We start from the raw sequence: 144179 nt of genomic DNA on the forward strand, positions 1-144179 counted from the left end.
TGTTTGAGCCTTAACCCTGGTTTTGATAGGTTGTTATGTTAGAAAGACTTAGGTAGTGTGATGAGGCATTTTAATGGTTCTTATACCTAGATCCTTGATAAAGTTAGTATTCTTGATTGGTGGATTCTGTGTGTCATGTGTGAGTTGCATTTGTTACTAAGGTTATAGAACTTGGCTTTGTTGTTTATGTTTGGGATCTGAAAGGCTCGGGAAGTGTAGTCAGACGTGGCTTGGGATACTAGTGCTTAGTACTTGACTTAAAATGGATTAAATTAAATGGTGGATTTGAGGATGTAGGATTGACCAAGTAAGTTGAGTTTACGATTGGCTTTCGTAATCACTTTGGACATGAGAGTTTGATAACGTAGATGTTACCATATGAGAAATGCTAATTGTGGGATTATTATTTGGTCTAAGTGAATGATCTTGTTTACTACTTGAGCCATGATATGAGAGTGAGACTAAGCTACGTTGTTGGGAAGTCTTAGCGCTTATTTTAGTAGCTAGAAAGGATAATAGTATGGTTGACGCCAATTGTTAAGTTAAAGGACATATTTTCAATTTTTGGTATTAGAATGAGAAAATATGAGGTGGTAAGGCGTTGTTACAACTAAGATATTGTTTCTTGAGGACTTGTTGGTAAGTAAAGTTCTAGGATGTCAGATTTGAAAGGATACTCCTTGGGATGTTGATGACCATAATGGATTGGTGATGTGATTGATATTAGTTGACCCTTGAGAGTTCTTCAGTTAAGAGAGACTTAGTATTGAGAAGTATTTGTTAACCCTATAGTTTTATAAACTTTGTGGTGGTATTGAGTACTTGATATGATGGGATGATGTTGTAGTTTAGTGTAGTTCCGCTTTTGGGAATCCGTAATAAGTAAAGGGAGAGAAAGACTAGAGATCCTATTGATTTTTCAAACTTGGGTGATTATGCATTTTTCTCAAAGGAATGTGTAGTAGGATGAACTTTCATAGAAAGAATTTTAGGTTGAGTTGTTACTACCTTGCTTTGAAATGAGAACCTTGTGGGATATTTGAGGAACCTGGAATTTAGAACTTTAGGTTAGGATCCTTGATTGGGGATTTTACCATTTTGGGAAACTTATAGATGACACCAGTTAGATATGAGTATAGCTTTGTTGGAAACTTTGACTTTGATCTTATGGAAGTTATTTGTGGATGTTTGAGGATTTGGAGTGATGAGATTACACTCATAGTGGAGTGCCTTGTTTCATGGAATTGCTTAGGGTGAAGTAACACAAGTGATTTGAGGAAATCCTTGGGAGTGTTGTGGTTATGAGTTTTGTTGTTAGAAAGTTTTCGGGACCGTTTAGGATGATGTTGTTGTTTGAGGTTTGAGAACCTGGCGTTTCCTTATTGTCTAATTCCCCTTCTTCTTTGGCCATAAGCGTTATCGTTCATACCTCTCTTCCTCGCTTCATCTTGCTCCTCCTTTAAATTGGATGCTAGTGACCAATAAAAACTCTACCTTTGACATTCTTATTGATTTGACATCAATTCTTACCCTATGAAATTCATCATAACTCTCTTATTGGTTAAGTTTAAACTCTCTTAACGTACTTTGTTTTTATACTATCTAAGTTACCTTCCTTTTTGTAAAACTTCTAAATTTTCAAGCTACCAGTTTTGATTTGTTGTTAGAAGTTTATGTTACTTTTGCAAACCTTACCTATTCTAATTTTTTTTTTTTTAAAAAAAAAAAATTGATTCAATTCCCTATTTGTTCTTTGAGTATAGACTTCCTTATCGTGATTTCGAGTTATTAAGCCTGTGATTTCTTTAAATTTTAACCAATTTCTATTAACTTTGATCTATTTATGACCTTTTGTCAAAGTTTAATATTATTTTTTCAGAAATTTGACTCCCTTTTGAGTTTAAAAGTGAAACCTCTATCTCTATTTTGGCTTTTGCAAAAGAAATTTGAGTGAATTACCTTTTTCTTTTGATTTTGACGTTGATCGGATGTTAGAATTCGTTATTAGAGACGTTTAATAACTTTTTCTACGCTTGTCGGCAAATGATTTGTGTTTTAAATTTGTCTTTGACTTGGAAAGTTAGCGTTCTTGTGTGCACGACAAGAGCAATTCCGTTTCATGACTGAGACTTATACTTTTGAAAACCCTTCATTAATGTTTTTTGAAAGTACTTTGATTTTCGATTTATACAAATGATTTGCTTTTGACCATATCTTTGATTTGGAATGTGATGTTCTTGAATGCGCAATGAGAGCAGTTCCGTTCCTTTGATGAGAATCTAGTCCTGTCGAAAAATTTTATTTGAAACTTTTGAAGGGATTTTGATTCTTACGATAAGTAACCTTTAAATGTTTTGGTTACCGATTTCAAAATTCCGGTTTTATTTTTATATGACATTTCATTTCTATTTTCAAGTTTCGAGGACGAAACTTTTTAAAAGATGGGGTGATTAGAACACCCGCGAATTTTCCATTTTGACATTTATAATTTAATTAACCATCTACTATCTTATTTATATTTTAAATTATTTAATTTAAATTAATTTCATAATTAAACATGATTTTTATAAATATTATATTTTTAAAGCTTAAGTTATATAAAAATAAATATTTTGGTCGGATAATAATAATAATAATAATATTTTCCGTCTTGAGTTGTAGTGGGCTTGAGACGTAAATTCTTGTGTATATCGACTCAATCTTGCATTTTGGGCCTAGTATGACTAATGGGCTCACATACTACTCCTTCCTCCTCATAAAAATCATGAAGGAAACCCTAACCACTTCTTCCTCAAAATTTCAGCACACCTTCAACAACCATCACCATTTTTACACTTTTCTCTTACAAATCCTCAAAACACCATAACTTGCTCAATTCTTATCCGATTCAAGTGATTTTCGCGTCTATTTCTTCCTCGCATCAGCCTCCATCTTTCTAGGTAAGAAAGGAACCAACTTTCCTCCTTAAATAGGGCTGTCGAGCCATTTGTACATGGTACCCTTTTTCTAATTTCGATTCTTAGTCTTAATTTGTGTTTTCTTATGTTTAAGAGAAATATTAGTTAACCCGAAAGTGGATTCTTGAAAGGTAGATGAGTCTATTGTGGATTTAAGTGCAAAAAGGTAACGGTTATGAGTTACTCGACATTATGTCAATTTGGGTGTTTATATATGTTATAGCTTGTTCACATGTGTGTTTAAGTTAGATTCTTTACATGTTTTTACTTGTTTGTTGTTGAATGAGTTTTGTGTGGAATCTCTCTTGGTGGTTTGAAGAAGTTTCTAGTCTTTTGTATACATGGATGAATTAGTAAAGAAACCGTCTTATTCAAGCTTAATAATTGTGTTTAATTATGTAATGAAGTTGTTAGGTTGGAATTGTTAGAATTTGAATCGAACTTATGTTTTAATCCCTATTTTATGCTTTGATTTCACCCTTAATACTTGCATAAGGTTGCTTGGGTAATATATGGTGCAATTGGGATGGTAATGGCATGATAAAAAAATAATTTGGAGATGAAGATGAATTTGATGTGTCGTGCAAATCAGTGATTTGCGCAGGCTGCGCACCTCGGCGCAGGCTGCGCCACAGCCTGGACCAGTTTTCGTAAAATGGCAATAACTTCTTTGTTACTTGTTTGTTTGAGGCTTATGATCTACCGTTAGAACCGTAAGAGGATAAGCTATCACCTACAACTGGTTTCACCTCATTATCATGTATAGAACACAAGTTATGACCGTTTGAAGTTGACCCTTATTGTAGTTGAGTACTAAACTTGTTGTTATAGATTGGGTTTTGAGTTTCTTGTTGGGTATGCATCTTAACCTTGGTTCTAATACTTGTGTATGGTGTGCTAAGACTCTTTTATCATGGGAGCACTTGATATTTCTTATACTCTCGTACTTATGCATGCTTCACATGAATTGTTTACGTTATGTTTATATAATCATTTTTACTCGTATTTGTGACCCGAGTGTGACGGTTTACATTGTGTGATGACTTGACATTCCTTATTTTACTCTTGCGGATCTTGGGTCACGGCTAGGTGCCATTGTTTCCGAGTTGGGTTATCCTTCCGTCTCTTCGGACATTGGGGTACGGTTAGGTACCATGGTTCAGATTTGGGGTTACTCGACCTTGAGGCACGGTTAGGTGTCATGTCTTGGATGCAGATATGTCACCGCATGTCGAATCGGGTGTCGCCCATCCCGAGAGTCTGGCCAGATTTAGACTAGGACCGTATTATGATCGTCCTCCTACTAGGAGGTTGGAGTCTAGAGGTTTGTCTTATGAGTCCATACTACGTAAATGTCTTGCTTGATTATGGTCATTGACGTGTCCTTATATACGAGAGTTCATGTCTCCTATGATTGTTTGTGAGAGTCTTGGTCCTATCGGATACTAGAGGTGAGATGCAAGCCCCTAGTTGCGATATGATCGTCGGGATTGATGTTCCCATCCGTTCTTATGGTGAGATGCAAGCCATAAGTATGAATGCGAAATTGGTAGCCATGTCCCGTACAATGTATGTTAGGAGATTTTTAAAGTAATGGCTATGGTTCCATCCATGTATTTTCTATTTAATTGATCCGTTATTTACCTTCTTCATATGATTCGATAACTAATCTCATATCTATGTTATATTTCCTTGAAATGCGTGTTTTTGTCTAAACGACCGTATTCGTGTCTTCCATATTATTTTAATTATCTCACATGAATAGTTGAGTCGAGTTAATATGAAATTGGTTGACTTAGTTATTCTACTCCCTTGAATGCATATTTAATATAATGTACCATGTTTATCTCATTATGAATGCAATATGCCTATCTCCTTATGATTATCGTTTATATCCCCTTGTTCATTATTATTCAAGTATGATGTATATGATCAATATGTTTAATTAAGTTCTTGCTTACTTGTATTTTGACATATTATGGCTGGGAGAACCCTGAGTTACTCCCCACTGACTGTGGCGTTCATGTTTACATGAATGACAGGTTTGTGATGCAGATTATATGGAGGAGACGTGTGAGCTAGCGAGAACGTTGACCCTTGGATTTTAGTTATCGTTTTCTTAGACTCACCTATCTTTAGACTTGTGCTTATTCGTGGGATATCTTTTCCCAACGCACTTTGTTTTTAATTGTAAAACTTAATTATCTTACTTTTCATTTCCGTTTGATCACTTATGGTGGTTTTCGCACTTTAAACTTTTAAAGGTTTTAAAAATATCGTATTTTTTGCTTAAATTTAATAGTTCTTTTGATGCCTCGTCGATGGGTGTCACAGGAAATATTAAGAGCATTGGGTAAATTCACTACGGATGGTGGAGTACTTGTATTTGGAGTCATAATTAGAGTATTGTGAATTGAATTGTTATAGTTATTGACTTTTGAGCTAAGCCTTTATTATTCCAATTTCTATTTGGTTGGATTTGTATTTCATATAATTGTCGTTCCCTTTGACCTCGATTTCAATGTGAGTAGCTTGCGAACTAGTATTGAGTATGGATCACTATTCGACTTTTGATGCTATTGAAATTATTAATACTATTATTCGAGGTTGTGTGCATATGAGTTATTTATTAATTGTTTTATCTACTAAAGTGACTCCATGGTGGATTGCGACAATTTCTATCGTAGTACAAGTATTATATTTTCTGTTGTTTAATCAGTTACTGTTTGTGAGATGGTTTTTAGTTATTAAAGAGTTCAGATAGCTTTTGACAGAGAGTTTTGCTTATAATGATAGAACTATATTCATTATCGGATTGTCATTGAATATTACGAAGTTTAGCTTGTGATGATATAATTATATGTTATAAGTTTGTAAAGTTTGGAATGTTGATTACAAAGTATTCGCAGGATGGTTCTCATGTACGTATGATATGGGAATCACATAGAGAATCCTCTATTTCTTCTATAGTATCATCCAAGTAACTGAGTAAGTACCCGAGTTATATTATTTTAGAAGTGATTATACTAGCCTCGTTCTAATATGACGATGCGGCCTTGTTTCGGAAATTTTACAGTTTATTTATTTTATCCGCAAAAATTCAAAGGCATAAGATTAGAGGATTAATGTTGGCTCATAACCCGCAGTGGCGAGCCGGACATACAAAAATGCCGAGGATTATAGTTTGGCTCATAACCCGCAGTGGCGAGCCGGGCATACAAAAAATGCCGAGGATTATAGTTTGGCTCATAACCCGCAGTGGCGAGCCGGGCATACAAAAAAAATGCCTTTACTATGTTTATGAGGTAGTGTCGTGTTTGTCTCATTTTGGCTACCCGGTCCTGGTGACGGTTTATTTTCAGGTAGCGGAAAAGATTTTCAATCCGAGCTTTTGATTAAAGACTTTGTAAAAGTTTTATTTCATTTTGTATAAAAGCATTTTTGTAAGGAGACTTTGTATATTGATTATAATATCCCCCTATTTTGACGACATTTTAATATAAAAGTAATTTTTAATTTAGCTGGAAATCGGGGGTGTTACAATTGGTATCAGAGCGGGTTTCTTTCTTGCTTAGGTGTCAATATCGTCACATCTTGACGCCGCCTATTTCTATTTTAAAACTTGTAAATTGTCCAAAATTCAATTAAAAAAAGTATAAGGTGATTGTAGTGAAAAAGGAGACAATAGAGAGAATGGCTGAAAGCATTGACATCATTACTTTATCATCATATACTCCTCTTTTTGCTCCTAAAGATTAATACTGTGTTCATGAAATCATGCAGGAAGTGATACTAACCGTCTTTCATTCTTCTTTGAGCTAAGAGAATCGTCTCTTCCACGAAGCTCGCTCGAATATAGGCGAGCTATCTCAGGTGCATTTTTTTTAAATATATGTAAGTTATTTTTGTGCCTACTTTCGTACCTTAGTCTATTTCTCTTTGGTAATTCTGAGATGAGTTAGGCCGAGAAAGTCAGCAAAGATGCATTCTATTCCTATGGATGAAACCTTCAATCGGCCCTCTTACTCATATTCTTAGAGTATCTCTCAAGTCTTTCTCATATGATCTATCATCGGCAACAGATCGTTGGCCTTAGTCGATATGTTTGAAACCTTTCAATCTTTGTTTACGATTTCGAAATGCTTTTGCCTCAGCTCTAGTTAATGCTTGTCTTGCTACTAGTATATTCGTGGTTCCGTTCGTTAAAAGGCAGAACTATTGGTATGTTTTTTTTACTAGGCAGCCTCTTGGCTACTATTCTTCATGGGCTCTCTTCTCTCTAACTCACTATTTATTGGTGTGATTAGCAGTTGAGAAGGTTTATCTGGGTCGTAAGTTTACTTCATGTGCTCCCTTAGGGTCAAAAGGGGAGGATATTCTCATAGTTGATGATCGTGTTACGCTTTTATTTTTCCAGCTAATTGAAACTCCCTCAAGGCTATATTCCAATAATTTCTTTTTATCTGTTGTGAAGTATTTTTGTCAAAGATAAACAAATGAGTTGAGACGAACTTTATTTTTAAGGAGGATAGATTATAATATCCTAAAATTTTCAAAAGGGTTTCATTTTTTCTCAAAATCCGAACTTCGAGGACGAAGTTTCTTTTAAGGGAGGAAGATTGTAATACCTCGAATATTTGTGTTAAATGTATTATTATTTGTCATTATTAATTAAAAAAAAATCAATGTTATTTTATTTTTAGATTTGATTTTATGCCATAGTTGGTAAGTTACTAGAGACTAAAAATTCTAGACTCGTATGCGAAACTGATGTATCTTTTTTTTTTCTCTAATGTGTATTCTTAGCCATTAACTTCTTATGGTCCAATCGAATTACAGAGCCAACTCCCTTATAATCTACCCACAAAAATCCTTTTGGGGAATTATTTAGTCTCCCTCAATTTGTTCTAGCGGCAGACCGATTCATCCCACCTCCAATTAATGGATTTTATTTATGCTTATTACTCCCATCAATTTATTGAATCATGGATGATCACCATGATCTACACCCATGTTGCAGTGAGAGCTCATCGTTACCGTTCTCTGCCCTTATTGCCAAATGAAGTCCGCAAGATTGAGCTTGTGTAATCGTGTGTCTTGTCTACTAATCCGCTAGTAAGTCCTTTAGCATCTTGCCTTTGTGATGTCGAATTAGTTGCCTTGACCCATCATTATTATTTATTGGTTGATGGAGCACCTGTGAGTAAATAAAGGTAACATGATTCTACCGATCCTAACAATTATATTATTGTTCGGGGTTGTTTGAATTATTGCATATGTGTTAATCGTTCGAGTATATGTGCAAAAGCAATGATTTTGTTTTATATTATTAATAACATAGTTGGTAAGTTAGGAGAAGTGACTTGTTTTATGTTGGTTGCCAACGATTTGTGCGGTTGGTTTATAATTGGGGTCTTATATGGCTTAGAGAGTTTGATTTTATATTAAGTATAGCCTATGTCGATTATAGAGCGATGTTCGCCGAAATTTAGTGTGAATTTGTATATATAATCGTTATTCTGGTTGTCAAGGGGAATTATATGCAAGAGCAATTATTGGAAATATTAAAAGCATTGGGTAAATTCACTACGGATGGTGGAGTACTTGTATTTGGAGTCATAATTAGAGTATTGTGAATTGAATTGTTATAGTTATTGACTTTTGAGCTAAATCGAATTTACAATTATGACTATTTAAAGTTGCAATATATTAATTTTACAATATAAAAATCAATAATCATCCAAATCAAAGGAAAGTTGACATGCAACTTTAGATATGATGTTCATATCATATATACAACATTAGAAAAAAATTTCATGCCATAAAATTCATTTTAGCTATTTTTGCCAAAATAGTCACTATTTAAACGATTTTTACATCTAAAAATCATAAATCATGCAAAATAAAACCATTTAATCTCAAAATTTACATACAGTGTGTAAAGTTTCCATGTGACAACATACTAAAATTTCATGGGAAAAAACGAAGTCTAACTAATTTTAACCAAAATACCTCCATTTATCCATTTTTATCATGTAAAAATCATAAATCATGCAATATAAAACATTTTTATACGAAATTTTACATAAAATGTGTAAAATATGCATGTGAGGTTGTGTAAAAAATTCAAGGTCAGAATCATAGTCTAACTAATTTTAGTGTTTTAAGTGTAATTTTATTCAATAAAATGTAATAAAAATACAAAAAGTCATATTAAAGAGCAATAAAATACCATAAATAATCAAAATGACCTAAAATCAATTTAGGAACAGAATGTTATTCATGCAAAAATTTCGTGGCATTTATCCTCATAAATCACAAATTTCTAGTTTTCTATGTTAACATATTAACTTGGAAAAACAAAGACCGATTATGCATGCAACAACCGTTGCTCTGATACCAATTGTAATATTCATTAACCTCTTATTAGTCATTTCTATTTAACTATATAAGTTTTTTTTAATCATAAACTAATAAGATCGTATGCATGCATAACATTTTTAAAACAAATTAAGAAGAAATCAATCAATTTACAAGGAGGGCCGAAATGGGTATTCTAATTTGGACACCTTCCATATTAGTCTTCTTAAGAAAATCCAATTGCTCCAAGAAAACCGTAGATTCAATAATAGAATGTACTCCTCAAGGATTTGTACCAAGATAATCACCCTTAATACATATACTAATTTCAATACTAGAATTAGTATATGTGCCCTTCAAATAATAACTAATATTATTATATACTACTACTAGTAATGGTATAATAATATTGGAGATTTTGTGAGATTATTTTTCTAGTGTGTTCACCACTCAAAAACTGGAGAGAGGAATAAATTATCAATCTCATCATCCATATAGAATGAATTGTGTGAATTAGAAGAGAAAAACTCTCCCAATTCACAAGGGGTGGCCGGGTGGTCTAGGGTAGAATTCCCAATGCTTTTTCAAGTTTCTCTTCTCAAGAGTCTAGGCATGCAACCCTATGATTAGTAGGGTATGATTGTGTTCCGTTCAATCAATTGAACACAACACAACTAACTCCATATCCACCCCCATTTATACGGCACCCTTATGTTAATAAGGGTCCATTTTAAGTTTGTCAATTGTTCAATTTGTGTAGTGTGACATATTGGGCATGTTACTAGACATGTTTTTAAATAATGCATTTTTAACTTATTAAAAATCATTATATTAACAAAGTAAATCACATACAAAAATTAAGTAGTAATTCTTGATTACAAGTACTTAAAATCAGTCATAGAATTATAAATCACAACAACTTGTATTTATAATAAAACATTCATTCTTATTTTAATTGTTTCATAACCAATAATAAAACCTAAGCAATAAAACAATTTAGTTACTTAGTACGAATCTTTATTTAATCAAATTACAATAAGATACGTATTCACACTCACAAAATTATTTGTTCAATTTTAAGGAATTAATTAACTTGTATCAACATACAATTAATTAATTAGTCGATTAAGAGTGTTACCCTAGAGGTATGAGCTTAAGGGATCAACTAATCACCACAGTCATACGACAGTAATGTCAAACTCTAGCCAGCCAATCATTACTGATTAATGTGGATCAGTTGACAATAAAATATTACATTCCCTCAGCATTCTTAATATGAGATTTAAACATGTGATCGCATTATTGTCGACGACACATACTCCAACACTTTCATGCCTAAATCGCCCTTTAGCATTATCTTTTAAAATTGCTCGGTTTTACGGAATTTATCGATTTTTACCGTTAAAAATAAATAATCATCATTTAAATCTCATTTAAGCTCAAACTAATTGTCTAAAATGATTTAGAACCCAAAATTAGTCCACACTAATTTCTTAAAAAGAATTAGTTTGAATTGATGTTATCCATGTGCTATTTAAATCGGTTTTTATCACAACCTTGATAAACAATTCAAAAATAATTTTGACCATTACAAAATTTTGACACAAAAATTTTGTACATTCAGGAACTCTTACAGAGACCTAAAAAGGTTAAAAATTTAGTCCAAAAATTTTGAATTAATTTCACGAACAAAAACATCCATATTTATCGGTTTTTATCGAATAAAATCCAATAAACATCAAAAAATGTGAAAACTTTTTCTAAATTTCACTTTTATCATATAAAACATATTTTGGAATATACCAAAAAATTTCATACCCAGAAAACTCCGTTTATTACTTTTGAATAAAATAATCGTTTTTTATCGATTTTTAACCATTAAAAATCATTAAACATGCAAATCTTCATAACGTTTTACGGAATTTTACAGAACATTTATAAAACTTACATGTGATAACATATAAAAATTTCAAGGTCAGAATCCAAGTTTAACTATTTTAGTTAACCTCTTAACCAAAATACGATATTTTAGACTTGGTTTTCTATAAAAATGATTAAAAATAGCAAAATAATTCCATAACTCGCCAAATTTGACCACAAATCATTTGAGATCAGAAGGTATTCATGCAAAAATTTTGGTGCAAAAATCTTCATTATAGCACCAATTTTGATTTTAAAATTATCTCATAATTAGATTAAAATGCTTAAAATTAACATGCATAATACAAGCCATGGCTTTGATACCACTTGAAGGTCCATAACCCCAAATAAGACACTCTAATTAGGTTATCAAAAATTTTTATTTTATAAATTGATGAATCTATGCAATATGCATGTAATATTTAAGCTTTTAAATAAAAAGAAGAGGAAAAACATTTTTCCTTACATTGAGAAAAGTTAGTATTTGGGCACAACCAAGATCTCCATTTTGGTTGTTCTTGGGCTATTCATATTGGCAAGATCCTCCAAATCAAGCTCCCAAAGAGAAAGCCTCCTTACATGATGTGACTCATATTTGAGTGCATTTAGTCCCCGAATTAACCTCGTTCCCATGCTTTCTAGCATATATTAGGGTCATTTCTTATCTTTAGTTTCCCATTTTGCATATTCTTTGAGGTTTTGTGTCCTTGGTAGGAGAGGATTGCTAACCTTGCATTTATGGAGCGAAATGGAGCTAAATGGATTGCATCTAATGACCAAGCATTGAAGAGGAGACCGACACTAGAGGCCTAAGCAAATAAATAGAGTGAAATGGGCAATGATGAAAAGATCCTTGTATCCCCAACACAATCCCCAGGGATTGATAAGGAGCCAAACAAGAGAAGGACCTTTTCCAATGATTCGAGCGGCCCGAGCTCAAGAAGAGCGGATCCGAGCAACGATCCGAGCGTCCCTGATCATACAGCGTACCAAAGCACAATTCGGGCGTCCCGACTGCCAGCCCAAGTGGATCTTCTTACAGGACCACCCGTGCATCAGATGAGGACGAGCGAATCTTGGTGGGAGTTGCAAGCATGATCCGCGCATATCCTTCGGGAGTTGCAATTCCTCAAGCTTCTCTTAGGGTCTTAATAGTCATTTAAGCCCTTAGTAACCCTAATCCTTGTACTTAATTCTAGTATAAATACCCCATTGTACTACCTATATTATCATCAAGTTTTAATCAATCATTAATCAATTCTTAATCAAGCTTTAATAATCTCTTAATTTAGTTGTAATACATATTTCAATATTAATTACATCTTAATCTTTCCTTAATTCTCTCAATTGTTCTTAGTTTTATTTGGGTAGTTAGAAGATTATTTGGGTTTATTTGGAGGATTGACAACCTTCCATCAATCATCAAGTCCTTCTATTATTCTTTGCTTTATTATTTGGATCACTCCATAGGTATAATTCCTTTTTACCCTTGTTTAATTATTGTTAATCACATCATTTATTCATCATCTTTTGCTTTGTTAGTATGATTGACAACCTTATTAGCATGCTAAACATGATCATGAGTGAGTAGTTCTTTAGCTAGGGTTAATGGGGAATTAGAGGAAACAAACATGGGAATTAATCTATGCTTAATCTAATATGTTTTCATAATTAATTTGCTTGCTTGTTGTGATTTCAACCTATGCACATGTTATGTTTGATGAAATGCGAGCCTATGAATCCTTGCATTTTTTACCCTTCTCCTATCTTTTCAATGAGGCTTGTAAGACATAAAACAACTCGAGCCTCATTAGACCATTCATAAGAGTTGAATACGGGGAGACTAAGTCAACTTATAGGTGTTTTACAGTCTAGATGACTCGGCTCCGGGACCTAAATTCTCCTAGGGATTGTAAGATATACACTAACTCGATCCCATCATAACAATAAGTGCTTGCATCTATTTGAGAACATGTTTGTATGATCTATTTCCATGAATTCCCTATGAACCCATGACACACTAGTGCTTTTAATCAATTGTTTACAACCCCTTTATTTGCTTTACTTAAATTACATTCATCTTGTTGATTAGTTTAGACCACATCTCATCTCAACCCAATTTGTGACACCCTAAGACATAGCTTTGTGCAATTGAAAATCCTACATCAATACCCGTCCCTTGTGATCCGACCTTTACTTGCCTCTTTACTAAGAGTAGTTTGTGAAGTTATAAATATTGTTTTGGTTGGTAGCTTTTGACGACGAGTAATTAACCGAACCAAGAATTGCGTCGTTGCCGGGGACGGTGTTCAATTGATTTGATTTTCATTAATTGGTTTTAGTTGTGTCTTTGTTTACCTTGGGTAAGTCAATCTCCTCAAGGTTGTTATAATTGTTTTCTATTTGTTTGATATTTTGCATGACTAGGAGATCACAAGGTAATTTATTACCTATTGAATTCGAGATTGAAAGGACCTTAACCAACAATAGAAGAGTTGCTAGAGGTACTTCAAGAGTTGTAGGTATTGGTGAAATTGTGGACATTCAACGAAATAACATTGAGTTTGTCAACCCTTTTGCAAGAGAAGGAGAGGATAACCCAATTCAAAGCCCACCACAAAATCAACCTACAATGCCTAAATTTTCGTCACATTCCGTACCAACCGAGGAGAACCTACCAATTGGTATTCCTACACCACCACATTTAACCGGTAAATTCATTGCCAAATCCGCATTCATACAATTAGTTGAGAGAAGTCAATTTGGAGGGATGCCTAGAGAAGACCCTTTTTCACATATGGAGACTTTTTGTGACTATTGTGATGCAATTTCTCAAACCGGAGTTACTCAAGACCAAATCCGATGGTTATTATTTCCTTTTTCTTTAATCGGTACCGCAAAGCAATGGTTGAAGAGCCTAGACAAGGCTACCCTTGGTATTGATTCATGGAAGAAGTTAGCACTTGTCTTCCACAAGAAATTCTACCCTCCGGTGAAGACTAATATGTTGAGAGCCCAAATCACCGGGTTCAAGCAAAGGGATGAGGAATCATTATATGAAGCATAGGAGAGATTTAAGGACACTTGTCGTTCTTGTCCACACTATGGACTTAGTGAGTGGTTCCTTGTGCAACAATTTTGGAATGGCCTATATGAAGACTCCCGCAATGTTCTTAATATGGGATCCAATGGGATGTTTACCGAAGTTGATTGCAATCAAACATGGGCTAAAATCTAGGAGATGGCGGTTCATAATTCCCAATATAGTAGGCCTCGAAAGGCCACAAGAGGAGGAAAGCATGAGGTAGATTCCATCACTCAATTGGGTGCTCAACTAAGTGCTCATATTGACACCATCAATTTGAAGTTTGAGAAGGTCATGGCTAAGCTTAATGAAGATTCCAAATCACCCAAACAACATGTTAATGCTATGGCGGCATCATCCTTAATCCCAAGTGGAGTATGTGAAAGTTGTGGAACCTTGGGACATAATCGAAGCGAATGTAGGGGAACAAATGAACAAGTTAATGCTTTCCAAGCATACAAGAGTGGCACCCCTTATTCCAACTACTATAATGAGAATGCCAAATTCCATCCAAATCTTTCATACAACAGCCAAAATGTCTGAAACCCCGAACAAACATACACCCCACCTCCAATGAGAAACCAAGCTCAAAGACCCATTTTCTATCAAAGCCAAGGTTATCAAAATCAACCTTCTTACAACCAATCAAATGACCGAAGCTTTGATGTTCAAAAAGCGGTCCTTCAAATGAAAAAGAACCAACAAGAATTCTTTACCCAAATGCAAAAAGATAGCCAAGCTAAGGAAATCACCATCAACAATATTCTTGCCCACACCAAAATGTTAGAGACTCAAATGACTCAATTAGCATCTTCTAGCTCTCAAAGACAAAAGGGGCAATTACCACCTCAAGGTAATCCCCCAAGACATGAGACGGTTAGTGCCATCCATTTGAGAAATGGTACAAGATATGAGGGGCCAAAGAGGCCAATTGATGAAGATATTATGGATGTTAGTGACAAGCAAAGAATTGTGAACTCTAAGGAGGTAGATCCTACCACCAATGAAATTTCAAAGAAGAAGAATGAACAGAAGGCTAAGGAAAAAGAGCCTATTGTGATTAGACTTCCATTCCCAAGTCGCCTAGCTAAGCCTAAGCCTGATGACCAACTTGGAAAGTTCATGGAAATTGTGAAGAACTTAGAAGTCTTAATTCCATTCACAGAATTGATCAATCTGTTGGAATTATTTAATCTCATTAATATACATATTCATATATGTTCAAATTTATTTAGTCATAAAATAAATTCTAGATCTTATGCATGCAAACTAAAATAAAAGAGATGGAAAAATCTATTTCTCACCATCAAAAATTCGGCCAAATGGGCACAATTGAAGGTCTCCTACCTTCATTTGTTCTTGAGCTAGAAAATACATTAGGATGATCATCCAAGACTTCAAAATAGAAGCCCTCCAATAAGTAGCACCCAAGACTATCCCAAAATCCCACAAAATAATATGTACTAGATATTTGTAATGTGGTTTACCTTAAAATCGATTACTAATACTCATATACTACTACTAGTATTATTAGTGATTGATTTGTACAAATTAGATTCATAAAAAGGATTTTTATGAAGAACAAGAGAGAGAGAGAGTGTAGTGATTTTCATAAAAACATAAGAGAATGAATTATTGAGAAAAATCTCCCAATCTTGGCATCTAAAAACCGGTTGGCATATATGGTTTTGGACCATTTTCCTTTTTCCTTTTTGTCTTCACAAGAAAAATTAGTGTAAGGCTTTGTCATGGTCAAGTCACTATCAAGTGTCATAGACAAATGAATAAGACAAATGAATAAGACAAAACTTCTAAAATTGCCCATCAATTTTCGGTTTTGATGTGTAATATGGAGTCCATTTTATTTTTGTTAATTGTACAATTGTATGTCATGTGACATGTGACATGTCTTATGTCATGTTTTAATTTAAAATGCATATTTAACAAATTAAATCTCATTTACAAATTAACTAAATCACACTTATCAAATTGACTAGTAATTCAAAATTACTTTCTCATAAAATGGTCATTTAAATACTAGTTAGTATAATTCACAACATCTTGTAATTATAACTAACTTATCATTCTCATCTCGCGTGTTTCGCAAACACCGATTAATTTTCGTAATATAACTTCTTAAATTACTAAATAAAATCTTATTTAATCACATTATAATAAGATGTCATTTTCTCTCTTATGATAATAATTTGTTCAATTTTAAGGAATTAATTAATCTGTATCGACATACAATTAATTAACCTTTTTCAATTAAGGGAATCGTCCTTTAGGTGTGACCTCAAGGGATCAACTAATCACCACCGTCGCACGACAGTAATGTCAAACTCTAGCCAGCCAATCATTACCGATATGTGTGGACCAGTTGACTATATATGTAATGTATCATCCCTTCCGTATTCGTGTTATGAGATTTAAATGTTTGATCAATATGATCGACAATTGTGATCGCATTATTGTCGGAGGACACATATTCCAACAATCTCCCACTTGTCCTCGACAAGTGTGCGTCACCAATTCTCTTGTCCTATTACTATCTCCCACTTAATGCAAGGTGTCTTTCGGGTCGTACTTGCAAGTGATCATGTCGAGAGTGGTTTCCTCGATCTGGAGAATAACTGATTGACCGGAATTTTCTACCATAGAAACCTTCCGAGCGTGGCCACGCATTTCCAGTTCATTACTCCTCGAGTGGCCCTGAGATATTGTTTTAACCCTGACAAGGGGGTGGACAATTCATATCGCACTATTCCCTTCGAATAGCCACAGCCATCATAACCCAAAATATGCCCATTTGACCCCATTTACGAAGGTCGTAGTAACATAAATCAAAGCTAATCTGAAACTGTGCCATCTTAGGCGAACAGTCTTTAGTCAAAATAATCGACTCATTAGAATACTATAGTAGCTCTCGCCACGACCAGGCTATATAAATTTTCCAGAACTCTATAAGCGGTCACTGCCCGACAGAGTGTTCCCAACAGTCTGCCTATGTGATCGACTAGTCATCTCACATGACTCTATGGCACTTGAACTTGCCATCAATCGCATCACACTCTAGTCACTTCGAGACATCACCTCATTGATGTCCTACTTAAGACTCTCTCTTAAGTTTCACATTATCTTAGGATAGCAAGAATCTACAAAACCCAAGATATGTATTGAATACATTCCTTCTAATTGAAGAAGTGGGTTTTAGATTCACTCGCTATATGTATATCATCATAATGAAACACAATCCCTAAGAAGATCCAAATAGAGTTAAGCATTTCAACTAGTGCAAAACCCTTTGATACCAATCAAGCGTTGATATCTAACAATTCACTTGTAATTTATTTCGGATTTTCATGGCACTAAGCCTTGTATTGAGTTGTGACTTAAACACTCTCATGTAAGTCATATGTTCATTACTTTCCAGAAGTAATCAACTTGAATCAAACAATTTCTTTGTAAGTTGCAAGCTCTTTACTTTCTAAAAGTAACACTAATTCATCATCTTCAACAAGTGATGACTTTAACCTCCTAGGTTTTGAAGAAACAACGTCTTACACAAAACGTCTCATGTAGCCAAGAAAGACCAGTTTGTGTAGCCAAGAAAGACCAGTTTCTTGTGACATAACATTATTTGTGGCTCTTTGAATAATTTCTCCCACTCTGTCTTCTAGAAATAAACTTGTATTTTAGAAAGACAGCTTCACGAGCCACAAATCCGTTGTACTCGTGATTATAATAAGGTAAAATGAGCATTTGTTTCTTTTGAAAACTTACAACCATGGTACCCTACCATTTCATATCTCATATGATTCGTTTTATATTTAGTGGAAAAATAATTTAGACAAAATGATAAAATCCCCAAAAGGATCAAGTAACTCAAAGTAACTTGATCGAAGTCCAAACTATATCAAATAGCGTTTGGTTTCTTATCCAACCACACATTATCCCATAATGTGTGTTAAGTGAGATTAACTTGTGATACTATATCACATTTCATTTGGCTTATATCAAAGTCTTCAATTTGATAATCCAATCACGACTAAATCGTGATTCCTTAAACTCTTTGAACTTCTTCAAAGATTTCTCTATTTACCTTATTAAGTGAACACATTAGCGTCAACTTAAATCGTTGGTAAAAGAAAATGATCAACCTATTTTGGATCAATGATTTACAACCTTGATCTCCTTTTTAACCAAAAGGCATGAGACATCTTGCTTTGAATACAAGATACGCATATACCATAAGATCTAATGGTTTCAAGAGTACTTGATAACTCTTTGCGTTCATCATTCCAAAATCTATGGTTTAATCTTGTCATACCAATTTGAGTCTTGCATCATCTTCATGATGTATCATTCTAGTTTGTTTTAGAATATATATTCACCTTGATAATGGGCTAGCCATACATCAAATCATGGTGTATAGGGTCACAAAAGTGAGACCTGGCCTCTTTTGTATCTTAACAAGTTTATATTCTTATTTAGAGTTTATGCACTTAATAGTCACAATTAAGTACAACTTTAAATCCAAAAACTAGATTGAGTACACAATTACTCTATCTCTCAACATCATTGTTGCTAGACGTTATATTTTAATCATTCTATGTATCACATACAATGATGAAAACCACCATCGGTTTCTAATATTGACGAAGTAGTATTAACAAAATTTATGTCAATCAAATAAACATTTAAAGAAGAAGGTCTCATTAGATGTCCCACAACTAACTTGTTGATTCTTTAATAATTAGGGGTAGTTTCCTTTCTAGCGTCCAATAATTAAGACAATGGAAACTTTATCGGTCGGGATTGATAGGTTTAGTATTGCTATTCTCAATAACGTTACTTTTAATATTACCTTGTATCAATTCCATTCTAATTTTACTTCTTAGAACCTTATCCTTTTCTTAACGGTTTAAGAGAATGCTCCCACTCATTTCAATGAGTGTTTGCTTAGAGAGGCAAAATTTAATTTCATGAAGACTACTCTTCATTCGTTCGTTTAGTCTTAAAACTTTCATTGAAGTGGTTGTGGTATTTTGGTCAATTTTGATTTCCAACAAATCTAGTTACCAAAATGATTTAACGTTTCAAAGTAATTAACTTAATTAAGCATATGAGAAACAATTGTAAGTAGATATGTTAGTCAAGAATCAAAAACCCTTTTGATCACAAATAACTTCCATCTATACACTTCACAAGAGATCCTTACAATGGATAATTCGAGGTTTTAGAAGAAAATTCATATTTGTCTTTAGTTACGATGTTTTAATGGAGATTTGAATCAAAAATCGAAATGATATCGTATATGAATTGCGGCAAAGAAATAGAACAATATGATAACGGAATAGTGGAAAACTCAACATCTATCGTTTTATTAATACTTGTAAATAACAAGTAATGCATTTACATTGTGACCTCTACCCAACTATGATAAATGATTCCAAGATCCAAATTCATATTAACTTGGGCACGGTGTGGCCAATGAATCCCTTTTCAATATAACTCGGTGGATTAACTCTTTAATCGATTCTACTTTTAGAACTCTTGGTCGATAAAATTACATTAATATTTATCTTTAGCCCGGAACACATGCTACTACGGTCACGAATACTTCCGTTGAGCTCAATCCAAATTTCGAATAAATGTGTCCATGATCCAAACCCACATTAACTTGGGCACGGTGTGGCTGATAAATCCCTCATCAACATGAATTCGGTGGATAGACATTTATCACCCACTTCCCCTACGTAACAAGGTTTGTACCCCGGTGTGGCCGAGTGCACTCCCTCATGAAATAGGTTTTCATGGTTTCTACTTTTTGGTAAGGCTAAGTCTCAATTGTTTGTTTTAGCGAGAGGTCATGTCAATTTATTATCTATCACGTTTTAAGTGAACTAAAGCGGTGAACTACGATAATTGTAATTGACATGGTCGATAAACTAGATAAAATGATGATGCATGTTTTAGTTATGGCGATTTAGCGATGCATGCAACATATAAATAAATTCAAAGCATAAATTAAATCCTAATATGGCCCTCCTAGAATAGTAAATCTAATAAACTATTACAAATTCGGAAAGCAACTCCATTGGTCCCTTAAACTTCGGTCTTGCTACGCATTTTAAGGCAATAATTTCTTTAATGGATCGCCTTCTCGAGTGGCACCGTCTTCAAGGATCTCCGGAATAAATAAATTACATAACAAATTACATAATTTCCTATTATGCATTTGTAATTAAAATAAAAATAAATCTATTAAATTACAAAACGGTGATACGAGATCACAATAAATTACAACCGAATCGATATTCCCATACATTTCGGGTAATATCAATTAAAAACTAAGGCCATACTAAGTAAAATTGCATAATTCAAAAAATACATAAAATTAAAATATGACAATCATAAATAAAATGCAGCATTATAATATGTATGAACATGCCAAATTTTATGCTAAATCCCCTTTAAGGAGCCAATATCGTATATTAATCGGTTTTTACGGATTTGCGTGATTTAACCTTTTATAATCACAATAATTACACAAATTCATATTTATGTACAAGTTAATTACCCTAACCAACTTAGGACTCAAAATTAGTCTCCACTAACATATTGACAATAATTAATTTATATTTCTTAATATTGTTCATAAATGGACTCAAAAAAAATAAAATATTATGTCATAAACTTCAAATAAAATCATAGAAATTTCAAATAATTTCAAAATTTGAAATTTAAACTCATGAACATTCTGGAAAAATAACATGACACTCATAATATTCAAAAACATAGGTTAAAAATTTCGAAAATTATCGAGGAAAAACAATGTTGCGATTTATCGGATTTTAACAATTATCACCATGAAAATATGAGAAAAATTATTTTTATTAACTTTTCACTTTTAGATCTGAAATATATGATAAAATGCAACATGTGACATTTTTCCTTAGTCATGAAGTATGTTTTAGCATTTTTACTAATTAAAGTCACTATTTTTGTGATTTTTCATCAAAAATTCATAAATCATGCATACGGACTTCATTATAGCCATATATTTTACACACATCTTGTAAAATTTCATGTGACAACATACTAAATTTCTATGACCAGATTCGAAGTATAACTCATATTAACCTATTTACCCATTTAAATACGATTTTAACTTGAAAAATCCATATTTCGAGCATAACAACTCATTTTATTATGAAATATTACAGGCCATCAGTAGATAATATATGTGAAAATATATCCAAAAACCACTGTAAAAATCAAACTTTTGCTATTTTTAGTCCAAAAATGACATTTTTATCATAAAATCACATTTTAATGCCATTATTATATAAAATGAACAAAAAAAATCCATAAATAAACCAAAAAATCCTAAAAACATTTTAGGACCAGAAACTTTAACATGCATAATAAATTTCGTGATATATCATAATAAACACAAATTTATATGTTTTATTTGTTAATCGTATAACTCGGAAAAACAATAACCGATTTGCATGCAAACAACCTAAGGCTCTTAATACCACTTGTTGGAATTATTTAATCTAATTAATATACATATTCATATATGTTCAAATTTATTTAGTCATAAAATAAATTCTAGACTTATGCATGCAAACTAAAATATAAGAGATGGAAAAATCTATTTCTCACCATCAAAAATTCGGCCAAATGGGCACAAATGAAGGTCTCCTACCTTCATTTATTCTTGAGCTAGAAAATACATTAGGATGATCATCCAAGACTTCAAAATAGAAGCCCTCCAATAAGTAGCACCCAAGACTATTGACAGGCTAAAGTCGTATGCCTCAAATTAACAATTTATATCACTTAAATCCAAATACTAAACAGTAGTAAAGCAGAAATAAGAGTCGAACCCAAGGGAATCAGATTAACAATTTATGCAAATTAGAATGTAGGAAAAGTCAATCTTTAATGTAATTAAAGATCGTAGTAACAAAAAGGGGGAGGTTTGAGTTGATTTTCTAATAAACTAAGATTAATAGCTAATGCAAATTGAGTAATAAAACTAATAACTTTCGGTGTATCAAATGATTTAAAAGGGTCTTAGAGCCAAGCATATGTCCACACTCAATAACAATTGATCACTGTAAGACGGTTTCAATTACTAATCTTGATTACTCTATCGTGAATAACAAATTCCAATTCTCCTTAAGAATAGTTAATTAAAACGAATCCCGTTCTTAATCAACCCTAACTGTTAAACAACCTTAACAATCCAGTTCAAGATTTAATTCAACAGCAGCAATATAAAATAGAGAACTCGATAGAGAATAAATAATGCATACAATCCAGTTGCACTTTAGATATTTATGTGAATCGCTTCTAAGTACTAATATCAACGTATCCCGTTCAATATTAATTCCTAGCTGTTACTTGCGTAGAGTTAATCAATAAATCCTATTCAATTAACAATACTAACATTAGAATGAAGAAATCAATCACTAGTTGTACACCTAGCAATAATCAATCAACATTCATAAAATTAATAACTAAGCAATTCACAATAATCAAGACAAGAAATTAAAACATTCAAACTCACAATCGTATTAAGAGCGCTTCAATTGCTTGAATCCAAGAAGAAAGATTAGTTACACATTGTCTGCTAATAACAATAATAGGGTTTTTTGTCTTCTCAAAGTTGTGTCCCTTTTCTAAAACTAAAATAATAAGTTATATAGTAATTAGGTAAAATCATTAAAGTAGGAAATAAAGTACTAAAAATAATAATAATATGAAAATTCATCGGAACAAACCGAGTCAAATACGGAAACAAAACACGAGGATTTAATTGGAAACAAAGCTGGAAGCGTGACACAGCAGCACGCGCATAGGTCGCACATAGGTCGCGCCTCGGTCGCGCACAGCTCGAATGTAGGTTGAATGCAGGTCACGCATAGCTGCAGCCGCTGCCCTTTTCTTTTGATTTATGCGCGCTCAATTAGCGCACTTTAAGCGCACACGTCTCATGTATCTCCATAGGTATCCGGGCCTATCTCTCCTAGGACTTGGACTCCATTTAAAACTTGTAAAACCGGCCCAATAGCTAACCAAAGCTCACTAACAAATAACCTGCAATTAAACTCCATAACACTACTTCAAACCGTCAAAACCATACTAATTCGCTCCAAATAACTACGACTAAATGAGTCGTATCAAATTCCCCATGCATGAACTTTTACTCGTCCTTGATGTAAAACCAAAGGACACAATGAAAAAAAAACATACCAACACCAGCTCAAACCCAGCACATGGTAGAAAAATGACGGACAACAAGAATGCTCACTTCCCTCTCACGCCCTCCAAAGCACCCTTAAAAAGTGTAATCATTTCCACCGCCTAGCAAAGAGTAACACACCCACATCCTCAAAATACAAAAGAGCAAAGTAACAACAATTAGTGACCGTAGTCACCACAATAGAGCAATAGAAAACAATGCTACGCCCCTTATCGCTCCATCCTAACCAAAAATTCACATGGCTCACAACAAAAACCAATTAGCCATGTTTATAATCCTAGACACCTCTACTCCAGTCACTAGCACAAAACCAACAATCGCATAAAGAAAGTGCAAACAACAACAACAAAGCATAGCGATTCTTCTCACCTTAGCCACTAGTCCTACCCAACCGACCTTCTTTAGCACCCTTCTTATGACGCCACACCAAAAATAGGACACAAAAATTAGTGTGAAATGGATTTTTTTTTCCCTAAATCTCTCATTTTGCCTAGAGCGCCCGCCCTTGCGGGTTTTCACTCTAGCTATTTTCCTCACACTACTCTCGTGGCACGCATCTCAATTCTTCATTTTACCCGGAGCGCCCTTTCGGGTTTTCACTCCGTCCTCGGCCACTTTTCTCATTTTTGCCTAGGCGCCCTTTCGGGATTTCACCTAGCCGGGTACTTTTTTTTTCATTTTTTTCCAATTTTTTTCGTTTTTTTTTTTTTTTTTTTTTTTTTTTTTTTTTTAACAAATCAAGCAAAATAAATTACAAGTGACGGACTAAAATATGTACAATAGTGAATATACCCCTCCCCATGCTTGAACTCAACATTGTCCCCAATGTTGTACGGGAACACAAAAGAAAAGGGAAAGGGCATACCACTAGCTAGGAAGAAGGAGACCCGAAGCGACGGGTCTGTCGGGCTCTAGCACGAGCCTCTCTACCAAGACGTCTCTTAGCCAACTCCTCATACAAGGTAACCTCAGGGGGTGTGTAAGAACTCGGGTACATAGCTGTTAACATGTCACTCATGGCACGATGAAGTGCCAAATACTCCTTGGTCGCATCATGAACACTCTCAATCTCATCCCGCAATTCCTCTAACTCAAGCTCTACATGGTCCCTCCAAGCAACATCACCAAACGCCTCTGTACCACTACTACCTTCACCATCATGACCCTCCTATTCGTCATCATGCTCAGGTTCCTCCGAACCATCAGCTTCCGCCACCACTACATCTGTACTAGCAACTCCAGTACTACTCTTCTTCTTTGAGGTGACTAGAACAAGCAGCTCCGGAGGGTCCATGGGAATGAAAAGATCGTTGTGACGCGGTCCCACTGGAATCAGCATTCTCTCCGGGCGAGGTAGTCTCAACTAAGCTTCCTTCTTAACAGTTCCTAACAGCAAAGTATAGGCTAACTCCTTATAATCAATGCGACCCAACATCTGCATATGGCAGCACATGGACTCAATGGTCAAAGAAGAGATCTCGCGGGCGCGATCTCGCGGGTCCAACTCATACCCCAAATGCATAGCAAGCAAAGTCACCATGCCTCCCATAGGAATCTTACCAGTTTTGACACTCCGAATATCAACACACATTTGAACAAATTCACTCACCCAATCTGGCCGACCTACTCCTTCCGGTCCCATACCCCCACAACATGTTAATCTCACTCCGGTTGATATTAGTAGGTTCTCCTTGGCACAAGAATGTCATGACAAGGACACGATGAATAAAGCGGAATGCCGGGTGAGGTATCCTAGAACATTTATGAGTGTGACCATCATTACACTGATGAGTAAGTGCATACCAAAACTCATTCGTAGCTGCCCAAGAACACCCAGCCCAACTCTCCGTATCAGCTCTTGGGGCTACACCAAATATTTCCCTCAAAGTAGGATAGGATAAGACGGTTTCTTTGTTCATTAACTGAAATTTAATGCTAGGGGGGTCACTCTCAGGAACCTGCTCAACGGTGGATAAGAACTCCAGCGTTAATCTCTTATACGTGTCAGCCTTCTTATTCAAAAACTCACTCAACCCAGCCCGTTCTAACAATACCTCCACCGCCTCAAGGACTCCCAACTGTCTTAATGCCTCTCTGTCAAGAAATTTGGTTACGCGGATGGTTCTTTTGGGAATTATAAGGGCTCTCCAGTATTTTTGTTGAACCTCAGTCAGAGTACATCCCATATAATCGACAGCTAGATGATTGGCACTAGCACGTGAGGTACTAGTGCTGGCCTTTGGGGTAGTTTTTGTAGCTTTTCGAGGTGGTTTTTTTCGTTTTGTGGTCATTTTACGGCACTATCAGCAACCTGCAACAACAATACAGCAACAACCCACACCCAACTCCAATACAGCAGCTCCAATCACAACATCAACTGCAACAAGACACCAACAACAGCACGGCTACCCGTCGGCAACACTCACGACACCTCACAAAAGCAACTCCACAGAGCAACAACAAAAGACACTCAACAACTCCAATTCACGTAACAGCCTAGCAACAACAACAACACACACTCCGCAGTGCCTCACAAACCCAACACCCCCTCGTCGCTCAACGCAAACCCAATTGACAGCCCCCAAAACAGCAATGAAACACCAAAGACTACCGCAATTGAGTGTAAGAACTCACAAATATTTGATTTAAGCAATGAAAGTCCCGAGTTTATTTCAAAAAAACTCGAAAAGTGGAATACTAACAACCTGTTGAACGCAACTCTTGCACGAATTATGGAGGAAATGGCTCGGATTTGCGAAATCCCTGAAATTAGGGTTAATAAAACCCAAATTGTCGAACCAATTTTAGCAGTATTGGGACGAATTGCAGCAAGAAAGAGTCGAAAACATACATGAATTGGGAATTTTTGCACAAATTGCAGCAATAAGGGATGAAATCTTAACAATTAGGAGTGAACAATCACGTTGTCGGAGGAATCGCAGCAAGAATCTCCAATTGCTCCAGAAATTAGGGTTAAAAACCCAATTTTTCGGACCAAATTCAGCAACAATAGGACAAATATTTCCGAAATATCAGTGGATAATCACGATTTGGGACGAATTGCAGCAATAATTCCCAATTGTTAGAAATTAGGGTTACAAAATCCCAATGTTTCGCACCAAATTGCAGTAGTTTAGAGAGGAATTTGGAAGTTGAACAATGAATGAACACGAAACAATTGATATTAATTTCGTTGTGATTTATTGAGCAGCAATTTGTGGGAGGAATTTGGAAAAAAGATGGATTTATATGAGAGCTATGTGAGTTTTAGGAAACACGAATAAGAAAGGAAAGGGGATTTGTCGAAGGAAAGGGTTAATACCTGATGTGAATGTAAAGTGTGCATTGAGTGGGAGTCGAGCGCGCGTCAGATGCGCTTAAGGTGAACCTGGGTCGCGAAATAGGGACTGCTTGTTACTTATGCGCGCTCAAATAATGTGACTGAGGCACACTTTACATTCACGACTTGTATTTCTTTCTTTCTCCGTCTCAAAGCATTATTCATCATTCCTATTACATATAATAAACCGTCAAAATAAAATTAATTAAAACAAGTAATAAAAAGAACACAATAATATTTCTAATTACTAATTAAACCAAATAAGTTAACTAATTATAAAAACTAAAGAAATATTACAAAGAAAAAGGATACAAAACCCCGAGTTGCCTCCCGTTAGCGCTTTTGTTTATAGTCGTTTGCTCGACTTATTGGTGAAATTAATCTTCATAAATGGGGTCGTAGAGATCTAATGACCCTACCACCTCAATCTCGACACCATCATGATAGGGCTTCAGTCTTTGCCCATTTACTTTTAGCACTTTATCCGTCGTCGGATCTCGTACCTCAACTGTACCATGAGGATAAACATTAGTAATTATAAGTGGACCAATCCAACGAGATTTCAACTTACCTGGAAATAGACGAAAGCGGGATTGGAATAAAAGGACTTTTTGACCAACTTTAAAGTCCCGTCTCAATATCATCTGGTCATGCCAAGCTTTCGTTCTTTCTTTGTAAGTAGCTGCATTCTCATATGATTCAAGTCGAAGCTCTTCCAACTCTTGCAATTGCAACTTCCGATGCAACCCCGCGTCATCCAAGCTCATATTAAAGCTTTTTATTGCCCAATATGCTTTATGCTCCAATTCTACAGGTAAATGACACGCTTTCCCAAACACAAGTCGATAAGGTGACATACTAATTGGGGTTTTATAGGCCGTTCGATATGCCCATAATGCATCATCTAATCTCAAGCTCCAATCCTTCCGATTCGGATTTACCGTCTTCTCAAGGATAGATTTAACTTCTCTATTGGACACTTCAGCTTGTCCATTAGTCTGCGGATGATATGCCGTGGAAACTTTATGAGTGACACAATACTATTTGAGCAAATCACTAATTGTCTTGTTGACAAAATGAGTTCCACGGTGACTTATCAAGGCCTTTGGAATTCCAAATCGAGCAAATATGTTAGCCTTGATAAAATCCGCCACCACCTTGGAGTCATCGGTCTTAGTGGGAATAGCCTCCACCCACTTAGACACATAATCTACCGCCAATAATATGTAAAGATTTCCATATGAACTTGGAAAAGGACCCATGAAATCGATCCCCCAAACATGAAAAATCTCACAGTTAAGCATGTAACTTTGCGGCATCTCATTCTTTCGGGAAATATTGCCTACTCTTTGGCAATTGTCACAAGTTTGACAAAATCCATGAGCATCTCTAAACAAAGAAGGCCAATAAAACCCACAATCTAGCACTTTTCTCGCAGTTCTTCTTGCACCAAAGTGGCCACCACAAGCATGTGAGTGGCAAAATGTAAGGATTGAGGCCATCTCGTTCTCCGGTATACACCTCCTTATGATTTGGTCGGAACAATGCTTCCACAAATAAGGTTCATCCCACACATAATACTTCGCATCACTACGAAGCTTGTCTTTTTGAGATTTGGAAAAACCTTGTGGAAATTTAGAAGAGCAAAGAAAATTTACAAGATTGGCATACCATGGCTCTACGGATCGAATAGCGAACAAGCTCTCATCAGGAAATAATCCTTTCACCAAATTTTTCTCATGTGGATTTGCATCAACATCCACTAACCTGCTCAAATGGTCCGCTACAACATTTTCTGCTCCCTTCTTATCTTTCACCTCCAAATCAAATTCACTAAGCAATAGAATCCATCTTATCAATCTCGGCTTAGATTCTTTCTTCGCCATCAAGTGGCGCAGTGCTGCATGATCTGAAAACACCACCACTTTCGTACCAAGTAAATAGGACCGGAATTTTTCCAAAGCAAAAACAATTGCTAGAAGCTCCTTCTCAGTTGTGGTGTAATTTCGTTGTGCTTCATTTAGGGTCATGGATGCATAATGAATAACATGGGAAGCCCTCCCATTCTTCTGACCTAACACCGCCCCCGAAGCATAATCACTCGCGTCACACATGATCTCAAAGGGAAGAGGCCAATCCGGTGCTTGAATAATTGGAGAGGAAGTAAGCCTACCTTTCAACTCATCAAAAGCCTCCTTACAAGCCTTGTCAAAGATGAAATCTGTCTCCTTTTGCAACAGCTTGCATAAGGGTGAAGCGATCTTAGAGAAATCCTTGATAAACCTGTGGTAAAAACCTGCATGACCAAGAAAAGATCGAACTTCGCGAACATTAGTAGGGTAAGGTAGAGACGAAATAGTATCAATCTTAGCTTTATCTACCTCAATACCTCTCGAAGACACAACATGTCCAAGTACTATACCTTGTTCCACCATAAAGTGACACTTCTCAGAATTCAAAACAAGGTTAGTATCAATACAACGCTTAAGAACAAGAGATAAATGGTGTAAACAAGTATCAAAAGAATCACCATGCACCGTAAAATCATCCATAAATACCTCAATGAAGCGTTCAACATACTCAGAAAATATGCTAACCATACATCGCTAAAAGGTAGCAGGTGCATTACAAAGTCCAAAAGGCATAAGTCGATACGCAAAGGTACAAAAAGGACAAGTAAATGTGGTTTTCTCTTGATCCTCAAGAGCAATAGCTATTTGAAAATACCCCGAATACCCATCTAGAAAGCAATAATAAGCCTTACCCGCTAGTCTTTCAAGCATTTGGTCAATAAAGGGAAGAGGAAAGTGGTCTTTTCTAGTGTAGACACCTCATTTCTGCACCTCCCGCAAACCACCCAGTGATGATTGGGCCGCATGTTCGATTCGCGGAACGATTTGTGACAGTTCGTAAGATTATCGTCAAGTGATTGCTCAAATATTGATGTCGACCTCATAATTGTCATCTACGTCCTGATACGGTCGTTTTGGCAGTAATTAGAGTACATTCAGAGTCCGGGTCAAAAACCGTCTCCATTTTCTGATAACTGTTAAATCCCGAGTCAGAATGTTCTGGAATGTTCCGGATATTTATATTCCATATTTCATAAATTCATTGTTAATTCGTCACATTCATCATACTTAATCTAAATAATTTGTTTAGTTAGTTTGTTAATTCGTTTATCATTCATCCATGTAAATAATCCGTCTCATCCATGTTTTACTGTTCTCATGACCCCATTCATATGTTAAATAACCTATTAACCACTTTCATCCGAGTAAATAATTTTAATCCATCATTAAAATCACCAATCGACATTAATGATTTGCAGTTCCGGCTTCACAGCCAGAACTCACCCTTGGAACAGACGCAGCGTCTGCTGCGCCTCTTCCAGAGGGCGCAGTCCTGCTGCGCCTGTTCCAGGATGAGTTCTGTCCCTGAACTCCGTTTCTGCCTTGACGTAATTAATTAGGCTACGTATTAATTAACTATTATTCGTATTATCGCTAATTCCTGTTCGTTATTTCTTTTAATTTATTCTTTTATCTCTTTTTCTCAAATTATCCGTTTTAAAGGTATTTTCGACATAAATCGCCTATTCCATTGTAATACATAGTTGTTGTATTTCTTTTATCGCATTGTTTGTATGCTTTCACATGTAAACGAGCATTAAATCCTATTTCGACCAAATTGTATGCTAATTACGTGTCAACCGACCTAGTTAAATTCTCACATGCTAGGATTAATCTATTGGATGTTGCATTGCATGCATATAGCCGACGATATATCGAGTACAAATAACTCCCCTAATCATTAGTAGAGGCCGCTATCGAGGCGGGCGGGATTAGGTGTTCGATCAAAAGAGCTTCCTAATACGTACCCTCACCCCTTACTCCAGATCTCCGTGAGCACCCGTGTTCATTGGCATCCACGAGAGTCATTCTAGGCATAGAATGCTAAGGGTAACGATTACTTAGTGTTCATGTCACTACTTTGTGTCTTGACATGACACGAGGTACTCGAACGGTTCCAATTTCCCATAAAAATTGGTGGCGACTCCATACAAAATGCAAACGCTTGTTCCCCGTTTCTCACCAAGCGCCCCCGTGGGCGGCCCGCTGTCCACAGTTTGGCGACTCCGCTGGGGATAATACACTTACGTGTAGCAAGGGTGAAACTTGAACAAGGTTAGGGAATAAGTTTGTACAAGACAATTGTCGGTTCTCATAACTCGGTCTTCCTAGACCGTTTTATTCGGCCTTCCTAGGCCCAACCCAACCCATTCGACCAATCGTCCCGTCTAAACGGCCCTAATTCTTATTTGGGCCCAAAGATGGATAGCGATTGACATCATCCATACCATGATGCTTACTCTTGTTTGTATCAAGGGCCTTCACTACTTGAGGAAATGGACTAGGAATCGGCCTTACTCTTGTTTGGCACGAGCCTCTCCACAGACTTTGGGTTTGATGGTTCGGTATGGCAACCCACCCTTTAAACCAAAACCCTTCTAAATGCCCTCAGCATCCCGTTATAATGCTTGTATAAATGTGTAAACCTTACGTGATCACCACTTCTAAACAAAACCATGACGAATTTTCAAAAAAATCAAAATCCTCATTTTCAAACAAGAATTTCGAAAAAGTAGGCCTTTAATTAGCGCAAAATCCGGTCAAAACTCTGTCCGTTTGTCAAGTCAAAATTCGGGCCACAAGCCCATTTCAAAACCTCACTTCGAGTTCACTCCTACAACTACACTACAGTTGACTAGGACACACATTTCCAAAGACCTTGTCTTTCTTCAAAACTCACTCAACACAAGTGGCACACACCCACTTCACGAGTCAAAACTTTTCCTCTTTTAGTAAGTGTGATAGAATGGTCGATCGTGTTTTGATTCGTCGCCGATCTCTTATCCAGTTTCCAAGATGCCCGGATCAAGTGATGAAACAAACCTCCAGCAAATTCAAGAAAGTAATGATCGAATCCTAGCCGCGATAACCCAAATGCAAATCACTCAGGAACAAACCTATGACCGCCTTGAACTTATCGAAGGTCGTATCTTTGATGTAGAGGGAAGGTTGCCTCCCCTTAAAGGTGAAGTACTACAATTTTCCGATGACGAGTCTAAAGATGTGAATCCTGTCCTAGGGACAACCGCAGCTGAGAAGAGACTCCGATACCTAGAGGAGCAATTGATGTACCTTAAGGGGGATGACATTTATAGGGAAAACAATCGCAAGTATGAAGCCGTCAATTCCAAATTGCCCACTAACTTTAGCATGACGGATATCCCTAAGTTTAAAGGGCATGAGAACCCTTTGAACCACATCCGTGCCTTCAAGGACTACATGTCTATCAAAGGCATCAAACCCGAGATGTTCTTAAGGATCTTTCCTTCATCTCTTGACACCATTCCGAAGCAATGGTTCTACACTTTAGATCACAAAAAGGTCGCTACTTGGGAAGACGCCGCGATCGAGTTCTCGAAACAATACGCGGATAATGCCGAGATCCAAGTCAATATGCGTACTCTAGAGGTTCTTACCCAAAATGACAAAGAAGGATTCACCGACTTCCTAAGTAGGTGGAGGAAGACTAGTACTCAACTAGTTGAACGCCCGGATGAGGCTACTCTCGTGGAAAAGTTCGTGGATAATCTCAAACCCATATATGCCAGTCACTTGAGATATCAAAACATCAAGACTTTCAAGGACTTAACCGTACTAGGGACACGAATTGAAGATGACATCCGTAAAGGACTCTTGTCCAAAACGGTAGGTCAAGGATATCAAGGGTCCACAAGTCGTTCATACGGCTCCACTAGCAAGACCGACGAAGTTAACCTTCTCGAGCCATCCAAGAAAACTAGCCCGCCAAGGAAGTTCACAAACCTTGGGGATACGTACTCCAATGCTCTAAAAAGGCTAATGAAGCAAGGTAAACTCCAACCCATTGGACCTACTCCCGAACCCGAAAAGAAGTCCAAGTTCTGGGATGAAAACTCCTACTGTGAATACCATAGGGGCAAAGGGCACGACACAGAAAAATGCTACAAATTGAAACACGTGCTTCAAGATATGATTGAAGATGGTCGACTCCCAATTCCACCAGGAGGTAAGCCCAACAACACTCAGAATCCTCTTGGAGTTCTAGTGATTACAAGTGACGAATCTACCTTAGATTGCTCACACCTCATTTCTCCCACCGAAAATGAAATTCATGCAATTGAGAAAGAAAGGTTCTACTCCACTATCTCCCCTACCATTTCCGACTTCATCGCATGGGCAAGAAGTGTAGATAGACAAGTGTGGGAATTAGAAAACATGTTAACGGCCTTGAGCCATCCCAATGCAATGCCTAAGGAACATGTACCATTGATCTTCTCTCAAAATGCCACTATGCAAGAAGTAGTCGCCGTGGTTGATAAACTAGTCGATCAAATCATACAACTAGAAAGTGATATCATGAGAATGAAGGAACTAGTCGATCAATGGGGTTTGGGCCGATGACGATGAAGACGAATACCTCATTGAAAACTCCTTAGTCAAGGAAATAGTCCAAAATGGTGAAGACCAAGATGTGGATCACCTAACTCGTTCGGGTTGCCCATATCAAAGCACTACTCAAAACGGTTCAACCAACGTCATCACACCAAATGACAACGAAGACGACCCCACGGATCATTTGCTCAAGCAATTACAGAAAACCAAGGCTGATCTTTCAGTCTGGCAACTAGTGGCAAGCTCATTTCCACATCGCCAAGCTTTACTGCAAGCTTTGGCCAAATTGAATGTAGCACATAACTCCACTCCTGAAGATGTAGTCAACTTGGTCTTCCAAGAATCACCGAGGCTAAGTAATCCTATTACTTTCTCAGATGAAGACTTGCCACCTTTTGGCGCTAGTCACAACCTTGCTCTATACATCACTGTCATTTGCCTAAAGAAAAATGTGCCAATGACTTTGGTAGATGATGGCTCCGCAGTCAACGTCATACCCCTCAAAACGGCGTACAAGCTAGGCATGAAGGAGTCGGATTGGACTCCTACAAATCAAGGTGTACGTGCATATGACGGTACACGACGAAAAGTGGTTGGACTTGCTAGCCTAACCATAGCCACGGGACCAATCGAACGAAAAGTTAACTTCCAAATAGTGGACATCGAAGCTTCATTCAACATACTTCTGGGAAGGCCTTGGATTCACGCTTCCAAAGCGGTAACATCCACCCTTCATCAAAAGATCAAGATCCCACTAAATGGCAAAGTTGTGACGATCACTTCGTCACCCATCAAGGCAACAATCGAGAAGCAATCAAACAATCAAGTCCTTGCGGATCCCATATACGAACTTGGGGGCTTCCAAAGTGTGAATATCATAGAAAGTGAGTTGGAACCCTTATACTATAATCCCTACTCTAACTTGGTGGTCAACCACATACTCAAGTCTCAGGGATACTTCCCTGGAATGCCTTTAAACCCAATTCGGAAGAACACCTTCGCACCCTACAAGAAAGGCAACTCGATAAGGATACCACTTGGACTAGGATACAAACCCACAACTGAAGAAGTTCTCGAAATGCTCGCTCAAGTCCAAAATCGCAAGCACGTGGGAGTCCAAATGAGGCCATACCTCCCCACTCTAAATGGGTACTTCGTTCAAGAAGGAAGTTCAGAACTCTTCCATGGATTTCCCGAACCTTGGCATTATCTTGAGTGGAAGTTAGCCGGAATCGAGATATTTCATGATTGCTACTTCATTCCTCCCGAAACGGTTCCTACCGTCAAAACCCGTCAAGCACCTTGCTTCGACGAACAAGCTGTTAGCCTATTGTTTGGAGAAGACCGATTCATTAGGGCCGCGCAGGATGAGATCATTACTATGATACTTCAAGACGATCGCTTCAACCCCACCGCATTGATCACAGAAATCGACACAAAGCAGCAGAAAGGATGGAGAAAATCTATCAAATGGACCAACAACCAAGGAAGGCTCTTCAAGCTCACTACTGGAGAAGGAGAGATGTTCAAAGGAGAACCAGAAGACGACGAGTTCGAATCGGAGTCGGAGTCGGAGTCAGAATCAGAGTCTAGAGGAGTCGTTAGAGAGTCTACTTCTGTTGTCATCCCCACTCCCTTCGTTTCTCCTAGCTTAGCCTCTAGTAGTCACGGTAGTTCGGGGAATGCCCCAATTACTGTTCCTTTGCCGCCACTGACCATGGATCAGTTGGCTTCTTTGTTTCAACTTTACTCAAATCTTAATATGAATAAATCAGGTTCTGCTTACTCTCTGTGTTCTTTCGAGTGCAATTCTGTTTATGATGATACTGAGGATGACCAAGACCCAGACTTGACCGAAATACCTCCCTACGTAGCCAAAGAAATATTACAGGAAGGGGAAGGGGGACCAGTAATAGAAGATACCGAACCCATCAACGTAGGAACCGAATTAGAACCCAAAGAACTTAGGATAGGGACTACCTTGAGCTCTACCGAAAGGGCCGATTTCATAGACCTCCTAAATGAATTCAAAGACGTTTTCGCTTGGTCCTACAAAGACATGCCAGAATCGACAGGGGATATCGCCGAACATAGGATTCCGATTAAGCCGGGTTTCAAACCCGTGAAACAGAAGCTTCGACGAATGAGAACAGAATGGGCTCTAAAGATTAAGGAAGAAGTGGATAAACAATTCAAAGCCGGGTTCATCAAAGTTTCCGAGTACTGATCGGGTAGCTAACATAGTACCTGTGCCCAAAAAGGATGGGAGAATCCGTGTTTGTGTTGACTTCAGGGACTTGAACAAAGCGAGTCCGAAAGATGACTTCCCTTTACCTCACATTGACATATTGGTGGACAATCTGCAGACCACGCATTACTATCCTTCATGGATGGATATGCGGGTTATAACCAAATCAAGATGGCCATGGAAGATATGCACAAGACCGCATTCGTCACCCAATGGGGAACATATTGCTATACAGTAATGCCATTCGGATTGATCAACGCCGGAGCTACATACCAACGCACCGCAACTACACTCCTACATGACATGATGCACAAAGAAGTTGAGGTATATGTAGATGACATGATCGTCAAATCCAAGGAAAGAGAGGGACATATTGCAAACCTTCGCAAGTTCTTCGCAAGGCTACGAAAGTACAACATGAGACTCAATCCTCAGAAATGCACATTCGGGGTAACATCCGGAAAACTCCTGGGATATGTCGTTAGCCAACGCGGTATAGAAATAGATCCTTCCAAAATCAAAGCTCTGATCGAAATGCCATAACCTCAAACAGAAAAAGAAGTCAGAGGATTCCTGGGAAAAATACAATACATAAGTCGATTCATATCGAAACTTACCATGATTTGCGAGCCTATCTTCAAGAAACTCAAGAAAACAGACCACACCATGTGGGATGATGATTGTCAAAAGGCGTTTGACCGAATCAAGGAGATATTGGCTAAACCACCAGTGCTCCTGCCGCCACAACAAGATCAACCTCTTGGTTTATATCTCACAGTAACTGAAACTGCCATGGGTGCTATGCTGGCTCAAACCATAGGAAGTGAAGAAAGAGCTATTTACTATCTAAGTAAGAAGTTCTTGGAATATGAGTGCAAATACTCGCAACTCGAAAAGACATGCCTCGCTCTTGTGTGGGCAACGAAGAAGCTACGTCACTACATGCTTAGCTACTCCATCAAGATATACTCCAAAATGGATCCAGTCAAATACCTCTTCGAGAAACCCGTCCTCAACGGACGTCTTGCAAGGTGGACTCTGATGCTCTCAGAATTCGACCTCAAATATGTCCCACTGAAAGTCATAAAAGGTCGCGCCGTCGCCGAATTCTTCGCAGAAAATCCTATCAACGACGCACAAACCATAGACACTTGGTCATTTCCCGACGAGGATATACTTCAAACAGACGTAGACTCTTGGGATCTATACTTTGATGGAGCATCAAATTTAAGAGGATTCAGAATAAGAGTGTTGCTCATTTCTCCTAAAGGTGAGCATACACCAATTGCTGTCAAACTCGACTTCGAGGTGACAAACAACGCTGCAGAGTATGAAGCTTGTCTCATTGGGCTACAAGCGGCAGTAAGCTTAGGCATCAAAAACCTCCGAGTACATGGGGATTCATCACTGATCATCAATCAAATTACAGGATCCTAGAAAATCCGAAGCGAAAGCCTCGCACCCTAATCAGGCTAAGATAGACCAAGTGGCTCAATTCTTCGATCACGTAACCTACTTACACCTACCTCGAGAGGAAAATCAATTTGCAGACGCTCTTGCGAAACTCGCATCTTTGATAAATATGCCAGATCACATGGTGGAAATGCCTTTGTGTATCGAACGACGGTCAGAGCCGGCTTATGTCCACCAAATCACCGATGAAGAAGAAATCGCACAGGAACCCTGGTTCCAAGCGATCCTGAATTTCAAGCTTAATGGTACCTATACACCAGATATGGACAAGAGGGGACAACGTGCTATACGCCTATTAGCTTCCCAATACATTCTGATGCAAGGAGAATTATACAAAAGAACACCTCTTGGTGTAGTCCTACGTTGCCTTGATCATTCACAGGCACGAAAGGTGATGGAAGAAGTCCACGACGGAGAATGCGGTCCTCACATGAGTGGGCCTATGATGGCAAAGAAAATCACACGTTTAGGGTATTATTGGACCACAATGGAATCTGATTGCATCAAATACGTGAGACATTGCCACAATTGCCAAATCTTCGGGAATGTAAAACATGTCCCTCCTTCGTTGCTATACACGATGACATCTCCTTGGCCATTTTCCGCATGGGGAATTGACATAATCGGGAAAATAACCCCAGCCGGAACAGGAGGTCACTGTTTCATTCTAGTGGCAATTGACTATTTCACCAAGTGGGTAGAAGCGGCTTCCTACACTGCTCTTACGGCTAAAAATGTGGCAAAATTCATACAAAACAACATCATCTGTCGATATGGTTGCCCACATGAGATCATCAGCGATAATGGGTCACACTTCCAAGCTGAAACCGAGCAATTGCTGGCCAAATATAAGATTAAGCATCACCACTCTTCGCCCTATAGACCACAGACTAACGGCGCGGTAGAAGCGGCAAACAAGAACGTTGTCACAATTCTCAAGAAAATGACTGACAACTACAGAGATTGACCAAGCAAGATACCCTTTGCTTTATGGGGATATCGTACATCAGTTAGGACGCCCACTGGGGCTACTCCTTTCTATTTGACCTACGGCATGGAGGCCGTACAACCAGTCGAGCTAGAAATACCATCCTTGCGCACTCTACTCGAAAGTCAAATCCCTGAAGCCAATTGGAAGAGGGATAGTGTGGACAAGGCCCTCGGGAACTGCGTCCGCGGGATCCACACTAGGCATAATCGACTCGAGGTTCTTTCGAATCGAATTAAGACAAATTAGAGTCGCCACCAAGTTTTTTGGGAACTTGGAACCGTTCAAGTCAACTTTACACCTTTCATCGAAAAGCATAAAGCCCATCGACTACGAGTGATTAAAGATAAAGACTTGTACCCTATATCACTCGATTGAATGACTCTCGTAATCCAATGGTATTTAGACGGATCCACAAACCATAGATCTTGAGTAAGGGGTGAGGGTACGTGTTGGGAAGCCCATAAGGACACCCAACCCCGCCCGTCAATAACGGCCTCTACTAAGTCAAGTATGGTTTTCAAACAAGGTCATAGCTACTACGATATATGATATGCAAACATCGTTTTAAACCCTAACATGTGACAACAATTTCTATGTCGTTTTAGATGCAACTAAACTAACTTTGTCAAAGTTGTAATTTAGCATGTGGGTTGATTGATCTAACAACATACAAAACAAAGCAAACAAGGCTTAAGGGGGAATGGGGGAGCCGTTGGGATCTACCTATTACAAACCAGGCATTTCATGCTGACACAACAATAAATTAAAGATACAACTCGATCTAAATACAATTGCTACATACAACACTATACACGACAACACACACGGCCAATCGGCCTAGAAAAGCGTGCACAAGAGGGGTGGCCCACGGCTTACATGACTCACGGCCTTGGGTCACTCCTCGTGATGTGTGCTTTCGCTCAATCTCATCGAATTAGACATAGGGCCGCACACCAAAGCATGCATTAGCATAAATCGGGCCATGTTGCTTTAAACAACATGCGATTTACTACGCTCTTACAAGCATTGGGGCACAACCATCTAACCAAACAAGACTAAGGTTTTTTGAAGGAGGTTTTGACTCGATAAAAGAAAACTAACTTGAAAATTACAACCAAACTAACAAACACGACTCGATAAACAAAGTAATTACAAGATACGAAATAACGAGATAAAGACGAGAAAAAAACGAGAAAAGGGACTACAAGGACACGGCCAAACACGGCCCACACGATCTATCATACCCTAATTCTTAGGTTAGATTCATTAGGTTAGATCGATGATTGCGAAACGGGTTAGGAACGAATTAGAAAACAAGTTACAAACGACGTTGATCGATTGAAAAGAGGTCTTGCAATTGTGTATTCTACACGGCTCAAAAGGGGTCAAATTAGGTCAAGTTCGCTAATTAATTTAACTCATCGAGTGTTAATAAGAAGGTGCTAATCACGCACTCTTATACTAGCGAGAAATTAGGTGAAAGAGAGAGATGCGTTCATTAAGTTCTGAAATTGTTAGTTGATTTTTAAAGCTATGTCGATGTACCCTAAAGTGTCTAATTAGGTTATTAAATTGATCTAATGTCATCTAAATAAGTCATATGTTAACAATCAGAGGTCATACTAACATGCAACGGGTCCTAAGGTGGGTCGAATTGCACGAGAGAAGAGGAGATGTCAAAAGCGAAGAACGAAGTTAAAATCGTTTTATTAATGCCCTACCTTGAACACGAGGATATGTAAATGAGACGGGGGTGTACGACCGACTGAAGTAGCGGTTTCTTTTCCCATCTCAAGTCAACGCGGGTGTTCATGGTGGTACTTTAACTCATACTCGGACTATACTAGTTTCATAGTTAATTTAAACGATAAATAAAAACCGATAAACAAACAAAACAAACTATAAAAGAACAAACATAAAAAACGAAAAAAAAAAGGAGAAAGAGGAGGATTTGATGCACCCTCAACCTACATGTATCGTTGACACCGTCTTGGGTCGTAATCGATGGTAGATTTTATCTCGAGAGGCCGTCGTCGACGAAGAAACAAAGCAAACACGCGTTTTTGGCAAATCTGGACAGCAACTTTCAAACAATGATTTCTCCCTCGTTTCACGATGAAAATTCGATTTAAAAGATGTTTTGAAAACTAGAAAGAGAGAAGAACATAGATATTAAAGCAACCCCTGCTCGTTTTGAGTTATTGGGCACGAAAAACGAGCACAAACAGAACTGGACAGACAGGAACAAACCGCGAAAACAGAGTGTATAACACTCTATTTTTCGAGGGATTTCGTGTACTCTCAAGGGCAATTTGGCTCGTAAATCTTTGTCTAATGTGTAGATAGATGTTATGTGGTTAATTAGGAACAAGAAAATCGAGTTTTGATGGAGGTTTGAGGGAGGAACGAATTGTTTTTCGAGGAGGACACACAAACAGTTTCAGTTTGTATGTCGATTTTGTGGAGGGTTTTTGAGAGGCAATTAGGGTTTGTTTCTGAGGTTTAAAGCTTGTGAGTGAAGGTAGGATGTATGGAGAACTTAGAGGAATGAATGTATGGTGAAGGGGTGGTATTTATAAGGAGTTAAAGTAGGTTAAAAGAGAGGGAGAGGCAATCGGGCTTCATCCCGTATGGCTGCTGTCCAGCAGCTTTTGTGAGGGTTTGAGGGGGGTTTTCTTGGTGATTAAGCTAGGATAATATGGGTAGGATACTAGGGTATGGGTTAGGGTTAATGGGTACGGGTCTTGGTGGTGTTTGGAGCGGGTTTTGGGCTCGGGAATGAGCTGCCAAAACAGGGGGCTGCTCGGTTTAGTGCGGGCAGTTTGGGGCCTGTTTTGGACGAGAATTTGGGCCGTGGTTAGGGGGTTCGAACAAGGGTGGATGGGTAGAGGCTTGGGTTGGTTAGTGTACTAGAGATTCGTGCCAATTCGTAAAGGAAACGGGCTCAAAAACCGAGATAAAATCGAGCTCAAAAACAAGTGTTCAAAACGAGTTCTTTTCGATTTTCAAATCGATTTTTCAAATCAATTAACCCATTAAAATAAATGACTTTTCAAATCAAATATACTCATAAAATGATTTTTTCAAATCAATATTTATTTTATTTTCAATAAAATAAACTTGGGAAAATAAATTCAAAATAAAATAAAATAAATTGAATTCACCTAAAAAAGCCACAATTTAAATATCATTTAAATTAATAAAATGAACTCACTAAAAAAAACATTAATTTAAATATCATTTAAATTAATAAAATGAATTCACTTAAAAAAAACATTAATTTAAATATCATTTAAATTAATAAAATACTTCATCGACGACGCCCATTCTACCTCGTAAAACGAACTCCAAATAATGACGATGACAACTAAAGAATACATGTGTCCTATCATCATCGGGTGTTTGTCGGGTTCTCTATAAATTCCAATATCGACGGATACGGGTATCTCTGAGCCCCCACTTTGACGAGGCTTGGACGGGCGAAAGTCAAAGTATACCCCAGTCCCTCTCGACCGAGGATTACGGGGTCGTTTATAGTCCATTAGACTTGCGTATATAAGCTCGCTTGACCACAAGAAGAGATCATACCCGAAACTTCGCCGAGGATTGACTCTTGCTTCTGTTGTGTCAAATTATCGTTGTTGGTCGTCGACCCATAAAGTGCATATATGGTGGATTGAGCCTTATTCTTAGGCGCCTACGTATCCGTTTCTGACGGAATCAAACCCGCGTCGTAGTTCGGCAACTGCTGACACATGCCCAAAGTTAATCATCTGCTGGCGTATGTCCAAAATTCATCATCTGTTGACATTTGCCCAAAATTTATCATCTGCTGGCGCTTGTCCGAATGGGACGGGACTTTCCAAGGAGGTTGTCGCCGCTTTCATCATTTGCTTTCAGCCACGGAATTCTTCCATTTCATACTCTTGTATTGAATCTAATTCTGAGTGGATGTCATCCATTTCATCTTGATAATGGTCTCTGAAGCCAACGGCTTCAGAGCCCCCAGTTTGCAATGGCTCTAAAGTCGAAGACTTTAGAGCCCCCAGTTGAAGCATATCCTGCTATATTTGAAACACAAAAATGTACTAGCAATAATCATCACATAAGCACATTTGGATCATCGATCTTGAAATTGGATCATTTGAAATACTGGGTCATCGACCCGAAAATTGAATTTGAAAATTTTGAATGATTGGGTCATCGACCCGAAAATTGAATTTGAAAATTTTGAATGATTGGGTCATCGACCCGAAAATTGAATTTAAAAATGTTGAAAGATTGGGTCATCGACCCGAAAATTGAATTTGAAAATGTTTAAATGATTGGGTCATCGACTCGAGAATTGAATTTGAAAATGTTGAAAGGTTGGGTCATCGACCCGTCATTTGAATTTGAAACGTATCATTTGGGTGTTGGGTCGTCGACCCAAAATTTGATTTTGAACTCTGAGGTTTGAACCTTGACTTGGATCATCTATCCATAATGCGCAAAAAGTTTTTGAAATTTTGAAATTCTGAAATATTTGGCATTTTGAAATCGAACCGTGATGGGTGAGCATGAAATACGACTCAGACACTCTGTATGACTCGTAAACCACGTGGGCGTAGCCCGCTACCGTAAAACAAAAAAGGAAAATAAAACCGTAAGTGTGCACGGGTTTTAATTCGATTATTGACTTGTTGAGGGTAGAAATGTAAATTGGCCATTCTGGCGCCAAAAGATGGCAAATGCGAATCACAAGGCCATCGGACTTGAGACAGAGATATCGTATGGCATGGGCGTGCTCCCAAGGGCACATGGGAATCAAGATCACTTGGCATTGACAAGGTGGATTAAACTCACGGAGCAACAACGTTGGCTTCGCCCAAACACTAAGCACAGGTTGATTTTATGAGAACAGTTGGACATCACACATCACTCTTGTTGGGAACATTCTGCCACTCTTCTCCTCGCCTCCTTTCTTTTCAGCGGGTTTTCATCATTTCTTGCCACCGCCTTCTTTCTTTTCAGCGGGCTTTTACTATTTTTCTTCCACGCCTTCTTTCTTTTCAGCGGGTTTTTCATATTTTCTGTTCCCAACACAAACTCACATCTATATGACTCAGCATCTTTGCCTAAACCGTTAGATAAAGCTCATTCCGAGACTTGACACTACTCATCTGAACCCATATCCTTATCCTAGCCTACATCGAGTGCTAAGACCAACTCAAACAAAGGTGGCTTCATTTGGACTTGGTTAAAACCCGTAAGAAACCGACAAGATGACAACTTGGTTGATGAGTGGATTGAATCCCTTATTCTGAAGGACTGCCTACGTATTCGCGTGGAGCGAAATCAAATCCGACGTAGTTCGATCATGGTGCATAAACATGGCATTTTGATTGTGTGTACACACTCGAAGGTTTCACCTAAGGTATCATGTCATATCCCATTCTAGCCTGTAAAGTACCGTTAAATCCCGTGTTTGGGGTTGGTACAAAAGGTTTTGATTCTTTGGGATGTGGAGCTTGGTAAAAATAGGTTCGTAAGGTAAACCATCATTCTGAAGGTTCGTTTTGTGGTGCTAAGGCCAAGGGCTATGGCTTATAACGTGGTTGGAAAAGGTGTCTCGGGTTTGATGAAACCCGAGTGCAAATAGGTTGGAAAACAATGTGGGTTCAAATCTCCATATCTGGACCCTAAAGGCTGGGTGTAACAGCACAAGCGGAATGATTCTCAAAATTCCTAACTATCCCCTTGTAACCGTCTCAGGAAGGACTTAGAGGGTAACGAGGTCACTACTTACTCTTTTGGGCTTCGTCCATTGAACCTCAACTATGGGTACTTGACTTGAATTTTGGCTTCCGTAACTTCGACATTCAACCAAAAAGCATTCCGCAATAACTTCAACATCTTTTTTCTTTTTTCTTTTTCTTTCATCTTTTTCCTATTTTTCTTTTTTTCTTTTTTTTTCATTTTTCCAATTTTTTTTTTTCATCATTTTTTTTTCATTTTTCCAATTTTTCTCTTTTTCTCATTTTTCATTCTTTTTCATCTTTTTTCTCTCTTTGAAAATGATCTTCTATTCATTCTCTTAGTCATAAATGGATACCTCTTGAAAACTGGGCTTCGCCAACTAATTTGGGTAAGAACTAACAATTCCTTGTTAGAACGGGTTGATATCTTCTCTCTTCGAGATGGGATGATTTTGTTGGGGAAAAGGCTTGCCTTCCATCATTGATAGGGGAAACAAGGAGCTAGTCCGGGTTTGTCATAGAATCATCTAAAAGCTTGTCACAAACATTGGTTCAGATGGAGGTTTTCTACCACCAGACATGGAATAGGTAAAGGAATCAAACACGGGATCCTAGTGTACCTTAAATTTTGAAATGGGACATATTTCTACTCCAGGGATGCCTTTGAGTGTGTTGTGCATTTTATCGTGTTTCGGAATGATTGAGGATTGGAAACAAGACATATTTGGAAACGAAACTGCAACTTTTTATTGGAAAGGCAATTGCTTAACAGACTCAAAGGAACGATTCCTAGGACACACCCTAGGTCATCGCGGGACAAACGACTCAACTTCAAGAAAAGAAAGTCCTAGACTCGACTCAACTAAGATAAGAAAATAGATCTCGACTCATAATTTTCAAATCTGATCTTGAGCTTTCTCTTGTTCAGCTATCAGCTTAGATGCTCGGCTCTGGTCCTTGATCCCTTTGATGGTCTGCCTCCATCCTGAGGTAGTCCTTTGAGGATCTACGCCAGTGATGAAGGTTGGTGAACCGAATTGTCTTTTATTAACTTCGTTAACGAGAGAAGTACATTCTAGAGTAAGACTCCCGACTTGAATTTCATTCTTCGGGTTTGGCAAGAATTCAAAGCAATCCACAAATATCTTCCCGATGAACACCCCTTTCAAGTGACATGGGCGTATAAGATGGGAATAATCGACATTGTCTTCGACAGAAACAAAGTTGGAGTGATCGCCAAATGGGTTGGTGATGTTATTGGGTTTAACAGTTGGGATCGGGAGTGTTCCATTCTCAATCATGTCTTGGATTTCGTGCTTCAGTCGATAGCACCTTTCAGTATCATGGCCTTTCCCTTGATGAAAGGCACAGTAGGCATTTGCTTTATACCATTTACCTTGTTGATCAGCGGGAGGGTCCGGAGTCGGACCAATAGGCTTCAGCTTTCCTTGGGCTATGAGCCTTTGGAGAGCGTATGTATAAGTACATCCGATATCGGTGAATGCCCTAGGTGTTTGGCGCTGCGACTTCTTCGATTGCCCTTCTAAGAGATTGATGGCTTCATCCATATGGGTCGTTGCTGGGGCCTTGCCCTTAGACGATGAGGCCCCTTGGTACCCTTTCGGCTTTTCAGCCTCTGCCCTTATGACATCATCTTCTACCTTTATCCCGATTCTTATCAATTCTTTGAAAGAGCCAAAATTCTGGTATTTCAGAGCATTGCGGTAAATAGGTCGTAGATTCTTTACAAACTTATCTACCATTTCAACTTCGTCGGGCTTCTTGGCTAACTTCACGCTTTCAGTAATACCATCTTGCAAGGAATTCAGTAAAGCCTTCTTTTTCTTTCTGTGTCATCACCTCCAATGTTCTTATGTTGGTTTGAATCTCGACATTATCAGCATAGTGCTTGCAGAACTCCACCATAATATCTTCGAAAGTGGGGAAGTTCTTAAGGTCCAGATTATAGAACCACGCCTTCGGGTGTTCATCCAGAGATTGAGCGAAAATTTCGGAGAGCATGTCGGCGGTACTCCCTTCGATGCTAAGTACCCCTTATAGGCCTTAACATGGTGGACTGGATCTTCTGTGCCCTTAAACTTTGGGATGTCAGTGAGTACCATGTTCGTGGGCAACTTATCCTGCACCGGGGCATAGGTCCTAGCATTCTCATAGTGGATGTTCTTCCCCTGGGAGAGTTTAAAACGGTCTTCGATGAACTTGAACCGTTTCTCCGGATCGATCGAGTGGGGTAGATAGAGGGGAATATTCACCCAGCTTAGATTCGATTGCATCCATTCGGGTCATCATGAGGTTCACGGCCTCGGTGAGCTTGTTAACAGCATCTTCCATTGCTTGACGTCGGGTTTTTGGCGGCCTTTCTACAAGAAAACCCCGAACCGAGTCAATATTTAAAGTAAGAGGCCCTGCACACTTAAGGACACGACCCCAACTTGACTCAAACAAAGACTCTACTTGAGACTGACTAACCAAAGGTTCGACTCAAGGTTGGATCTAGACCTTGGTTCATTTTAGACTCGACAAAACGACATGACTCACACTGTCATAAATCGGTTATAAACCGGACTCGGTGTGGCCAAACCCGTGATTGGACTAACATAGCCCATAGGTTCGGGTGAAACGCCTTAAACGGCCTAGCTTGGGCGTTTTTGTGGACTATCCTAGACCAAAAGGTCGACCAACATGACTCAAGGCCCAAGAGGTGAGCTTGGGTGACCCAAGAAGGTCGTGTTCTAGACTCTTAGAACGAAACACACCCGGCCTAACACGGCCATGACCCGGATACGACTTGACGCATTTCATGCTTGGTTGAGGTTCGAGAGGCACTTTGGATCGATTTTGAAAAACGAAAGATTGATTCGAAAATGAGATTTGAAATGGGCAGCATGCCGGCTATAAAAGCTCATTTTGGGCCGAAAATTCTAGTCCTATTTGGGCAGCATTCCGTGTTTTTAAAACCATGCTATTTTGAAAGTAAGTTGTTCAAAAGTTCGGTTTTGAAAAGGACATGGGAAATTTCGAAAAGACTGGGGAAAACAATTTGCACATTGTCATTCTCATGTTACAAGGATGTATGCTCCTAGACATCTCTAAGTCTCGGCAAGTCTTCTACAAGAAGGTCTATGCCCTCCATCCTTTTGCGGTCTTATAGAGCAAGGTGTCTTAAGGTAGAGTACCTAGAAGATCGTCCCCACCATCAAGAACCACGCGAGGTGAAGTGGAAGCGAGCAATGTGCAGCTTCCTAGCATAGTGGGACGTCGCCCCCACGCATCACGAAAAACGCCGGGACGACCGGGCAAGTCCTTAAGGGTTTATGCATGAATCGTAGCACTATGAGTAATGTTTTACTTTCCAACACTTTCTTTTCAAGTTTCACCTCGGAGGAAAAGACCCTAGAAATAAAGTGTAACTAGTCCTCTTTTCCCAAAGTAGAGTCGCCAAAAGCGTGGACAAGGCCCTCGGGATCTGCGTCCGCGGGATCCACACTAGGCATAATCGACTCGAGGTTCTTTCGAATCGAATTAAGACAAATTAGAGTCGCCACCAAGTTTTTTGGGAACTTGGAACCGTTCAAGTCAACTTTACACCTTTCATCGAAAAGCATAAAGCCCATCGACTACGAGTGATTAAAGATAAAGACTTGTACCCTATATCACTCGATTGAATGACTCTCGTAATCCAATGGTATTTAGACGGATCCACAAACCATAGATCTTGAGTAAGGGGTGAGGGTACGTGTTGGGAAGCCCATAAGGACACCCAACCCCGCCCGTCAATAACGGCCTCTACTAAGTCAAGTATGGTTTTCAAACAAGGTCATAGCTACTACGATATATGATATGCAAACATCGTTTTAAACCCTAACATGTGACAACAATTTCTATGTCGTTTTAGATGCAACTAAACTAACTTTGTCAAAGTTGTAATTTAGCATGTGGGTTGATTGATCTAACAACATACAAAACAAAGCAAACAAGGCTTAAGGGGGAATGGGGGAGCCGTTGGGATCTACCTATTACAAACCAGGCATTTCATGCTGACACAACAATAAATTAAAGATACAACTCGATCTAAATACAATTGCTACATACAACACTATACACGACAACACACACGGCCAATCGGCCTAGAAAAGCGTGCACAAGAGGGGTGGCCCACGGCTTACATGACTCACGGCCTTGGGTCACTCCTCGTGATGTGTGCTTTCGCTCAATCTCATCGAATTAGACATAGGGCCGCACACCAAAGCATGCATTAGCATAAATCGGGCCATGTTGCTTTAAACAACATGCGATTTACTACGCTCTTACAAGCATTGGGGCACAACCATCTAACCAAACAAGACTAAGGTTTTTTGAAGGAGGTTTTGACTCGATAAAAGAAAACTAACTTGAAAATTACAACCAAACTAACAAACACGACTCGATAAACAAAGTAATTACAAGATACGAAATAACGAGATAAAGACGAAAAAAAAGAAAAGGGACTACAAGGACACGGCCAAACACGGCCCACACGATCTATCATACCCTAATTCTTAGGTTAGATTCATTAGGTTAGATCGATGATTGCGAAACGGGTTAGGAACGAATTAGAAAACAAGTTACAAACGACGTTGATCGATTGAAAAGAGGTCTTGCAATTGTGTATTCTACACGGCTCAAAAGGGGTCAAATTAGGTCAAGTTCGCTAATTAATTTAACTCATCGAGTGTTAATAAGAAGGTGCTAATCACGCACTCTTATACTAGCGAGAAATTAGGTGAAAGAGAGAGATGCGTTCATTAAGTTCTGAAATTGTTAGTTGATTTTTAAAGCTATGTCGATGTACCCTAAAGTGTCTAATTAGGTTATTAAATTGATCTAATGTCATCTAAATAAGTCATATGTTAACAATCAGAGGTCATACTAACATGCAACGGGTCCTAAGGTGGGTCGAATTGCACGAGAGAAGAGGAGATGTCAAAAGCGAAGAACGAAGTTAAAATCGTTTTATTAATGCCCTACCTTGAACACGAGGATATGTAAATGAGACGGGGGTGTACGACCGACTGAAGTAGCGGTTTCTTTTCCCATCTCAAGTCAACGCGGGTGTTCATGGTGGTACTTTAACTCATACTCGGACTATACTAGTTTCATAGTTAATTTAAACGATAAATAAAAACCGATAAACAAACAAAACAAACTATAAAAGAACAAACATAAAAACGAAATAAAAAAAGGAGAAAGAGGAGGATTTGATGCACCCTCAACCTACATGTATCGTTGACACCGTCTTGGGTCGTAATCGATGGTAGATTTTATCTCGAGAGGCCGTCGTCGACGAAGAAACAAAGCAAACACGCGTTTTTGGCAAATCTGGACAGCAACTTTCAAACAATGATTTCTCCCTCGTTTCACGATGAAAATTCGATTTAAAAGATGTTTTGAAAACTAGAAAGAGAGAAGAACATAGATATTAAAGCAACCCCTGCTCGTTTTGAGTTATTGGGCACGAAAAACGAGCACAAACAGAACTGACAGACAGAACAAACCGCGAAAAAACAGAGTGTATAACACTCTATTTTTCGAGGGATTTCGTGTACTCTCAAGGGCAATTTGGCTCGTAAATCTTTGTCTAATGTGTAGATAGATGTTATGTGGTTAATTAGGAACAAGAAAATCGAGTTTTGATGGAGGTTTGAGGGAGGAACGAATTGTTTTTCGAGGAGGACACACAAACAGTTTCAGTTTGTATGTCGGTTTTGTGGAGGGTTTTGAGAGGCAATTAGGGTTTGTTTCTGAGGTTTAAAGCTTGTGAGTGAAGGTAGGATGTATGGAGAACTTAGAGGAATGAATGTATGGTGAAGGGGTGGTATTTATAAGGAGTTAAAGTAGGTTAAAAGAGAGGGAGAGGCAATCGGGCTTCATCCCGTATGGCTGCTGTCCAGCAGCTTTTGTGAGGGTTTGAGGGGGGTTTTCTTGGTGATTAAGCTAGGATAATATGGGTAGGATACTAGGGTATGGGTTAGGGTTAATGGGTACGGGTCTTGGTGGTGTTTGGAGCGGGTTTTGGGCTCGGGAATGAGCTGCCAAAACAGGGGGCTGCTCGGTTTAGTGCGGGCAGTTTGGGGCCTGTTTTGGACGAGAATTTGGGCCGTGGTTAGGGGGTTCGAACAAGGGTGGATGGGTAGAGGCTTGGGTTGGTTAGTGTACTAGAGATTCGTGCCAATTCGTAAAGGAAACGGGCTCAAAAACCGAGATAAAATCGAGCTCAAAAACAAGTGTTCAAAACGAGTTCTTTTCGATTTTCAAATCGATTTTTCAAATCAATTAACCCATTAAAATAAATGACTTTTCAAATCAAATATACTCATAAAATGATTTTTTCAAATCAATATTTATTTTATTTTCAATAAAATAAACTTGGGAAAATAAATTCAAAATAAAATAAAATAAATTGAATTCACCTAAAAAAGCCACAATTTAAATATCATTTAAATTAATAAAATGAACTCACTAAAAAAAACATTAATTTAAATATCATTTAAATTAATAAAATGAATTCACTTAAAAAAAACATTAATTTAAATATCATTTAAATTAATAAAATACTTCATCGACGACGCCCATTCTACCTCGTAAAACGAACTCCAAATAATGACGATGACAACTAAAGAATACATGTGTCCTATCATCATCGGGTGTTTGTCGGGTTCTCTATAAATTCCAATATCGACGGATACGGGTATCTACAGAGCCCCCACTTTGACTGAGGCTTGGACAGGGCGAAAGTCAAAGTATACCCCAGGTCCCTCTCGACCTGAGGATTCTGCGGGTCGTTTATAGTCCATTAGACTTGCGTATATAAGCTCGCCAGCCACAAGAAGAGATCATACCTGAAACTTCGCTGAGGATTGACTCTTGCTTCTGTTGTGTCAAATTATCGTTGTTGGTCGTCGACCCATAAAGTGCATATATGGTGGATTGAGCCTTATTCTTAGGCGCCTACGTATCCGTTTCTGACGGAATCAAACCCGCGTCGTAGTTCGGCAACTGCTGACACATGCCCAAAGTTAATCATCTGCTGGCGTATGTCCAAAATTCATCATCTGTTGACATTTGCCCAAAATTTATCATCTGCTGGCGCTTGTCCGAATGGGACGGGACTTTCCAAGGAGGTTGTCGCCGCTTTCATCATTTGCTTTCAGCCACGGAATTCTTCCATTTCATACTCTTGTATTGAATCTAATTCTGAGTGGATGTCATCCATTTCATCTTGATAATGGTCTCGAAGCCAACGCTTCAGAGTCTCCCGATTCTGAATGGCTCTAAAGTCGAAGACTTTAGAGCCCCCAGTTGAAGCATATCCTGCTATATTTGAAACACAAAAATGTACTAGCAATAATCATCACATAAGCACATTTGGATCATCGATCTTGAAATTGGATCATTTGAAATACTGGGTCATCGACCCGAAAATTGAATTTGAAAATTTTGAATGATTGGGTCATCGACCCGAAAATTGAATTTGAAAATTTTGAATGATTGGGTCATCGACCCGAAAATTGAATTTAAAAATGTTGAAAGATTGGGTCATCGACCCGAAAATTGAATTTGAAAATGTTTAAATGATTGGGTCATCGACTCGAGAATTGAATTTGAAAATGTTGAAAGGTTGGGTCATCGACCCGTCATTTGAATTTGAAACGTATCATTTGGGTGTTGGGTCGTCGACCCAAAATTTGATTTTGAACTCTGAGGTTTGAACCTTGACTTTTCAAATCAAATATACTCATAAAATGATTTTTTCAAATCAATATTTATTTTATTTTCAATAAAATAAACTTGGGAAAATAAATTCAAAATAAAATAAAATAAATTGAATTCACCTAAAAAAGCCACAATTTAAATATCATTTAAATTAATAAAATGAACTCACTAAAAAAAACATTAATTTAAATATCATTTAAATTAATAAAATGAATTCACTTAAAAAAAACATTAATTTAAATATCATTTAAATTAATAAAATACTTCATCGACGACGCCCATTCTACCTCGTAAAACGAACTCCAAATAATGACGATGACAACTAAAGAATACATGTGTCCTATCATCATCGGGTGTTTGTCGGGTTCTCTATAAATTCCAATATCGACGGATACGGGTATCTACAGATAGATATGAAGAACTCATCCTCCTGGATGAACGTAGGCTACGCGCCTTACATAATGTCCAAACATATCAAGCACGTATCAAACGAGCTTTCAACAAAAGAGTTAGGCCAAGGAACATCAAAGAAGGAGACTTAGTACTCAAATCAATTAGAGCTCTTTTACCTGTCGACCCAAGGGGAAAATTCAAACCTAATTGGGCCGGACCATATCTAGTCAAATCCATACTTCCAGGGGGTGCGGTTAGAATCACAGACCTAGATGGGAATGAGTTTTCAAACCCCACAAACCTTGACCAACTGAAACGATACTATGCCTAGAATAGGACAAAAACGCGCCTCGCGTAAACCCATGTGTTGCTCCTGTGGCGCTAAGTAAACGGCCCCTGGCCAAGCTGAAATAAGCTAAGTGTCACTATGCTCTTGCATTTTGACAAGATTGTCATCCTCATATCATCAAATAAACTAAATTCGCACCTTGAGAACAAGCAAAAGCTCATGCTTATTTTCTATGTTCATTACAAGCTCTTGCTTCGAACAATTATTCTTTTACATTTACTCGAACTACGCGCAAGGGTTTGATTTCGCTTTTTAAGTGAATACGTAGGCAATCCTTCACGGGATTCAACCCAATATACCTAAAATGTAAATAGAAGGACATTTGCATTGCATTTGAAATTCGACAAGAATAATAAAAGAAAATCACAGCGGTTTCTTAACCATTCAACCTTTTTCCATTCGCTTTCTAATAATAATAATACGATACATAATAAAAATAGAATAGGCTAGGATTCTAAAAATCCCTCCTTTTTATTACAACAATAATAATAATAATAATAATCAAATAATAAATAAGGACTCGGGCTATTCCTCCATCTTCCCCTTGCCCTTGTCATTCCTGTCATATTTCTTGTCACGACCTCGAGCCGGACGCTCTTGCACCACTTCAGACCTAATCACCAACGGTCTTTCTCGAGGCCTGACTCTTCCATTATTGCCAACCACCATTTCCGCAACAGGAGTAGTCTTTGATTTCTTCGAAGGATGGATGACCTGAAATCCAGCTTCTTCTTCTCCTTCTGTCAGATGCTTCTCCTTCTCTTTCTCTCCCTCGCGCACCTTGTAGTCAACAGGCTCGCGTTTCCTCAGTCTTTCGCGTTCTTCCGAAGTCGCGGCCTTTCTCCACCTCAGATAGGAATCCGACACCCACAAAGCATTGGCGGAGAAGCTCAAGAACCACATGTTCCTTTGGGCCCATTTGATGGCCCACTCTCTTCGGCTCTCGATGGTAAGCGCTACAGCAGTCTGCGGAACGGTATCAAGCCTCGGGATAGTCTGCTTCAGCCCAACTTGCCTCATCAATCTTTCCGGAAAGATGCATACCATGAACTCCAACCCCGGAATGCGCACGGACCTAGTGGGATCCAAAGAAGACACTCCAGTGACAGACTTAAGGTGCCACCACGGTACGACCCACCTAACCAACGGGCCATCATCACTCTTCAGCTTATTCTTCTAATAATCGCAGACCCGGGTGAAGTCCACCATGTACAACCGCGTCCTCATCGCAATCATACGGGAATGATAGGAAAGTGCATGAGCTGGGGGCTCGAGCAGTCGGAGCCGTTCCATAAGCCAAACCTACCAAAAGAAGGTATTAGACACCGGGAAAAAAAAAAAAAAAAAAAAAAAAAACAAAAAAAAAAAAAAAAAAAAAAAAAAAAAAAAAAAAAAAGGTGTCTTTTACCTGTAGGATAACGGGACTCCCCAAAAATGGAAGATCGCGGTTGGATTTCCTATTATCCAAACCCAAGATAATCTCCCCTAAGCACAAGCAAGCTGGGCTCCTGCGCAGCTCCATTTGTTCGATAAGACCCAAAAGACGGGGATCACCTCGCAAATCTTCATCAACGTGTCCATGAAAGACATACACATGCAACAAACAAAAGCCAAATGCTCTCCTCCGAGCGACATAAGAGACAGTGGGGTCAGCCCTGTTGATGAATCGGTCTACAAAGTCCAGCATTCTCACGCCTTTCGGGGTAACCAAGCGATCCACCTCGAGTCTAGTCAATCCGAGCAAGTCTCTGAATTTGGTCTTATACCCTTGTGAAGTGGAAGGAATGGCAGGTAGATGCTCGGGGTCCCACCCACCAATAGCAGCAATTTCTTCCGGAAAAGGACAAATATCACCACCTGGGAACGCGAAAACATGACAATTTGGGTCCCAGTAGTCAAGGCAAGCATCCAAGAACGGTTTTACAACCTTAATGAGTTTCAAACTCAATAGAGACCCAAGGTTATGAGCACCCATGTCGTGCTTCTCAACATTCGAGAATTCATTAGTCCATTCTTTCAAGCGGATCTCCAAAGTATTCATGCTGACAATTTTCTCTTGAAAATTTATTTTGGGAGTTTTTATGAGGATTAACGGAGAAGAGACGAAAGAATTATATGATTTAAAGCTTCGTCGACGCTTCTATTTATACTAATTCTTTGTTTTCCAAAATCCGCCGAAGGGACGGGCTTGGGAACAGGCGCAGCCGCCTCTCGCGCCTATTCAAAGGGGACGCACGATCTTTGCGCCTCTTCCCAGACTCACTTTCTGCGATTTCCGCGTTTGGATCTTTCCTAATTCTATAACGAATAATTTCCTATTCCTACGGGATTTTATTTTGGTAAATACGAGCAGTTTACCATGTTTCAAATTTCCTAAATTCGCGGGCACGCATTTCGAGGCGACGTCGACACCTTCGCCATTTTCATCGCACTTAATTCTTCTTTATTTTAATTCATTTATTTATTCTTAGGAAATAAATTTCATTTCTTATTTTTAGGAAGTAAATTTCATTTTTAGGAAATAATTTTCTTTTGTTTTCATTTCAACATTTTCATTTCTACACTTGTAGATTTCTCTTTTTTCTTTTTTTTTTAGGGGGTAACCCTCCCTACCGTCCGGTCACTTCCGGCAAATTTTTTGCATTTTTTTGAGTCTCATTTTTGCGCTAATTAAGGCCATATGTGTATAAAATGTATGTTTTGGTGAGATTTCCATGTAAATTTCGGCAGCATGACGGCGTAAACCGTTGTTTACCAAACCTGTTCAAGAACTAACCTGCAGGTACAAGCAACACAACCCAAAGAAAAAGGCACTCGGGCCATCATGTATACAAATGTACAAGCAACCGGGGCTCGCGCCCGAATCAAGTCCAAAGTCCAGTAACCGGGGCTTGCGCCCAAACAAGTCCAAAAAAATGTTCAAAATCAGATGTACAAGCCTACAAAGCTACGCAGAACTACTGCTGGGCACCCTCCAACTCAGCAACCCTCGCCGTAAGAACAGCAATCTCGGCGTCCCGAAACTCGAGCTCCCTCGACAGACGAGCGGTCTCCTCCCGAGACTGGGCCAACTCTCGCTCCAGCTCACGACCAGCCTGCAGACAGAAATAAATTGGCTCATGTCAATCAACTCAAACAAAACTGAAAATCAAAAATCAAAAGAAATCAAATGAGGTTCATACCTGACGATCTCGACCACCGACGAGCGCCTCGATGGCAGTAGCTCGTAGCCGATTGGCCACCCTCCATAGTGCCACGAACCGAGATGGCGCGACCTGCATTTCAAAAGAAATTCTCAGTAAAGTAAACAAGTTCAGTCAAATGTGTTCTTACACGAAAGGTATATAAGCTGGAGGCTCACCCTCCGAATCGATCTTGCCCGCCATCGTCTAGGCCAGCATCCGTCACAGCTACGTCAAAGTCACGCAACTCGGAGATCGTCGTCCTCCCAGTCGCGTCAGTGTACTCAAGGGTCTCGGGGTACACTGGGGGCTCGATGCCCGCCGCCTCAACCTCCTGCAAAGACAAATAGCTCTCATTAATCGATGATCTTTCATCGTAATTCCCGAAATCAAATCAAGAAAATAAAAGATACTCACCACTACTGGCCAGTACGCCAACCTCCCGTAAAGGAACGCTGAGTAGTCCTCGTCGAGGAGCGAGAAGAAGGTCGTCGCCACGGCACTGCCAAGTCCGCCCCCCTCTCAGCCTCAGTAGGCTCCCTGAACATCGTCCTCGGAGGGTCAATGGGAACCGTCAACGCGCCCCGAGAGCACTGACGAGCCAAGCGCTCGCCCAGATACCACATAGGACCCATCGACGTCCACAACAGCAGTCGACTCGAGCTCCTAGGTCGAAGGACCTCAGCGACAAAAGGAGGCGCACCAGCGTACTCCGCCCAAGGTCTGGGCACCCACTGCGACAAGATAAGGCAAAGATCATTCCTACGATCAAGTGGAAGCAAAGGATAAGAAATATAAATGAATACGAGTGGGATACTCACGCTGTTCAGCTGAAGGGCGTTCACATCCCGCCGGTACACATTGTGAGAAGAGCGCTTGCTCTTCGTCCGGCACATCACCCAATCCCTCACCACGGGATAGGCCTTCTCCAGCGGCTCTGTCCTCTTGGGCGCGAGACTCGGGAAGTAAGAGTACACCCAGGCCTATAAAACAGAATAATCAATGACGATCTTTCGTAATTCGATAAAGAAAGGAATTTACTTTGGTCTAAAGGAAGGTTCATACCTCCAACAGTAGTCCAGGTCCGACAGCGCCGGGAGAAGTCCCCTTCTCCATCAACTCCGGACGAACCATGGCCCTCATGAAGCGGATGAGGACCGCAAAGCCAGCAGTGACCCAGTCCCAACGCCCTAGGGAACTCGGTCGAAAAGAAAGGGAAGAAGCTTCGTCGATAGCCTCTCACCCTTGTCTCCGAGGTAAATCGAAGACAGGAACCACCAAAGCCACAGACGAGCTCTCTGCTCACCATACGAGGAGGAGGAGCGATCTCCCTCCCATCGATCGTCACCCGCGCCGGGGTCTTCCCCGCAAAGTAGTCTCGGACGTAGGTGCGGGTACCAAACCCGGATCGCAACAGCCTTCGGCGACAAGTTCCAGCCGATCAACCTCCTCGCCTCGGCCGAATCCGCCCTCATAGCGCCTCTCGGCCACACCATCTCCTCGGTCTCACACGGCAGACCAGAAATCATGCCGTAATCCTCCAGAGTAACTCCCACCTCACCGAAAGGCAGGTGAAACGTGCAAGTCGTATCCCAGAATCGATCCAAGAAAGCGCGGACCAGGCTAAGGTTAGCCCGCAACTTCCTCTTCACGATATCCCTCCAGACCTGAACTAGAGGACCGAACGCTCCACGCTCGATCATGGCCCTCTCCTCCGCCGACAGCTGCTCGTAGTGCTCCATCGCTGTCGTGTAACCCGAGAACGACCTGATGTTCCCGGTCTCCTATTATAATTTGAAACAAAGCTATCTTTAGTTTTGAATGAAATTTGCAAGAAGTTTGGACAAAAAGAATGAAAGAGAATAGGTAATGAGTAGTGAATTCTTTTTTACCAAGCTCTTCACCGTCCTGTAGGACAGGTGACCCTCTGCAGCCCACACGAGGTGCCTACTCTCCCGTGTCTCGGCCACGCAGAGCTCCCCTCGGTGACGACCTCCTCGCCTCACGTTGGCCCGTCTCGGGGCCTCCTCCTCCTCCTCCTCGACGGCCTCCTCCTCGTGAGCCTCGCCTCCAGTAGCCATCGCCGCATCGGTGAAGGCCTGCTCCAAAGCCTCCTCAACCGTAACGACGTCTATCTCCATGGGAGTCCTCCCAGAAGTAGAAGCCTCATCACCTGCAACGTTAAAATAAATTCAGGCCGCGTCACATGACGACAAGCCTTTGTTAAGGAGTTTTCGAGCCTCCAGAGCCCTGAAAACTGCCCTCTTCTGGCCATTTTTGGCCATATTCCCACCAACCCGATCACTCAAGTGATAAATTGGGTCAAGTCAAGCCCAAGTCAAAGCCTAGTTCCGGGTTCAAGTCGAAAATTCGGCAGCATTTCGTTATAACGGCGATTATGCCCTAGAAAGGTGCCCTGAAAAAGTTGTCACAAATCAAAATTTTGAGATGGCAGGAAGTTTACCCATCATCCAAGGATCCCAAATATCAAATTTCATCGCCAATGGACAATCCTAAGGCTATTTTCGAAGCAATTTACGGTTCAGCTGTAAAACCGTCTCAAAATTCGCTCAAGGGGTCAAAACTCGATGAAAATTCAAAACAAATACATGGTTATGTTCCTAACATTGCCTACTATCCATTTCTAGCATCAATTTGGCCAAGCAAATTCATTTGGGGGAAAAGCCCCAAATTTTCGATCAAAAGGGTCGAAAACCCTAATTCTCGCGGCTCAAAATTCGACAAATGTAAATGATTAATGCAAGATTAAGACACATACCTCGATTAGTCATGTGTAATGCAAGCATTTGGATCAAACCTTGGCGGAAATGGTGAAGATTTGAGAGAGAAATTGAAGAAATTGAGTTTCGAAATAATGAAACATAATCCTTCTGATTTCGCGTTTTTACGCGGAAATAGCCAAATTGGGGAAAAGACGCAAGGGCGCTGCGCTCTTCTTCAAGAGACGCAGCTCTTGCTGCGCCTCTTCCTTGTGTTCCCTCCATACGAATTTTCAAAAATTCGTTATGAGTTCGTTATTTGTGGGCCCATCTTTGGTGCGCCTCTTCTTCAACGCTATTATATTCTTTTGGTCCGTTTCGATGGTTTTCTTTCGTTCCGGTCCGCGTTTTATCCAGCGCGACAGTATTTTGCGGTATTGTCCAAGATCATTTTATCCCGCGCAGCAGTATTTTGCAGTAGTGCTCAAGATCATTACGTCCCCGGCGCAGTAGTATTTTGCAGTACTGCTCACTCAAGATTTCTTTCACGACGATCAAGATGTTCCTAGTCGTCTGTCCCGCGCAGTAGTATTTTGCAGTACTGCTCACTCAATATTTCTTTCGCGACGATCAAGATGTTCCTAGTCGTCAAAATATTCCCCCAGCAAGAGTTTGTTTGAGACCGACGCAAGCAGATTCAACCTCAAGTTTCGCCAGAGTTCGCTTGAGACCGAAACAAGCGGATTCCCCAGCAGTTTCTACCGACGTCCTGCTGCTTTCAATATTTCTTGTTTCCCCGCGAAGTTCGATTAAGTCTCAGGTATGATCTCTCCTTATGGCTGGCGAGCTTCCTTACGTAGTCTAATGGACTTTAAACGACCCTCCCCGATAGTCGACAGACTCTAAAATGTTCCCGACGATAGGTCCTTGGCTCAGACCCCTCGAGCCGCCTCTCGTCGCCATAGTCGTCAGGTTGTAATCTTCGATTGACCTGATGGCTATACTTTGACTTTCGCCTTGTCCAAGCCTCAGTCAAAGTGGGGGCTCTGTAGACACCTCATTTCTACACCTCCCGCAAACCACCTAGTGATGATTGGGCCGCATGTTCGATTCGCGGAACGATTTGTGACAGTTCGTAAAATTATCATCAAGTGATTGCTCAAATATTGATGTCGACCTCATAATTGTCATCTACGTTCTGATACGGTCGTTTTGGCAGTAATTAGAGTACATTCGGAGTCCGGGTCAAAAACCGTCTCCATTTTCTGATAACTGTTAAATCCCGAGTCAGAATGTTCTGGAATGTTCCGGATATTTCTATTCCATATTTCATAAATTTTATCTTTTGGCAAATAATATCCCGTAATATTCACAAGATAATCGAATTATTTCCGTCCTACCATAACTCAAACGCGAAATCTTTCTTCAAAGAGAGGAAACCTCCAGGAATAGACGCAACGCAGTCTTTGCGCCTCTTCCAAGGGACGCATGATGGGCTGCTGCGCCTCTTCCCAAGCCCTTCTTTGCATGATTTACGTATCTTTTTTATATCTTTCCGAGATTCACTTCCAAAGAGTCTCCGAAACCCTATTCCTCCGCGTGATTAGTATAAATAGGAGCTTTCGTTCCTCATATTTCTCACGCGAGTGTCCGCCCTTCTCTTCTCCCTTTGCATTCTAGACTTCGTTCTTACTAATTGGTGCCTACGTGCTTGGACTTCCGACCACGTAAGCTCGGATCTTTCCGGGTACCAGCCTCTCCGTTGCATGACCGACCAATTTGACCAACTACACTCAATCAACTTTAATTAATCAATCGTTTTCCTCTTACGAGGGCACTCTCTTTGCATTCGCGTCGAGCATCACTAGTCGATATCTTAGTTCATCTCGTTTCGTCAACATGTAAGTCTGAGGGTGTATAATCCTCCTTTTATTTATTGTATTTTACTTATCGTATCATCGTTGTAAGATTTATGTCGAATACACCATTAAAACCGATTTCTAAAACCGTGCTTTGAAACTCTGTTTTTGCGGATTTCCAGTAGACAGACGTCGAGAAAAGACGCAGCAACTGCTGCGCCTCTTCGAAGGAGCGCAGTTCCTGCTGCGCCTCTTCGTGAGGCTGCCGCAGTTCCTGCTTCTTTTCTTCTTCCTCGTCCTCTGTAATTCGCTTTCTTTTTATCTGTTATTTGTTTGTCCGTTAATTCTTTGATATAATCGTCACTGATAATTCATATGTATATTGTATCACATAATTCATCATTCATTCACATGTTTCAATCGTCATAAGTCCGACTTAAATCCCTTATAATCCAATATTTGCGGGTTTTCGTCATTAAATTCAATCCAGGTTTTAGAGATTCAATTTCATCAATATTGAGTTTCTGGAATTCACCTTTGATATATTTGCATCCATATTCATTGTTAATTCGTCACATTCATCATACTTAATCTAAATAATTTGTTTAGTTAGTTTGTTAATTCGTTTATCATTCATCCATGTAAATAATCCGTCTCATCCATGTTTTACTGTTCTCATGACCCCATTCATATGTTAAATAACCTATTAACCACTTTCATCCGAGTAAATAATTTTAATCCATCATTAAAATCACCAATCGACATTAATGATTTGCAGTTCCAGCTTCACAGCCAGAACTCACCCTTGGAACAGACGCAGCGTCTGCTGCGCCTCTTCCAGAGGGCGCAGTCCTGCTGTGCCTGTTCCAGGATTAGTTCTGTCCCTGAACTCCGTTTCTGCCTTGACGTAATTAATTAGGCTACGTATTAATTAACTATTATTCGTATTATCGCTAATTCCTGTTCGTTATTTCTTTTAATTTATTCTTTTATCTCTTTTTCTCAAATTATCCGTTTTAAAGGTATTTTCGACATAAATCGCCTATTCCATTGTAATACATAGTTGTTGTATTTCTTTTATCACATTGTTTGTATGCTTTCACATGTAAACAAGCATTAAATCCTATTTCGACCAAATTGTATGCTAATTACGTGTCAACCGACCTAGTTAAATTCTCACATGCTAGGATTAATCTATTGGATGTTGCATTGCATGCATATAGCCGACGATATATCGAGTACAAATAACTCCCCTAATCATTAGTAGAGGCCGCTATCGAGGCGGGCGGGATTAGGTGTTCGATCAAAAGAGCTTCCTAATACGTACCCTCACCCCTTACTCCAGATCTCCGTGAGCACCCGTGTTCATTGGCATCCACGAGAGTCATTCTAGGCATAGAATGCTAAGGGTAACGATTACTTAGTGTTCATGTCACTACTTTGTGTCTTGACATGACACGAGGTACTCGAACGGTTCCAATTTCCCATAAAAATTGGTGGCGACTCCATACAAAATGCAAACGCTTGATCCCCGTTTCTCACCAAGCGCCCCCGTGGGCGGCCCGCTGTCCACATCTAGTAACCGCATTAAACCTACGATAATCTATACAAACTCTCCACCCGTTTTGGATCCTAGTGGGTACAAGCTCACCATCTTTGGTCTCAACTACGGTCACCCCAGACTTTTTAGGCACTACTTGGGTAGGACTCACCCATTTACTATCAGAAATAGGATAAATCATACCTACTTGAAGCAATTTGAGAACTTCTTTCTTCACTACCTCCATCATAGGATGATTCAATCGACGTTGTGGTTGCCTTACCGGTTTAGCATCATCCTCTAGCAAAATCCGGTGCATACAAGTACTTGGACTAATGCCCTTGATGTCGGCAATAGCCCAACCAATAGCTAATTTGTTCTCCACAAGTACATCTTTCAACCTTGCTTCTTGTTCCTCGGTGAGCTTACTAGAGATGATAACAGGAAGTGTTTCTCCCTCACCAAGGAAGATACACTTCAAATGCTCAGGTAGAGCCTTAAGTTCTACCACAGGTGCCTGCAAACCAGATGGCAACAATTTCTCCGAAGGAACAGTTAATGGCAATTTATTATTAAAATCCAAAGGAAGCTCCTCCAACTTATGTAAATCGGCCACAACCTCCTTCAAGTTAGCAGAAAAAACATATTCTACCTCTTAACCATCCACACTATTTTCCAAAGCCATCTGCGACTCATCATCACCATTAAAACCAAAGAAATCTTGGGCCAAAGGGTCAATAATATCAATAAAATTCAAAGAGTGGTAATCATCAGGATATTTCATAGCATCATAGATGTTAAACTGCACCACCTGACCACTAGACTCCATAGTCATAGACCCACTCGACACATCAATCTTAGTGCTAGCAGTTTTCAAGAATGGCCTACCTAACAGAATAGGAGCCGCATGTTTATCATGTTCCATGTCTAGCACATAAAAATCAGCTGGAAAGATAAGATTATCAACCAAAACAAGCACATCCTCAACAATCCCTTTCGGGTAGACATTCGATCTATCAGCTAACTGGATAACAACACTAGTAGCATGTAGAGGACCAAGTTTCATAGATTCATATAAGGACTAAGGCATCACATTAATAGAAGCTCCTAAATCTAGCATGGCCTTTTGAATCTTGGTGTTTCCAATGGTGCAAGGGATAGTGAACATGCCCGGATCACTACACAAAGCGGGTAATTTTCTTTGAAACATAGCAGACACATGTTCACTAACCTTCACTTTCTTCACCCCTTTCAGCTTGTTATTCCTTTTAATAGTACACAACTCCTTTAAGAATTTTGCGTATTTAGGAATACTTTTCAAAAGATTAAGAAAGGGAATATTTACCTCAAACTTCTGGAATACCTCATAAATGTCCTTGTCGTGCTCAAAGTGGTGAGTCCTCTTAAGTGCATCAGGAAAGGGTACCTCCGGTTCCACCACCGGTATAGAATAGGGAATATGCTCCTTCTCCTTAACAATTGAAGCTTCTTCACCTTCCTTGATCACTATCTCTTCCTCTATTTCATGAATCACCGGTTCCTTGGCTTTTCTTTTCACTTTCTCAGCCTCCACTAATTGTCTCCCATTTCTCAAAGAGACTGCACTCACATTCTTTGGATTCACCACCGTTTGAGATGGTAGTGAATTAAAATCTCTAGCTTCCAACCGATTAATTGCAGTAGCCAACTGACTAACCTGATTTTCAAGATTCTTAAAATTTTGCTTATTATCTGCTCTATCTTGAGTAACATTGAGAGTAAGAGCCTGAATCATATCCTCCGTGGACATTGATGAACTCGGTGGTGCTTGTTCAGCTGCTTGCTGAGGCACTTGTTGATTAAATTGTTGTCCTTGTGGTCTTTGAAGAAACTGACCTCTAGGAGGGCCAGACGATGAATAGGCTTGAGAATTTCCCCAACGAAAGTTAGGGTGAGCCTTCCATCCTTCATTATAGGTCTTGGAATATGGATCCCATTTCCTGTTATTTGTAGTACTCTCCCAAATACCATTCACTTCTTCTTAGCCATTTTCTCGTAAGTAAGGACACAAATCATTAGGGTGACCCTCAGTAGCGCATATGCCACAAAAGTAGCCATTTGTATCCCAGATAACATATCACGGAGAGTGGAAACAATATTATCAACCTTTTCCTCTAAACCAGGACTAACACCCATAGAATTCACTCCTCTTCGTGATGGTTTCCTCTCAAACTGTCTACAGGTCTCAGCTAGCTCTGAAATAACCTCCCAGGCCTCATCTGGATTTTTGTTAGCTATATTTCCTCCAGAAGCAGAGTGAATCGTGCGGCGGTCATCTTGGTTCAGTCCACCACAAAAATACATAATGAGATCCTGATCAGAGTAACCATGGTAAGGGCAACTAGCATAGAGTTTCTTAAATTTCTCAAGATACTCATACATAGTTTCCCCGTCTTACTGTTCAACATTACCGATGGCTCTTTTCAGCTGAGATGATCGGGAAGGAGGAAAATATTTCTCCAAGAACGCCTTCTTCATACCTACCCAAGTAGTGATACTTCCCGGTGGGAGGTAGTTTAACCAGTCTCTCGCATTGTCCTTCAAGGTGAAAGGAAATGCTCTCAATTTCAACTGCTCGTCAGTAATAGCAGGTGGCTTCATACCAGTTCACACAATATGAAAGTCTGAAAGATGCTTATTCGGATCCTCAATGCTCATACCACTGAAACTTGGTAATTGATGTATCAAACCAGATTTCAGTTCAAAAGTAACTTCATCATCCAATGCTGGAAAAGTGATGCACAATGGTTGAACGTTAAGATTTGGAGCTGTGAGCTCCCTTAGAGTGCGGGTTTCTCTAGCCATATTCAAAGGTTCGGGTTGTTCAGAAATTTCAAAATATTCAGAATCTGAATGTAGATCGTCGAACTCGCTGCCTTCAGGAACAGCCACTATTGCACCTCGTTTGTTCTTTCGTAACCTGAAAAGAGTGTGCTCAATCTCTGGATCGAAAGGCTCGAGGTACAGGTTAGAAATACGAGTATTATGCATAAACCTACACTACAACACAAAAATAATTAATGCCAATTCCCCGGCAACGGCGCCAAAATTTGACAGGCTAAAGTCGTATGCCTCAAATTAACAATTTATATCACTTAAATCCAAATACTAAACAGTAGTAAAGCAGAAATAAGAGTCGAACCCAAGGGAATCAGATTAACAATTTATGCAAATTAGAATGTAGGAAAAGTCAATCTTTAATGTAATTAAAGATCGTAGTAACAAAAAGGGGGAAGTTTGAGTTGATTTTCTAATAAACTAAGATTAATAGCTAATGCAAATTGAGTAATAAAACTAATAACTTTCGGTGTATCAAATGATTTAAAAGGGTCTTAGAGCCAAGCATATATCCACACTCAATAATAATTGATCACTGCAAGACGGTTTCAATTACTAATCTTGATTACTCTATCATGAATGACAAATTCCAATTCTCCTTAAGAATAGTTAATTAAAACGAATCCCGTTCTTAATCAACCCTAACTGTTAAACAACCTTAAAAATCCAGTTCAAGATTTAATTCAACAGCAGCAATATAAAATAGAGAACTCGATAGAGAATAAATAATGCATACAAACCAGTTGCACTTTAGATATTTATGTGAATCGCTTCTAAGCACTAATATCAACGTATCTCGTTCAATATTAATTCCTAGCTGTTACTAGCGTAGAGTTAATCAATAAATCCTATTCAATTAACAATACTAACATTAGAATGAAGAAATCAATAACTAGTTGTACACCTAGCAATAATCAATCAACATTCATAAAATTAATAACTAAGAAATTCACAATAATCAAGACAAGAAATTAAAACATTCAAACTCACAATCGTATTAAGAGCCCTTCAATTGCTTGAATCCAAGAAGAAAGATTAGTTACACATCGTCTGCTAATAACAATAATAGGGTTTTTTGTCTTCTCAAAGTTGTGTCCCTTTTCTAAAACTAAAATAATAAGTTATATAGTAATTAGGTAAAATCATTAAAGTAGGAAATAAAGTACTAAAAAATAATAATAATAATAAAATTCATCGGAACAAACCGACTCAAATAAGGAAACAAAACACGAGGATTTAATTGGAAACAAAGTTGGAAGCGTGACACAGCAGCACGCGCATAGGTCGCACATAGGTCGCGCCTCGGTCGCGCACAGCTCGAATGTAGGTTGAATGCAGGTCACGCATAGCAGCTGCCGCTGCCCTTTTCTTTTGATTTATGCGCGCTCAATTAGCGCACTTTAAGCGCACACGTCTCATGTATCTCCATAGGTATCCGGGCCTATCTATCCTCGGACTTGGACTCCGTTTAAAACTTGTAAAACCGGCCCAATAACTAACCAAAGCTCACTAACAAATAACCTGCAATTAAACTCCATAACACTACTTCAAACCGTCAAAACCATACTAATTCGCTCCAAATAACTACGACTAAATGAGTCATATCAACTATCCCAAAATCCCACAAATAATATATACTAGATATTTGTAATGTGGTTTACCTTAAAATCGATTAATAATACTCATATACTACTACTAGTATTATTAGTGATTGATTTGTACAAATTAGATTCATAAAAAGGATTTTTATGAAGAACAAGAGAGAGAGTGTAGTGATTTTCATAAAAACATAAGAGAATGAATTATTGAGAAAAATATCTCAATCTTGGCATCTAAAAACCGGTTGGCATATATGGTTTTGGACCATTTTCCTTTTTCCTTTTTGTCTTCACAAGAAAAATTAGTGTAAGGCTTTGTCATGGTCAAGTCACTATCAAGTGTCATAGACAAATGAATAAGACAAATCTTTTAAAATTGCCCATTAATTTTCGGTTTTGATGTGTAATATGGAGTCCATTTTATTTTTGTCAATTGTACAATTGTATGTCATGTGACATGTGACATGTCTTATGTCATGTTTTAATTTAAAATGCATATTTAACAAATTAAATATCATTTACAAATTAAATAAATCACATTTAACAAATTCACTAGTAATTCAAAATTACTTTCTCATAAAATGGTCATTTAAATACTAGTTAGTATAATTCACAACATCTTGTAATTATAACTAACTTATCATTCTCATCTCGCGTGTTTCGCAAACACCGATTAATTTTCGTAATATAACTTCTTAAATTACTAAATAAAATCTTATTTAATCATATTATAATAAGATGTCATTTTCTCTCTTATGATAATAATTTGTTTAATTTTAAGGAATTAATTAATCTGTATCGACATACAATTAATTAACCTTTTTCAATTAAGGGAATCGTCCTTTAGGTGTGACCTCAAGGGATCAACTGATCACCACCGTCGCACGACAGTAATGTCAACTTTAGCCAGCCAATCATTACCCGATATGTGTGGATCAGTTGACAATATATGTAATGTATCATCCCTTCTGTATTCTTGTTATGAGATTTAAATGTGTGATCAATATGATCGACAATTGTGATCGCATTATTGTCGAACGACACATATTCCAACACAATCATGTTCTGGCTTAGGCAAACTACATGAAAGATATTCTTACCAAAAAGAAATCCATCCGAAAGTTGGAGAGTATTGCCTTTACCAAAGTGAGTAGTGCTATTCTTCAAGGGAGTTCCCCTCCAAAGCTCAAAGATCCGGGAAGTTTTTCTATTCCATGTACCGTTGGCGACACTACAATCAATAAAGCATTATGTGACCTTGGAGCAAGTGTAAGTGTCATGCCATACTCGGTATGTAAGAGACTAGGAATGGGAGAGCTCAAATGCACCAACATCACTCTTGAAATAGCGGATCGATCAACAAAGGTACCTTTAGGGGTATGGGAGGATGTGCCCGTGAGAATTGGCAAATTCTTCATCCCGGTAGACTTTGTCATTGTAGACATGGAAGAGGATTCCAACATTCATATCATTTTAGCAAGACCTTTCTTGCACACCACCGGAGCGGTAATCGATGTGAAATATGGAGAGCTCACACTTGAAGCAGGGGATGACACAATCACTTTCAATCTTGACAAAACAATGAGAGCTCCCCGACTACATGAGCCATGTTTCATAGTCGATCACTATAGCCGAGAAAGTGATAGGAAGAAGTTGGAATCTCTATGCAAGGATCAAGCCATGGGTAAAGAAACACCACTCATATGGAAGAAGAAAGTGGATGACCTTCAAGTAGCTCTGTTCAGAGAGCAAGGAACTTTTAACAACAATGATAGCTTGAATAGCTCACCCATCATGACAAGCAATGAAGAAGGCCTCATTGGCCAAGACAGCAAGAAAGAGGAGTTGCCTTTGTCAACTCATAACATTATTGGGGAACAAGCTACTGAAGTTTGTGGTCTATAGTACGATGATTTTGAAGGATTAGTCAATCCTTATATGGGAAATGCTTCGAGCTTAGACCAAGGCTTTGTGAATCCTTGTCATCACTTTGATTTGGATTACAACAATGAAGAGAACAATGAGCAAAGGTCTACCCAAAACCTCTATCATGAAAATGAGCAAGCCTTCGACTACTTCTACAATGTGTTGAGAAACATCAACAACACCTTGGCTTTGCCCCTTGACAATTCATCCAAGAATGAGTGTGACACCCTCATTTTTAGCATTAAATAAACACGTAAATTCTACAGAAAAACTGACAGGATATGTTTGTAATTGGTTCAACTAGATAAAACCTGTAATTTTTAAAACTTTTCTAAACCATTCACAAACATTCCCAAATGAAGAGTGCCAAAACCTGCAAATACTAACAAACTAATTTACATAACAATACTAAGTCGTGAGAATAAAGTGATACAAACCAAAGTAAAAGAGGGAGACATATGTCCCTTCAAATATAAACACAACCAAATGTTTAAGGGTTTACTACAAAATATAACCAAACTAAGTCCAAGGTTCTTTTGCTCGCTAGCTCGTCCGTGTACCCTAATTAATCATCATCAACCTGTCAATCACATTTTATACAAACACGAAAGCCACAATTCAGTGGGGAGTAACTTCGAGTCCTCCCAGCAACGAAATGTCATATTTAATTTAACATGTAATGTAACATGTAAACAACATCAGAAATCAATTAACTATCGAGTATTCTAACATATGAACACTAAACTAACCAAATTAAACTATCATGTGAAGCATATAACAAGCAGTAATCCAAACTTTATCAATTGTAACCGGCTTCCATCTCACCTATTACAATTCATAAAATCACCATACAAGAAAGGGCAATATATCAAAGACAGGCATAAGTTCTTAGCACCGTCAATAGTCACTCTGTAACTCGAGTCTATACCACGAGGTAGGGAAGGTAATCGAACCGGTATCTTGGCTCAGAGGTTCTATCAAAACATGGCCAAGACACAACACAACCCTAGTCCTAAATCTGCGCACACCTAGACATGCGGATACACACCACCGCACCCAAGACCCACAATTTTTTAAAAACAAAGTGAGTACCCTAAGGAGTCCACCAAAGGGTTGGCTAGTACTTAAGCTGACCACTTACCCTCAAAATAAGTAACGAGGTCATGCCCCAACTTGGATATAAACCCACCAAGTCAGGAACACAAAGGCTATTAAGCAGTGAACATATACTCGTCAAAGACTATAAAGACCTATCTATGACAAACACAACAACCTGCAAGAAGTATTCAATACCAATTCCATTTCAAGCAATATTAACAATATTAAAGGTTTCAGGGAATCTAAGGCCGTTTCTACAATATAGGAAACCATTCAATTCAACCAACATCACATGTGAACTAAAAACATAATAAATGGCCTAAAACAAGAATAAGGCCAAATATCCATTTTTCACAATAATTTTCATCCAACCGAATTTTTACTCGCAACCCCAGTCCTGCGTCAGGTACGGGTTCAATCGCGGCTGACCAATCACACAATTGACTGACATCGATTCAGTCCAAGGGACTAAGGGCTCAGTTTTCGGCATAATCACCCAAACATTACAATTATCGCTATAAAATTCATTTTAAACCTATTCATTACAATTTCATGTCATAACCTATCCTAACATGTGCAACTACCAATATAAACATAATTTTACCATCAACATTATATTTACTACTAACATGGTTCATTTCAAAAGATTACCCATATGTTACTTATACTAAATTTAACATTAATAAACCCGAAACGACGAATAACGCATGGAAAATCGCGAAAACAAGCAACGGGTCGACCCGGGCCAACCCGGGCCTGCCGCGGGCCTGCACGGGCGTGCCGGGCCTGCTGGGCCGCCACCCCCACACCTCCGTTTCTCCGTTTTTGTTCATTTAAACATCGTTTTAAGCATCAATTAATCATCCCCATTTCATTTCCATACAAATATGTGAACTTAAACTAACAAAAGACATGATTTTAACCCATATATTCATGTGAAATAAACTACTCAAATAACATTCACCAAAATCATACAAAAAGCAAAGAATGTGACATTAATTCGTCGAGTAACTCGAAATATGGTACCTTTAGCAACAAAATGAGCAATTAGCACCTTGAACACCAAACCCTAATATGCAATCTAGCCACTATCTTCAACTACATACGAGTCTCCAAACTCGTCTTCTAAATCTTCACCTAAATAAACAATAAAAACACAATTATAAGCACTAACAATCAAAACCCTAAAAATGGTGGACAAAATAAATTTAGGGCAAATGAATTTAATACATACTAGGATGTTGGAAATGAAGAGAGGATTCCAAATATGTAATCCTTATGAAATTTGGAGTAGAAACGAGTAAATTACGATGAAAATTAGCTTAGAAAAGTATGAAAATAGTGGTTTATGTTTAGAATGCTTTAGAACATTCAAGGGAGATGAAGTTGGAAAAGAAAAATGTAAAGGAAAGGAGGAGGAAGGGGGGTGTCGTGGAAAGGGAAGGGGAGACGGGTTTTTTTGGCGGAATTTCATTAGTCGGTTTTGGCTCGTTTCGCCGATAATTAGAACCGTTTGTCAAATGCAAATTCCGACGATGCCAAAGTTCTTAAACACGAGATTACAAGAAGATTGAGTACTCATATGACCCATTTGCAAAATCGTTTGCCCAATTTTCAAAAGAATTGCCATTTTTCCCGATATGCCCTTATTTCGAAATAAAAGGTTTTTACATGGTTTAAACTATTTTTAAACATTTCGAAACTATCAAAATAAATACTTTACTTCAAAATATAATAGAATTATATTTCATTGAATTATTATTACTTCAAATACATTAATATTAAATTCAACTTGATTAATAAATTACTTTCGCAATATAATAACGGTCCGAAATTACGGGGTGTTACAATCACCCCTCCTTTTAAAAAGTTTCGTCCTCGAAACTTAGAAGATAAATTATAGTAAACAACATCTTAATAATATAATTATAAGAAAAATATAGGTATCTTTTCAATGAAACAGTGATACTCTTGTTGATCAGACAAGAACATCCACATTTCATATCAAGATATAAAAAATATTTCTACAACAATGAATGAGAAAACCCATTATTGGGACGTCACCAATAACAAGATTTAACACTCATTAATGTTAAAACCATTAAAAATCACAAAAGCATTTTCAAAATTTTAGTTTAAAATTCTATAATAAGAATAATATCTTTACTAATTATGACCAAATACGGCTTAGTAACGCGGAAAAAGAGTAAGAAAAAGGAATACCTTACGAGAATAATTCAGGATATTTAGCTAACATAGAAGCTTCAGTCTCCCAAGTCTCTTCTTCGACATTTCCACAACGCCAAAGAACACGGACTAGAGGTACAACTTTGCTCCTAAGTTGCTTGTTGGCTTTTTCAAGAATCCGAATTGGCCTTTCTTCAACCGCCAAGTTAGGCTCCAATTCAAGAATCTCTTCTTGGATGATATGGCTAGGGTCACTAATGTACTTCCTCAACTGGGAAACATGGAAGACATTGTGAACCTTGCTCAGATTTGGGGGCAGTTCTAAACGGTAAGCAGCAGGACCAATCTTTTCAATCACCCGGAAAGGTCCAATATATTTAGGGCTCAACTTCCCTTTTACGCCAAACCGTTTCACCCCTTTCATAGGTAACACTTTAAGGAACACTTGATCATCAACCTCAAAAGAAAGTGGTCGACGACGGACATCAGCATATGATTTTTGACGGTCCTGAGCGGCCTTCATCCGCTCCCGAATGATTTTAACTTGCTCCATGGACTCGGTCACCAAATCAGGTCCTAACATTGGAACATTTTGGGTTTGATCCCAACAGACTGGAGTACGGCATTTCCTACCGTACAGAGCTTCATATGGTGCCATTTTAATGGAGGCTTGATAGCTGTTGTTGTAAGAGAACTCAACCGAGGGTAAACATTTCTCCCAGGAAGTTTGGAAATCTAAGGCACTGGCACGAAGAAGATCCTCTAAAGTTTGAATTGTTCTCTCGGTTTGACCATCGGTGGCGGCGTGAAAGCAAAGCTCATTAATAGTTTACTACCCAAGGCCTCCTGTAATGCAGTCCAGAAACGAGAACAAAATCGAGGATCCCGATCTGAAACTATATCTTTAGGAACCCCATGATAGCGCACTACCTCATCCACATAGACACGAGCTAGAACTTCTAAACTCCAGGTCTCTTTGATGGGAATAAACCGAGCACACTTAGTCAATCGGTCCACAACCACCCAAACAAAGATTCTTCCCAAAGGAAGTTATGGGTAAAGCCATCACAAAATCCATGGAAATAGACTCCCATTTCCAAAGAGGAACATCCAAGGGTTGAAGCAAACCCCGGGCTTTTGATGCTCTATCTTTACTTTCTCGGCGGTGAGGCATTTATTGACATACTCCATAACTTCAATCTTCATCCTAGGCCACCAGAATTGTAATCTCAAGTCTTTGTACATTTTGGTACCTCCCGGATGAACGGAGTAAGGAGAGAGGTGTGCTTCATCAAGAATTCTTTTTCTCAAATCAGCTGCGCTTGGAACATAGATTCTACCATGATAACGAAGATACCCATCATCATCAATCTTACAATCCTTAGCTTGCCCAAGTTGAATTTTAGCTCGAATGGATTTGAAAGTAGGATCATCGGGAAGGCAAGCACGGATCTCACGGTAGAAGTCAGGTTCGGCTGACATGGCATTAAGATGATTAGAGCCCCTTTTTACAAGACTTATTCCCAATTTTTGAAGTTCTAAAGCAAGTTCAGGAGGTAATTCCCGAAAAGAATTCAAAGAATGACAGGATTTTTTGCTAAGAGCATCGGCCACCACATTAGCTTTTCCTTCGTGATAAATTAGATCGGCATCATAGTCATTCACCAATTCCAACCATCTTCTTTGCCTCATGTTCAGATCTTTTTGGGTAAAGAGGTATTTCAGGCTTTTGTGGTCGGTGTAGATGTTGCAATGGACTCCAATGAGGTAGTGTCTCCAAATCTTCAATGCATGCACCACCGCAGCTAATTCAAGATCATGAGTCGGGTAGTTAACTTCATGAACTCTAAGCTGTCGAGAGGCATACGCAATGACTTTCCCTTTTTGCATCAAGACACAACATATACCATGCTTAGAAGCATCACAGTAAACATCAAAGTCCACTCCTTCTTCATGTAAGGTCAACACCGGAGCAGTAGTCAACCTCTTTTTCAATTCCTGGAAGGCATTTTCACACTCCTCAGACCACACAAATTTAGACTCTTTCTTCAAAGAATCGAGTCATCGGCCTAGCAATCTTTGAAAAATCCTTCACAAACCGCCGATAATAACCCGCCAAGCCAAGGAAACTACGGATTTCAGAAACATTGGTCGGACTTTTCCAATTAACAACGGCTTCGATTTTGGCAGGATCTACCATAACGCCCTCTTTCGAAATGACGTGCCCAAGGAAGGTCACTTTAGGTAACCTGAAATTCACATTTAGAGAATTTAGCATACCATTTTTCACGGCGGAGAATCCCCAAAATAGCACGAAGGTGTTTGGCATGTTCTTCTTCAGATTTAGAATAGATCAGGATGTCATCAATGAACACCACAACGCATTTGTCTAGGTGTTCTCTGAAAGTACGGTTCATCTGATCCATGAACACTGCTGGAGCATTGGTCAATCCGAATGGCATCACTGTAAACTCGAAATGACCATATCTCGTACTAAAAGCGGTTTTAGGAATGTCGGCTTCTCGACCGGAATCGATGATAGCCCGAACGAAGGTCAATTTTAGAAAAAGTGGAAGCACCTCGGAGTTGGTCGAAAAGATCATCAATTCTAGGAAGAGGATATTTATTCTTGATAGTAACCCGGTTAAGTTCACGATAATCTATGCATAACTGCATAGATCCATCCTTCTTCCTTACAAAGAGAACAGGAGCACCCCAAGGTGAAGAGCTAGGTCGGATAAAACCTTTGGCAATCAAATCATCCAAATGAGTCTTGACTCTTTCATTTCAGACGGTGCCAGCCTATAAGGAGCTTTAGCAATAGGGCCGGTACCAGGAATAAGATCAATAGTAAATTCAACTTCTCTTCCAGGAGGAATTCCCGGTAGCTCATCAGGAAAAACATCAGGAAATTCACATACCACAGGAACATTCTCTTTAGGAGGCAGAGAGGAAGAATCTGAAGGAGTCACCATGCACAAGAAGGCTTGATGACCCTTTTTCATCGCATTGACAAACTTCATAGCAGAAATTAATTTAGCACCGGTTTGTCTTTTAACCACTTGATAAGACACACGGTGACCTGAAGGGCTTGTAAGAATTATTTTCTGGTCCCGACATTCAAATTGAGCATGATAAGTATGTAACTAATCCATGCCCAAAATGACATCAAATTCTTCAAGCGGAAATCGGAAAAGATTTGCTGGAAATATTGATCCCGCGATAGAAATAGGAACTCTCGGATAGATTTTAGAACAGGAAAAGACATCACCAGAGGGTAATGATATAGATGTGCTTTCTTCATGTGATGATTCAAGTGATAACTTATCGGAGAGTTTCATTGAAATAAAAGATAAAGAGGCACCCGTATCAAATAGTACCAAACAAGGAGCATCAAAAATAGAAAATGTACCAGTAATGATATCAGGGTGTGCCTCTGCTTCAGCGCGGCTCATGACAAAAATCCGGCCTCTCGGCCTCTCTGGGGCAGCAGGAGTAGTAGGAGCCGTCACCTTCTTCTCCGGGCAAACATTAGCCTTGTGGCCCGGTTTGTTGCAAGAAAAGCATATGATAGGATCAACGAAGCATTTACCAGAATGTGCTGGTTTCTTGCAGTTATAGCACACTCGGTCTTTAGCACCTTTATTGTTGTTAAAAGCCGAAGATTGACCACCCCGGTTACCTTGCACAGTAGGAACAAATCTCCTCTTGTTTGGGTAAGAGGGAGAAGAGGTGAACCCGGGTGAAGGAGTATAGGGCCTAGAAGATGGATATAAAGGCCTCTTGCCAAGACTGGAACTGGTTGCACGAGCTTCATTTTCAATGTCTTTCAGTGAATTCTCAGCCCATAAAGCATCATTGTAAATTGAAACAAAGCTGGTGGAGTCCCGACGGACCATGCTTTTGATTTTAGGAGAGAGCTTTTCAAGATAAAAGATAGCTTTTTCATTGTCATCTTTCACCAATCAAGTAGCATAATGAGCCAACTCGTTGTATTTTTCAGTGAAGGCCTGAACAGGAAGGCTTCCTTGCTTTAATTCCATGAATTCCTTCAACTTCTGCTGTTTAAGTTCTTGCGGATAGAATCGGGCCTCCACTAATTCCTTGAAACGTTCCCGGTCAAAACCCGGTTCAGATGAAACGGTAGGCCCAGTCATAGACCACCATCGATCTGCTTCTCGTACTAGGAAGTGAGATGCCAGCTTCACTTTATGTTCCTTCAGAACATCATACAACGAAAAGCTTTTCTCTAACTCTCGAAACCACCCCGCAAGAGCAACTGGATCAATTTCTCCACCATAAGTGGGAGTGTTGTTTCGGGTTAATTGATTAGCCACCCAAGTATAGGTGCCTGGAGTACCCTCAGAAGGCGGAGGAGGAGGAGGAGCTTGTTGATTCTGCTGATTTTGTTGGTTTTGGAGGATAAGAGTAAGAGCTTGCAAAATAGCATCATCAACTCTCCTTGGTGGAGCCATCTTGCAAAAGAGAAAATTTAATTAGTACCTAATAATTAGCAATCACAAACAGGCTACCACATAAAATCCTAAATCTACCCATCCTACCCATCTCTCAAGTTTATTATTTAAAGGACAAGTGATTTTAAGTGGGGTGCACAAACGTGCGTCGGGAGCAACAAGCTCTGATACCAACTGTGACACCCTCATTTTTAGCATTAAATAAACACGTAAATTCTACAGAAAAACTGACAGGATATGTTTGTAATTGGTTCAACTAGATAAAACCTGTAATTTTTAAAACTTTTCTAAACCATTCACAAACATTCCCAAATGAAGAGTACCAAAACCTGCAAATACTAACAAACTAATTTACATAACAATACTAAGTCGTGAGAATAAAGTGATACAAACCAAAGTAAAAGAGGGAGACATATGTCCCTTCAAATATAAACACAACCAAATGTTTAAGGGTTTACTACAAAATATAACCAAACTAAGTCCAAGGTTCTTTTGCTCGCTAGCTCGTCCGTGTACCCTAATTAATCATCATCAACCTGTCAATCGCATTTTATACAAACACGAAAGCCACAATTCAGTGGGGAGTAACTTCGAGTCCTCCCAGCCACGAAATGTCATATTTAATTTAACATGTAATGTAACATGTAAACAACATCAGAAATCAATTAACTATCGAGTATTCTAACATATGAACACTAAACTGACCAAATTAAACTATCATGTGAAGCATATAACAAGCAGTAATCCAAACTTTATCAATTGTAACCGGCTTGCATCTCACCTATTACAATTCATAAAATCACCATACAAGAAAGGGCAAGATATCAAAGACAGGCATAAGTTCTTAGCACCGTCAATAGTCACTCTGTAACTCGAGTCTATACCACGAGGTAGGGAAGGTAATCGAACCGGTATCTTGGCTCAGAGGTTCTATCAAAACATGGCCAAGACACAACACAACCCTAGTCCTAAATCTGCGCAGACCTAGACATGCGGATACACACCACCGCACCCAAGACCCACAATTTTTTAAAAACAAAGTGAGTACCCTAAGGAGTCCACCAAAGGGTTGGCTAGTACTTAAGCTGACCACTTACCCTCAAAATAAGTAACGAGGTCATGCCCCAACTTGGATATAAACCCACCAAGTCAGGAACACAAAGGCTATTAAGCAGTGAACATATACTCGTCAAAGACTATAAAGACCTATCTATGACAAACACAACAACCTGCAAGAAGTATTCAATACCAATTCCATTTCAAGCAATATTAACAATATTAAAGGTTTCAGGGAATCTAAGGCCGTTTCTACAATATAGGAAACCATTCAATTCAACCAACATCACATGTGAACTAAAAACATAATAAATGGCCTAAAACAAGAATAAGGCCAAATATCCATTTTTCACAATAATTTTCATCCAACCGAATTTTTACCCGCAACCCCAGTCCTGCGACAGGTACGGGTTCCATCGCGGCTGACCAATCACACAATTGACTAACATCGATTCAGTCAAAGGGACTAAGGGCTCAGTTTTCGGCATAATCACCCAAACATTACAATTATCGCTATAAAATTCATTTTAAGCCTATTCATTACAATTTCATGTCATAACCTATCCTAACATGTGCAACTACCAATATAAACATAATTTTACCATCAACATTATATTTACTACTAACATGGTTCATTTCAAAAGATTACCCATATGTTACTTATACTAAATTTAACATTAATAAACCCGAAACGACGAATAACGCATGGAAAATCGCGAAAACAAGCAACGGATCGACCCGGGCCAACCCGGGCCTGCCGCGGGCCTGCACGGGCCTGCCGGGCCGCCATCCCCACACCTCCGTTTCTCCGTTTTTGTTCATTTAAACATCGTTTTAAGCATCAGTTAATCATCCCCATTTCATTTCCATACAAATATGTGAACTTAAACTAACAAAAGACATGATTTTAACCCATATATTCATGTGAAATAAACTACTCAAATAACATTCACCAAAATCATACAAAAAGCAAAGAATGTGACATTAATTCGTCGAGTAACTCGAAATATGTTACCTTTAGCAACAAAATGAGCAATTAGCACCTTGAACACCAAACCCTAATATGCAATCTAGCCACTATCTTCAACTACATACGAGTCTCCAAACTCGTCTTCTAAATCTTCACCTAAATAAACAATAAAAACACAATTATAAGCACTAACAATCAAAACCCTAAAAATGGTGGACAAAATAAATTTAGGGCAAATGAATTTAATACATACTAGGATGTTGGAAATGAAGAGAGGATTCCAAATATGTAATCCTTATGAAATTTGGAGTAGAAACGAGTAAATTACGATGAAAATTAGCTTAGAAAAGTATGAAAATAGTGGTTTATGTTTAGAATGCTTTAGAACATTCAAGGGAGATGAAGTTGGAAAAGAAAAATGTAAAGGAAAGGAGGAGGAAGGGGGGTGCCGTGGAAAGGGAAGGGGAGACGGGTTTTTTTGGCGGAATTTCATTAGTCGGTTTTGGCTCGTTTCACCGATAATTAGAACCGTTTGTCAAATGCAAATTTCGACGATGCCAAAGTTCTTAAACACGAGATTACAAGAAGATTGAGTACTCATATGACCCATTTCCAAAATCGTTTGCCCAATTTTCAAAAGAATTGCCTTTTTTCCCGATATGCCCTTATTTCGAAATAAAAGGTTTTTACATGGTTTAAACTATTTTTAAACATTTCGAAACTATCAAAATAAATACTTTACTTCAAAATATAATAGAATTATATTTCATTGAATTATTATTACTTCAAATACATTAATATTAAATTCAACTTGATTAATAAATTACTTTCGCAATATAATAACGGTCCGAAATTACGGGGTGTTACAATGAGAGTTTGGTGGAGTCCTCCCTAAACCATCATTTGTAAATATTCTAACCCCTTAACTTGCATTTTATTTCCTTTATTGCATTTTTGTCATTTTTGGATTTACATTTTTGTGCTTTGATCAAGACTTTTGACATGAGAGCAAGTGAGGGAGGTATTTTAACGTGTTTTGATGTGTAGTGTGTGATCAAGTGTGGGGATGGCAAATGCCTAGGCTAACCAAGCCTTTTTAGTGCACCCACAACATTTAACAAAGGAGAAGGAGAAAGAACGACATGGGAAAAGGAATCCCCACGAGCGCACCTGAGCTCGTGGGAGATGGAGATGATCTGGGCATCCCTAGGAGAATCCGAGCGTCCCCAGCTTGCATCCGAGCATCCTCAACTTAGGACACGGGTCCTGGGAATGTTTGAAATGAAGAAAACGCCCTAAAAGAAAATCTAAGCAGATCATCCTCAGGAAGCTCGTTCCCATCTTTAGGACGCTCGTCTTGGCGTCAATCTGCGCGTCTTGGTATGCTTCCAGTCTGTGAATTTTACGCTGTAAGGGAATCTGCACGTCCCCAGGAGAATTCGAGCGTGCCCTCGGAAATCCGCTCGAGCTGAGCAGGATCCGTGCGTCCTGGCACTGGTTTCAAATTTCAGGATGTCCTGTAAGACGATCCGCGCGTCCCGTGAAGGATCCGAGCGTCCCTAGCTGCTACTTAAGCAAAACACGAGACTCCCTTCTGTTGGAGTTTTTGTCCTCCACAATAGTGCATGATAATATTATTAAATCTCATTAAGGAATATGCATGGGATATTCATTGACAATACTAGTCAGCTGATCAACGTATATCGGTAACGGTTGGCCAACAAGGGTTTGACGTTACTGTCGTGGGACGACGGTGTTCAGCTGATCCCTTTCGGTCACACCTAAAGGAAGGAGCCCCAACACGAAAGCTAATTAATTGTATGAGATACAATTTAAATTAGTCCCTTGATAAAATGACTAAAAGGTTAGTCGATTAGATTGATTTAGAGAGATATCGAGTTGTGAACTCGAGGTGAGGAAATTATTATTTAATTATGCGATAATTAAATAATAAATTATCTGAGACGGGAATTAATGATTAAGCAGTTAATTATTAAATTAGTACTAATTGACTAATGTGATTAGTATTGGTACGTAAATAATATGTGTAGCGGTACACGTATATTTACGGAGTGTTTTGGACGAAATTAATTGGAAGCATTTAAACATGAAACGATGTTTAAATAAAATTTACACGTATTTGTGCGACAAATATAAGAACCAAAATGGACCCGTAAATGGGACATTGGACCGTGTAAATGAAGTTAGTGAATGATCATAATCATTTCACTTTTACTTGTTTTTCTTCCATAAGTTGTCATAACATCTTTGTGCATGTGACAAAAGATTGGAAAATATTAAAAAAACAAGTTGACTCCTACACACTACCCTTCCACCCGCCACTTTCCCCAAATACTCTCCAAATTGTTGTTTATTTTTCCACTACTTCACTTGTACTTTTTTGCATGTGGACAACAATTTGTCTATCTCTCTAAAAATCATAAGCATCATTTTTACTAAGATTGTTAGTAAAACAAAATAAATACTAAGAGTGTTAGTATTATTTACATAATATTCAAGGGTTATATGGTTATTTCTAGTTAAAATTAATCATATAAGTTGGAGGTTTGTTCTTGGGTGCAACTTAAAGGAGCTCTTCTAATTTGAAGATTGGATGATCTTGCCATTCTTAATAGCTCAAGAACAACCAAGATGGGTGATCTTGGTTGTGCCCAAATACTACCATTTCTCAATGTAAGGAAAATTGTTTTCCTCCTCTTTCATTTTTATGCTTTTATATTGCACGCATGTTACATAGATCATCAAAACGATAAATTATGAGATAATTTAATTTTTATTAGAGAGTCTAATATGGATCTATGATCTTTCAAGTGGTATCAGAGCTTAGGCTTGTAATTGGCATGTTGATTTTAAGCATATTAATGAATTATGAGATAATTTATAAAAACTCAAAAATTGTGTTAGAAGAGGTTTTAGCACGAAATTTTTGGGACATGCATACCTACTGATCTCAAAATATTTGTGGTGAAGTTTGGTGATTTACGAAGTTATTTTGCTATTTTTAATGATTTTTGGTAGAAAACCGAGTCAAAATGCCGTATTTTAGTTAAAAATTGACTAAAAATAGTTTAAAGTTGATTCGGTCCATGGAATTTTTATGGTATTTCATGCATGTTTTCTACTGATTGTATGCAAAAGTTTGAAGGTTGGTTCGAATTTGTTGCATGTTTATTGATTTTATGAGATAAAAGTCGATAAAAGTGAAATAAATTAATCATAATTTCGAAACAATTGATTCTGCCCATGATAAATTTATGTACATTTAAAAGTATTATTTAAATGTTAAAAATAAATTTTAAAATGTGTTTTCACCATGTTTTGATGTTTATTGGTTTTAGTAGTTAAAAACCGATAAATATAGATCTTTTTCTTCATAAATTTTATCCGGATTTTTGGGGCAATTTTTCTGACATTTTGGTGTTCGTGGGAGTGTTCCAGAATACTCAAAACTTTTGTTTCAATTTTTTGGGTAATTTTCCAATTATTTTGGATTTTTACTTAAATATTATGATTTTACCGATTAAATTAGCAAAATATCACCAAATCAAATTAATTATTCATCATAAAATTAGCGAGGACTAATTTTGTGGTTCAAAACAGTTTGGACTTAAATGAGACTTAGGAGTTGATTATTGTTTTTTACATGTTAAAAAACGATTAAATCCACAAAAACCGAGATGGATACCAAAGATTGATAGATAGGGCGATTTTGGCATCAATTTACAGCATTTTAAGCATATTTATTTAAGTTGAATGAATGATTGTCATTTATTTGAAGTATTTATCTTGTTGTACCTAGTATGACCTAGTTAATTTTAATCGTTATTACCCGAAATGAAAGGGAATATCGATTTGTTTGTAATTAAATACGATCTCGTATCCTCGGTTTGTAATTATTTATAGTTTTATTTATTTTATTAATTAATGTATAATAGGAATAGCTATGTAATTTAAATTGTAATAGTTATTCTTACCGGCGTTTCCAAAAGACGGATTACATCGAGACAGAGTCTATTTTTGGAAGGAGTTCCAAATTCCACAAGAAGGAGCCAATTTTGGAATTAAGAGGCAAGGGACCAAGGAGTTGGTTTCCGAAATGTAATAGATTAGTTTTTATTAACTAGGTAGCCATACTAGGATTTATTCATATGCTTACTTATTTGCCTCTTTTTCATTTTCGCGCATGCCAAAATCGCCATTCACATGCATTTTATCTTCGCGATTGTCAATTCACGTCATTTACATTCACCGACTTAGTTCACTTATAGGGTATTTATGACTAAATTGACAAGATCTCTCACATAACTAAAATTGAGATTAACCTTACCAATTAGTAACACCTATGAATCTCTTGTTCATTAGAGCCACGCTCGCCCAAGCGGGGTGTTCTCTTTTTACCTTGGGTAAGTAGGGTGGTAAACGGTTATCACACGCTAAAATTGGTTGGACTCAACGGGATATAAGACGGTCTTGTGTTCTGGGGCTAGTAGATGGATTTAAGGAAATTCGTCGACCAAAAGTTCTAGAGGTTGAATTAGTCAACATGACTTACCGAATTTACACAATTATGGGATGTTTCGCCCAAGCGATGCTCATTTTTGTTTAAAATTTGGGTCTTGGAATCATTTATATAATTTAGTGGGAGATGATTATATAAATGCTAAAACTTGTTAAAGATGTTTCACAAGTAAAATTAAAACATTGAATGTTAATTTTTCCTATTTTTCGTTCATTCTCATAAATGTATGACATCGCGCATTTCATCCTCCTTTCTCTAGTTATTGTTATACTTGTTTCGTTCTTACATAGAAAGCGGTTTCTTTGAAGGAATTAATGATTGGTAACATGATTTACCAATTCACTTTACATAAGCTTACAACGATTTTTGCGGTTATTATACAACTTAATTAATGTCCATACATATTAAAAAGGGGTTTCATGTTGCAAACTCATATTACGAGTTTAAAAGGAAGTCACATTTTATCAAGAGAGTCTTGATTTCGAAAGTGACACCTCCGTCATGATGATGACATATTAGTTTTAATTACTCAAGTGTAATTCAAAAGTTTGCGAAAAGAGTTTTAAAAAACACTTATAATACTCCAATATGATACCGTCAAATGGCTCACTTCGAGAAAGGCCAAATCGATTGTTTATGCGCTAAAGCGTTTAGGCATATGATAACAATTGAACAGTTAGGTAGTCCAATTTTGCAAGAAGTTGAGATTTTGCCACATGTTACACTCACTTTATAGTAATTCACTCTTACTAAGTGTATAAAAGATCACGAATTACATGAAGAGAGGTCTTCATGAGATACATTTTTGCTTGATTGAAGCAAAGAGGAATGTGAAAGTGAGTGGGTTAAGAAGTATCAACCCTACATGTATGCGATAGAACAAAGTTGAAAGAGACATCTACTCAATGGATAGGCTAGTTACACTATCTTGATATGAGATACCAAGTATGGGTCATTTCTTTGTAAAGAAGTTTACATGAATTGACAAAACGTAAGACGTCTAGCATAGGACATTTTTGTATCGAAGTGGTGCTAGAGTAGCAGTGATTTTGATGGGGACAAATGTACCTAAATTTAGTTTTAAAAGAATGTAATTATCTATGTTTTTACATAGAAGACATCACTCAAGTGATTTAAAAACAAAATGTTGTACCTACTCCTATGATAACTTGGTGGTTGGTTTAGGCCACTTAAGTTAGAGGAATTTTACATTCTTCACGAAAACTAAATGTTATACTATCTTGTAAATTTTAAAGTCTCTAATCTGGTGAACCCAATTGATCAAACCTCAAGTAAATTCGTTTAAACGAATAAACGATAAGCACATCGAACAACCATTTGATTGAGAATCTTATGGTGTGTGTGCATAAATTATATTTTCTTTTGCAGAAAAGAAACACAATAGTGAGGTGATTGACCATATACATACAGATGTGTAAGGCCGATAGTTGGTTATAAATATACTTCGTTACTTTTAACGTAATGTTAAGTAGATATGAAAACCTCATATCTATTTAATAAGACATAAAAGTGATTTTTGAAACGTGGAATATTTTCAAAATGAAGTAGTAAACCAAAAGCACGACAAGATCATAATGTTGATCGGAAATTTCAAAGTGATGACTTTGAAGATCAAATGGGTAATATCAAGTAATGACCTTGATAATCACTAAGAAGATTGTTAACCAGTTCACATAATACCTTCTCCTTGGGACACCATAGAGTATGGTGTAGTCAAGAAGATAAACCAAACTTTATGAGATATAGTTTGAGGTTTTGCGTAATTTTTGTAAGCAATTTTCTCACTAAAATTTTAAAACCCGACTATAATAGCCTTAATGACTCCATATGAGATATGGGTAGGGAGGATCCCTAACTTGTCATTATTATACATTTGGGATCATAAATATTTATGTTCAGAACCAATTTGTGTATTTGTGAGGGTTATCCAAAATTGAACCACTTGGTTTTTACTCCTCCAAAATGAGAACAAAGAGTTTGTGGCTCATAATAATGTCTTTCCAGAAAGATTTTCATTTTCTGGAAGACAGAGTGGGAGAAATTTTGAACTTACGGAAGTTCAAGACCCACAAACTGAGTATAATGAAAGAAGACGTTCTTTATTGTGGCTCAAAGGTTATAAGGAGATAATTGTGCGATAATATTGCGTTACTTTTCAAAAGTGACGAATCTTAAACCCTCATCAAAGGCTTTTCTATAGTATGAACTCTATGTGATGGCGTGTCACCATGAAATTCGAATTGATCTCCTTGTACACGATGCGATAAGGAAGGAAACACAAGATGTTTTCGAGACTTGAATTAAGATGAATACTTTGGTTGGTTACCTTGATCTTGTCGTAAAGGTTACATTAGATGTTTAAAATTTGGGCTTGTTATAGAGAGTTTGTGACAACCCAAATACCTTTATCAATTCGTATGGTCTTAACAATATAGCCTCTCATGAGGATGAGTTTAGGCAAAAGGATAACGAAACTTTCTCCTTGAATGTATCTTATGAGGGGAGAAGTTTTGTTGATATTGTCAATGCTAAGAAGCCTAGCATGCTTGAAAAATCCCTTTTGTGATCTATATACGTCAAAGAGTTGGAACGTTGGGTTCAATCATGTAGTCTATCAAAATGGTATTACTCGAGTGTCGAGGTACCATGATGATACATGGAGTTTAGTGGGAGCTAAAGTGAGTTTCTTAGTCTAAAATATGTGCTTGACATATTAGTGACTAGAAATGTAGCTAAGGTGATATTTCTTAGTCTAAAATATGTGTTTGACATATTAGTGACTAGAAATATTCTCGGGTGAATACTTTAGAGTAGCATGACGCATATTAAATATCCGGATCTAATGAGATAGATCTCTATGGATATTAGCATTATAGTCAAGAGACTTATGTGATAAGATTCTTGACTCGTTTAAGTTGTTGAACAATTAATATGATCTCTTTTGCTTCCGCTGCAGGATCTATTAAATATGCTAAAAGCTTCTCTCGTCGGGACTTATCATGTTGAGAATATGAGAAGTCATTACCAATCATTTCCTAGTGAGTGTCACTAGATGATTATCAAGAGCATCCTTGAGTACTTGAGAAGCACTGAGGATTACTCTTGTAGTTTGGAGGAATTTATGAATTTTGTGTAAAAGGATTACACGGAAACATTCCTATGCTTATAAGATGTTATGGGCCTCGTTAAGGAATGGTTAGCATGTAAGAGTGCTATGTGCATAAAGAATAATATGTATAAGAAGTTATACATATTGTTGAAATATGTGTCCTCCGACAATAATGCGATCACAACTGTCGATCATGATGATCACATGTTTAAGTCTCATTTTAAGAATACAAATGGGAAGTAATATTTTACTGTCAACTGGTTCACACATATCGGTAATGATTGGCTGACTAGAGTTTGACATTACTGTCGTGCGACGGTGGTGATCAGTTGATCCCCTTAGGTCATACCTAAAGGGTAACACTCTTAATTGATTATTTAATTGATCGTATGACGATACGGGTTAATTAAATTACTTAAAATTGACGGATGATTTTGGAAGTAATACTTACGTATCTAATTATAATTTGATTAAATAAGATACGGTCTAAGTGATCGAATTATTTTATTACTTAGATGAAATTATTGTTTAAAGAAACAATTGCATTTGAATGAATAATTTATTATAAATACAAGATGTTGTGATTTATAATTGGTAAATTATTTTGGTACAAGTAATTATGAATTACTAAGTCGATTTTGTATATGACGTATTTTTATTAATGCGTTGATTTTTAATATGTTAAAAATGCATAACAAATTTACATGACTTGTGACATGTGACAAATTGACAAAATTGACAAAGATAAAATGGAATCCATTTTATCTTAAATGGACCAAAATATGGGGTGATTTAGGTTAAATATTGTGTTAATTAATTCTTAAGTGGAAAGCATAATCATTTGCCTAAAACTAGCCATGCATACCTAGTTGTTTTTGTGAAGAGCACTTTGATCATGCATTGGCCAACACCACCCCACCCTACCTAGTTTACCTTGTGAAAAAGGCCAAGGGTCTTTTGCTCATTTTACCTAATAATTCACTACATGCAAAACTTGTGAATTATTATTCATTCTACACATCTAAAATATAGATTTTTAGAGAGATAAAATTACTTCTTCTTCTCCCTTCTCTTAACCGAAATTAAGAGACCAAAATTAATATTTTGGGTCAATTTTATTCAAATTAATATTGTTCTAGTATCAATAATATTAATTTTATTAAGAGGTTATCTTGGGTATTATTCCTTGGGAGGGATTCTCTACTTGAATCCTTTGTTCATCCATTTTAGGAAGCTCAAGAACAAGTGAGTAGGAGAACTCATTTGTGCCCTTTGATCCGAAATCTCAATGTAAGGATGATGATTTCTTCTCTATATTTTATTCTTGTTTGCATGCATAAGATCAATATTTAATTTTATGACTAAATTAATTCATCACATATATGAATATGTAATGTAATGAGATATATATTTCTAACAAGCGGTATCATGAGCCTTAGGTTGTTTGCATGCAAATCGGTTATAGTTTTTCCGAGTTATACGATTAACATATAAAACTTATAAATTTGTGTTTATTATGATATATCACGAAATCAATTATGCATGTTGAAGTTTCTGATCCTAAAATTTATTTAGGATATTTTGGTTAATTTATGGATTTTTATTGTTCATTTTATATTATAATGGCATTAAAAATGTGATTTTATGATAAAAATGTCATTTTTGGACTAAAATTAGCTAAACTTCGTTTTTTCCAGTGGTTTTTGGATATGTTTTCACATATATTATATTTAGATGACCTATGAATGTTCATAATTTTATGAGTTTTATGCTCGAAATATGGATTTTTCATGATAAAATCGAATTTAAATGGAAAAATAGGTTAATATGATAAATATTTCGAATCTGGTCATAGAAATTTAGTATGTTGTCACATGCAATTTTACAAGATGTGTGTAAAATAATAGACTATAATGAAGTCTTTATGCATGATTTATGAATTTTTGATGAAAAATAGCATAAATAGTGACTTTAATTAGTGAATAATTGCTAAAACATACTTCATGACTAAGGAAACACGTCACATGTTGCATTTTATTACCTATTTCAGATCTAAAATTGAAAATTTGATAAATATAATTTTTCTCATGTTTTTATGATTATAATTGATAAATCCGATATACCGCAACATTGTTTTTCCCGATAATTTTCGCAATTTTTAACCTAAGGTTTTTAAACATTATGAGTGTCATAGTATTTTTCCATAATGTTCATGATTTTAAATTTCAAATTTCAAATTTATTTGAAATTTTTGTGATTTATTTGGAGTTTATGGCATTTTATGGTAATTTTTGAGTCCATTAATGAACAATTTTAAGAAATATAAGTTAATTATTGTCAATATGTTAGTGGAGACTAATTTTGAGTACTAAGTTGGTTAGGATAATTAACTTGTGCATAAATATGATTTTATGTAATTTATTGTGATTTAGCATAAAATTGAGCATGTTCATATATATTATAATGCTGCATTTTATTTATGATTGTCATAATTTTATTTTATGTAATTTTTACTTAGTATGGCCTTAGTTTTTAATTGGTATTACCCGAAATGTATGGGAATATCGATTCGGTTGTAATTTATTGTGATCTCGTATCAACGTTTTGTAATTTAATAGATTTATTTTTATTTTAATTACAAATGTATAATAGGAAATTATGTAATTTGTTATGTAATTTATTTATTCCGGAGATCCTTGAACACGGTGTCACTCGAGAAGGCGATCCTTTAAAGATGGTGTTACCTCGAGTTGCGTGCCAAAACTGAAGTTCAAGGGACCAATGGAGTTGATTTCCGAATTTGTAATAGTTTAGTAGATTTACTATTTTAGGAAGGCCATACTAGGATTTAATTTATGCTTTGCATTTTATTTATATGTCGCATGCATCGCTAAATCGTCATAACTAAAACATGCATCATCTTTTAATCGAGTTTATCGACTGTGTCAATTATAATTATCGTAGTTCACCGCTTTAGGTCACTTAAAACGTGATAGATAATAAATTGACATCACCTCTCGCTAAAATAAACAATTGAGACTTAGCCTTACCAAAGAGTAGAAACCATGAAAACCTATTTCGTGAGGGAGTGCACTCGGCCTTACCGGGGTACAAACCTTGTTACGTAGGGGAAGTAGGTGATAAATGTCTATCCACCGAATTCATGTTGATAAGGGATGAATCGGCCCTACCGTGCCCAAGTTGATATGGATTTGGATCATGGACACATATATTCGAAATTTGGATTGAGCTCAACGGAAGTATTCGTGACCGTAGTCGCATGTGTTCCGGGCTAAAGATAAATGTTAATGTAATTTTATCGACTAAGAGTTCTAAAAGTAGAATCGATTAAAGCGTTAATCCACCGACTTATATTGATAAGGGATGAATCGACCCTACCGTGCCCAAGTTAATATGAATTTGGGTCTTGGAATTATTTATCAAGTTGGGTAGAGGTCACTAGATAAATGCAATAAAACTTGTTTAAATTAATTTTTACGAGTATTATTATTTAGAAAACGACATATGTTTTATTCCTTCTATTTTTGTTTTGTAGACCACTTTTATTTCTCATAACAATGGCCGCTCCAAACACCAACGCCACACCTCTCACTAATACGTCATGGCTCCGATCCTTCATGGATTGTTGTAAACTTGAAAAGAATGGGTCAAATTTCTCCGATTGGGATGCCCAACTCAAATTAGGCGCCCAAGGTGACGACAAGCTTCGTTACCTCACCGAGGCCTCTCCACCCGAACCTAATGCTAGGTCGAGTACTGCTACTAGGGAAGCATATGAGGCTTACCACAAGGAGTCCGCCGCAATGAAAAATGTGTTGATCTTTGCGATGGAGGCGGATCTCCAAAGGAGAGCCTTTAAATGGGTACCGCTAATGAAATCTATTCCAAGCTTGTGACAATGTTTTCACAAACTCCGAGGATCGTCCAATATGAGGCGGCTGTGGCATTCTTTGATCTCGACTTTAAAGAGGGCCAAAAGGTTAGCCCTCACGTGCTCAAATTAATGGAGCTAGTCGAGACTTTGAAGATTCAAAAGGTTGAAATCCCCAAAGAACTCATTGTAGATAGGATTCTACACTCCTTATCCAAAGTCAAGGCATATGTTCAAATCCGGGTGAATTTTAACACGCAAGACAAGGACGTGTCTCTTGAAGAGTTGCACAAGCTACTTGTGCAAGCCGAAAGAGACATGGGGTTAAATGTTAACCCACCTAAGTATGTGCTTAACATTAGCACAAAGAGAAAGGGGAAGTTCAAAAAGAATGGAAAGAAGGGTAAGAAGCAAGCTCCCACTTTCACCAAGGCTAAGACTTTTGAAGCTAGCACTTCCAAGATCAAGAAGGGTCCTCTTGATAAATGCCATTATTTTAATGGTGTTGGACATTGGAAAAGAAATTGTTCCAAGTATCTTGGTGACATCAAAGCTGGAAAGATCACTCCAGTAGGTAAATGACTATCCTTTCTTTTATGTTTCTAATTCAACTATGGTATTGTGATACAAAGTTGTGATAATGTATCCCTTTTTTATTGTAAATAGGGCCTCCACCAAGCAAGGACAAGGGAAAGGAAAAGCAAGCTTGAGAAATCATCAAGAAGCTAGGAGTAGCTTCCATGAAGCTTGGCTTTTTATTGTCTTATTTTAATTTATGTTTCGGATTTTTAGAACCTTTTGATTTCCGTGTTCGACATGGAAATGTTTGATCCTTTCTAAACAATTGTTGTATTTTGGATTATGGTGACTTGGTTTGCAACCCAAGTACCCGTTTTATCATATTTTTCCTTGTTCTAAAAATTCGTCTATATATGCTTGCACATAGAAACATATGATCATCCACTTAAAGTGATCTAATAGACAACTATAATGATGGGATTCATTATATGTCCACAAGCTTAATGCTTGTGTATGATCAATTAAAAGTGATGATTGAGTTGATGAACTCTCTTAAAGAAATGTCAATCACCAAGTACACTTATCAAATCTAAAACTATTAGTCAACCTATGAGATAGCCCTCCTTATACTTCAAAAATCATTATTTGTGTCTCATAAGCTATCTTTGAATCTCTAGTGTATTTATTCTAAAGATAGAGTGGGAGAAAAATGAAGACACAAAACAAAGAACACAAAGCAAATTTGTGTACTTGCGTATATGAGATCTACCCAAGAAAGAATGATTTGTATACCTATATAGATAGTGTACAAGAATAGATGAGATCTATGGTCTCGAATAGATGAAATCTACATGACAAAAGAGACCAAGTGAAGTAATCAAAAGAATATGTTCTCAAGATTACTACACGAGGAGACCAAAAGAAAGTTTTGGAAGAAGAATGACTAATGTAATGTCTTAACAAGAGATTTGGCTAGTTTATGAGCGACTTTTGACCAATAGTTTCAATATTGATATTTACTTAAGAGGCTAAATGAAACAAAGTTGCATCCTCAAAAATAAATGTGATTTGTGACTAAAAGTTGCAAAGAATGATATGTCGATATCTACAAAAGCTAAATTAATTGTTAACCATGCTAGTGTCATTACTTAACCTCATTATGAAAATGAAATGGTTAAACCTCCTTCCAGAAAAGGGTATTTTGAGAAGGATGTATATTAAATGAAATTCACATTTAAATAATGACATTGCTACGCATAATTATAAAATGAATGAGTTAGAGATTAAAATCTCTTTCCATAAGTTTAAGATTGAAACCTTTTCAAAATAGGTATTTTGAATGGATATGCTGGGAAAATATATGGTTTTATCTTAATAACTTGGCAAAGCAAAATATATTTCAATTCTTGAAATATTTCGATTGAGTAGTCAATTGCGAAACATGTGGGATTAAGTGGGAGTTGGAAATTGTCATGTGAAGACATGGAATTTAGTGGGAGCAATCATCTTGTAAAAACTTATAACTCATTACTCATTGAGAATGACGAGCTAATACTATCTTTCACAAAGAATTATTTGAGTTTTCAATTCTGGATGAAAATGGACTATGATGAATCCAATCACATCATGAGATGTTGGATAGGTATTGAGATATACACATCGAATCAACGAGAAATGTAGGTTATTCATGTCAATGAAAATGAAATTACCATTAGCAGACATGGTCGTTCATTGAACCAAAGAATGGTTGATCACGTGATTATTAGTTACTAATGTTTCCACCATTAGAATAATCATTCACATGTCCAATAATGAATCATATGCATAAGAGCATAATGAATCATTGGCAAGCCATAGAACAATCGTCATGAATTCTCGAGGAGAACTAATGAGCGATTCCAGTGATGGACAGAACACTCAGTTATGTGCCAAGAGTTTGCACATATTGAAGTTCGATCTGACGAAAGGATTTATGAAAATCCTGAGCTATTCAAGCTAAAAGGAGAAATAAGAAGCTTTGAAAAATACTTAGTTGAAGTAAGAAGTTACTCAAAACTGATATTTTTAATATACTAGGACTTATGAAGAAGTGCTAGGCTAATCATCTTGACAAGTGTTGCAAGACTCTACAAAACGTATACCTGGTGCATTGTGAGTTGGTAGAACACTTGACTAGTGCAAGTTATATCATCCACCACAATTCGTTGGTTATGTGATAAACAACAAGAAAGTTCTTTTAAGATAAAAAACCCAAACCTAGGTTGGGAACCTATATGTGTACTTGGTAAGGTTCATGCTATAAAAGATAACGTGAATATAAAGGAAAATGCAATAAAAGAAGTTTGAACACATGGACACATGGTATGTTAAACTTCTATTGCAATCGACTAGTGTTTACACGCTTATGATATACATCACAAGGTTGTAATATGGTATTGACTACCCAGATGTGATGTCGACATTCGTCGTTTGAGTTTTTATTAACTCACCTTATACTTTGTTATATCCAAACGGGTTGTAGGGACAATTGAACCCCGTTAAAGTGAACGCGGATTAACATTGTATTCGCCCATAGTTACTTACATGAGGTGACGTCTCAAAGTGACTAGAGTGTGATGCGATTGATGGCAAGTTCAAGTGCCATGAAGTCATGTGAGATGACTAGTCGATCACATAGGCAGACTGTTAGGAACACCTTGTCGGGCCTTATGACCGCTTATAGAGTTCTGGCATATTTAAATAGCTTGGTCGTGGCGAGAGCTACTATAGTATTCTAATGAGTTGATTCTTTTGACTAAAGACTGTTCGCCTAAGATGGCACAGTTTCAGATTAACTTTGATTTGTGTTACTACGACCTTCGTAAATGGGGTCAAATGGGCATATTTTGGGTTATGATGGCTGTGGCTAGTCGAAGGGAATAAGTGCGATAGGAATTGTCCACCCCTTGTCAGGGTTATAACAATATCTCAGGGCCACTCGAGGAGTAATTAACTGGAAATGCGTGGCCACGCTCGGAAGATATCTATGGTAGATAAATCCGGTCAATCAGTTATTCTCCAGATCGAGGAAACCACTCTCGATATGATCACTTGCAAGTACGACCTGAAAGACACCTTGCATTGAGTGGGAGATAGTAATAGGACAAGAGAGTTGGTGACGCACACTTGTCGAGGACAAGTGGGAGATTGTTAGAATATGTGTCCTCCGACAATAATGCGATCACAACTGTCGATCATGATGATCACATGTTTAAGTCTCATTTTAAGAATACAATTGGGAAGTAATATTTTACTGTCAACTGGTCCATACATATCGGTAATGATTGGCTGACTAGAGTTTGACATTACTGTCGTGCGACGGTGGTGATCAGTTGATCCCCTTAGGTCATACCTAAAGGGTAACACTCTTAATTGATTATTTAATTGATCGTATGACGATACGGGTTAATTAAATTACTTAAAATTGACGGACGATTTTGGAAGTTATACTTACGTATCTCATTATAATTTGATTAAATAAGATACGGTCTAAGTGATCGAATTGTTTTATTACTTAAATGAAATTATTGTTTAAAGAAACAATTGCATTTGAATGAATAATTTATTATAAATACAAGATGTTGTGATTTATAATTGGTAAATTATTTTGGTACAAGTAATTATGAATTACTAAGTCGATTTTGTATATGACGTATTTTTATTAATGCGTTGATTTTTAATATGTTAAAAATGCATAACAATTTTACATGACTTGTGACATGTGACAAATTGACAAAATTGACAAAGATAAAATGGAATCCATTTTATCTTAAATGGACCGAAATATGGGGTGATTTAGGTTAAATATTGTGTTAATTAATTCGTAAGTGGAAAGCATAATCATTTGCCTAAAACTAGCCATGCATTCCTAGTTGTTTTTGTGAAGAGCACTTTGATCATGCATTGGCCAACACCACCCCACCCTACCCGGTTTTCATTGTGCAAAAGGCCAAGGGTCTTTTGCTCATTTTTCCTAATAATTCACTACATGCAAAACTTGTGAATTATTATTCATTCTACACATCTAAAATATAGATTTTTAGAGAGATAAAATTACTTCTTCTTCTCCCTTCTCTTAACCGAAATTAAGAGACCAAAATCAATATTTTTGGGTCAATTTTATTCAAATTAATATTGTTCTAGTATCAATAATATTAATTTTATTAAGAGGTTATCTTGGGTATTATTCCTTGGGAGGGATTCTCTACTTGAATCCTTTGTTCATCCATTTTAGGAAGCTCAAGAACAAGTGAGTAGGAGAACTCATTTGTGCCCTTTGATCCAAAATCTCAATGTAAGGATGGTGATTTCTTCTCTATATTTTATTCTTGCTTGCATGCATAAGATCAATATTTAATTTTATGACTAAATTAAGTCATAACATATATGAATATGTAATGTAATGAGATATAGATTTCTAACACATATGTGTATAATAAGTTATACATGTATAAAGCTAACATGTATGAGGAGTCATACATAAAAGATGTCATATGAAGGATGTGTATATATAAGTGTTATACGTAAAAATCATGAATGAAAGCTAAGTACATTACAACATCCAATGTTGTAAAAGAGATAGTTGATAACCGGAATTTAATGGGCCTAGAGTAGTTCTGTTAGCCGATATCGTATCTCAAGAGACTGTGAAAACAGTAGGAGTGTTTGACTGGCTTTAGAACCAGAGTCTAAAACTTGTTTAGACATGTACTTAGAAAGGCTCTATGTGATAAAAAGATTGCATAGAACAAAGGAAAATAGCAATGGAAATTAGAGTGATGCAACTGTTGCTAATGCTCTAACCAAAGCCGTTGGCATAAGGTAGACATGATGGTTATGTCATCTCAATGTGAATTGAGGAGTATACCTTAATTGCTAAAGATCGTTATGTAAATATTGGATAGAGTATTGATATTTACATAAGTGATGATCGCATTCATTGTTAGAGTTTCTTTAAGAACTCAATTATTCAGTTTGACTAAAAACATTGAATACCTTGCTTATCTGAATAAGTTGTGGAGACAATGTTGAACATTATTCAAGTGAACAAGATGAACATTGTATTTTGTCCCTAGTCACTTAATGAGGTGACGTCTCGGAGTGACTAGATTGTAAGTCGATTGATGGTTGTTCAACACCATAAGGTCATACGTGATAAGTAGTCGATTATATAGGCAGAGTGTCACACACTTTGCCGGACAGTGACCATTTAGAGAGTCCCTAAGTTCTATTATAGACGCCTGGTCGTGGCAGGGATCTCTAAGACGTTCCTATGAGTCGATTCTTTAAACTGGAGACTATTATCTGAGCCTATACAGTTTCCGAGTGACTTTGGTTTTTGTCCTAGGTCATGCCGTGAAAGGGGTCCAAAGGACATCTACTGGGTCATGGTGATCTGTATTGTGCAATAGGATAGATAGGGCAGACATGAATTGTCCACCCACGTTGGGTTTAAACATCTCAAGGCCACTCGAGGAGTTATGACTACAAATGTGTGGCCGTGCTCGGAAGTAATCTATGGGAGATTTTTCCGGCCTGGTAGTCACACTCCCAATCGAGAAAACCACTCACGATATGTTCATGTGCAAGTGCGACCTGAAAGACACCTTGCATTGAGTGGGAGATTGTTGTTAAAACGGACAAGAGAATTGGTAACACACCTTTGTAGAGTACAAGGAGGATATTGTTGTGATAAGGAGTTATCCACAATTGTGTGTTATAATCATCGCACAACTTGTCTCGGATAAATGGGAGATTGTTGGAGTTTTTGTCCTCCACAATAGTGCATGATAATATTATTAAATCTCATTAAGGAATATGCATGGGATATTCATTGACAATACTAGTCAGCTGATCAACGTATATCGGTAACGGTTGGCCAACTAGGGTTTGACGTTACTGTCGTGAGACGGCGGTGTTCACCTGATCCCTTTCGGTCACACCTAAAGGAACGAGCCCCAACACGAAAGCTAATTAATTGTATGAGATACAATTTAAATTAGTCCCTTGATAAAATGACTAAAAGGTTAGTCGATTAGATTGATTTAGAGAGATATCGAGTTGTGAACTCGAGGTGAGGAAATTATTATTTAATTATGCGATAATTAAATAATAAATTATCTGAGACGGGAATTAATGATTAAGCAGTTAATTATTAAATTAGTACTAATTGACTAATGTGATTAGTATTGGTACGTAAATAATATGTGTAGCGGTACACGTATATTTACGGAGTGTTTTGGACGAAATTAATTGGAAGCATTTAAACATGAAACGATGTTTAAATAAAATTTACACGTATTTGTGCGACAAATATAAGAACCAAAATGGACCCGTAAATAGGACATTGGACCGTGTAAATGAAGTTAGTGGATGATTATAATCATTTCACTTTTACTTGTTTTTCTTCCATAAGTTGTCATAACATCTTTATGCATGTGACAAAGGATTGGACAATATTAAAAAAACAAGTTGACTCCTACACACTACCCTTCCACCCGCCACTTTCCCCAAATACTCTCCAAATTGTTGTTTATTTTTCCACTACTTCACTTGTACATTTTTGCATGTGAACAACAATTTGTCTATCTCTCTAAAAATCATAAGCATCATTTTTACTAAGATTGTTAGTAAAACAAAATAAATACTAACAGTGTTAGTATTATTTACATAATATTCAAGGGTTATATGGTTAATTTCTAGTTAAAATTAATCATATAAGTTGGAGGTTTGTTCTTGGGTGCAACTTAAAGGAGCTCTTCTAATTTGAAGATTGGATGATCTTGCCATTCTTAATAGCTCAAGAACAACAAAGATGGGTGATCTTGGTTGTGCCCAAATACTACCATTTCTCAATGTAAGGAAAATTGTTTTCCTCTTTTTTCATTTTTATGCTTTTATATTGCATGCATGTTACATAGATCATCAAAATGATAAATTATGAGATAATATCATTTTTATTAGAGAGTCTAATATGGATCTATGATCTTTCACCTTCCTTATTCCCAATTCATTTCTATCTTCCACAAACACAAACACACACCTTTTCTCCCACTTAAACCCTCAATCCCCTTATTCAAAAACACCAATTTCTCAACAAAATTCACCACCATTCAAACAAAACTTGCTCAAAACAAGATTAAATCACTCCTTTATAAAAAAAAGACCATCTAAACATCAAATTCCTCACAAATTGAATCAATTTTCTAGGGTTTGGCCAAAAATTCGAAAATCCTAAATTGATTGAGGAATTGATTGAAGTTTGAGGAAGCAAGGAACATTCAAGCAAAATCTTGGTTTGTTGATACCAATTTGAGAAGGAGAACACAATGGCAAGGACCAAAGGCAGAACCAAGGCACCAAAGACTCCAAATTTATCAAAGAGACAACAAGCTCTTCTTGTATCTAAGGCTTTGGTAGTGACACGACCAAGGGTGGAAATCCAAGAAATCGCAACTCCTATTGAGGAAGCTACCACACCTACTCCGGTTATAGAACAATTGCCAAATTTTCCAGAGGTAACTTTCTTAACCGATGCTCATAAGAATGCATTTTTATCACTTACTAGAAAGACTATTGTGGCTACCAATTTTATTTGTCAAGACACTTTGGAAAAATTGGGTGTGCTTGAAAGAACTAGAGCATTTTTCGAGTCCATGAGGTTGTTAGCCCTCTTTGAAATGGAAGAATTAACCTACCCTTCATTGACCATGGAGTTCATAAGCTCCTTGAAGGTGTCTAAGATAGAGACTCGATATTATGTTGAATTTCGTCTTGAGAACAAAAGTAGAAGAATGACTTTGAGTGAGTTTGGTAATGTGTTTGGTCTTTTACAATATCATCATTATGAGAAGAAGCCTTTAAAATATGATGCCGCACCCCTTTGGAAAGCTCTTGCCGGTCGAAAATTTTACACTTTCCGGGAGTGTCATGCTTTATATGTTCATCATCCGGGCATAAGAGTATAGCACAAGTTTGTGGGCAATACCTTGATTGCTAAAAAAGGCACCAATCACTTCACCGAACTTGATTTTGTCTACCTTGAGTCCTACATGAATATCAATGGAAAGTTCACCAAAAATGACAACATTGTTCAACTATTGCTTGATCGGTGGCTTGAGATTGAAAATGGGAAAGACGGAGTGGCCTTCATTGTAAACAACGGCTTAGTAATGAGGCTAGCTAAGCACTTTAACCCAAATTTCAACAAATATAACACATACAAACCGGTTAAAGGGAGCAACCTCCTTGATAAGAGCACTATGATCAACAAATTCTATTGGGTCAAGAATGACAATCTTGACAACAAATATGAGTGGCTCATCAAAGAAGCTAAGTCCTTTCTCTTGCCTAGAAAGATTTGCCGTCTCTCCATCCGTAGACTAAACTACCTATTGCCCATCTCAGAGGAAGCCGAAGTGATAATTAAGCAACATAGGGAACCAATTGCAAAGCCCTCCTCCTCCACCATTCTGACTCCACCACACCCCTTTGCCTACCAAAAATTCAAACTGAGTGGCTCTAATGTCGTGGTAGACAACGACTATTTGACCCAATTATTGAAACAAATGCATAAAGAAGCTCATGATGATCGGGCGAATGCCTACCATGCCCAATATCCACCCCTTCTATATCTAGCTAGGCAAGGACTTCTTGATCCTTTATGTCCTTTGCCTAGTGTGGCGGATAGGGAGGTATTCTTCCCTAATGATTCTCAAGATGCCGAAATGGATAGTCGGGTGGCACATAGAAAGGAGGTTGTTGTTTATGAAGATGGGGAAGGTAGTGATTCATGCTAAGAATAAGAAAAGAAAGGTTCAAGTTCCAATGATGATGATGGAAATGGTGAGTCCTCCGGGTCAATGAAGGTGGATGATGAAGAAGATAATGTGGAAATTGATGATGCAAGTGATGATGATGATGGAGGCAATGATGCCGGTGATGAGGTTGTCACAATGAGCGATAATTGAGGGTTGACAAGGCTATTTGGAGGATACCACACATGCAGGGTTGATTACTTGACTTCAACCTATTCCATTGTAAGTTTCCTATACCTCCTTTAGCTTTGTCTCTTTATCATGTTTTTAATCTTTATCTTGAGTATTTATTTTGAGTTCTAACAACATTTAAAGGACTCCCACCTCGGTTCCATTGAGGTGTCTCATTTATTGTTCCCGCTTTGAAAATCCAAAATGACAATTAGGATTCATGCATTGCATCCTTTCCTTGTGCATGAAATCCCCCTATTTTTACACTAGAAATAGTGTCTTACTTGGTTTTGGGAAGTTCAAACACAAGGGATGCAAGTTAATTCAAATTAGCTCTCCGAACAATAGAAAGCATGCATCATATAGAATAGATTAGAATGCATCACTTATGTATATATGTCATATAGTTTGCATATTACTGTAGAAATCATGCATATTCATTTAGTTTGCATTGCATAATTTCCTATCGTATTGGCCATTGAGAACAATGCCCATACTAGTGTAGGGATGGGAAATTCTAACTTAACTCTTAAAATCAAAAATGATAAAAATTGAAATTTTTTTAAAAAGATCAAAAATATGTTCTTTTTTTTCATAAAACCAAAAACCATAAAAATTTGAAAAATTTTAAAATCCAAAAACATGTCCTTTCCTTTGTAGTATAGAATTGTATATTGTATATACTTGTGTTTTGGTTGTCCTCTTATCACATTGGATCGACTATGCCACATCCGAGGCATGAGGAATATGAAGACCGCATGGTATGATCTTTCCAATTTCCTTTTTCCTCTCTATGTTAATGACTATGTGGCTTTATTTTGATTGATGCGGTACAAACCAATGTGATCTTAGGAGTTACATGTAGTTTACATGGCATACTAGTTGATAGAAGCATATGCATTAGGTTGTATAAATGTTAGTTGCATCATATCATGTCATGTAGTTGCATTTTAGGAAAATTTTTGTGAAAACATCTATTTGGGAAACTTGACAAGTGTATATAAGGCCCTTGTAGATACTTTTTCTTCTTGAGACTTTGCTCATTAGAATACCTCTAAAACACCCTAGGATGTGTCATGCTAGTATCCTTTGACCCATGGACTAAGGCCTAGTCAAGAGTACCTTGTGATGTGATGACTCTTTGACTACCGTTTATTCCAAGGTGACCTTTGAAACCATGCAACCATCTTCCACTTTTATCATCATTTTTGTCCACAAAAATGGAAAGGGCACAAAAATTCTCAACTTGAGTTCAAGTACCAAAATGAAAATCAAGAAGTTTGCACAAATTTGCATCAAAGAAAAGAGGAGCACAAAAATAAGAACTCCTATGCTTCAAATTGAAGCACCCTCGTTACAAATTGGGGTGACTTTGAAAATGTTCAAAAAAATGCAAAAGTGGAAAATTGTCAAGCATCAAATTGCCAAACATCAAAGAAATGGCACACGAAAAACGATAAATAGTCTTAAAAAGCAGTAAAATGTTGTTCGAAAAAGCCTTAATCAACTAATAGTTGATCAAGAACGGCCACGGAATGGCCCACTTGCTCGGCTTCTAGCTACAAGAAGTAGCCTCTACAGTGCTAATCTTCTCAGCTGCACTCTTCTCAACTCCAACATCCGCAAAACTCAACGGATCAACAGCTTCAGCATCTCCCCAATCAATGACCTCGTCTAACTCGTCAGAATCCAAATCGGACTCCCTCACTTTGATTGGCTCCTCATCAGTGCCATAACTAAGACATCCTAGGCCGTCTCTTTGAACGATTGGCTCCTTCACAGCTGGAGCAACATACGGCTCTTCCTTCCCCAAACCAGCTCCTGCAACATCCAAAACAGAAGAATCTTCCTCCAATTTGCTCCCAATCTGGGGCGGAGGTGTTATAGCAGAAACAGGCATAAAGACAGGCATGTCAGATAGCATAAAATAGGATTTCTTTTCAGAAACCGTATTACAAGTGACTGGCCACATGGGGTCTTTCTTCTTAGCCGTCTGGGCAAATACAATGGAGTGTTTCCCTACTTTGAAGGTCAATGTCCCTGAGCCAACATCTATAACTGCACCAGCAGTGTGCAGAAATGGTCTACCCAATATGATAGGAATGTGGGCATCCTCGGGCATATCTAGTTCAACGAAGTCAACAGGGAAAAAGAACTTTCCTATTTGCACGGGAATGCCCTCTAAGACTCCTATAGGCTGGACCGTAGATCGATCACCCATCTGTACTGTCATGTTGGTGACTGCAAACCTAGTCAATTTCAACTTCCTAGCAAGACTCAAGGGCATTACACTAATACTAGCTCCTAGGTCACTTAAGGCCTTCTCAATAGAAAAGGTGCCAATACTACATGGGACTGAAAAGCTACCTGGGTCTTCTAGCTTATGAGGTGTAGTATGGTTCAAATAAGAGCATGACTCCTCAGTTAGTGCGACAGAATGCACAGTTTCAAGTGACTTCTTTTTAGACAACAGTTGCTTCATAAATTTCATGTAAGCAGGCACTTGATTAACTAATTCAAGAAAAGGAACTTGTACGTTTAAACTACGAATAACATTTTCAAATTTATTAAACGATACATGTTCCTTCGTCGGCACCAATCTCTCCGGATAAGGGGCTGAAAGAAGTAACTTAGCCCTCTCCTCTAGGTCTCTCATGCCGGCATCGGTGGACTTAGGCTGAAAATACACTATCTTCTCTTTGTTGAAGCTCGAACCCTCTTCAGACCGTCTCAAAAATGAACCATTAATTATCATCGGGTCATATTTCGGAACAGGAACTGACCCATCAGCATTTGGGTCTTGCCTCAATATTTTCGGAGTAGTCGTACCCCGAAACAAGTGGTCCCTCAAGTTATTTGGCATTAGAGGACGAAAAGACTCACCATCAGCAGCGTTGTCAGTCGATCGACCATGCATGCCAGTCGATCGACTGACTTCAACAGGAACCGAAGCTGTTTCACTTCGCGGACTGGTCGATCGACTGGGTATGTCAGTCGATCGACTGACATACCTGCTGATCGTCTTTTTCTTGCTATTATTCGTCACTACCTTCTTCTTACTTAGTTCCGCCTCATCTTTTTCAGTAGCTTCCTCGACCATAGCGGGCCCCTCAAGGGTGGACCCACTCCTCAAAGTAATAGCATTAAGGGTCTCCTTTTGATCCGTCTGCAACGGTAAATGCCCCGGAGCTCGAGTTGCACTCTTGCTAGCCAATTAAGCAATTTAGCTCTCTAACATCTTCATCCCGGCCTCTCTAGCTTGAGACTCTTTCAGCAACAAATTCTTCAACTTGGCAAATTCGGAACCTTGGGACTGCTGCTGCTGCTGTGGAACATACGGGGGCTTTTGATATGGCTGTTGCTGCTTATGAGGGGGCACATAATTCTGCTGCTGCTGCTGTGGAGGTGGAGTCGGATTTAAGACATTTTGGCTACTCCACCTCAAGTTCGGATGGACATTCGGCTCAAAGTAAGTATTTGTCTGCCTATAATGTTGAAAGGCAGCACAAGACTCATAGGGAATGCTGCAGTTGTCTGAAACATGTCCTTCTCCTCCACATCTCTTGCAGGCGAAAGGACCGTCTGAAACAGCATTCACATGATAGATCCCTCCTTTTAAAGCTTCTCCAAACTCGTACTTATCAAATCTCGCCGTGAGAGCCTCTAATGTAGCTACCGAAAGGGATTCAGCACTTCTCCTTTGATTTCCCCTGGAATTTCCATACTCAGCTTTATGGGTGGCCAGATCATCAATAATTTTCCACCCCTTAGTCTCTCCAACATTTTCCTGGAATCTGCCATTAGCTGCCGCATCCAGGATAGCCCCTGATCGTCATAAAGTCCATTATAAAATTGATTGCACAGGCTCCACTTCTCAAACCCCTTGTGCGGAATAGTTCGCACCAACTTCTTGAACCAGACCCATGCCTCATGAAAATTCTCATCAGGACCCTGTTTAAAGCTCGTGATCTGAGCTCTAATGGCATTGGTCTTCGAGGCAGAGAAATATTTCTTGTAAAATGCCAGGGCCAACGACTTCCAATCAGTGATCCCATTAGCAGTTCGATCCAGGTCTCGGTACCACTCCCTTGCAGCATCACGAAGAGAGAATATGAACATGGTCTCCTTCACCTGGTCCTGGGTCACACTAGTTGGTGGGGGTATGGAACAGCAATAATCAATGAATGTCTCCATATGTTTAGCTGAATCTTCATTAGCAGCTCCCCCGAATTGGTTTCTCTCAACCAAGTTGATATAGGACGGCTTCGGCTCGAATTTCCTATCCGTCCCTGGTAATGCGAATCCCTTATAGAGATTCTCATCTGTCGGTTCAGAGTGACTGGCTATACTCGCTTCTTCAGCCATGTCTAGAGATATGACGGTGTCAGCTGAAGAAGTAGAAATAGGTGACGAAGGTGGATCCTCCTCAAAAAGCTCGTTCTCGTAGTAACTAGACAGAGTACTCAGCTCTTCCTCTGTCGGCAATACTCTAGATGATCGTCTCAACTCACGCAAAGTCTTCTCAATCTCAGGATTGAACGGTAGTAATTCACCACCCTGTGACCTGTGCATAAGAAGAAACTACAAGTAGAATATGAGAATAGTTTACGGAACAGATGTCCCTTAAACTAGAAGAAAGACTAAAAATAGAAACAACTAAAAATTTTAAACAATTGCCTCCCCGGCAACGACGCAAAAATTTGATGCCCGTCGTTGTGTGCACCAAAAATAATATTTATAGTCTAAACTACTACTATAGCTAGTGGCAGTCAGGGTCGAACCACAGGGAGGCGATGCAATCAATAGTTGTCTGATTTTAGTCTTTAAAGTAACAAGTGTAGGGGTTTGATTTGATTTTGTTCTGTAGCTAAAGGCAGTAAAAGAAAAGTAAACTAAATAAACGGATGAAATAAAATATTAAAAGGGTGCTAAGATGGTCGGTTCACTATAGTTTCGGCGGCAGTATACTAGGTAGGTCTAAAACAAACACGTGAGACGGGAAAATAAGAAGTCCTCTCGGTCCATTCTTACAGGTAGCACCTTTCGATCTTGCTACAGGTCCCTAATATCACTAATACTAACTTTCGTCCTGAAAAGTGATTTAAAAGGCTAAATTAACTCATCTTTCAATCTCATTAATCTAGTCGTCTTAATTAGGTAGGCTATCTCCCTTACCTATCTTTCGATCTTTATTGGGTCGGTCAATTCCTAAACATCCAACTAGTCGCGTGCACTCGATTCGTCAAATATGGAAATTAAATTAATTAAAACGAAGCAAATCTCACGTGGCTAGTCGATCGACCAGGGAACCCAGTCGATCGACCAAGGCGCGATTCAGGTCTACTATTCTAATGCCGCCTACTTCTACAGATTCCCTACATCCTAGCACGACAAGTTTAGCTACTCATGATTATTATGAAAACAACAATGAAATTAACGAATAAAGATATTGAATGCATGATAAAACTAACGAAACAAGCAATTAACATGAGACGATAAATTGGCTTTTGGGAAACTACTCTAACAATTCTAAACTATGAACGAAATAAAGCAGTAAACTGAAATTGGAACAGAGAAATACCGAATAGAATTGTAGAGAAAGGAATAATCCGAAAAGCAAGAACAAAGGTAAATTGTATTCGAAAAATTATGCCCTAATGCTAAACTCAATTTAGAACTCTAATAAATTTGATGATTAAAGACTTCCTCCAAACTGAAAAGTGTCAGGTTACGTTATATAGGAATATAACGTAACACTTATTCCTAAACCTAATACACCATGGGCTTCTTAATTCTCGATCTTTTTATTCACGCCAGCATCACGGTTTGGTCGATCGACCACTGGGGCCGGTCGATCGACTGGTCTGCACTGAACAGTGGCCCCTGTATGTCGTGCTCTGGTCGATCGACCACTGGGACTGGTCGATCGACTGGAGTAGCTGGTAGTTGGCTTCTAATTCTTCATAAAATTATCTTTCAGGCCTCGAAATGCGCACCAAGTTCGTTCCTTGTGTAAATACTTCATGTCACATGCAATGCAGGGTACTCGGGGACGGATTTAGCTTTATTTCTGCTGGATTCTTCACATTTCTGCAATAATGTACAAAAACACGAAAGTAGACGGAAATGGGGAGAATAATAGCATAAACTACATAAATGAGCTCTAAAATGTGTGTAAAATAGGGTGTAAAACATCATATAAAAGACACGCATCCTCCTACATCAATCCCGTCCTGTGGGATCCGACCTTTACTTACCTCTTTACTAAGAGTAGTTTGTTAAGTTATAAATATTGTTTTGGTTGGTAGCTTTGACGACGAGTAATTAACCGAACCATTACATGATGCACCCAAGAACTTACCTAACAATCTTACAAATATTAACTAGATATTAAGTAAGATTACCCTAGAAAAATATACAAATCTATTACTAACCCTCTTAGTAATTTATTTTTCAATTATTAACACTTAATAATTTTCTTTTGATTTTTAGAGAGAAGAACAATATTTTTCCACATGCCAAACAAGTGAAGGAAAAATGAACAACACCAATGTTGTGTAGAGAGGCTTGGACGGTCTATGTAAGCTAGTGGGGAAGTATTTTCTTCTTATTTAATTACACCCAATCATCATGTGAATGGGTTAGAACAAAAGTAATTATAAGGAAGTAAAATGTGTAAGAGAAATGATGGTGTTTAAAGCAACACACACACACTACCACACGCATTTACACGGTCTAAAATGACCTTTTTACGGGTCCATTTTGGTTCTTATATTTGTCGCACAAATACGTGTAAATTTTATTTAAACATCGATTTATGTTTAAATGCTTCCCAATTAAATTCGTCTAAAACACTCCGTAAATATACGTGTACAACTACACATATATTTTACGTACCAATACTAATCACATTAGTAAATTAGTACTAATTTAAAAATTAACCGTTAATCATTAATTCCCGTCTCAAATAATTTATTATTCAATTATCACATAATTAAATAATAATTTCCACGCCTCGAGTTCACAACTCGATATCTCTCTAAATCAATTTAATCGACTAACCTTTTTTTAGTTAATTTATCAAGGGACTAATTAAACTGTATCTCATACAATTAATTAGCTTTCGTGTTGGGGCTTGTTCCTTTAGGTGTGACTGAAAGGGATCAGCTGAACACCGCCGTCTCACGACAGTAACGTCAAACCCTAGTCGGCCAACCGTTACCGATATACGTTGATCAGCTAACAAGTATTGCCAATGAATATCCCATGCATATTCCTTAATGAGATTTAATAATATTATCATGTACTATTGTGGAGGACAAATACTCCAACAGGTTTGTGGTGTCGGGTTTGGCGGGCTTTGTGAGGGGTGTTGGTCACGGTTTCTAAACCGTGTATTGGGTGTTGTTAGGTGTTTTTGGGACGGGTTTTAATTGGTTAAATTTTGGTGACTCGGGTTCGTTTTTTAGTCAGGTTTTTAATTATCTTAATCCTTTAATAATAATAATAAGTAATTAATTGGAATAATGAATAAAACTTATAAATTAGTAAATAATAATGGAAAGTAATAATTAATAATTGATGGAAAAATTATAATATTTAAGTTAGGTGGAGATTTGTGAAGAAATTATAGTCGGGTTCGGATTGCTTTAATTAATTGGATCACTTGAGCTGCTTAATTGGAATTGCTTGCCGGGTAGGGATAAATCCTACTCAGCTCTTATTTATTAATGTTCGGTATGGTGGATGATTTATAATGACGTGAAATTGTTCATATGTTGATAAGTGGAATTGATCATATGTTGATAAGTGAATGATTCATATGTTGATATTATCGTATTGTTGGACGGGAGAATTATATTGCATTGTGTTGGTTGATATTAATAATTGTGATAAGGTGATTTAAATTGTTATCATTTATTGTGATGTGGAAATTGTGAAAAGCTGTGTGACAGTCAGATGTACGTTGTTGAGGGAGTTTGTACTCTGGGGTGATGGTAATATGTACGTTGTGAGGAAGGGGTACTATTACATGATGGCGGTACGTTGTTAAGGGAGGGGTAAAAAAAGTAATGTGAGCACGTTGTTAAGGGAGGTGTGCTAAGGCATGGAAAGGAACATGTTGTGAGGGAGTAGTGCTATGTGAACGAAAATTGGATTGCCTATCGTATGTTCTTGATGTTAGTGTTTATTCCTACTCAACCTCGCAGTTGACTGTGTATTAGTGAACACCTATGATGAATCATATTGGGGAGCAGATTTGACAGGTACTAGAGATTAGCTGACTTGGGAGCTATGGGATGCGTGAGGACTTGGCCAGTCTACCTAGAAGTCTAGACCACATAGACTATTTAATCACTTTATTTATTTTCGCTGCGAGTTGTAATTATTTTATATTAAGTTTTAGTTGGTTAAGTTGTAATAAACATGTAATCACTAAGTTTTAATTTAAAGTACTTTGGTGAGTTGGCCTTTGTTATTCACTACCTCGGGAAACCGAGATGGTAACACTCTTATTTACTTGGGATGTCTAGCTAAAGACTCCTGAATAAATGGAGGTGTTACATAAAGCATGGCTCAAACAAGTTGGGAGCTCTCATAGTCTTATCAAGATTAAAGGTGATTGTTTCTTCACCAACTTCAAGTGTGAGCATCTTGTGCTTTACATCAATCACCGCTCCGACGGTGTTTAGAAACGGTCTTCCTAGAATGATGGGAATGTTGGAATCTTCCTCCATATCAACAATAACAAAGTCCACCGATATGAAGAACTTTCCAATTCTCACGGGTACATCTTCCCATACCCCAAGTGGTTTCTTGGTTGTTTAGTCCGCTATTTGTAGAGTCATGTTAGTGCACTTGAGTTCTCCCTCTCCTAGTCGTTCATATACTGAATATGGAATGACACTCACACTTGCACCTAGATCACATAGTGCCTTGTTAATTGTGGTATCACCAATGGTACATGGAATAGAGAAACTTCCCGGATCCTAGAGCTTAGGTGGGGAATTCCCTTGAAGTATTGCACTACTTATCTTTGTGAAAGCGATGGTCTCCAACTTCCTTATCGACTTCTTCTTGGCAAGGATGTCTTTCATGTATTTTGCATGGGCTGGAACATGGTTGATCAACTCCGTGAATGGAATAGAAACCTCTTGGTTCTTCACAATCATCATGAACTTTCCAAGTTGCTCATCAAGCTTGGACTTGGCTTGGCGACTTGGAAACGGAAGTCTAATCATAATAGGTTCTTTTTCAATCTCTTTGACCTTCTCTTCATTTCTCTTCTTCAATGAGTCATTGGTAGTTGGTTCCACTACCCTAAGATTTCTTCTCAATGGTTCCATCACATCTGTTTGCTTGACACTTTCCTCAGTAACATCCTCTTCAATTGGCACCTTAGGTCCCTCATATCTTATACCATACTCAAGTGAATGTCATTGATGGTTTCATGTCTTGTAGGAGGATTACCTTGAGGAGGTAATTGTCCTTTTTGTCTTTGGGAACTTGAAGAGACCAATTGGGACAATTGTGTTTCCAACATCTTGGTATGAGCAAGGATATTATTGATGGTAGTGTCTTTGGCTTGGCTATCTCTTTGCGTTTGAGCAAAGAAATCTTGTGGGCTCTTTTGCATTTGTAGGACCGCTTTTTGAACATCAAAGGCTTGGTCATTGGATTGAGTGTAAGAGGGTTGGTTTTGGTTGAAGTAGGGTCTTTGAGTAGGATTTCTCATTGGAGGTAGGGTGTATGTTGGTTAAGGATTTTGAACATTTTGGCTTTTGTATGAGAAGTTTGGGTGAAATTTGGTATTTTCATTGTAATAATTGGAGTAAGGGGTGCCATTCTTGTATGCTTGGAAAGCATTCACTTGCTCACTTGTGCCCCTACACTCTTCTTGATCATGTCCCAAAGTTTCACAATTCTCACACACTCCATTCGGAATAGAAGATGTTGCCACCATAGGATTGACATGTTGATGTTGATTGGATGATTGAGAGGCTTCATTCATCTTGGCTATGGCTTTCTCAAATTTCAAGTTCATTGCATCAGTATGGGAGCTTAGTTGGGCACCCAAATCGGCACTCAATTGTGTAACGGTGTCAACTTCATGTCTCCCTCCCCTAGTAGCTTTTCTTGGCCTACCATATTCAGAGTTGTGAACCGCCATCTCCTCTATCTTTGCCCAAGTTTGGTTGTCATCTACCTCGATGAATCTTCCATTAGAACACATGTTGAGCACATTCTTTGCATCTTCATACAACCCATTCCAAAATTGTTGGATAAGAAACCATTCGCTTAGCCCATGATAAGGATAAGAGCGACATGTATCTTTGAATCTTTCCCAAGCCTCATATAGAGACTCTTCATCTCGTTGCTTGAACCCAGTGATTTGGGCTCTTAACATGTTGGTCTTCTCCGGAGGGTAGAACTTCTTGTAAAAGACAAGTACTAACTTCTTCCATGAATCAATTCTAAGAGTGGCCTTGTCTAGCCTCTTTAACCATTGCTTTGCGGCTCCGATCAAGGACAAAGAAAACAATGCCCATCAAATTTGGTCTTGAGTAACCTCCGTTTGGAAAATTGCATCACAATAGTCACAAAAAGTCTCCATGTGTAGATGAGGATCCTCACTAGGCATCCCTCCAAATTGACTTCTCTCAAATAATTGTATGAATGTGGATTTGGCAATGAAATCACCGGTCAAGTGGGGTTGTGTTGGAGTACCATTTGGTAGGTTCTCCTCGGTTGGTACGGAATGAGATGAAAATTTAGGCATTGTAGGTTGATTTTGTGGTTGGTTTTGAGTTGGGTTCTCCTCTCCTTGTCTTGCAAAAGGGTTGGTAAACTTAACATTATCCAATTGGATGATACCAATGTCCACAAGTTCTCCAATACCCACAATTGTTGAAGTTCCTCTAACGGTTCTTCTATAATTTGTCAAAGTTCTTTCGATTTCGGGATAAATAGGCAAAAGACCGCCTTGTGATCTCCTAGACATGCAAAAATCAAACATCTAGAAAACAATTAAAACTACCTTGAAGAGTTTAACTTCTCCAAGGTTAATAAAGACACAACTAAAAACAACAAATGATAACAATTCAATTGAACATCGTGCCCAGTAACGGCGCCATTTTTTATTCGGTTCAAACTTTGTCGTCTAATCTTACCAATCAAAACATTATTTATAATCTCAACAAACTACTCTTAGTAGAGTGGTAAGTAAAGGTCAGATTGCAAGGGACGGTTATTGTATTGATTTATCAGTTGTAGAAAGCTATGTCTTAGGGTGTCACAATTTGGGTTGAGTTTGAGGTTTGCAATCTAAACTACTTAACAAAGGAAATGTAAACAAATGAAAGTAAAGCAAAGAAAGAAATGGGGTTTGTAAACAATTTATTAAGTCACTAGGGTGTCATGGGTTCATATGGGAATCATGGTGAGATCACGTAAACAAGTTTCATTGGTGCAAGTAAATTATTGTTGTAGTGGAATCGAGTTAGTTTATATCTTACAATTCCTAGGAAGTTTTGGGTATCGGAGCCGAGTCGGTCAAGACTTGACAAGTCCTACAAGTTGACTTAATTCTCCCTATTCAACTATATGCATGGTCAAACAAGCCTTGAGTTAGTTTATGTCTTACAAGTCTTGTTGAATGGATAAGAGATTCATCCTAGCTTGCCAATCAAGCATTTCATCAAGCATAACATGTGCATAAGTTGAAACTACAACATGCAAGCAATCATATAAACTTATTAAGTAAAGATCTACCCCATGATTAACTCCCCTAATCTCCCATTAACCCTAACTAGAATACTATGCAATCATGATCATGGATAACATGCTAACAAGGGTGTCAATCACATTAACAAGTCTAAACATGATGGATGAGTAAAGCAATAAACAATAATTAAGCAAATGATAAAAGGAATTGTACCACTTTGGATGATCGAAATATTAAGTACAGAATAATAGAAGAAAACTTCATGAATGATGAAGAGTTGTCAAGTCTCCAATAAACCCAAATAGTCTTCAAATTACCCAACTAAATCTAAGAACCCTTGAATAATTAAGGAAAGAATAAGATGTGATTAAGATTGAATTATGTAATAAAACTTGATTAACACTAATAAAATTTGATTAAAGCTTGGTTAAGACTTGGTAATAACTTGATGATTAATCTCCTAATAAAATAGCGTATTTATACCAAGTACAAGTATTAGGGTAACTAAGGGCTTATGACGATTAAGACTCTAAGATGAAGATTAAGACCTTGCAAGTCCTCCGAGGAGACGCTCGACTTGCCCCTGTTGGATGGCCATGCTGTAAAGGATTATGCTCGTCCTGCTTGTGGGACGCTCGAGAAGAGTCTTGGGATACCCGTCTTGATCTTCAGGACGCTCGGGCTGAGCTTGGGACGGCCGTCTCAAAGGTCAGTTTGGCTTCTTCTTCAATTGGCTACCTCATGATCCGTGGGGATCGTTGATATGAGGAGCCTTTGGGTCCTTCATCATTGCCCAAATAGTTGTTTTATTGACTTAGGCCTTTACTATTGGTCTACTCTTTGTTGCTTGGTCGTTAGATGCGATGCATTTAGCTCCATTTTGCTCCATATATGCAAGGTTAGCATTTCTCTCCTACCAAGGACACAAAACCTCAAGGAATATGAAAAGTAGAAAGCTAAAGATAATAACGACCGTAATGCATGCAAGAAAGCATAGGACTGAGGCTAGTTCGGGGACTAAATGTGTGCAAATATGAGTCACATCATAGCTTAAAACGGGTTTTTATTTAATTAATTAATTACGCATTGAATTTAATTAGATTAAGTAGTAATAAGATTAGTTAGTAATTATATGTATTTATTGTATTTAATTAGGTGATGGTTTTGTGAGACGGTTTTATGAGACGGATCTTGCTTGTGTCGGGTAGCTTATGGAGATTTTCTAAAACGTAGATTAATCATACTCAGTTTTAATATATTTTATGGTCATGTGAGTCGTGTTTTAGTAGTCAGTGCATTATAACATGTTATCGTGAATTTATATGTTACAGGAAATGAATTATAACATGATACTAGCTAAGATGATTTGATGAGTCGGTTATTGGCATATTGTGTGGTATCTGGCATTAGAGGTCATGACGGGTTATGTTGGTTACTTATTGTTGATGAGACGTGAGGTGGTTGGGAGACCTGTTGGAGTAAATTCCTCCATAATAGTGCGTCTTTATAATAAATCTCGTAAAAGGAATATCAAGGATATAATATTTTATTTGTCAACTGATTAACGTAAATCGTTAACGCTCGGCTGACTAAAGTTTGACGTTACTGTCGTATGACGGCGGTGATCAGTTAATCCATCTCGGTCTCACCTGTAGGATGATGCTCAAAATTGTATAATTAATTTCTTGAATAATATTGACTTATGATTAGTTAGGTGATATTGTATTTGATGACGAGTTACGAACTCGGGCCAAGAGTATTTATTATTTAATTATATGATAATTAATTAGTAAATGTTAAGCAAAATTTTAGTAATTAATAGTTAATTAGCTAAAATATTACGATATGTGTGTATGTTTTGAGGTGGAGGAAATTAGCTAATTCAACTTACAAGAGGTTGTAAAATTAGTTAATAGAGTTCTATGGGACACATTTTATATTGATAAAATGGTCTAATAATACTTAAAAGTTAGGTGGAAATTATTAGTTAATTTATATTTATTTAACTGTTAAATAATTAAATTAATATTTAATTATATAAGATAATTAATTATACGATTTATAAGCATTTGTGGGACAAATGTCGAAAGTCGAAATGGACCCGAAAGTCCACATGTGTGCCGCCTAAAACTAGAGTGATTTATGCTCAATATTTGTGATATCACCCTACTAGCTATGTTTGGTGATTTGTTTACATATTGTTGCCTATAAATACCTTATGATACACACATATGGATGGTTGATTTTTTAAGGAAAAAATTCTCTCTTGGTGTTTCATTTTGGAAGATCCAAAATAAGGAGAAAAGAGAAGATTTTCTTCATCCTCTGAAGTGAAATTGGAAACAACACCAAGCTCCATTTTCCACGGTTTTGGGCCATCTCCTAAAATGAGGTCCAATTCCAATTTCGTCTAAGAACACATGCCATTTTCCGGCCTAAGACTCTTCTATGATGAGTTTATAGCCTTTTTACCTAGGATAATTAATCTTGAAAGGGTTAAAATCAGATACAAAAGACAGCACCAAACCGAGTGGTCCAATGGGCACGATTTTGGAGAAAGTACAACCATCGCTTTCAAGCTTTCTTCTTTTATCTAGGCAAGCTTTAAGGGACCTTTTGCTGCAAGTTTGGGTCTTATACTCCTTATGGACGAGCCTAACAAGCTGTCCAAGAAGTCTTTATAAGATAAATAAGTGAAGCATGCCAAAGGAAGCTTGTACAATTACCAACAATCCTTTTTATTTCATTTGTCTTGTAGCCTTTTGTTTTCTGATTTGTGTAGGGCTTTGAGCCGTTTTTCTTGGAGTATTAGCAGACTATTTTCAGCCCTTAGATGCTACCTTAGATGTAGGGCTAGAATTGTAACAAGGACTCTATTTAAGGAGCTCTTTTCTCTTTGTAAAAATAAGATTTGATTGAATTAAAAAATAAGTTTGAAACTGAAGTTTTCAATCAATTTTCTTCTTGCTTAGTGCAGAAAACCCCTCGTTACCTAGTGTTTGAGGCGGACTTAGCTCTTGCTTCGTGATCTTGAGTTTAATTCCAAGGCTTAAACCTGCTACGTGATCTAGTTTAAGTCATATCCCGGTTACTTGTTCTTGTTTTCTTGTCAAAACAGTCCCAAAGTTTCTGTTTTTGTTGCTTTAAGTCATTGTGGAAATTGTTATTTGAATGTTTAGTTCATAAGCATTAAATTACAATCTTATTTCCATTTTTTTCATTCAAACTACTCAAGTTAATTAAGGTCTTATTTTCGTCCAAAACAGGCTATTTCGTGGCTTGTTTTGGTTGAGTCATTTGTTAGCTTTTAAATTTGTCCTTGTGTTGTTTGTTGGTCCTTAAAACAATCCATTTAAGTGTCCAAATCAAGTCCTAAGAGTTTCTGTCAAAAATCATTGTTACTTGTGTTTGTTTTAGTCATTTTAATCACAATCAAACAATCCATTACACTGTTAAAATTCGCGTCTTAATCGTCCAAAACTCGAGTCTTAGTAGTTTTATTCCAAATTGGTTATCAGAGCATTGGTTAAAAGCCTTTCTTGTGAGTTCATTATATCCTAACCACATTAAAAACACAAAAAACAACCATGAGTGAAGAAAGGCTTGCTGGAATTGAGGACCAAGTTACTCAACTTTCTGAAAAATGTGAGTTGATGTTGGATTCCTTCAATGCTATCATGGCTAACATTCCAACACCACCAAGAGGAAGAGGACAACCACCACGGGGCAGAGGTAGAGGTCGTGCTTACATGGGTGGAAGAAGAGGTCGCGGTATCCGAGAAGAGGAGCCATTTTCAGATTCGGAGGACTCCATGGTCGAGGCTTTTCAACAAGAGCACAACAAGGATGTAAAGGTAGAAATCCCTGATTTTTATGGTAGTCTAAAGCCCGAGGATTTTTTAGATTGGCTTAGAACCGTTGAAAGAGTTTTTAAGTTTAAAGATTATTCGGATAGCAAATCTTTCAAAGTTTCAATCTTGAAACTCAAAGGCTATGCTTCTCTTTGGTATGAAAACTTGAAAAATCAGAGAAGAAGAGATGGTAAAGAGGCTATCAAAACATGGTCTAAGTTGAAAAAGAAGCTTAGGGATAAGTTTGTGCCTAGAGACTACACTAAAGACATGTTTATTAGGCTTACTCAACTTAAACAAGACCAAAAACCCATTGAGTCTTACCTTAGAGACTTTGAGAAATTAACCTTGCAATGTGAATTAAATGAGAAACCCGAACAAAAGATTGCTAGGTTTATTGAGGGTTTAGATTTTAAGATTGCTAGTCGAGTAAGAATGCATCAAGTGTTGTCTTTTGAGGAGGCCGTGAATTTATCATTGAGTGTTGAGAAATTGGGGAAGGGAAAGACTACTACCACAAAACAACCGTCCAAAATAGCCCCTCGCCAAGACCAAACCGAGACCAAGGTTGATGAACCAACCCCTCTAAACAAAACACCTACTCTTGACAAAGGCAAGACACCCATGGTTCCACCCAAAAACACCACATCTCTGAAAAAATGTTACCAATGTCAAGGATTCGGTCATTATGCTAAAGAGTGTCCAACCAAGAGAGCCCTTAGCACATTTGAGGTACTTCATTAGGGTGAGGATGAGATCCTTGTTTGTGATGATGGTATGGAAGAAACGGAGCAAGAGGAGGCTGCCTTGGTTGTGGAATCGGATTCGGGAATGAGTTTAGTCACTTCGAGAGCATTGAGTACCCAAACCATGGAATTGGACCAAAGACAACAACTCTTTAGGTCTAGATGCACAATTGGGGGAAGAGTTTGTAACCTTATCATTGATGGTGGGAGTTCTAACAATATGGCTTCGAATACTCACATTGAGAAGCTCTCTTTTCCTACACAAGATCATCCTAATCTTTAAAAGTTGAGGTGGCTCAACAAAGGGGCTGAAATTAAGGTGGATAAGCAATGCGTAGTGTCTTTCTCCATTGGCAAGAGCTATGTTGATAAGGTTCGTTGTGATGTTCTACCTATGGATGCTTGACATATTCTACTTGGTAGGTCATGGGAGTTTGATAAAGATTCAATGCACAATGGTCAAGACAACACCTATACTTTCAAGCTTGGTTCAAAGAAAGTTGTGTTAGCACCCCTACCACCCAAGTCCTTGTTTGAACCACCCAAGAAAGTATTATTGATAAATGAAGACAAAGTGAGTCAAGGGGAGGACGGCGTGGGGACTATCCATGCTGTCCATGCCAAGGCTTAGACTGAGGAGCCAAGGGTCCAAGCATTACTCAAATAGAAAGATCAAACCGAGGGTTTCTTTGAAGGCTTGCAATGTGAGCCTACTACATTCTCTATTCCAAGTTTAACTAGTTCATTTGAATTCGAGTGCAAGGCTAGTGGAAATGGCCATGGTAATAAGGCTGCCCAAATGCAAAATTTCGAGCCAATTGTTGAGGAATGGAAAGGAGTCAAGAAACAAGTTGAAAGAGAACCTCCCATCCATGCTAAGGTCATGAAATGCAAGGAAATGTCTATGATTCCTAAGCAAGCTTGCATATTCAGGCCCGGGGACCTTGTGTGGGTTCAAATTAGCAAGCAAAGCGTCCTTAAGAACGGGAAAAACAAGTCCATAGCAAGTGAAGAGGGTCCTTTAAAGGTCATTAAGCAAATTGGGTTCAACAAGTACAAGGTTGATCTTTGGGGCATTCATGGCACGTTTGATGTTGGGGACTTGAGTACAAGCTATGAGAAAATTGAGGATGATGATTTCAAGGACTTGAGGGCTAGTCCTTTTGAAGAGGGAGGGATTGAAGTGAAATTGGAAACAACACCAAGCTTTATTTTCCACGGTTTTGGGCCATCTCCTAAAATGAGGTCCAATTCCAATTTCGTCTAAGAACACATGCCATTTTCAGGCCTAAGACTCTTCTATGATGAGTTTAGAGCCTTTTTGCCTAGGATAATTAATCTTGAAAGGGTTTAAATCAGATGCAAAATACAACACCAAACCGAGTGGTCCAATGGGCACGGTTTTGGAGAGAAGTACAAGCATCGCTTTCAAGCTTTCTTCTTTTGTCTAGGCAAGATTTAAGGGACCTTTTGCTGCAAGTTTCGGTCTTATGCTCCTTATGGACTAGCCCCACCAGCTGTCCAAGAAGTCTTTATAAGATAAATAAGTGAAGCATGCCAAAGGAAGCTTGTACAATTACAAACAATCCTCTTTATTTCATTTGACAGCCTTTTGTTTTCTTATTTGTGTAGGGCTTTGAGCCATTTTTCCTGGAGTATTAGGAGACTCTTTTGGGCCCTTAGATGCTACCTTAGATGTAGGGCTAGGATTTTAACAAGGACTCTATTTAAGGAGCTCTTTCTCTTTTTAAAAATAAGATTTGAGTGAATTAAAAAATGAGTTTGAAACTGAAGTTTTCAATCAATTTTCTTCTTGCTTAGTGCATAAAATCCCTCATTACTTAGTGTTTGAGGCGGAATTAGCTATTGCTTCGTGATCTTGAGTTTATTTCCAAGGCTTAAACCTGCTTCGTGATCTAGTTTAAGTCATATCCCGGTTACTTGTTCTTGTTTTCGTGTCAAAACAGTCCCAAAGTTTCTGTTTTCATTGCTTTAAGTGATTGTGGAAATTTTTATTTGAATGTTTAGTTCATAAGGATTTAAATTACATTCTTATTTCCATGGTTTTCATTCAAATTACTCAAGTTAATTAAGGTCTGATTTTCGTCCAAAACAGGCTGTTTCGTGGCTTGTTTTGGTTGAGTCATTTGTTAGCTTTTAAAACTGTCCTTGTGTTGTTTGTTGGTCCTTAAAACAATCCATTTAAGTGTCCAAATCAAGTCCTCAGAGTTTCTGTCAAAAATCATTGTTACTTGTGTTTGTTTTAGTCATTTTAATCACAATCAAACAGTCCATTAAAATTCGAGTCTTAATCATCCAAAATTTGAGTCTTAGTAGTTTTATTCCATCTTCTTCATCAAGTTTTGATCAAAAGTTGATCAATCTTCATCAAATAAAATCACAAAAAAATAATATACATCAACTAATATTTTTAGTGTAATAATATTTTAAATATTATACAAGAACATCCTATTTATTATCTGGTTAGTAATTTATAGGATCTTTGAGCTAGTCTTGGGTGCCATCAAGAGGAGATCACCTACTTTGGTGATTGAAGATTTAAGGTTCATCCAACACATCTTAGATCAAGAACAACAAAAGGTAGGAGACCTTTGTTGTGCCCAATTTTTCCTTAAGCAATGTAAGGATTTTTTTATCTTTTAAGTCATTTTATAAGTTTGCATGTAACTAGATCATTAAGAATAAATTGACAAGTAATTTAGTAACTAATTACAAGTGTCTAATTAGGGGTGTAGTACCTTCAAGTGGTATCAGAGCTTTGGTGTTGCATGCATGTGGAATTTTGACAATTTTATCGAGTTATAAGATGACTTTATAAAAGCGGAATTTTTTTATTTAAAATAGTTTGGCACGAAAATTTTGGTTGCATGTATACATTATGACCTAAAAATTATTTTGGTCAAATTTTGTTAATTATAAAATTTTATTACTAATTTAGTGATTTTTCCGTCTTAAAACCGACTTAATATGCATAAAATTGGTTAATTGTTAACTAAAATGAATTTCATGTTAATTCTAACTATAAAATTTTTTGTATAATAACACATGCATGATTTATTTAGAGTAAGTGAAATTTAGAAAATTAATTTGATTAGTTTTGCATGGTTATTGGTTTTAATAGTTAAAAGTCAATAAAATGTGATTATATTAGTTAAAAATCATAAAAATGAATTTTATGGCATGAAACATTTATCTAAGGTTACTTTCATGTTATATACATTGGATTTAAATTTATAAAATTGATTTGATTAATTTTTGCATATATTTTGATTTTTATGCGATAAAACCGATAAAATGTAACCATATTTTTCTCAACTTTTAATCGAATTTTTTGCGTAACTATTTTTTCATTTTTAGGTTCTGGAAAATGTTCCATAATATTCATAAAAATTATTTGATATTTTTTTGGAATTGTTTGTATTTAATTTGGAATTAATACATTAAAAATTGCAAAACAAGATTAAATTGTGTATTTGATAAAAAATAAATTTTTGGACAAAAATTTTTGAAGTTTTGAGTTCCTGAGAATGTTCCAAAATAAACAAAAATTTAATTTCAAAATTTTTCATAATTTTGTTTATTTATTTGGATTTATTTCATAAAGGTTATGATGAAACAATTTTATAGCAATATTTCATAAAAAGTAATGAGATCATTATTGTAATACTCGTCCTTTTAGGGACCCTTTGACCAGCGTTGACTGACTTTGGGAGCGGGAATAGTCTTAGAAGTAAGTGCTGAAGTCATCTTGGGTTGCGTGATAAGGGTGGTACTCGATAGAGTAGAGGCTACTCGATCGAGTAGCGAGGTTACTCGATCGAGTAGGGGGCTACACGATCGAGTATGTTGGGTACTCGATCGAGTACCCAGTTTTCAGCGAGGGTTTTATATCGCGTTTTGTTAAATCCGCATATCACTTCCGCCACTTTCCTCCTATCTTTCAGTCGCCTCTTTCCCTTCCCCTCACCTCAAAACCTCCATGGAAGCCTTTTTGAAGATCTTTGAACCTTGGGAGGGCGTCACTTGTGTCGGGTAGCGGTCTCTTGCTGAGTTTCTCCCTAATAGGTATGTCATAATCATCATTCGTGCCTTTGTCTCTATAGTTAGGGTTTGCTTGTTAGTAATAGATATTTGTATGGTGGTTATAGGCTTTGCTTGGTCGCTGGATATGTTATCTGTCGGCGTGGATTGGTTGCGGTTGCTTAAAGGTAGGTTCGCCTACTCAGTTTCTGTAGATGGTCTAGTGTGTCGGATGTTGTGGCTGTATTATGTTTGGTTGTTTGATATAGTAATCGTATTGTCTTTGTGGTTGTGATCGTTGTTGATGGTTCGCGAGGCGTGGCCTCGGCTGAGTGGGGTCACTTGCGGGAGTGGCTTCACGCCCTAGTTTCGCCTTCTGTGGAACCCGCCACAAAAGGGATGTGCACATTAATGGACAGGGTGATCGCTCGATACGATGAGCGGAGATTTGGTGGGTACGGCTGCGGTCCCCCACCGGCGGGTAGTCCAAAGGGCGATCGATGATGAGTTGATTGGATTGTGGTGATTGCGTTTGGGATCGATGGTATTGTTTACATTAATATTTGTAGTTTCCATTGTCTTATCTTATCTCAGTACTGACCTTGTATGGTTGTTTGTTTGTTATGTGTCTGTCGTGATCCCTTATGGTGAGCAGTCGGTCTTAGCAGGTGTTGATGTTGTTGATAGCTGGAGTCCAGGCGGGGATGAGTCTTCACGAGATTCGATAGTCGTAGCCAGTAGTCGCTGAGTTGTATCTTTTATATAGCTTGTTGGTTTAAATCACTTGTAATACAATATTATAGTTCTTTTATTGACGTCTGATTATTACTTGTCCTCGGGCCGAGATGGTAACGCCTTATATGCTAAGGAAGGCCTAGTTAAGGCTCCTCTGAATATGGGGTGTTACAAAGTGGTATCAGAGCGACGATTTTGGAACCTGTAACAAATGAACATAATGAACGTAGGGAGTCTAATAAAATGAACCTGGTGTATGTGTAATGGGAGCCCCAGCTGATGCTAGATTTTGGGTGAGTAGGCGCCCTCATTTCAAAATCTTGGCCCCATGACGCTTAAGCCAGTCACATGGTATGGGAATGTGGAGTCCGTGTGTCTATGTGAAATATGTATGTTAACTGTGCCGGAGCTACCTCCGGTTAAGTCCTTGTTAGAAGTTAGTAGGGGTGTGACGGTAGTATTTGGGCCGTGAAAAGTAATTGCTGATAATAGTATTAAAGTTCTTTGAATGGTTAGTAAGCTTATATGATTGTTATGAGATATGTGACGAAGGTGATTGCTAAAAGTTAATGATGACGGAAGTTGTAAGCAAATTTGTGAATCCTGCCGGGATTACTACGATGATAGTTATAGAAATACTGAGTGATAGTCCGAATATTAGCATAGGGTAATGTGAATGTGCTTTGTCAATTAGTTGAAACTTTTCCGCTGCGTGACAATTGAGTTGAGTAAAACAAATTGCTTATAATTGCGTCAGAGAATATGGATAGATTGAATTGTTACGAAGAGTATATGATTATGTGTTATAGGAAAGTATAAATTAAGGTTAGTTACATGTTTCATATTATGGTGAAAGCGAGTGTGACAGCAACACGTTAGGACAAGTTTTGAGTATGATAGGATGACGTGACTAAGCCTAAGAGTGACTCGGTAGCAGGTAAACCGAGTTGGGTAGTGGTGTAGCGTAAGGTGGCATACACCTTGTTAATAAAGTGATATGTGGTGCGTGAGTAATGATTGTAATATGTGATCAAAGTGATAATTAGTGCCGAGTTCCGAACTTAGTTTGGAATCGACACGCGGTGTTATTTTGCAGGTACCTTTGATTTCCGTCGTACTTCTGTCTGAGTACTTAACTATACTTGACCGAGTGCAGGTGTTTACTAGACCGAGTAGACCTCCCTCGATCTAGTTAGGAAGCTATGACGTCGGGATGTGGGAAATTCCTGCAGATACTCGATGATTTAGCTTCTACTCGATCAAGTAGGGCGGTACTCGATCGAGTATCCAAGGCACTCGATCGAGTAGGGTGGTACTCGATCGAGTACCCCAGGTACTCGATCGAGTAGGTTACTGTGCAGTAATTCCTACGGGTTTCTTAAAACCCCTAATCTTTCTATTTCTTATACTTCTTTCCCTATATTTCGACACACCTAAACCTAATCTTCTCTCAAGTTCCTTATTTCCTCTCAAACCTTCTCATACTCTTGGGTTAGTGGTGATTCTTGGGTTAATTTCTTTCCTTAATTTCGTTTCTTTACTTTGTTAATCAATCAAGGTATGCTTTCCTTCCTAATTTATGCGATTTATTGCTTTGAATGTGTAAGAATGATAAAATAAACTGAAATTTTCGGTTCACATGGGTAGGTTATTGTTTTTGATGGTTGAAATATGATTCACATGCCTTCTTTTCATGCTTACTGGTGACTAATTGTTGTAAATTAGATTAGAAATTGCTAAATTTGAAATCGAAATTTCTAGGGTTCCCAAAATTGAAATTGATTTTTGGTTATTTTACAATGGTTAGATGGTAGAATTGAGCCTTAAGTATTGTTTATATCATGTTGAAGGATAGATTTTGATGATTTTACCCTTAGAAAGTTGCCTTAAAACTCCGTCTTAAAAGTGCCTCAAATGGAAATTCGTGATTTATAATTGAAAATTGATTTTGTAATTGACAGTATAAGTATGAGTTGAACTTCAATGTGAAAATAGAAGCAATAATTGATGAAAATACGCCAAGTTTATCACAGCTGTAAAGACCGTCTGAAAAATTTTAGGTGAGTTGTTGTTCATAACAGTGAAGGGTGATAATGATATATTCTAAACTATTCTTTCTCTTGAATTAGTAACATGTGATTAGAAGTGTGTTTGGAATAACCTTAGAATCATGCTAGGACATTCAAATTTGTTGAGCATATGTAATCATCATGATAATTCCTTTCACCTCTATGGCTTATGAGTAGTAATAATTTGAACTTGTATGTTAAAATCTTAGAAACTGCTGGTGAACATGTGTACTTATCTTAATATTCAAAGTACCAGTGTGAATTATGTGCTCCACATGCTGAAAGTTGTTGATAAATTGGTGTGCCTAGCTGATAAGTTGAATTCAAATTTCATGAGGTAAATAGTTGCATGTTTATATAAATTGTTTGAACTTATACCTAAAGCAGATGCCGAGACTGAACCTTGGAACCCGCCAAAGTAAACGGGGAAGGGGTGATCCACCTGAGAGGGGGGAAGCTAGTGGACCGGTGGTACCCGCATTTTAAGTACCCTTACATTGTTTTTGTTGACTTTAAGCAAAGAGAGCGTTTTGTAGCCTTGCAAAAACGCAAGATGAGACCTACGAAGTGTATAGACACCACTGTGTTAGAGGAGTTGGAGATAGAGACGGATGTCCGTCACATATTCGAGACCTTGGGTTTTACGGGTTTGTATAGGCTGAGGAAGCATACTTACCCTTTTCTTACCTTGGAGTTCATGAGCTCTTTTAACTATGACCCAGTGGGTCAGACTATTGAGTTTAGATTGATGAATACCAGTTTTCTGTTGACTATGGATCTGTTTGCCTCTCACCTTGGGTTGGCCAAGCCTCCCAAGGACTCCATCACCGATATTCCAGCTGAGTGCGGCGTCTGCCGCCTAATGCCTTGCTTGACTGGGAAGCAAGCTCCCACCTCGAACAACATGCTGATTAATGATGTTCAGCATATTACCTTGAGGGTCTTTCTCCGTTCTCTTTCGAACCTCCTCTATGACAGAAAGGATATCAGTAAATTGAATAATCATGAGGTCTTACTTCTGATGTCTTACCTCAACCCGGAGCGGGCCAGGAAAGTGGTCTTTAATGCTCCTTCTATAGTTTGTCTTGCCCTTGCCTTGATGGCTTCTTCCTCTTCCCGTGCACTGAGTTGTGGTGCTATTGCCACTCGGTTAGCTGAAAAGCTAACCTCTTTTGAGGCTTCTTCGGCGTACGTGCCTCTAGCTACCCCAAAGTGCCTACCATGGATCGTGACTACTATCTCGACCTGAAATGGTTGAGGACCTTGGCTGACGGTAGCCTAGCATGGAGGGTGTGGGGTATGAGTTGGATGAAGATTCCGGCTCCTGAGCACCTCCCACCCACAGAGCCCTTAGAGCCGACAGTAGTGACGGTGGACTCCGACGATGAGGAGGAGGAGGATGATGACAGACCCCGCCAGCTACAGACCTATCTCATCGACGGCACCATCCTTGAGGAGATGCCGGAGCCGACGAAGGGCGAGAATGCAAGAGTTCAGTTGGTGGAGAGACCCAGAGTGGTGAGGGGGCCCCGTCGAGTGAGGGAGAGGGCCTCGGAGACTAGGTCACGACCCAAGGTAGCACCACAAAGAAGCAGCAGCTCTTTCCATGCTACCCTTACCTCGACACCCCGGAGACGCGATCCAGTTACCTGGCGGAGAGAGTGTCATCCACCTTGACACTCCGGAACATGCACGAGATGGCGTACGCTCAGGGGATCGGGATCGAGGGACCGCATCCAGTTTGGTGGAGTGGAGTTGGGGACTACTCAGGGGTTTTCCATTCCTACGGGGTGGATCAGTCGACGTGGGGGGCACCTCAGTCCTTCCCCTATGGTGGCTTGACTCCATGGTACGTGGGCCCAGGAGCGGGAGTGGATGCGGGGATCGGGTCATCGGGAGCAGGTACTTCGGGTGGTGGTGATGATGAGGTGATGTTTGAGCAGCAGCAGCAGCAGCAGGAGTGATACTCCTTGTTTCTATCTTTGTTCATGATCGTTAGTAGTAGTTGTTGTTGGTAATGTGGTTAGATTTTCGGTTGTTTTTAGTTGAAACTTTATTTATGAACTTGTATCGTTAGGCCATAAGGCCGGATTAGCTACTTTAACCGTTGGCAGGATGATTGAGAGTCGGGGCGTCATCCCGACTCAATTTATGTGACAGTCATGTGTATATATGTCGGTCTAAGACAGGTTGTGTAAGGCACTTGGCCTGCAGGTACTCGACAGAGTACCCCACACTCTATCGAGTGGCTGCAGGAAAGGAAGAGAGAAAGCATTCTGAACTCGGGCTACTCGATCGAGTAGCCAAGACACTCGATCGAGTAACATGGCACTCGATCGAGTACCGTTACCTACTCGATCGAGTAGCACTGTTACAGGAGGTTTTTGAAAATTAAAAATGTTCAATCGTTTTATAACGGCAAGTTTAATGTTTAATGTGGTTATTAGTGCGTAGTAACACCTTTGAACCGTTAAAATCATATGTTGGAAGTCGTGCTTGAAGTTTATAAGCGTATTTGTCACAACTAGTGAAGCAAAATGATAGTTTCTTGTACTTTAATGTTGCGTACGCCTTATTGCGACTTATTTATCAGAATTATATCTTCTCACACACTTGTGCATACCATAGTATCGTGCCTTCTAGACGGCAGCTAACTAGTCCGGTGGTTAGTGTATAATTGCTAACTTAACGAGTTTGTGCTTAACGAGTAATGTCCGCGATAGGTAACATGTTTTAACCCATGTCATGAATCAAATAATAAGTAAAATGCGTGGTAATTTGGGTGGTGAACTTCGGGGACGAAGTTCCTTTTTAGAGGGGAAGAGTAATGTCGCGAAATAAAAAGGTTGCTTTTGAATAATGTTTTGCTTGTTTATAACGTTGTTGGTAGTTGTTTATAATGTTGTTGGTATTATGTTCTGCTTTAGTATAACGAATTACTTTAGTTCTTTAAAGTGAGTGTGGTTGTATGTTTCAAAAGACGGTTATAGTGCGATGAATCGTATTTGAATCACGTTGCCAAGTAACATGGTAGCATTAGTCGTACCACATGAAAGTTAATATGAGACATGTTCTAGATTGATAGTTTGATAGTTGTTACTGTGTGTTGGGTGATCGTGAGTGGCGATTCACATTGCGAGTCAGATGTTTTATATATATATATATAGAATAACGGTTGACGGTGGTGACGCTTGCATGACAGTAGTAAGAATCGATATGTATAAATGTGGACGGTGATGATGATGACATGGGGGGGGATGGTATTTCCAAGAGATAATGGTTTGACCGGGAAGGTTGGTGAGATGGTGTTGGTTCCGTGTCATGAGCGGGAGAGATGAGTTGAACTTCGGGGACGAAGTTCTTTTTAAGGGGGGAAGACTGTAATACCCGTCCTTTTAGGGACCCTTTGACCAGCGTTGACTGACTTTGGGAGCGGGAATAGTCTTAGAAGTAAGTGCTGAAGTCATCTTGAGTTGCGTGATAAGGGTGGTACTCGATAGAGTAGAGGCTACTCGATCGAGTAGCGAGGTTACTCGATCGAGTAGGGGGCTACTCGATCGAGTATGTTGGGTACTCGATCGAGTACCCAGTTTTCAGCGAGGGTTTTATATCGCGTTTTGTTAAATCCGCATATCACTTCCGCCACTTTCCTCCTATCTTTCAGTCGCCTCTTTCCCTTCCCCTCACCTCAAAACCTCCATGGAAGCCTTTTTGAAGATCTTTGAACCTTGGGAGGGCGTCACTTGTGTCGGGTAGCGGTCTCTTGCTGAGTTTCTCCCTAATAGGTATGTCATAATCATCATCCGTGCCTTTGTCTCTATAGTTAGGGTTTGCTTGTTAGTAATAGATATTTGTATGGTGGTTATAGGCTTTGCTTGGTCGCTGGATATGTTATCCGTCGGCGTGGATTGGTTCTGTACCGCTTAAAGGTAGGTTCGCCTACTCGGTTTTACGTAGATGGTCTAGTGTGTCGGATGTTGTGGTCAGTATTATGTTTGGTTGTTTGATATAGTAATCGTATTGTCTTTGTGGTTGTGATCGTTGTTGATGGTTCGCGAGGCGTGGCCTCGGCGAGTGGGGTCACTTGCGGGGAGTGGCTTCACGCCCTAGTTCGCCTTCATGGAACCCGCCACGAAGGGATGTGCACATTAATGGACAGGGTGATCGCTCGATACGATGAGCGGGGATTTGGTGGGTACGGCTGCGGTCCCCCACTGGCAGGGTTGGTCCAGTGGACAGTCAGTGACAGAGTTGATTGGATTGTGGTGATTGCGTTTGGGATCGATGGTATTGTTTACATTAATATTTGTAGTTGCCATTGTCTTATCTTATCTCAGTACTGACCTTGTATGGTTGTTTGTTTGTTATGTGTCTGCCGTGATCCCTTATGGTGAGCAGTCGGTCTTAGCAGTGTTGATGTTGTTGATAGCGGAGTCCAAAGTGGGATGAGTCTTCACGAGATTCGATAGTCGTAGCCGATGTCGCCGAGTTGTATCTTTTATATAGCTTGTTGGTTTAAATCACTTGTAATACAATATTATAGTTCTTTTATTGACGTCTGATTATTACTGTCCTCGGGCAACCGAGATGGTAACGCCCTTATATCCTAAGGAAGGCCTAGTTAAGGCTCCTCTGAATATGGGGGTGTTACAATTATGGAATTTGTGAAGACTAATTTTTGAGTCCCAAAACAGATTGTAAAGTTATTTAGTGCTTAAACTTGATTTAAGAACTAATTTGTGTTTTTAATGGTTAAAAACCGCTTAATTAACCAAAGTTATGAGCTTTATATCAAACCGACGATTTATAGGGCGATTTGGCATTTTAGAGCTTGTTTAAATATGATTTATATTCTGTATTTTTAGATGAATGTCATTTAAATTTATGTAATTTATTCATGTAATTTGTCTAGTATGGCCTAGTTAGTTAAATTAGTATTATACGTAATATAAGGGAATACCGATTTGGTTTGTAATTAATTGTAATTTCGTATCGCCATTTTGTTTTATTAATAGATTTATTTCAATTTTAATTTTACAAATGTATAATAAGAATTGCTATGTAATTCATTTTAAACTTGTAATTATTTATTACGAAGCCGGCGGAATCTTAAAGACGGAGCCTTTCAAAAAGGAGTTCCGATGAAGACCGGAGTTTCCAAAAGACCAAGCTATATTGGAAAGCGTTCCAATAAAGTTAAAGGGACGAAAGGAGGTGGTTTCCGAAGTTTTAATAGTTAATTAGATTAACTTGATTAGGAGGTCATACTAGAAATTGGTTTTACATGTATTTAATTTAATGCATTCATGCCAAATCGCCATTACATGCATTTTCATTTATTTTCGACTATTGTCAATTAAAATTATCTAGAATTCACCGATTTAGTTCACTTAAAGGGAATTGATAATAAATTGACAAGATCTCTCACATTAATTAAAATTGAGATTAGCCTTACCAATTAGTAGCACCTATGAATTCCTTCTTCATTAGGGGAGGATTCGGCTCACCGGGGCGTTCCCTTTTTAAGTTGGGTAAGTAGGGTAATAATCGTTACTACACGTAAAAGATGGTTGGACTCAACGGAATTACAAAGTTGGTATGCCTGGCTTCACCGGGCCCATTCTCGTATTTCGGGGCTAGGAGAAAGATTTACTTGAAATCTCTCGACCGAGAGTTCTAGGAGTAGAATCAGTCAAGGGTTGACTCACCGAATTTATTTAGATCTCGTATGTCTGGCGTCACTGGGCCGAGATTTATTTAGAGACGGATCTCGGGATCATTTAAATAATTTAGGTGAGAGATCATTATATAAATGTTAATTTCTTTAAACTCCGTTGAAATTGTTTTTCGAGTAATTTATACGATGAATGTTAATATTTCCTTTATTCTGTTTTGTAGTATATTATCGTGCAATGACAACTCGACGATCAATCCACTTCTCAAATTTCACAACCGCGTATGTCCTTGGGACGCGTTTCCTTGGAAAATAATATTTATCATAACTGGGAGACAAATGTCCATAAAGACATTAAAAAAAATGAAACAATATGAAATTTAGTTGAAACTCACTCTACCAAATCTTATATTTGTGGAACAAATGTTGAAAGATCCTCTTATGAAGAGAATAATGCAGAATTTAGTGGTAGTTTTTGGAAAGAAATCTTAGCTTTAAATGTTAAAGATAAGACGAGGTTCAAGAGAAAATACCCTCAACATTTGGACGATGAAGTAGCTGAATGTATGACGCTAACAAGCTCTTTTTCCTCCAATGTTTATATGATAAACATAAACTATGCTAGTACCACGACATGGGTATTTGATACTGGTTTTGGTTCACACCTTTGTAATCATTTGCAAGGGTTAGTTAATGTACGATGATTAGCTAAAGGTGACATTGAATTACGTATGGGAAATGGAGCTAGAGTAGTTGCGGTTTCTGTAGGAACATATGTAATCAAATTAGGATCATGCCGAGAGTTATACTTAAATAATTGTTATTGTGTACCAACTCTAAGCAATAATATAATTTCTATTTCTGTGTTAAACACAGAAGGTTTCACATTTGTGATTAAAAACAATTGTCTTACCTTTTCATATGATGATTTGGTTTATGGTCAAGCCATCGCAATTGGTGGAATATACATTCTAGAACTAACTAAATATGTTTATCATATAGACAATAAAAGGGTTAAAGCATGTGATTTTGATCAATCTTTCCTTTGGCATTGTCAATTAGGTCACATAAACGAGAAGCATGTAAAGAGACTCGTATCCATATGAGTTCTCAAGCCATTCGATTTTGAATCTTATGGAATATGCGAATCTTATTTACTTGGCAAAATGACTCGTACTCCTTTTTCTGGAAAAGGTACACGGGCGAGTGAGTTGTTGGGTCTTATACATACCGATGTATGTGGACCAATGACAATCACTGCCAGAGGTGGTTATGACTACTTCATCACTTTTACTGATGATTTTAGTAGATATGGCTATGTCTACTTAATCAGACATAAAACTGAAGCTTTTGAAAAATTCAAAGAGTTTCAGAATGTGTAGATACCTCATTTCTGCACCTCCCGCCAAACACCCAGTGATGATTGGGCCGCATGTTTGATACGCGGAACGATTTTATGACAGTTTATAAATTCATCGACAAGTGATAGCTCAAACACTCGATTCAACCTCATGGTCGTCATCTACACGCCAATACGGTCGTTTTGATAGTGATTAGAGTTCATTTGCAGTCCGGGTCAAAAACCGCTTCATTTACTATCAACCGTTTAAAATGCCGAGTCGGAGTTTTCCAGAAAGTTCTAAAATTCTCTGGGTAAATTATTTCTAATTTAAATTAATATCTTTAAGGAATTATCTTCCGTATATTGTGTTTCACCGAATAAGGAAGTGTATAACTACCGAAATTCCTTAATAAAACGCGGAAATCTTGCTTGCAGAGGAGGAAACCTCTGAGGAAATGACGCAGCAGGTGCTACGCCTCTTCCAAGAGTCGCATTGGCTGCTGCGCCTCGTCCCTAGCCCTCTTTCCATGCTTTCCAGAATCTTTCCGTGATTTGTTTCCGTATCTGTGCCATACCTAAGCTCCTTCGTGTATTTAGTATAAATGGAGACCTTCGGCCTCCATATTTGGTACGCAAGTGTCCGCCCTTCTCGTCTCCCTTTGCATTCTAAGACCACGCCCTTCGCTTTCGACGCCTACGTGCTTGATCAATCGACAAAGAAAGCTCAGATCATTCAGAGTACCAGTCACGTTGCATAGATCGACCACTTTGACCAACTCCACCTAATAAATCTAATCAATTCTTTTAAATCCTTTAATAGGGGCAGTTTCATATTCGCATATTCGAGTCGAGAAATCACTAAGCAATAATTTAGTCAATATCGTTTCATCAAACATGTAAGTCTGAGGGTGTAAAACCTATTTTATTTATGGGTTTTTTTGTCAAACACAACCTTTAAAAAACTTTTTTTTTCCAAACACCACCTTTAAAAAAAAAGTTTGTGAAACACAACCTTTAATAAAAAATTTTTGTTAACACACGACATTTTGGCTAGAACTTGAACACTTGCAATGGGGTGACTTTCAGTCGATGTTTGGGATAGCAAACGAGGTCGATTTGAGATGTTTTTAGACTCGTTCGAAAAGTGGGAGTATAAGCTTTCCAGGTGTTATCAATAGGCGGTGATAGGTGGACTCATGTGGGGTTTATTGGTGTGTAAAGTAAGGCTGGTCAAGGAGTGAATTAGTGTTTTTTTGATTTGTTTTTACCTCCAATTCACTCCTTGACCAACCTTACTTTACACACCAATAAGCCCCACATAAGTCCACCTAACACCACCGTATTGGTAATCCCTAGAAAGCTTGTACTACCACCTTTCCAAAAAGTCTAAGAAAACCTCAAATCGACCTCGTTTGCTACCTCAAATATTAACTTAAAGTCATCCTATTGCACGGTGGTTAAACTCTTGCCAAAATGTCGTGTTTTACAAAAAAAAAATTATTAAAGGTTGTGGTTTACAAACTTTTTTTTTAAAGGTGGTGTTTGGAAAAAAAGGTTTTTAAAGGTTGTGTTTGACAAAAAACCCTTTATTTATTGTACTTTTATTTTGTATCACGAATGTAAGATTTATATCAAAAGCACGCTCAAAAATTGTCTTTAAAAACCATCTTTTAAACCGTATTTACAAATCAACAGAGATCTAACGTCGAGAAGAAACGCTGCAGTAGCTGCGCCTCTTCGAAGAGTCGCAGTACATGCTACGCCTCTTCCTGAGGCTGCCGCTGCTCCTGCTCTTCTTCTTCTTTCTCGATCTTCTGCAACCTTCTGTTTTTCTTATTTTGTTTCGTTTTCTTTCGTTCATATCAGTATATAATCATGATCTATTTAATTCTTTTTAAACTATAACATATAATTCGACACAAATCCCTTATAATTTGATATTTGCGGGTTTTTCGTCATCTTATTCAAACCCGGGTTTAAGAGGCTCGGTTCGTTCATATCAAGTCTCTTGGATTCGTCTTTGATACATGTTTTTATTTCTGCTTTTGTCATTAATTCATTAAATCTTTTGTTTCCACCATTAACTTCAAGTTTGTATATAAACTCGTTTCTGACATCGTATCAATACTAATCGCATTAAATCAATTGTTGTAAATTCTCACCATTAATTCATTACATGACAATATTAGTATGCATGTAATCTATTAAATCACTTGAACTTGAGTCGTATATCAATAATTGACTCTAAATTTACCAATGAATATTAACAATCAACGGTTCTGACTTCACAAAGAGAGCCCAACTGGAAAATAGACGCAGGGAGTGCTACGCCTCTTCCAAGGGACGCAGCAGATGCTGCGCCTGTTATGGGTTGGCTTATGTCTCTGAAATCGTTCTCGTTTTGACGTAGTTTCTAATTACGTATTTAGTCAACTATTTACAGTATTATCGCCTCTAATCTAACGTAGCTTTCACCTTCTAATCCTTTTATTTTCTTCTTCAAATTTCCGTTTTGAACGTGCTTTTGACGTAAATCGTTTAAACCATTGTTATTATTTTTATTTTAATTATCGCAATTTATTATTGTTTATTTATCGCGCTTGTATGATTTATTTGTATGGCTTTCACATGTAATTGAATCTAACTTCCAACTTCGACCCAATTGTTTGCTAATTTCGTGTTCACCGACTTAGTTTAATTCACATGCTAGGATTAATATGTGTTTATTGCATTGCATACATTACATCGACAACATATCAACTATGAACGATTTCCTTAATCATTAGTAGAGGCCGCTATCGAGGTGGGCGGGATTAGGTGTTCAATTAAAGAGCTTCCTAATACGTACCCTCACCCCTAACTCCAGATCTTTGTGAACATCCGTGTTCATTGGCATCCACGAGAGTCATTCTAGACATAAAATGCTAAGGTTAACGAGTTCTTAGTGTTCATGTCACTACTTTGTGTCTTGACATGACACGAGGTATTCCAACAGTTCCAATTTCCCATAAAAATTGGTAGCGACTCCACAAATGCACGCTTATTCAAGCGCTTCCACGCTCGCCGCGCGTGGCCCATGTTCATAGTTTGGCGACTCCGCTGGGGATGATACACTTACGTGTTACTCAGGGTGAAACTTGAACGAGGTTAGGGAATAGTTTATATGAGACAGTTATCGATTTTTCATTACTCGACCTTCTTAGGTCGTTTTATTCGACCTTCTTAGGCTTAACCCAACCCATTCGACCAATCGTCCCGTCTGGACGGTCCAGATTCTTATCTGGGCCTAAAGATAGATAGCGATTGACATCAACCATACCACGATGCTTACTCCTGTTTGTATCAAGGGCTTTCACTACTCGAGGAAATGGACTAGGAACCGACCATACTCATGTTTGGCACGGACCTCTCCACAGACCAGGGTTTGATTACTTGGTATGGCAACCAACCTTTTAAGCCAAAGCCCTTTAAATGCACTCAGCATATCGTTATAATACATGTATGTATGTTTGTACTATATATGATACCGTCGTTTAGTATGAAAAATAAATACCTAAGTACTACTAACAGAAGTCAGCGGTATGTAGGGGTGATCTCCACAGGGAGATGGGAAAATGTCTGCTAAACTAAGTCCGTCCGAGTCACTATTTCTTGGGGGTTTTAAAGGTTTGTACTAATCCAAGGAGATAAATAAGGCAAGAGAAATAAAGAAGAGAGTTAAAAGCAATCAAACAGAGAGAAAATTGCTAAGACAGTTGGTTCACCATGATTCTTAAGAAATGTAGTTTTGGGTTTCAGGTCAACGCAAATTCGATCTACATGGTAGTGAAAAGGTCCTTCCGGTCCGATTACAAAGAGGAAGACAATCCAAAATTCGGGTTCCAAGTGCAAAGTTCTAAAAGAGAGACATAGAGAGAGTACTCGAAGGAAAGGAGAGTAAGAGAGCAGCGCATATTATGAGTGCCGACCTCACTTATTTATCCTAATTACAAAAGTAAATCTCGCAAACTAACTCGAAGCCCATATAAAACACATAGGCTCTCAATCGAGTGAAATGAAACCACTCGATCGAGGAGAAATCTTGACAATCCGTTCGATCGAGTAAAGTTGGAGTTCGATCGAAGGCTTCAGAAGATAGTTATCTTGATCGAGTAAGAGCAGAACTCGATCGAGTGATTCTTGGATGATAAAGCATTCGATCGACCACTATGAATAGCAAAATAGGTCGATCGAGCTATATAAGCACGGGTGAAGTCCCTGGATACCTTCCGAAGCCGCATCACGCATCTCTAAGTGATAGATTCCGAGCTCCGATTCCTTGTTCTCCAAAATGCATGCGATTAGGACAAGTTTAAGCCTGATTTTGCTCCTTTTCTGGTTCATACCTGCAATTAATACAAGACAAACCAAAGTAGACTATTCGGGGGCATTTGTAGCTAGATGCCACATAAATAACCAAGAATGCGTGTAAAAATGAGGTAAAAACCTTATATAAAATATACGCATCAAATTTCCCCAAACCAAACTTTTGATTGTCCCCAAGAAAACTATGTATGAAACTAAAGACAACTAACTAAACGGGACCAACTCATCAGCTACAAATTATCCACCCAAACCAATTTAATGCAACAACTAACAAGCGGCAATAAGCAAGTGCAAATGAGTTAAATCAATGTCTCAAACTACTGAACCGTTGACCTTGCGAGACTCATAAATATCGGACTCTCACGGGTCGCTCATCACACAAATTAAGCACAAGCTGAGTATATAAGTAAGAGATAGAAAGAAGTAAAGACACTCACCTAACTCGACCTATAAGAACATGCATGCAGTGTAACATGAATAAAGTCTCTACAACCGTACATATGCATTCCAACCAACTAATGACCAAGACACATGCCGAGGACTTACATTTGGGTAAGTGAGGTAATGGGTAAGAAGGGGCCAAAATGAATTTGGAGATATAGAGTTAATAGCCAAGCTAGAAACAACGGATCAAAATTTAGAAACACTTCCCAACTTCATACTCAATATATCAAGGCGAACAGTGCCAACTTGTAGCACACAAACTCACTAACCACCATAATATTGTCAACTCCCCATAAGATACAAATATAGCATGGGAGCGTAAATTACATCATAATATATTTTTTTGCTTATGATTTTTTCATAATCTTTCTTTCTTTTTTTTTCACATTTTTTCTCAATTCTTTCTTTTCATTTTTTTTTTCATTCATTTTTTTCATTCCCTTCAATATTTCCATCAACTTCTCGAAACAGATATAACTGAGGGGTAATATCCGTATAATACCCTTAAATTATAGGACTATAACGTAAATTTAATATGCAATTTATGGTCATAAACGAAAAACAACAATGAAACGATAAAGATTAAGAATCAACCTCGGGTCCTTTGTAGTGCGGCGTAATGAACAGAAATCAAAGTAGATTTCCTCCTAATCGTTGCACCCAAGACCGTCTGAGACTATGCCCTTGTGCTAGAATTACTCTCTAATTGACTTGCAATATTGAGAGAGTTGTTATGTGAGTTTTTCCGATGTGAGATCTGAATTTTGAGAGGCAATGTTCTCAAAACCCTAATGATTTTTCAAATGAATAACAATTAGGTTACAAAAGAGAGAGAGCTCTCTTTTGTTTGCTTGGTTCGGCCAAACCGAGTGGAAGAGGAGGAAATGGGCTTTCATTTTCTCCTTATTTTAACTCGTGGTCCGATGCTAAAATGTATATGACGCGGTCTTTATTATAAATCGTCATCGGTTATCGGTTATTAAAACATCAACTAATGACACGGATTAGTTGAATTATTAATACATGTCCGACAAAGACAATATTGTATAATTAATTCAATATACATTAATTAAATATAATCGTTTATATTTAATTTACGAATTAACTGTTTAATTCGCCTTAGCCCATTTTATTTAATCCGTATTAAATAAAATATCTCAACATCGCATTTTTGACTAATAACTCGGACTAATCGCTAGTCAATTTTCTCGCATCAACATGATCGTATTTTCATACCGTCACATCTCTCAAACGTATCCTGTAGGTGTGACTTTTAGGGACCAGTTGATCACCGCCATCTGTATGACAATAACGTCAAACTTATCTAGCAAGCCAACCGTTATTGATAAACGTGGACCAACTGATTATGATACAAAAGTATACCCTTTGATCCTTTTAGAGATTTATAAGTCCTTGCACTAACTGTAAAGGACACCAGCCCCAACAAGCTCCCACTTGTCCGTACAAGTGTATGTGCAATGACGTTATCCGCACTAACTGGAGGACACAGCTCCAACAAACTCCCACTTGTCCGTACAAGTGTACGTGCGTTAACCGATTCTCATATTCATTTAAAATTTCTCGCACTTAATGTAAAACAATTTGCAGATCCGGATCCGCAAAGGTCGTATTTTACAATCGATCTGTATCTAGAGTGGTTTCCTCGACTAGAGAGTAACTCAAGTGATAAAACGAATTCGTATTCGAGCATGGCCATACATTTCAGTTACAGCTCCTCGAGTGGCCGTGAGAAATATCGAGTACCTGATAAAGGCTGAATATTTCCTTCAACTCGACTCCTTCCGATCTAAGCACAGCATGAAATGACCCAGAATGTGCAAGGTAAGGATAAAAAGGACTCAAAGTAGCATAAAAGTGCAACGTTCCGACTTAACCTAAATGAAGAAATAAACGTGAATTTGTTTGATTTTTATGGAATTTTTGAATTAAAACAGCAATGCATGCGAAAATAAATAAACGTGCAAACTTAAATGCAACAGAACAACATGTAGACACAGATATGGATGCATACCTCCCCAAACCAAACCGTACAAAGCCCTTATTGTACCAAAAATAGGAAAGTAATGCAAACTGAAGAGAAAGGGGAACGGGGGTCGGAAAACATACAAGACGACGTGAAGTAGGGACCTCCCCAAACGGACCATGAACATGGGAGGTTGCAATTGGCCCAAAATCATCGCAGCAGGCGATATATAGCATTAGAACTCGATCAAAAGGATGGAAGAGTTCGATCGAGTAGATAAGGTGCCAAAAGCTCTCGATCGAAGAGAACAGGCACTCGATCGAAGAGGTGGATATTTAAGTGACCCGATCGAAGAGGGCAAGTGTTCGATCGACTTGAAGAAGCGGCAGAAGTGTTCGATCGAGCAAGAACACCTCTCGATCGAACTGCTTGCACGTGAAACCTGCAAAAACGCAACAAAGGGACCACAAGACTAACAAAAAGACGTATATGTACAGCAATTGTTCATAAATATAGAGTCTAGGCACACACAAACTAAAGCAACAAGTTTAAACAAAATTACAACAAAAACAGGCCGGGTTGCCTCCCGGATAGCGCAGGTTTAAGAGGTCCCGAACGACCTTTTGGCTTCAATTAGCTGGCGCATCGGGATTGTCGAAGTACAGAACTTCAACTCTGCTATCCATATCGTTTGCTTCATGGTAATGCTTCACATATTGGCCATTAACTTTGAACCTGTTGCCCTCGGAACTTTTTAATTCAATGGACCCAAATTTGGTGACACCAGTCACTGTATAAGGGCCACTCCATCTGGACTTCAGCTTACTAGGAAACAAGCGCAGTCGGGCGTTAAACAGTAACACTTTCTGCCCGACATGAAATTCTCGAGGTATGATCCATTTGTCGTGCCATCTCTTCGTCTTCTCTTTGTAGATGCGTGAGCTATCATAGGCATTAAGCCTAAACTCCTCAAGTTCATCTAGCTGCAATAAACGGTTGTGACCACACAACTTAGGATCAAAGTTTAGTTCACAAATAGCCCACCAAGCCTTACACTCTGACTCAACAGGTAAATGACAGGACTTCCCATAAACCAGCCGATATGGTGATGCACCAATCGGCGTTTTAAAGGCAGTCCGATAAGCCCCATAATGTGTGCTCCAGTTTTAGACTTCAATCCTTCCGTGATTTAGAAACTACCTTAGCCAAAATCTCTTTTATTTCCCTGTTAGAGACCTCAACTTACCCACTAGTTTGGGGATGATACCCCAAACCGCGACGGTGTTGGACACCAACCTTAGACGAAATAGAAGTAAGTTTCTTTTCTTTCAAATGCATTCCCCCATCACTAATGATGACCCTAGGGACACCAAATCAGGGAAAAATAAACTTTTTGAACAGTTTAATCACGGTCTTGGCATCACAATTAGGTGAAGCAATCGCTTCCACCCACTTAGACACATAATCTACGACTACCAAAATATACCTGTTAACTTTTCTAGACGGGAAGGGTCCTTGGAAATCAATGCCCCAGACATCAAAAACCTCGACCTCTAAGATACCATTTTGTGGCATCTCGTGTCTCTTAGAAATATTCCCAGAGCGTTGGCAAGCATCACAAGTTGAAACAAACACTTTAGCATCGGCAAATAAAATAGGCCAGTAAAAACCAGACTGAAGTACCTTAGCCACGGTGCACCGTGCAGTGGTGACCACCATAAGAAGATAAATGACAGCCCTCTAAGATTGCCTTGGTCTCCCACTGCGGGATACACCGTCTGTAGAGACCGTCTGTACACTTCTTAAATAAATAAGGGTCATCCCAGAAGTACTACTTAGCGTTATAGAGAAAACGCTTCTTCTGCTGATAAAAGGTCAGGTGGCAGCTCGCCACTGACAACATAATTAGCCAAATATGCATACCATGGATCATGGTTAGTAGTATAAGACAAAACAGCAAATAAGGAATCATCGGGAAAAGAGTCATCAATAGGTAAAGAATCATCTTCCTCCAGCTGCGATAGTCGCGACAGATGATCAGCTACTACATTCTCAGCACCCTTCTTATCTTTGATCTGCAAATCAAACTGCTGAAGGAGGAGTATCCATCTCAACAACCGTGGTTTAGCTTACTTCTTAGCAAGAAGGTGTCTCAGCAATGCATGGTCAGTAAAAACAATAACTTCTGACCCTATCAGATAAGAACGAAATTTCTCTAGCGCCTAAACCACAACTAACAGCTCCTTCTCAGTAGTGGTGTACTTCACTTGAGCCTCATCCAGAGTTCGGCTCACATAGTAAATTGCATTCAATGCTTTGTCTTTCCGCTGGCCTAACACCGCTCCTAGCGCATAATCACTAGCATCGCACATAATCTCAAACGGCATGTCCCAGTTGGGAGGCTGTATAATAGGTGCTGAAATCAAGGCCTACTTTAACCTATTAAAAGCAGAAAGACACTCATCAGTAAATGCAAAGGGGGCATCCTTAAGGAATATCTGTGTAAGCGGTTAGCAATTTTTGAAAAATCCTTGATGAACCGCCGATAAAAACCAGCATGACCAAGGAAGCTCCTCACTCCTTTAACATTAACAGGAGGAGGCAATTGCTGAATCACTTGCACCTTTGCTTTGTCAACCTCAATGCCCCTATGAGAAACTAAGTGCTCTAAGACAACTCCCTCGTTGACCATAATGTGGCACTTCTCCCAATTAAGCACAAGATTAACCTCAATGCAGCGCTGAACACTTTATCAAGGTTAGATAGACAATTAGCAAAGTCACTTCCATAGACACTAAAATCGTCCATAAAGACTTCCATAATAGATTCTATATACTCAGAAAATATCCCCATCATGCACCTTTGAAAGGTGGCAGGGGCATTACATAAATCAAAAGACATCCTGCAATAAGCAAAAACACCATGAGGACAAGTAAAACTAGTCTTTTCCTGATCGTCTGGATGAATAGGGATCTAAAAGAACCCTGAGTATCCATCTAGATAACAGAAAAAATTATGGGAAGCTAACCTTTCTACCATCTGAACAATGAAAGGAAGGGGAAAGCGATCTTTCTTTGTGGCGGCATTTAGCTGTCTGTAGTCTATGTACATCCGCCAACTAGTCACTACTCTAGTAGGTATCAATTCGTTCTTATTATTCTTGACCACAGTAGTCCCTCCTTTCTTAGGAACTACCTGAACTGGACTTACCCACTTAGAATGACCAACAGAACCGATAATACATGCGTCGAGCAGCTTCATTACCTCAGCCATCACAATATCCTGCATCTTCTGGTTCAGACGGCGGTGACCCTGTCTGCAAGGTTTGTGATCTTCCTCAAGCTCAATTCTGTGCATACAAATGTCAGGACAAATGCCCTTAATGTCATCCAATGAATAACCCATGGCCTTCCCGTTTTTCTTAAGAACAGCTAACAAAGCGGTCAGCTGATCATCATCCAATTTAACGCTAACAATGACTGGATATTGCTCTGTATCATCTAAGAATGCATATTTAAGATGAGAAGGAAGAGTCTTACGCTCAGATGCCTTTACCTCTATGACGCAAAGAGTATTGATCATTTGTTCCACTCTCTCTCCTTCAGCGTCGGTGAGTTCACGCTCATCTAATGAAGCTTCTAGCAAATCCAACACAACATCATTGTTCTATGGGTTATCTGCACACTCATCCAAAAGCATCAAAGCATCTAGTGGATCCTTTATAAAGGAATTCGACCAGAGCTCATAAACAGACTCGTCAACAATAACAATTGAATGGCAAGTATCCTCTATCATTGGGCGAGCAAGGGTACCAGGTAAACTAAAAGTGATCGCGTCATCCCCCACTGCAAGAGTCAAACACCCTTGTTTGACATCAATAATGGCCCCAGATTTACATAAGAATGGTCTTCCTAGTATAATTGGGGTCCGGGTATCCTCAGCTATGTCTAAAACAATGAAGACCACTGGTATAAAGAACTTGCCTACTTGCCAACTTTAATAGGCACGTCCTCTAAGATACCCAAGGAGCGTCTAACAGATCAATCAGCCATCTGTAATGTAATGTTAGTCATTTTAAGGTGACCCATATTAACTTTCTTGCAGACAGAAAGAGGCATGCACTGACACTGGCTCCTAAATCAAAGAGAGCCTTATCTATCACTTCGTTTCCAATGATACAGGTAATAGAGAAGCTATCCGGGTCTTTCGTTTTTGGTGGAGCTTTATTAAGAAGTAAATTACTAGACTCTTCCATAAATGCATTAGTCTCGAATTCACTAAGCTCTCTCTTACGCGTCAGAATATCTTTCATAAATTTTGCGTAAGAGGGTACCTGGGTAATAAGTTCAGCAAAGGGGACGGTTACCTGAAGGTTCTTGACCACGTCCACGAACTTACCGTACTATCGCTCGACCTTAACATCTTTCAGACTCCCCCGATAAGGAACTCTGACAGCAATAAGCGGGCCTGCGACCTTCTCTTTACCTTTATCAGAACGTGACATCTCCGCAGCAGGGGAAGACGTCACGGTAGCGGAATTAGGCTGTGATATAGAACTTACGCTGGCACAGGTGTTCGATAGAGCATTTTTTCCACTCGATCGAACACTTTCTTCATGAAAACCACTCGATCGAGGAATGCATACCTCTCGATCAAGTTCATCAAATTCAGCACATTTTAATCGAGGGCCTCAATCACTCGATTGAACATTGTTGTTAGGAAATTTACTCGATCGAGAAGAATAATCTCCTCGATCGAATTCATCAGTTTGGGCTTATCTCGATCGAAAAGAAGGAGTATTTGATCGAGTAGTATCAGAGGATATATTACTCGATCGAATAGAAATGGCATTCGATCGAGGCTACTGATGATGATCAGCAAGGACATCGTTACTTAACTTCTCCAAAACAATTTCCGGGATCTCATCAGCAGTTAAATCATCATCTTCCGGCATTTTTGGTCCGTCATAGGTAAGACCGCTTCGGAGATTTATGGCATTGATTGGGTCACATTGAGATGGGTGATTCACTTGGCTTTGCGCGGATGAAAGACGCGCAACTTGGTCTTGCAGCTCTTCTATAGCGTTGTCGTCTTTGTCAGACTTCTTTCCAAACTGAAGTGTTAAATTCAGCATCAAGGACTTCAACTCTGCAAGTTCTCCAATTGTAGAGGGTGAATCAACTTGTTGTGGTATTGGTTTAGAAGGACTAGAGGTACTTGTCATGGTCAAGTCTTCATATAATATAGAGAACGACACTCCTTGCTTGAATTGTCGATAAGCACGGACCCGCTCCACATCTGCCATACAAGTAATAGGGTCATGTCCCTCTATACCGCATGTACCACAAACTACCTCTTGCTCAGTTATTGCATAGACTTGTTCATGTACACTTGAAGTTTGCGAAATCTCCGAATTGTCTAACCTTCCACTGGAACTCTCCACCTCAGCTACCAAAGACTCATTTATGCGCCTACCTCCTCTGGAATTTCCATATTCAGCTACATGAATGGCCATTTCTTCAATAAGGTGCCATCCTTTATCATCTTCAACATTTTTCTGAAACTTCCTTTGGCTGCGTTATCTAATATGGCTCTCTGGTCAGGATATAACCCATTATAGAATTGGGTACACAGGAACCAACGTTTGAAGCCATGATGAGGTACAGAACGAACAAGTTTCTTGAACCTAGTCCAAGCCCCATTCAGATCATCAGTTGGCAATTGCTCAAATGCAGTTATTTGGCTTCTCAGCGCATTAGTGCGCTGTGGTGGGAAATACCGTCTGTAGAAAGCTAAAACAAGTGAACTCCAGTCAGTAACACCAGCAGATTCCCTGTCCAAATCTCTCAACCGTTCCCGGGCATCATCAGTTAAAGAAAAGGGAAAAAGAACTCCCTTGACCCTATCCTGCGTCACCCCAGCAGATAAAGGAATGGTGGAACAGTACTCTGTAAACAACTCTATATGCTTACATGGGTCTTCACCAGGCAATCCCCTGAAGAGATTTCTCTCAACCAACTGTATATAGGACGGATGGATTCCAAAGGTCCCTGCATCTGTAGTAGGAAGCAAGAAGCCTTTAGGTAGAGAATCCACCGTAGGTTCTGAGTGACTGGCGATATTCGGCATCTCAGCAAGTAGAGTCTATAGAAGAGAAGGTATGACAATGTTCTCTTCTAAAACAGATTTCCTGCAACACTAATAAAGCACTTGGAAAAATATGAGATCAGTCTCAAGGAATGAGTTCCTTGAGACGAGAGACAAACTCAATACAAGCAACAAAATTACGCCACCTCCCCGGCAACGATGCCAAAATTTGATAACGTCGTTTTAGTATCAAAAATAAATACCTAAGTACTACTAACAGAAGTCAACGGTAAGTAGGGTCGATCTCCACAGGGAGATGGGAAAATGTCTGCTAAACTAAGTCCGTCTGAGTCACTATTTCTTGGGGGTTTTAAAGGTTTGTACTAATCTAAGGAGATCAAAGGAGAGAAATAAGGCAAGAGAAATAAAGAAGAGAGTTAAAAGCAATCAAACAGAGAGACAATAGCTAAGACAGTCGGTTCACCATGATTCTTAAGAAATGTAGTTTTGGGTCTTAGGTCAATGCAAATTTGATCTACAGGGTAGTGAAAAGGTCCTTCCGGTCCGCTATTCGCCCTAAGACAATTCTAACTTAACTTCCGCCCTCATTAGATTGCCCTAATGTTCGTTACAGGTCTTACCTTTTCCAATCTTCAGATCCAGGTCAAGGTGTACCGAGGTTAATTATCTAACTGCGTCAACTCATATAGACAAGAACAATTATATGCAACGATTAACAACATAGATCTAATTTGCATTGGGTACTAATCACCTAAACATAATTCTTTTAAATCATGGCTTCCCTATGTCTTAGCAAGAGAGGATTAGCTGTGCATAATTATAGAGCAAACAACAACAATACACAAACTATAGAAATTCGACATAATGAAAGTATAAAGAGGAGAATAACAACAACAGAGATTAAACGGAAGAAGGAATTATAACAAAGAAATTAATTAAAGATCAAGAATAGAGTAAAGAGTATCGATTACAAAGAAGAAGACAATCCAAAATTCGGGTTCCAAGTGCAAAGTTCTAAAAGAGAGAGATAGAGAGAGTACTCAAAGGAAAGGAGAAGAGCAGAGCAGTGGATATTATGACTGCCGACCTCACTTATTTATCCTAATTACAATAGGAAATCTAGCAAATAAACTCGAAGCCCGCATAAAACACATAGGCTCTCGATCGAGTGAAATGAAACCACTCGATCAAGGAGAAATCTTGACAATCCGTTCGATCGAGTAATGTTGGAGTTCGATCAAAGGCTTCAGAAGGTAGCTATCTCGATCGAGTAAGAGAAAAACTCGATCGAGTGATTCTTGGATGATAAAGCATTCGATTGACCACTATGAATAGCAAAATGGGTCTATCGAGTTATCTAAGCACGAGTGAACTCCCTTGATACCTTCTGAAGCCGCTTTACGCATCTGTAAGTGACAGATTCCAAGCTCCGATTCCTTGTTCTCCAAAATGCATGCGATTAGGACAAGTTCATGCCTGATTTTGCTCCTTTTCTGGTTCATACCTGCAATTAATACAAGACAAACCAAAGTAGTTTATTCGGGGGCATTTGTAGCTAGATGATACATAAATAACCAAGAAATACGTGTAAAAATGAGGTAAAAACCTTATATAAAATACACGCATCAATATACATTTTGTAAACAAAACCATGACAAAAATTTTGTAAAATAAAATCCTTTTCAAAATGGAAATATTTTCAAAGATAGCATAAAATGGCGCAAAATAAGCCGAAACTCTGTCCAAATGTCGAGTCAAAATTCGGGCCTCAGAACCCATTTTAAACCTCACTCGAGTCAGCACTCCTACAACTACACTACAGTTGTCTAGGACAAACATTTTGAAAATTTGTCACTTTTAAACCTTACTTGACACAGTGGCACACACCCACTTCACGAGTCGAGTCTCCTTTTGAGTAAGTGTGCTAAAATGGTCGATCGTGTTTTGATTCGTTGTCTATCTCTTATACTTCAGTTCCTAAATGGTGGTAACTAGTCATGGAAGCGTTAATGGTCGATCCGAACAACCCGGAAATGGTAATGACCAAATCCTAGCTGCACTCATTCGTCTCCAGACAAGCCAAGACCAAG

At 38.3% G+C, this 144179-nt stretch overlaps 1 pseudogene; it reads right to left on the bottom strand.

Annotated features, from left to right (window-relative positions):
- Nucleotides 1-27319: 27319 nt before the first annotated feature.
- Nucleotides 27320-63500, bottom strand: LOC141640853 (uncharacterized; annotated as a pseudogene).
- Between the last annotated feature and the right edge of the window lie 80679 nt (nucleotides 63501-144179).

This window comes from Silene latifolia, chromosome 2 (genome assembly GCF_048544455.1).
Source record: "Silene latifolia isolate original U9 population chromosome 2, ASM4854445v1, whole genome shotgun sequence".
NCBI lineage: Eukaryota > Viridiplantae > Streptophyta > Magnoliopsida > Caryophyllales > Caryophyllaceae > Silene > Silene latifolia.